Genomic DNA, 144,179 nt, shown 5'->3' on the forward strand with positions numbered 1-144,179 from the left:
TGGTGTGGAGTTATCTTGACTATTTTCCTTTTCTTAATTTCATATCCAGGCTGCCTACAAATCAGGTTGAATTTGCTTTCCAAATAAATCCAGATTCTAAGCAAATATCATAATCCTGATCTTCCTGGTCTGAGCCATCTATCTGATAAAAAAATATATATTGTGAATCTAAAACCAAAGAAACAAATGAACAGACATTGGCCCCTTGAACTCAAAAGCACAGTTGAACCAAATAAATTCAGGTAAAATCAGATCAGGGGAGTAAGAAGTTTTAAAGGGTTATGTTGTGGTAGAACCAAGCCTCTCAGCTCTTCCAAATTCCTCTAAATCACCCAAGGTTTTAATTATTATCCTTAAATTCAGGATAGTATCTGTTGAAGGTCATCTTCCCAGTAGACCTTGCAATTTTCTAGCCTCTGGCTTGGTTAGGGATAGAGATGTTTGTATATCATTTTCCACATCACCACAGTAACAACAACCAATAAAGTCAACACCTTGACCCTGGATTTCCAGACTCCAGAACGGTGAGAAAATAAGCCCCCTAGTCTGTGGTATTCTTTGACATGACAGACTCCACTTTTCTTGAATAATCATTATGCTTCAGGGCATTGTATTATCATTTTAGTCATTATCTCTAATTGTCACAAGACGTAAATGATCGACCTTTTGTTATTAATGGTTAATAATATTATTATTATTATCATTATTGTTACCTTTTATGGATGAGTGCACCGTGAATCAAGGAGGCTAGCTCATCCCATGACACCTGGTGCCTACCAGAGGGAACCTGGGCCCCACTCACATCAATCAGACACAGCAGGCAGACTGACCAATAGATTAAGGTATTCTCAGGCACTGCAGAGAAAGTTTGGATAATTTTGAGATGCATGCTCATTTAAAGATAAATGAGTTCAGAAAGTTCTTGGTGCTTTTGGCTAAATGATTCATGGGCATTTCGTGAAAACAAAATGAGCAGAACCTTGAATTTTAATTGATCTCTGCTATCCACGAAAGTAACTGATGGCTTTCTGAGCAGTCACTGGTCACTCATCAGATTTACCAAAGTTTGAAACTGGGACAAAAGATCTTTTTGGTGGATCCTAGTGATGATCCTCTAGAGAGACATACACAGGTGTTTAAAGCTGCTCTGCTGTAACAGAACACCACAGAGTAGGTACCCTAAAGAACAGAAATTCATTTTCTCACAGGTCAGGACCGCTGGAGGTCAAGGACAGGCAGTGTTGATTTTTGGTAAGCTCTCTTTTCCTAATCCGTAAACAGCCAGCTGCCTTCCTTCTGTGTGTAGAAGAGGAGGAAAGGGGCACCAGTGCTATTTGATTAGGGACCCACATTTATGATTAAATTTAACTTTAATTATTTCTTTAAAAGTCCTGTCTCCAATTACAGTCACATTTGGGGTTAGGATACCTACGTATGTATGGGGGGGAGAGGCTGGTAGCAGGGATGGACATAACCCAGTTCGTAATACCTACTATAATCTTTTATTTAACTTTGTTCAGTTTTTAATTTCTGAATAGCAGATAATGTATATTCAAAACTGCACTCTGAGTATTGCTAAATTTAAGAGCTACAAACCTAAACCATGCATGAATTTATTATTCATTAAGGCAAATTACCTCAATACCTATTGCTTGCTGATTTTTGCATATTGCTGGCTAATGTGCCAAGTTACCATTTTCCTAGCTACAAGTACAAATATATAACATAATATATAAACGTGAAGTATTTAATTTTAACTGATATGGCATATGTTTTAAGTGAATTAATATCTTGTGTTATTCTTCTATATTAACAACAATAACAAAAAACCTGTACTACTTTTAAATGTCAAGTTTTAGTACAAATCATTCACTAAATATTGCATACTCAGTTTAAATCTAACTGGGTAACTAAGCATTCAAGTAAAGGGAAAAAAATCTATATTGGTCTAATTTGAATTATATGTTCTTTTCAACAAGCATAATTGCTATTGACTGCCTACAGCGACATTGTCTAAGTCATGAATAATCATAAAACATTACAATTGGCACAAGAAGAATGGAAAAAAACCCATAAAAAAAAAAAAGAGAGAGCAAGAAGAAGCAAAGCACAAAAATACCAACAACCTCCCCCTCTCTTCTCTTCTGCCTTAAAGAATTACCTGGGAAAATGTGCTACATAATAATCCTGAGGAGCCTCATTTATTATAGATAGTATTTCACTTCAGGTTTGACATTTTATTCTGGAATGAAGCTCACTCGTTACTAAGTATGTGTCATTAAAAAAAAAAAGATAGAGACCCTTAGTAGCTTGCCCTCCTCTCTCATTTACTGAGTGCTTAACTCAGAACTAAGAATTCAGATTTTGCTTTAGCTGAATATTTTTCCTGAAGCTCCAGAAGTCGTGAGTCACAAATGTCACAAGCTGAATATTGTGAAGAGGAGTTAAGGTTTAAAGTCAGCCTCTTGCCTGAGGGACATCTAGAACCACTTTCAGAGTTTGTTCATTAAATTACCCTGAACTCCTCTTCAGCACCTGGAGAATTTCAGATCTTGAAGTATCTCCCACAAGAGGTGATGTTAGAATAACATAAAATATACGCCGTTCCAATACCTTGGTGATTTGTTGAAAAACCCATACATTAAAAGAAAAGTCAGTTTCCCTTAAGTTACAACGTTAGTTTCATAAATAAACACTAAATATGCATGCATATTAGCAAGTATGCTCACATTACTCTGTTTCTATAAAAGCATACACAACTTAGAAAGGGTTTTTCTCCAGTACTGTTGCTATTCTGGGATGATTCTTTGTCCTGTTTCTTGGGCACTGTGGGATGTTTAGTGGCATCTCTGGCCTCTGTCCACTAGATGACAGTAGCACTCCCTGGGTCATGACAGTAAAAACTGACACTGTGCCATGTCCCACAGGGGCAAAATCCACCTTTCCTCCCTAACCCCTGCCACCCAAGCTCCTCATTGTGGGAGAGTTTTTTAAAAAAGACAGTGCAAAGGTAAGACCCCAGTCTGTAAAACCATGAGACATTTCCCCCACCACAGGCCCCAGCAGCTACTTAAGACAGCCTGGAGGTGTTTCCCTGTATGGCATCGCAGCATTTCTGCAATCCCTCCCCCCATGGTCGTCTTCCATGACTATGAAGCATCCAGGAGAGAGCTTGAAACTTCCCATGATCAGTGGCCACCAGGACTCTGATTGATCAAACTAACAGCAATTAAGCAATCCATGTAAAAAACAGAAAATTTTGGGGCAGGGCTGGGGGAATTCTATTAAAAGCTAGCTGGTTATTCCTGGGTTGGCTAGAATTATAAAGAGACCCTTAATTTCAAGGTAGAATGTATTTCTCACCCTCCCCCCAATTCAGGGTGTTTTCTCATCCCCGCAACAGTTTATTCACTTTGCATTTGGATTATTTGCTAAGGTATCTGACTCACTCACCAGACTATGAGCTCCTGATGAACACTAAGTATTTGAAAATTTCTTTATGTTCTCTATGTCCAGCATACAGGGAAGAGGGATCATTAAATAAATAGGTAAATAGCATTTTTGATGATTTATTTAACATTTATTAAGTAGTTCTGTGTGCCAGAAATTGTTCTAGAACCTGGGAATACACAAATTGGTGTGAAGGTTTCTTCTTTAAGAATTCATGATAAAGAAGAGATAAGTAGTTGGGATAGAATAGAATAGAATAAAAATAAGTAGTTGGAATAGATTAGGTTTAAAAAAAAAAGCCATACTAAGAGTAAGAGTAAGGCACTGGGAAGAACAACTACTACTAAGCTTTGTGTTTTTCAGTGTGAAAAAGACAATGGCATAGGGCTGAAGAAATGTAAGCCGGGATACAAGTGAGGCACTGCACACCCATGTTCACTGCAGCACTACTCACAACAGCTTTGGAAACAGCCAAGTGCCCTATAACTGATGAATGGAGTTAAAAAATGTGGTATAAATGCACAGTGGAGCATATAAGGAAGAATGAAATTATGTTGTTTGCAGGTAAATGGATGGAACTAGAGAACATCATGTTAAGCAAAACAAAAGAGGCTCAAAAAGACAAAACTTGCATGTTTTCCCTCATATGTGGAAGCAAGTGAGAAAGAAAGAGAGAGAGAAAAGAGGAAGGACAAAGGAAGGGGAGAGAGGGGAGAGAGAAAGAAAGAAAGGAAGGAAGGAAGAAAGAGAGAAAAGATTGTATTGTATAAGTGGGTCTGTATGCTGAGGGGACTTTGGAGAGGTGGGAGAGGAAAAGTGAATGATAGAGATTAAATGCAATGTATCTGTGTATGAAGATAGTATAATGTAATGGACTGTAAGCTGTTGAACGATAGAAAGCAAGGTGATAGAAAAAGAGTAATACAGGGAATTAATCTGCCTTAAAAAATTACCAAAGTGGTTTAAAACAATGCTAACTTAGAACCTTCCAGTTGTATAGATCAGAAGTCTGACACAGGTCTCACTGTTCTATAGTGAAGGTGTTAACAGTGTATTTTTTTCCTGGAGGCCTCCCCAGCCTGTAGAGTTTATTCACAATCCTCCAAGCCCAGCACAGCATCCCCAACCTTGGGTTCACCATTACATCTCTTTTTCTGACCATTAACAGGAAGGGTGCGTTATTTTTAGGATTAATATGATTAGGTCATACCTCTCAGAATAATATAGGATAATTATTCCATGTTAAGAACATGCCCCAATCACATCTGCAAAGTCCTTCTGTCATGTGAGGGTCACAGGTTCTAGGGACTAGGAAACAGACTCTTTAGGGGAGCGTTATTCTGACTACCCCATGGTTGAAATGAGATTGCCTTAGATGACTTCACAGCTGGGCTATACTCTTCTTCAGACAGGTGAATGAAGAAAGATCTGATTCCATAGAATTTCATTACTTGTGGCTCATCTTCTTCAATAAGAATTTTTTTAAAAAAGGAAATGAGTTCAATGGAAGAATGAGGGATTTGGCTACTTATCTATAAGTTTTTTCAACGTTTGGTGGGATATCAATGGAAATCTGTATCCACAGGACCTTGTTGATCTGAGATGTGTAAGACTAAAAATTTTTCATGGGAAAAATTATTGAATACAATGTTATCAGGAGTATTTCTAGTATATTACACATACAAACTCTTTTTATAAGTTGAGAAAGATACCAGAGAGAAATGCTTTTCTTTTGTTTTGTTTTGGCAGTACTCAGCTTTGTTGAATATAAAATGTTGATGTCAACATTTCTTTGGATTGTAGGATGCTGAAAATGTATACCATCCACAAAATACTCTTTAGATTTGAGTTAGTTTTTTATTGTGACAGAAGAAAGGAAGAGAGAAGTTGAGTGATATATTATTCTTTGTATTTATGAAATACCCAGAAAACATAAAAGTTTTCTTCCTAGAAAAAAAATCCAAATAAATATAGTCTTCCACAGTTAGCAATTTTGTAACCAAGAAGTGCTGAAACACTTGTTATGTTCTACTTTCTAGTTTGACAACTTTGTGGGAATTACTATACTTTGAAAAATACTATTTGGACATTTTTTACTGCTATGTTTTCTTTTCAGAGATACCTGTTTGATCGAAGCAGAGTAAAAAAAACTATTGAATCAATAAGATAATTCAAAAGTCTTAGAATTTTAGAGTTTAAAGGTGTCACTGGGGTGACTTAGCTCAACTCTCTATGCAGCCTGGAAGTGTTCAGTAACATTCTGTGCACAGGCAGTCCAAATACGATGGACCTTCATCTCTTCCTCTTCATGCTAATTTCAAGGTTCTTACATTTTTACCACCCTTACCTGGGCGCATTCTATCCCTTAACTGTTCTGAGCAGCACCCAGGTGAAACCCAAGGTTCCTGCTGAGATATGAAGATCAGAACGTCGATCATCTCCCTTATCCTCACCACTCTAGAGGTCCAATTTCCATTTGGGTTGGTGGTCACATAACAATATCAACCCAGGGTAAGACCTCAATCCTTCCATTCCCCAACCACGTGGCCACGTGATGCCAGGTAGTCATGTCTGCTTTACACCGTGTTTGGTTAGTTTTAATTTATCTGTTTGGATTTTACCTGTAAAGATGCGAAAATTGTGAATACACCACTCAATTTGTTTTCCATTCCTCCCAACAACATAGTAACCATCAGTTTGGAAAACCGGTGCCATCATCCCAAGAATCTTCCTCCTGCTGCTATGTCCTTGGCCAGGTTGGCTGCTGACTTGTTTGTGGTGAGAGTCTGTCCATAAATTCCTCTAACTGCCCATCCCAAATTAACCTGTCTCCAGAATAATATGAGACATCTGGCACATGCTTTGTTGAAATCCAGAAACACACAAGTTTTACCAGTATAGTTTATGAATGTGTTTTATACTTATGTTGTTACCTGCCATCAGAAGGGTTTCAAATGCCGGGATGTAGGTAAAGGTCCAAGTTCACTAAAATGGTGGAGCCTGGTTTCCTAGCAGGTAAGCCAGGCTTCCTATTGCAGTGTCTGAGTTAGGAGCCCTGCAGGGCTTCAGCTTAGAAGAAAATCTCTGCTCTATGTACAGTGACACTTCAAATTCCTTTAATTTGTATCTATCAGTTAATTAGAAGTAAGCTTTCAATTAATCTATGTAGAAGGTTAACATGTTAACATGACTTCACACTAAAGAAGAAACAACTAATTCCAGATTTGTTGCCCAGCAGATTTGATTCAGGATGGGAAGATAAGGATAAGAGAGCATTGTTCTCAGTTTGGTTCTGTAAATAGTTTGTGACAATTCATTTATCTGTGCAACTGAATTGAGTGATTTGGGACTAAAATTAGAACCAACACGGCATGTGCTTCACAGTTCCTGAGGCGGCTTCTTCTCACTCCTTCCAAAATACTTTGAAGATACAAAAAGGATGAAAATTTTCTAAGAAAATGGAAAACCAATACTGACATTACATTAACTGCCAGAATTTTGGAGAAAATTCTACCAACCATGAACCCATGGAGAAGAACAAAGAAATCTAATCAGGCACACTCCCAGATTTGCTGCTTGGAGGAACAGACATGTCCCCCAGTGAAGACAGGCTGGAGCTTCATTTCCCTCTCACTACCTAGTTCTAGGCCTGGGTGTACTGAATCTGAAGTACATACTTAAGAATAAGCTGTCCCTCTGAACCATACAGGTGCCACTTTTAAGTTGACCCAAATAATGTCTGTGACCATCCTCCACTCATAATTCCCTTTTAAGCCATATAGCAGACTTCAGGGAAAAAATAGAGGAATATAAGAAGGTGAGTTGTTTAGATTTAATAAATCAGAGCAGATGAAAAACACCTTAAAAACCTTTGGAATTTTCTGATTTTCTTAGTTGAAAGACTGCCATGTCAGTTTTTCTTTTTGACATGATATAATCCATACCACCTTAACTGTGACCTGAATCAATTTCTGTAGACCTCCATCTAACCATGATTTTGCCAAATGTTGCACATTGTAGTTATAATCATATGAAATACAGGTTTTCAAAAAAAGACACACCCTCCTAAATGATGCATGCCCTTGACTCATCCTTACTGTACAATTATGAAATAGAGATAGATGGTAAAATCTGTACTAAACACTGACCTTATCAATATGTCCTTTAGATTTAGGTCTGAGACTTTGAAGATTCTACTTATCTCCAATCGAACAATGAGTAGGAGGAACCAGGACAGGCTAGAAGCTCTGTCCATTGACAAACACAAGAACTGTGGACATGTCCTTCTTATCTTAGAAAAAGGAAAGAGAAAGCTACAATGTGGTACATCATCCTGAAAATACAGCACTAGATATGACTTCACAAGAATTCTGAAAATGTAGTAAATTTCTTTTTATCTTCAATATGATGAAAAAATTATGATCTCCATGAATCAGCAACCGTATGAATAGAAGAGACAGCATTGAGCGGGAAAAGAGCTGGAGGAATGTGAGGTGGAGTATCAATCATTAAACTAGAATTCATGTCAGGAGCAGTAAAGAACAGAACTGATGTTGTGGAAAATTGGAACATTAATATGTATCATAATTTTGAACTTTCCCAGAATGCAGAATAAAGGGACAAATCAAAAAAGTAGTGAGGAAAGAAAGAAAGGTGATAGATATGGTATTTAGAGAAGGAAAAAACTGACATGAATGTAGCTAGGGTGATCAGGGAAGAAACAAGACAAAACTTAACCAAAGCAAACATAAAGCAATGGAAAGCCTTCTTGGATCAAGACCTGGCTTTAGATTCAACAAACCCAGGTAAAAATGAATAGAAATAGATTTGTGCAGATGTCTAAGGACCATACTTAAATGTAAAGATACACAATATATCTTAACAACATCTCACATGACGGAAAACCAAGGTCATTATAAAGGAACACATTAGGTAGGCCCACTCAGCAATTCCCTATGGTAGAGAACAATAGGGAATTTACTATAGAGATTTGGAAGCAGAGGAAAAAGTACCCAAGATTTTTAGACCAAACCAAGTAGTCTTTCACACATGGCTGCAACCAAAAGACCTTCTTAGACACCATTATGGAATAAGAATAACCATGCATGCTTCACATAATCATTGCCAGAATTGTATGAAGTCACCAATGAGAGAACACCTGACTGCTGACAAATTCTGCCTGAAGGTGGCTCCTGTTAACTGAGTGGCAGTTGTAGATGTGTTCTAGGATGGAACAGAAAGCAGGCATGTGGCAGATCTGGTATGCAATGGCTATCCTTAATCCTTATTAATCCTGAGGAGGGACACCTAGTAACAGCCAGAGGGCTCTCACACACAGCTTGAGGGATCTGTCTTCTGGTGCTGAGACTCTGATCAAGTGACTTAGACTTTCCGAGCCTCCATTTTCTCTTCTGTAAAGTGAGTTATCAAGAATAAAATGCTATGCCATCAAGAATCCCAAAGATCTATAAGCAGGCTATCATATTAATAGGAGTTATACTTTAATTTTTTTAAAAAAGAATTCTGTGCTAATTTTTCCTTTAGAGACACAAAATTTACTTTAGGCAGATGTGCTGGGTAGATGAACAGCAGATTTCAAATAAATAGCATTTGGATTTTGTGTAACTGGTCACAAAGACCAGGAAATGGACAGATTAAAAAATGCAAAATGCAAAAACTTATTAAGCAAATAGGTTCTAAGTATATGTACAATGCATTATCTTTATATTTAAGGCCAGATAACAGTTTAAAAAGGTCCATCCCACAATCCCATAGTATTCCAGGTGGATGGGAGCAGATACGGCTGTTGTGGGGTTAAAGAGGAGCGGTAAAGTTTGCTAATGGAATCTCTACGTGGACTGGGTAGAAACTTAAAGCACATTAATAATAAAAGCCTTGCTTTAAAAACTGACCTTGTAGTTGAAAGATATGCACTTGTATCATTACCAATTAATGTGTTAGGTAACATAGCTTGTACTTGGAAAGCAACAAGGAGGAGTATCTAAATGATATTCACACATCTTAATTAGCGTCGTTAATAGTTCTTTTGCCATCTTTCTTGAAAGCAGTAGCACTACACTGCAAGCATCTTGTTATAAGTCAAACCAGCAAGTTAGGTTTAAAGCCAAGTCCTTAAAAGTGGCTTTAAGTTATGTTGCTTACATGACTAGAATATTTCTCTAAGGTTACTTCTCAGCTGCAGAACTTTTGAAAGCAATAGACAACAGAGCCCAGACTTGAAGGTAATGACTCACAAGCAGCTTACAAGAGCTCTGGGAAATCAGAAAGGAAAAGCAAAAGGAGAATATGCAAACCAAGTTTTTTCTTATAGCACCACCCCTCATGATTGACCAGTAATTTTGATAATGCTGGAGAAAAAATAATACAAATGTTTCATCTTTAAGTTCAATGTCTGCCACCAACCAGTCAAAGGGATTTTGAAGCAGGTTCTTAGAGTTACTGCAAAACTTTATAATAGACAAAATTGATGAACTAGTTTATGGTATGACAAGTATAATTTAAGATCTGTCCTATAGTGGTTGCATCTTAACTCTCTTAGCTTCTCTGGAAATTATAATCTACACTTAGAATAAATGTTATTCTTTAGTTTTCTTCTGACTCTAAAAGTATATTATTTTAAGTGGAGAAGGGAAGGAACTGGCAAATTACAAAATAGAATGAAATGAAGATAAAAAAAAAATCTGATGTGCTTCCACCCAGCCTTTTTGCATGTAAGCTATATAATTATGAATATTTATTTATAAATGCAATATATAAATTACAAGTATGTTTTATTTTGTAACTTCTGTTGTTAAGATTATTTATAAGCATAATTAATATAAAAAGTCAATTTCATAGACATATAAAGTCTTTATCCATTCATACAGCACTATACCATGATACCACAGACTTACATGACCTATAAACAATAGAAATCTATTTTTGCAGTTCTAGAGTCTGGGAAGCCAAGGTCAAAAGGCCAGCAGGTTTGGTGTCAGGTGATGGGCTACTTCCTGGTTCATGGACTGCATTTTCACTCCGTGTCCTCCCATGTGGAGAGGGCATGGGAGTTCTCTGGGATCTCCTTTATGAGAGTGTCTCCTGTTCAGGAGTCCTCTCTTCCTTCCTAACCTAACCTCCTGAAGGCCCCACCCTTCTAATCCTGTCATATTTGTAATTAGATTTCAGCACGAAGTTTGGAAAGGACACAAGCATTCAGACCTTGGCATACCATTATGTATTGTTAGACATTGAAGTCAGCTTCAGTTTTTATTATTGAAAATAGCCCTATGTTAATTATGTTCATAAATTTTGTTTAAAATTCAAATTGTTTTATTAGAATTGATTCTTAGAAGCATTGTTACTAAGTCAAAGGGTACATCTACCCTTAATATTCTTGATTCAGATTGCCAGATTGTTCTCAAAAGTTAAACCAATTTATACTCCTATCAATGTTATATAAAGGAGTCAAACTTTGCAGACTCTTTCATTTTTATTTTTAATGTAAATCATTAATAGAGAAGATGAATGTTTGACATCCACTAGATCTTTGTGTTCGCTTTTCTAGTAATCATGTTTCTATCTTTTCATACATTAGCATATCAATAGTAGTTATTTATTGGGGTCAGTTAAGCCTGCTACATTAATAAGTGCTTAGATTTAGATTTTAAAAATGGCAGTGGAAGGCTCTAGTTGTCATCCATCCTATAGAATGAAAACACTATCATTAAATATAATTCCATAACTAACTAGTCACACACAGAGCATGGTAAGAGTCATTAAACTCTGAACAATGTGGCCCAGTGTGTTGCTGTTTGACTATTTCAAGCTCATTTGTGAGCTACATTAATACAGCTATTCAAGGTTAATTGACTACACCCCTAAATTAAACATTTTTAGAATAATATTAAGGATTAAAATACAGTGATTACAGCTAAGAATCCCATACAATACTATGGTATTTTTAAAGACAATATTTGCAACATTATCATTCAATTCCTTATTCCCCAATCCCACCAAATATGATTGGTCTGCTGTCATTCTGCTTTTTTTTTCAAATAGTACAACTGTATTCATTTTTAGGCATCATCTCAATTTAAGCATCTTAGATACTTAACTTTTTTACAGAAGTAATTTTTTGAGTGTCCAAAATATAAAACAAAAATTATAGAGTTTTTAAAAAAAATTTCTTTCTACAATAAGAGTGGCTTCTTTGCTAAAACAAAATACAATATTATAAAGATATATTAATGTTTCCATTTCTGTGACTAGGCCAATTAATCTGGTTCACAATTGAGATAATTTTACTGAATTACATTCACATATCTTTCTTATTTTCTCCGGGTAAATGTGAAGTTAAATTCTAGGATAGTTATAGCAATACCATATTCTGGTCCTTCTTGAAAAAATTTCTAGAAAATATGGCAAGAATTTGTTCTTAGAAACACCTCTCTCCAACAGCATAGAAAGCCAAGGTAAGAGAAATTTCTGAGAACTGCCTAAAATTGTGTCTATAGTTGTAAAAGTATAGAGTCTAATTTTTTTCTAAAGAATTTTTAAGATAGCTGAAAATATGCTTGCACGTTCTCATTTTGATTTAGCTCTAACAGATCTGTTACTTTCATACTTAAATTCTGTCTTCCTTTAAAAGTCACCCTGGTTATTGGTCTTCCCTTCAGTCACATACCCACCTCCTACTTGAGTTCTGTTCTTAAGGTTATGTAGCTTAGCGGTAGGAGCTGTTTCTTTCTTTTTTCTTCCATGTGAAGTTATTTTAAAAATTGGCCTACTATTATGTTACCTAGGCAGTTTTCTTTAAAAAAACAAAGAACTTTACACTCCTTTTTTTATTATGTGGCAGAAATGAGTCAATTCACCATACTATTCTATTTAATCACTGACCAAAAGAAATTTACACATTCCCATTTTATTCCAGTTCAAAAAGCTGATCTTCAAAAACAATTATAATTTGGCTATGTCTCTCAGATCTGCTAAACAGAGCAGGAAATTTTTAGGAGAACTGCCATACATAGGACCTTGAAGAGGAAGCAGTCTGCCTATATCCCCCATAGGTGATATTTTCAGACAACTCAAATACATATAAACATTATAAATATGAATGGGATAGTTAGATGTGTTCTAGATGTGTTCTTAACTTGTCAACTTATCCGGTTAATCATATTTACATATTGAAAAGTCACATTAGGATGTGTGTGTGTGTGTGTGTGTGTGTGTGTGTGTGTGTGTTGCCCTTTTATACTTTCACTTTGTATGAAAACAGTAAAGAATCCCAGGCCCTGTATCAGGATCTCCATTTTTAATAGATCCCTAGAGGATAAGTATGCACAGTCAAGTTTGAGATGCATTGCTGCAGGGCACATCCTCTTCTCTTTTAACTAGAATGTTTAAAACAGAGCATTCTCTTAATTTAAATACAATGCTGACATTATAGGTTTTATCTCGGGTTACAAATGCCTTCATTAGAACTTTTTAAAGTACTTACCACTCATGCTATAGGAATATTTTCATGCTCCACACAACATAACCACTGAATATATTACTTTAAAAAATGAGTGTAATTGATTTATTCAAACAACATCTGGCTCTACAAACTGGGAAAGAGTATGCCTCCAAGAAAAATGGCTAGCTCTGTATTAAATTGATCTCGTTTTCATGCGTTACTATATAATCAGGTGAACACCCAAAATGAGGGTGAGCTGAGCATGGGTCAAGATAATGTTTTCTCCAAAGTATACCCAGTGGTTAAAAACATCTAGTCACTGACAGAATACTCAGTGGGATAAAATTTTGTAAAAATTTGAAAACAAGGAAAGATGAACCTTGGGGTGCATAAAAGCTTTGCCTTTTATTTGTGAATAGATGGTTCTGTTGAATATATTTAGATATAAACACAGGCAGGACACTTCATCTCTTGCTCTATTTTGGGATATGGTAAGTCCTGACAGGCATAAAAAATATTTATGTCTCAGTAGCAGAGCTGGAGACATACTCACTATGTAGGCTTATGCACATCTATATGAAATAGATGTCTAGTCACCTATCACATACCTATCTGTCCATCTGTGCACATGCACACGCTCACACACACACACACACACAAACACATATGACAGGATGAAGTCCAGATGCCTCCCAAAGTAGTTTAGCATTATTTTTAGCAAGCAGCAAAGGTTTCAGGTGAATTCTGTTCTTCCTGAATTTATATGGCTTCCCACCTCATAATTCATGAGAACTGATCAAGCTTCTCTGTGTGACTCCAGCTTGCCTCTTTGTTTCTGTTGTTTTTCTCAATTTTGCTGGCTAAATAATGTAGCAAGCCTAATAAATTCAAATAAAACTTCTGATTGGTTTGGCAGCAGTTTAACAATCTAGAATAATTTACTGATCTCTGAGACTTCATGTGAGTCCATAATGTTTAGACTAGAAATAATAAAATGCACTCAATTGATTAAGCTGTTGGTAGATGTCTAAGAATTACCATATTGTATAATTGCAAATATTTTATAATTACCAAGTGGGGCTGATAAAAGAGTTCAGTTCTATTGACTGCTGGACTGATAACCTTGATGAAGGGAGAATTCCAATGATAGGTGAATTCTCTGTTGATTGAATACAGAGTGAGCCTGGGACCCAGAGCCTGGCTTCCTCTGAGGCTTCCTGTGGCTGCTGTCAGGATTCCCCAGAGCTCTGCTCTGCGTAGGGCAGAGTGTGGGAATCTCACTGCTGCATGGGTCTGTCCTGAAGAAATGCTCTCAACCACCCTTGAGTGCAGCCTTTCCCTTGAGCGCCTACTGAGAGATGAGATCTGCAGAACTGAAAGTGTAAGGACGAAGGGTGGCAGACCAACTGGGAATCTCACCAGAGTTTTTCAATGAGGCCGCTATTGACTTTATTTGTTTTAAAACAATTGCTCAGATTTTCTAGTTTGTTTTTGGAGGACTTCAATTTGTTACTTTTGCTAATACTTCTAGTTTCTAAGTGTCTCTAGTACAGTGCTGGATGGAAATGGGAAGAAATGCCTGTTTTGTTCCTGATCTTACAGGGAAAATTATTCCGTCTTTCATCCTTAAATATAATATTAGGTTTTTATAGATGCTTTTTGTCAGACTAGGTCTTTTTCCTATGATTCCTAGCTTTGCCTGATTTTAGGGTCAGGGAAGTGTTGGCCTTGTACAATGAGCTGAGAAGGGCTTTTACTGTTTTTGTGTTTTAGATGAGTTTATGAAGAACTGGTGTTAATTCTTCTTTAAATGTTCGATTGGATTCACCAGTGAAAATATCTGTAAATTGGGCTACAAGCGTCTCCTGTTATATGTTATGAATTATACTGGAGGCAAGAACAAGACTGAACAACTTCATCCAAAACCACTTTCTCTCCACCACAAAAGACATTCCAAGAGAACTTCTCCTTAGATAGCTGCCTAGCCATGTTTTATTGGCCTGGAGTCTGGTTTCATGTTCGAATGGCCAATATTTTCTAATACTAGACAGTCATACAAACCTGTGTCACCTCCTTCCTTTTATTACTTCTCAGCCTTTTGTTTTTTTCTCAAGTACTGTTGTAAGGAGAATATGGTTTGATGGTAGAAGAATCAAATTCTGGGGTGCACAATGAATTTTACCATTTGTTTGAAGAGTTTTGGTGAATGGGGGTAAGAAAACCACTTGAACTCAGATACTTACTAAGGCTACAACTAGCTTTGTATGCAAAAGGCTGGGCAGGGTCTTCTGTGGATATTAGTCTAGATTAAAATGTAATTCTTTTCATGGAGATTTTTAGCAGGAGAAGACAGATAATATGGGTCAATAAATGCTAAGGACATTGGCAGAAGGGGAGCCTTGTGAGCTTTAAGTACCTGAATATTTAGACAGACATTGCATACTAAATCTTCACTTTCTGATGTATCAAAGTCTTGCCAAACTTATTGTAGTAAAATATGCAAGCTGGAATTGGGGATTATGTGACCTGCATTTATTTCTGAATACATGTTTGATAGGCAGAAGAGACAGAACACATGTGTTCATCCATTCTGAACTCATTAACAAAGCAGAAACATTAGTAAAATATGTCTTTTGCTGGTTTCTGGAATGGAAGGGGGAACAATTAAGCTGTAAGACACTCCAGGGTGGGTATTATGACCTAATAATGGCATGCCCTGGTAGTTTTGACTGAGTGCCATTAACTGCCAAGGCATGTCATTGCTTGTCTGTAATGCACATCCCAGAGTGTCTTATGGGAAGGATATAAATGTTAATTACTAAAGAAACTCATTCAGCACAAGAAGACACCATTGCTCTAAGAAGGGGAATATGTCAAAATCTCTGTGATGAGTTTAGTTTCTCGAGGCAGAGTGGGTCAAAAAGCTTAAGTATTTATTCAGGAAAGAGTGGTATACAATAACCTGAAAAAAACAAGGCACCAGTCAGCAATGTGGATTTGCTATGTGGACTTGCAGTTCAGCTCTGCCAATTTCCACATTCTTTCCTTGTGCTTTTGTTGCTCCAATACTCATATTCAAAATTTCCTCTGTTTTCAAGCTTTTCTTTTTTAAAAACTGTCTATTTGGGAAATAAAATGAGATAAATATCCTTTAAGTCTTTATAATCAACCCTGAGCTGCTTAACAACTATATAAGGGGCCATATTAAGTAGCAAGTAACTTTAAGAGAATTTGAAAACACAAATCAAGTAGATGAAGGCTTAATGTTTATGGAAGAATCTGTGAATGTAAAGATTTGGGGTTGAGTCCTTTATTCAAGTTGACCTTTGCAACTGGCACTTACTATCTGTGGTCTGGTTTGGTCTAGCATGTCTCCTGATATTAAACTTCTCTTCTTGGCCTTATGTGGTCAAGACTGCACAGCTATTTCATGAGTGCGGAGTCTGATACAGAATTGCTGCTTCCCTTCAATCCAATATACTACTTGAGACTGCCAAGTCTCAGTAAGATACAGAGGTCTTATTTCTGTCAAAATGAATAGCATTAAAGAAGTTAGGTAAGTTCCTTGGAGGTTGGGAAGAATGGAATTAACTGACTCTTTGAGCCTCCCTGGAGAGCAGGATAGGAGTGAAATTATGCAATGAAGCAGTCACACAAAGTCGTCAAGTAGACCCAGCTGAGTATCCATGCGGAGAGGCCAAAACAATAAGATACAACAATGGGCTTTCAAAATGGAAGAAGTAGCACAGAGGGTTCTGGTAGAGAGGCTAAAAATGTCAGGTTGAAATATTCAAGACCCAGTGACCAAGGACCTAGTTGCTGGTCAGAGTCCTGTGACAGGAACTATAAAGTTGTAGGCAGGCAATCAGTACCAGGTTAAACCTGGCAGGAAGGGAGGCTGATGGGTGATGTGATGGTTAATTGTATGTATCAACTTGACCTAGCTAAAGGATGCCACAAAGCTGACAAAACACTGTTCTTGGTGTGTCTGTGAAGGGGTCACAGAAGAAATTAGCATCTGAACCATTAGGCTGAGTGAATCAGATCCCCCTCACCAATGTGGGCAAGAATCATCGGATACATTGAAGGCTGATGATAAAACAGAAAGGCATTGGGAGAGGGATTTTTGCTTCTCTTCTTGAGCTGGGACATCTATCTTTTCCTGTCCTCAGATATCAGACCTTCTAGTTCATGGGCCTCTGGACTCCAGGACTTACAATACTTCCATATCCCTTAATTCTCAGGCCTTCCTCCTGGGACTGAGGGTTATGCCATCTGTTTCCTGGTTTTTAAGCCTCAGAATTAGTTGGACCCAAACCACTGGCTCTCCTGGTTCTCCAGCTATATTGTGGGACTTTTTGGCTTCATGATTGCATTAGCCAATTCCCTTAATTAGTATCTTCTTATACATCACTGTATATCCTACTGGTTCTGTTTCTCTGGAGAACTCCAACTAATACAGACAAGTTATGATACTAAAATTATTTCAAAGATGGAAACACAAAACATAAATTCAATTACTAAGTCTATGACAGACACTGACAAAGATGGAATATTTTTGATCTAATCTTTATTTTGATTTTCCTGGGACACCCAGCAGAGTTCAGTGATCAGTGAGGTGACAGACAGGTAGAGTGAGGCTTAAGGATGGTTTGAAAGTTATCTGCTGGAACATTCATTCTTAAATTTAATCATTTGTTTTTCTAGGGCATATAAAATATTTGTATCAAAATGTCCCTCTAGTCAAATAATAATATTCAAGTATCAGGGAGTCAGCATGAGACCATTACCCAAGCTCTGCTATTTCAGCTGACATAAAGGTTTATAGCTAAAATAGCCATAATGCTGACTTAATCCTGAATCTCAAAGTGTTGGCTATATTAATTTAAATCCCTCCTGCCTATAATATATATACATATATATTATGTATGCTACTACAGAAGAAAAGTTGAAGCTCCAGGTGGGACACAACCCAAATTTTACTGAGCCTTCATTAGTTATGATTGCTGGTGAAAACCCCATACTCAGGCAGCACCTGAGAAGGGAACATTGAAGATAGACCTGAATTCAAGATAAAGCTTACTCCCAAATGAAAACTTAGCAGATGAAAAACAATGATAAGTGACAACTTAAATTTATATATTAGCATCTTTTCAAATACAACTTTTGGGTTTTAAGGCAGCTTAAGAAAATACTAAGACTACAGCAACAGTTCCAAGTATAAGATTTTTTGTCTTCTATAACAAAAGTATAATAAAATAGAAAGAAAATGTTTACTCTAATGATGACAAGAGGTTAAAACCTATAGTTTATAAGGAGTTCATATGAAGGGTAAAAAATATTAAAATGTTGAGTGCTAAATAAGTGCTTATTTACAGCACAAACATATATTGAATACAATTTATACATCATGGACAGTGCTGAGGTCTACAGAAGAGTACAAAACAAGACTGACATGGCCCATGACTTTTGAAATTTAGGTTGGAGTTCAAGTGGTTCAAGTGATTGAGCACTTTCCTAGCAAGCATAAGGCCCTTTGTCCAGTCCCCAGTACCACAAAATAAAAAAGATAAAATTCATAAAATTAGCCAGCTAATTATGCAAACAGGCAATTTATATAAAAGAAAGTGTAATAAAATATAAAAATTATATTTTTATAAGATTTACTAAAATTAGTTTATCCAGAGATATAGCATTGCTTTGTTTTGATCCAGACAGTTTGTGGTAAAAATGGTATATACTTGTAAACATTATTGGTAGCAGTATAACTTGGCATAGCCTTCTTGGAAAATAATTTGCCAATATAGTTCAAAAATTCATAAAAATTTTATATCTTTGGTCTACTAATTTTACTCCTAGAAAGTTATCCAAAGGTAATAAAAACAAAAGAGAACATTACACAAGAATCTATTAATCTCAGCACTATTTATAATAGCTAAAAATTAGAAACAACCAGAGTGGTCATCAGTAGAAAATTGTTTAACTGAATTATGACACATCTGCTGGACAGAAAATTATGCAGTTATTAACAAATGAAAATGATGATGACTATATAGCCAAACTGAAGGGGCTTACAATGAGAATATAAAGACATTTAAAATTGACTACCTTATGAAAACATATATGCATATGTAAAAGTAAAAGGGAAATAAGTATTTTAAAATTAAAATAGCTGTGTTAGGAAAATAGTATTAAGTAGTTTGATCTCTTCTATTTTTCTTTGAATAGAGGAAAATGGAGAGAGATTGACTAGCATAGGTGAGAGTGGAACGAATCAGATAGAAGAGGCTTGACCTTAATTACATGATATAGGAACCATTCTAGTTTGATTCAATCATTGGGTATGACAACGAAAAATAGGATAAAATAATTTGCCATGTTAAATGGGTTCAAATTGTTGAGAGCCTTCCAACTCTAAGGAATTTTGACAACCTTATAGAGGCAATTCATCAGAAGTATGATTTCGTAGAAGTGAATAAACAGGATGAAAACTATGGGCCAGAAAGGTGAATTTGAACTGCATGGAAGGACAAATTGAGGAAGTACATGAGGGCAACTCAGTGACATCTCCTTCCTCCTGAGGAAGTGGCTATGGAAAGTGAACCACAAAGACACACCTGAGATGAAAACGTAAGCATTTGACAAGTTAGGTCAAGGACCTTCGAATGTGGGTGCAGGGAAAATGGTAGTGGCATTAGAAGATACAGAATTAGAGAAAATACAGGGCTATGGCTCTCGCTCTGCAGAGTCTGCTGTGATTGACAGATTCACAGGGTGGTGCTATTGGCTGGTGGTAGGTTCTTTGGGAGGTGAGTCCTAGTGGAAGGTCCTTAGGTCACTGGAGGTGTGCTCTTCCTGGAGGATTGCTTTAAAAGCTAGAGTTTGAACTCACTCTTTCTTTTACTCGTGGCCTATATGCAATCCCTTGTTTGCTCTGACATGTGTTCTCACCCACCACTGGCAAACACACCATAAGATTATGTAGCCAAGGGTTTGGCTGCTGAGCCTGAGCTATGCTTTTTTGGACTTTCAGCCTCCCCCCAAAACCATGAGCTAAGTAAGCCTTTTCTTTATATAAAGTTGGTTGCCTTGGGTATTTTATTGTAGTGATGCAAAGCTGACTAATACATATAGATTCACCAGTTACTAGAACAGTGTTAGAAAATAGATTGCAAATATGCTTGAGCTCCTCCTGTGACACATCAGACCGACTAAGCAGAGATACCCTGGTTGAAAAGGGAAAGCAGAGCCATAACTGCTGGGCCTTCTACTTGCTTCCTTATAGATTCCCTGAATCACACAAGAACCTTTCAAATTATGGGGTGTCTCTCTTTCAGAAATGCACAATGGAGATGCCTATACTTCAGATGACTGGGACTCTATTGGGCTTCATGAGGTCTATACAAATGTGATTCCTAGAGATTATCCCTCCCCAAATTGGGCCTGCCAGACCTACTGAATTGGAATCTTTGAGGAGCAGGCTCAGAGTGTGATCAGACACCTGTGAGAGACATTTAGCCTAGCCCTCTTTCTTATTTTACAGAGAAGGAAATCAAGGCCAAGATATCACTAGCCACACTCATATTTCCTGACTCCAGGTCCACCAAACACTTAAAATCTCTGTTGCTGGAACCTGAAATGGACAAAGTGCACTTGAGAAGTGTTTCCTATTTTTTCCTTTATTAATAACAAACACCATTGCACCGTTACTCATAAAATGTTAACTACTCCCTCCAACAACATCCTGCCTTTCAGTTTAAATGATTAGCTTGAAACATTAGGCATTTCAACAATAAAAAGCTACTCCCTTTTCAATATACCTTCAATTTTTTATTTCTTATAAATATTCAATTGAATATTTCCATTTGTGGTGTATGTTTGCTAATTTACTGTGAGTTTATTCTATTCCCTGGAAATGTCACTTGGGTGGCCCTGCTGGGCTAAAATGGAAACTCAGTACTGATTTTTGAACCCTTAGTTCTGTGTAGGATTCAACAGCTGTTGACTTTCTCTAGGGCATTTGAGAGTAACTGCAGTTTCAAAAATATTCAGAGAAGTCTTCTTTGAAAAAAAGAAGCTTTCCCTAAGGTAGATTTCACATTTTTAAAAGGTAAATAATTTAATTCTGATAAGATAACTATCAATTCATATTTTATTGGTATCTCAGTATGGTGTCATCTTTGATTAAATAAAGCTATAGCATATTGCTAGCTAAAAACCTTACTTAGTTGATTACAGCAGGACTTCACTGACAGAGTGTTAGTGAGAAGTTTTTAAAGATCTACTTGCCCTTATTCTCTTTATCTCTGCTAACCCTCAAAAAGGAACTAGAAAATATTCTAGTATCCTTATTGATGAAGTAGACAATCTCATCTTTATAGGCAAATGACTCAGCTATTTTGAATACAGGAAAGAGACCTCACACTCTACAATAAGGCAGTAGAAGAACCCAATGGAATTTAAGAAGTAGGATCTCAGGAGGTCTGCTATGAATATGAAAAGAACAGAATTTTTCTCCTTGAGTAGATCATATTACCATGAGAACTTCTTAGAGTTCTCTTAAACACCACTCAAAGACAATGTTCAGATTATAAATTATCAGATTTGCTAAATCACACCATAAATCAAATGGATCCGAATGATGTCTACAGAATATTTCACCCAACATCTGCACAATATACATTCTTCTCAGCAGCCCATGGAACCTTCTCCAAAATTGATTATATCTTAGGGTACAAAGCAAGCCTCAGCAAATATAAGAAAATAGGAATAATCCTCTGCATTCTGTCTGGTCACAATGCATTAAAACTAGAACTCAACAACAACAACAAAACAAAAAAACAACTGAAAATACCCAAACAATTGGAAGCTGAATAATACATTGGTCAATGGTCAGTGGGTCATAGATGAATAAAAGAGGAAATTAAAAGGTTTCTGGAAGCTATTGAAAATGAAAAAATGACTTACCAGAATCTACAGGACACAGCAAAGGCAGTCCTAAGAGGAAAGTTTATAGTCATGAGTGCATATATTAAAAAAACAGAAATATCTCAAATAAATGACCTAATACTACATCTCAAACTCCTAGAAAAACAAGAACAAGCAAAATCCAAATCAAGCAGAAGGAGAGAAATAACAAATAGAAGGCCTGAAATTAATGAAATAGAGACCCAAAAACCATACAAAGAATCAACAAAACAAAAAGCTAGTTCTTTGAAAAACTAAACAAGATTGACAAACCCCTGGCAAATCTGACTAAACTGAGGAGGGAAAAGACCCAAATCCGTAAAATTAGAAACACAAAAGGGGAGAAAACAACAAACACCAAGGAAATCCAGGGAATCATCAGAGACTACTTTGAGAACCTATATTCCAATGAATTTGAAAATCTTGAAGAAATGGACAAATTTCTAGATATTTATGACCATCCAAAACTGAACCAACAAGATACCAAGCATCTAAACAGATCTATAACATGAAATGAAATTGAAGCAGCAATAAAGAGTCCCCCAAAAAAGATAAATCTAGAACATGATGGATTCTCTGCTGAATTCTATCACATTTTTAAATAAGAACTAAAATCAACTCTCCTTAAACTTTTCCATGAAATAGAAAGGGAAGGAACACTGCCTAACTCACTCGATGAGGCCAGTATTATACTCATCCCATTCCTAGGGATATACCCAAAGGAATGAGACTCAGGTTACTCCAGAGGCACCTGCACACCCATGTTTATTGCAGCACTATTCACAATAGCCAAGTTATGGAAATAGCCAAGATGCCACACTATCAACGAATGGATTAAGAAAATTTGGTATCTATACACAATGGAATTTTACTCGGCCACAAAGAAGAATGAAATTTTGTCATTCACAAGTAAATGGATGGAACTGAAGAACATCATCTTAAGCAAAGTTAGCCAGGCTCAGAAGGCCAAAAATTGTATGTTCTTCCTCATATGCAGATTATAGACTTAAAACAAAATGCAGTAATATTATTGGACATGGGTCACACACTAAGGGGAAAACATGCACGGGAGGAGTAGAGAAAGGGAAGGAAACCTAAAACTTGAAAGTGTTTGATGTGCGTACTGTAAAAGAGTGAATAAAGTAATCTTAAACTGATAGAGGCCACTATGGGAAGGTGACCGGGAAGTAGTGAAGAGGTCTGGTAGAGATGAATCAATTTGGGTTGTAATACACAAGTGCATGGAAGCAATGCTGCGAATTTCTCTGTATAGCTATCCTTATCTGAAACTAGCAAAAATGCTGTGTCTTTCTTATTATCTCTTATGCTTTCTCTTCAACAAAATTGGAAAAGAGGTGGGGTAAGAGGGTGGGGGATTGGGGGGAGAGATGGCCCAAACAATGTATGCATATAAATGAATAAACAATAAAAACATCAGATTTCTTTATAAGCTATTTAAGATTTTGGGGTACAAACCAACATTGCCCTGAAGTCTTGAGAATATAGGCCCAGGATGGACTCCTACCTAATGTCATTCATTCACTGTAGACTCAACACTTCTAAAATCTTTGTAAAACTCTTTTAGTAAAGAGTGATTTATTAGCAAAACATATTTCCACCTTGAGGTGTGAGGTTGGCAGTTGAGGGAGAGTTTACTTCCTGCACAGGGGTGGCATTCTTCAAGTGGTAAGGCGAGTGGATAGTAAGGAAGGGCCAAACACCAAGACTTCTGAAATTTCAGGGGCTCTCAGTCTTGACATTGTCAAGGATCCAAGCTTTTAGTACCTTGGTGGCTACCCCATAGTTGGAAACTAGTTGGAGGTAAGTTGAGTCAGAGAACAGATGGGACAGTTTGCCAGTCTGTCTGACTGTCAAACCACAGTCAGACTGTGGTGGCAGCACCGTCTGCTTCCTCTTGTCTCACACCAGGGCTTCACAGTTGTGGAGATCTACACAAGACCCTAGTCTGCTTCTAGATGCCCAAGTGATCTAAGGCAGTGAGGGCTGGGCCTCATAGTCATGTACATGGGGAGTTGCTAGGAAGTTTTTATTTAGTCTTCTAGAGGGGAGGACAATGTCACAGATGTGTACTTTGAAACTCCCTAGGAGGGTCTAATATGGCCCTCAATCCTCTCCCCAACTCCAACACAATCATTTATTCATAAGAAAGATGTTTTACAGGTGGAATTTGTTCTTTAAAGCTCTTTTATTTTGATGAGAAAGAACATAGCCTGTTTTTGTTTGTTTATTTAGTATGGAAATTAATACAGGAAATTTCTTTTTATTACCCATTTAAAAAGTGTATATTTTCTTAGGATTAAGTTCATTGACACTAATTTATACTGTATCATAAAAGGACTTAAGACTATGGTTCTCAACTCTCATTACATCTTAGAATTACTTGGGGATCAGAAACTCTTGGAACAGATCCCAAGCACAGGGTGTTTTTCACAAACATCCTGGATAATTTTATAGGCCAGCCAGGGATGAGAGCCTCAGCCAAATATGTTTGGGTTTCTGATAATCAGTATTTGCATCCAGCATTGAGATATTTATTTTTATTTCTTGTATGTAGTGTGGTGTGTGTGTGTGTGTGTGTCGGTGTGTGTTGTACTGGGGTTTGTAGAACCTTGTGTTTGCTAGGCCAGTGCTCTATCATTTGAGCCATGTCCCCAGCCCTGAGAGACTTCTTTTTATTATGGTATAGCATTTAGTATTCAAACTTTCTCTCCAAGTTATTAAATTTGGGAAACTAGAATGTGGAGGGCGGATGGCAACGAAGTTATGTCCTTATTCTGCTTAGATGATTCATTGCTGTTATTTATTCCCTATGTAATCTATGGTAACAATCAGATATGTCTGCCTTCACAGTGTATCCTATGCCCTGTTCCCTCCTATAGTTGCTGTAGTAACAGTTAATTGCCACCTCGTTTTAAGGAACACCATTGTGGCACAAGAGATAAGGTTCTGCTGTAGGTGTCCAGGTGACTGGCATCTGGGTGAATGAGAATTTCCGTGTCTCCTTCCATCTTTCTTGAACTACATGCTCTGGTGCTTTCTCTCCATCTCTTCTCATTAAGGAAATAAGATTGCTTTCTGTGAGATAAACACAGCCTGGATGAAATCTGAGATATTCAGCTTAGAGAGCAGGATGATGACCTAGCTATAACTTAATTCAAACACTGTCTAAGAAAAAGGTATCTTTTCCCCACTTCCTGGCATATTCCTGCTGCAGAAACAGATGCACATGGGAGTTTGAAGTCAATTATAAATTTAATCATTGTTAATAATTATTGTTCATTTGTCATTCTGTAAACTACAATTTCATATTTCTCTGAAAGCAGCTCCTGCTGGGTGATTATTTTGCCAGTTTCAGCTGTAGGTGCCATGTGTCCAGCACTTAGCAATGGTAAGAAAGCAACATGGATCAAGTTCGAGTACACAATGAAGCTGTCAGTTGGAGAGCTTGCAGCAGAGGGACCAGATGCACTCTGAAGGTCAGGGAAGGTCACTGTGTAGAAGGGTCTGCACTGGGTTGGATTTCTCAGAAGACGTCAGCCTGGAGGATGGTGGCTGGCAGTCAGAGTCACTACTGCCTCACAGCCTGACCAGACTATTCTACTGCCATCAGTGAGGACACTGCACGTAGGGGGATGCATGCCTACTCCATCTGCCTGCCCATCCTAATTTACCTCTCCCACATGACCTGCCAAGGTGTGTATCATTGACCATACTTAATAGAGGTGACACTGAGGCTCAGAGAGGAAGAGAACTCAGGTTGCAGCCCCAGTAAGTTGCTGAGACAAGATTTAAACCCAGGTCTGTGCGAGTAGAGAGCTGCCACCCTTCATCACTGCCTGGTTCCTCCAGCACATTTGTCTTGCACACTCCAAGGTTCTATCGCAGATTACTTTGGGGGATAAACATGTGATAAATTACAATATTTGAGATCTGCTGGAACATTCCTTACACAGATTTAAGCAAAGCACTCAGGAAGAATTTTCCATCTTATTTTGGAACACACACCCAGACACTGAGTCAAAAACAGACGCTTTCCTTCCCAGTGACACTCCATCATGTGTTTGTCTTTCAGGTGTAGCGCAGCCAGATCTAAGAGATAAAGTTCTAATGAATTCTCTTAAGAGGTGCTGGAAAGTTGTCCTTGTGAGCTCGCATATGTCGCAGAATCCAGCATGCTTAATTGGGATTAAAATGCTGGATATAGTATCCAAAGATGGCATTTACGATAGCTGGGTTATATATCTGTCATATCGTTGAGGTGTATTTAGAAAGCTATCAGGGTAGATCAACTTTCCTTTTGGCTTTTCTCCTTCTTACTGCTGCCTTTCTTAGGGATGGTCTTTAAAAGCACTTTATAGCTTTATTCTGCCCTGAGTCTTACTTACCAATTAGTGTCCCTCGGATGATACTCAGTAAGTTGTCCCCTTGTCTGTCTTTCTCTAGATCTCCTTCTGGATGCTAAGCCCTTCTCATCACAGCTTTTGTTTTTGTTCTAGCTTGTTCTTCCCTTGTCCTTCCTATTCCTTGACATTTCTTTTTGGATTGTGTTATTTTTTATGCCTTTCCCCCATTCTTTCTTATATATAAAACTATATCCTCTCTATATACCCATCCTTTGTAACTTTTCCTTTTCTGGTGAATTTCCTGTTCAGAAAAGTGTAGAATGATTTGGAGGCTCCTGGACTTTAAGCTCTACTAGGGCAGGGACCATGTCACAGTTTGCATTGAGTGACAAGTGCCTGGACAGAATCTAACCATAACACATATCTCAGAAATAACGACTGGAAGAGTGAGTGTTCATAGAGTCATGTGGAAGACTTAAATCTAAAATAATGGTGCTTTCATAGTAACTCACCATAACAAAATGCTTTAAGAAATGACAAAAGAAGGATTTTAAAACTACCTTTGAACAATTGGAATATTATTAGAAGAAATGTTTAGTCTTTAGCCAAACTACTTTGAAAAGGGTGCCATTTGCCTTATATTTGCAAGAACTGGCTAAGTAGTTTTTGCGTAGCAAACTGAAGGAAGCTGTTCAAAAACGTTTTTCTAACTTATGTAATTTGGGCAAGAAAAAGGCTGTTTTTTTAAAAGTTATTTTTTAAGTCAGAAATGTTTCAAATGTACAACAAAGTACTGGAAATAATACATCATATGTCTAATACACTAGATTTAACAGTACCATGTTTGCTTCAAATTGGTATTTTTTAAAAAAAAGAAATAAGAGTTACATGAAAGTAAAGTCTGTTTTCTCCCTTCTCAGAAGGTGCTAGTACTTTGAAACTTTTATATTTTGTACTTTGGTTTTTGGATAGACTATCATTCTGTCTGTAAGACCTGTCGAAACTATTCCAGGAATGGGGGTGGGGGATAAAAGAGGATGATGGGGGTGGGGGATAAAAGAGGATGATGGGGGGGGAGGATTCAACTATAATATATTGTAAGAACTTTTGTTAAGTGTCGCAATATCCCTCCAATACAACAATATGGTAATAAAACATTAAAAAATTAGGATGTGATAAAAATTTTACAAAAATAATGTTGAAGTCTACATTTTCTTTACAACTATTATTTTACTCAATATTTTAAGATAAGTGGATATAGTATATTTTAATTGTGTATACTATGTCATTTCCTGGATATTTACCCATTTAATTTCAGCCTTTTCACAACTGCAAACAATGCTGTAATGAAAACCTTGTATTATTTATTTATTTGCATTTGCATGGAGGTTTTCTAAGGCAGACTTTCTTGGTCCTAAAATACAGGTATATTTAACTTTATAGAATTAATCTCGTTTTTGTCTATATTCTTTCTTCCTTTATTTTTAAGTTGCTTTCCCTTTCATTTATTCTAGGTATTATGCTAAAATGTTAGCTGGTCAACTTGAATTAACAAAGTTCATCATGACTAATATGTTCACCATCTTTCCGAGTGATATGACAGCATTACAAAGCTTTTATTCTAAATACCTTTTTCCATTTAAAATGTTACCATATGGTATTTCAGTTTTATTAGGTCTCCCAATGGAATCATTGCTACTGATACTATTACATTACTCACCATACTTATATTTGCCCAAATGCATAACAATTTTCTTAGCTCAATTTTTTGGAATACTTCTTATTTGTGCCTCATTTCTTTACTTCGGTGAAAGTGTAGGCAGTAAAATTTCTGACACTTTTGTCTAAAATATTTTTAACTGCAGACTTGAACAATAATTTCATTAAACATAAAATCCAGTCTTTCCTACAGAGTTGAGTGTTAAATTTTATTTTCTTTTGATTTATGCTGTTTCTGTTGACAAACCTATTGACATTCTCCATTTTAATTCATCGTTAGTGAATTGTCTCTTCTTGTTTTTAATATTTTTTATTTAATTCTTTGACATTTGTTATTTTTTTATCTTTTTTATCTTTTTAGAACTCATTGTAATTCATTCAGTTGAATGATTCCTATCTTTCATTGGTGCTGTAAATCATTATTAGAATAATGATTCTCTTGCATTTTTATTTTTTGTCTCCTTATAAAGTCTTGTTAGGTAGATTTTTGGACTTTTTAATTCCAGCTTTCACCCTCCTCAATATTTTCTCTATATTTTTCCTTGTGTTCTGTATTCTTGGTAATAACTCAGATATATCTTCAAGTTCATCAATTCTTTCTTCAGCTATATCTAATCTTTTGTTCAATTTATCTGCTGAATTCCTAATTCTTTTTACAGCTGGATGTTTAAGTTGATATGACTTCTCTGCAGGCAGCATGGCAATACTGAGTAAAAATTTCAAAATTTTCATATCTTTAAATTAAGCAAATAATATTTTAGAAATTATTTTAAAGAATTCATTGGACAATTTACTCATATTATGACAGCAATATTTATTTTAGTGCTTCTTATTGTAAAAAAATGCACATTTCTATCAGTAAAGGAAGTGTTAATAAGTTATCCATTATCTGTAAGATAAATACCATATAGACAGTATTATTACTGACTAAAATATTGTGGAAAATATTTAACATATCTGAAGTAGAATGAAGCAGTTACAAAGAACTATGCATAACATGCACAAATTTTGTGAAAGAAAAACAATGTATTAGCAAAGGTGAAATGCAATTAGGATACAAATAACACAAGCTGTGATCATCTCTGGTTGAAGGGATTAGGAATGATTTTCATATTTCTTTCATATTTCATGTTTCTTTCTATTTATTCTACTTTGTCTATAATACCTAAAATTCTTTTGTTATAACAAAGTAAATCCCTTTTTAAACCTTTAAATAAGGCACAGAATAATTTTCAGCCAAAAGAAAATCAAGTCCATTGAAAATTGAAGAAGTTAATGTAATTAAGACATTATGCAGTATAATTTCAGCATAATTTAAATTGATGAAAATGAGATTTATTGTGAAGGAACACCTATTATCTCATTGGCAATGGAAGATGGAGGACAAACCAAGATATTCCAGTGTTTTGTGACTAGAAGAACAATGATCCTAGCAAATAATAACTGCAGAGTTATAAACCCAGACGATGCCTTACCTCTTAAGTGCCACTATCAAAAAATTTTCTTCAAGGAGCCAACTGGCTTCTCTGCCTAATATTATTCTTTGGTAGTTAAAAAGAAAAAAAAATAAATCAGACTATTTACTCATTAGTTGAGCAAAAGTGTATTGGGCAATAACTCTATGATGTGATGGATACTTTCCAGGACCTAGAGATAGTGCTATGGACAAGATGACTTACAGAATTGTAATCTGCCCATGGAACGTTTGAGTTTTCTTTGTCCAGTCTCCTTCCTCCAGTTCCTTCAAAGTACTTTCAAGACTGACTTCTTAGAGAAGACTTCCTCTGTCACCAAGGACCCCACGTCAGGTTCCATTTTTAACACTAAGCGTAATTAATCGACTGCAGTGGCTGGGAACATGGCGTGATGATGTTATTCTGGCTCAAAGGGAAGCAATCTCACATCTGTTTAGTGATGCCTGACAAGGCCAATGGAGGGAGAAGTGCCAGGAAACATCCTAACCATGCTGCCTGTCGGCCCACCACCTCCAGCCAACCACAGCTTGGTTACTCTTATTAATGCAAAACACTTTCAAAAACACAGTTTAAAATATCTCCTATTTACGGAATACTCATGTTCAGGTAACATAGACACAATGCAAGTTGACTGGGAAGTACTGTGTTTGTACTTTATTTCCTGGAGGAGTTTAAGGACCCAACCCTCTTAAGAGCTATTGTGTTTAGTATTCTGCTGTTTTCTCCATGGGGATGAAAGAGGATAATGGCTAAAAATCTATGCAGCACATGTACTTCCAATCTGATGGTCATTTTGTTTGGCCATTGATAGTGACAGCTTTGATATAGGGGTCTTTGTTGTGATCCCAAATTATTCTTCCATTTGTCTCCAGCCTCCTGGGCTTAACCTGATTCCAGGAGGACCACTATCACAATTAAAGGCTTCCCACCTCCTTCTGGTGAGTAGACTGCTATTGATTGAAGGTGCCTTCAGGCTGAGATCTTAGATGAAATAACTGTTGTGGGACTCTGTGTGTGTGTGTGTTGATAAGACACCTGGTCTATGGTATTCTGCTCAGACAATGACAGTGAGCAGAGGATGGGGATCCAAACCAGCACATGGCCTTTGGGCTGTGTGAAATTGGGGTTTCCCATTTCTGTAAGTAAAGGCCCTAATGCTAAGTAAATGGAGTCATAGTCTACTAGCCTAAGAAGAAGTTAGTTTTACCCAGATTTGCTCCTTCCAGTCAGGGTATGGCAGTGGGATGCATATAGTCAGAGCCTTTTCACAAGTTTGTAACCTACAGGGACAACCACATAGATTACTTAATTCACCTTAGGTTTCTTAATTTCACACCTACAGGAGTGCAGCTAGTTCACATTTATTAAAGCCATACTTCTTGTCTACAAGAAAGAGAAAAAAAGGGGGGAGGGACTTAAAATGGCATAACAAGGACAAATAACTTAGTGAAAACTTGCTTTTAATTGTAAGTGGGAAGATAGGTCTAAACAGGATTTCCCTTGGGGGCAAGTCTCTCTCTGCTCTGTGTGGCACCTATAATCTTATTAAGAATTACCTATAGTGGCAGTCTCAATCTTAGGATCAAATTAAGTTCTAAAAGTTTCTTTAAAACTTTTTATTGAAATAATGTTGCAAATTATGTTAATTTCCAACATCGATGCATAAATCCAGATTATTTTATAATGTACTTTAAGAACTCTAAGCTCAACCAATTTAACACTTAGTGAAGGAGTGGTCTAACTGACAAATGTGTATAGTAGTTTTCCTTTTTTATTGCTTTTCATCCATCAATCCATACATTCAAAGTTAATTAGATGGAGCTGACTAGCTCCTCTTCAAAAGGTGTGTAGAGTAAACATAAATTGAGAGTAGGATGTAGATAAGGTAAGTATGTCACAGAGAAATTAAGTAAATTACCCAAGGACACAAACCAGTAAGGTAGAGAAGGGATTCAAATCCAAAGAATTGAACTTCAGAGCCCATGTCCTTAATCATGATCAATCTATTCTCCCCCTACTTGATATAATTCAATCATTTTATTCTATCTTTTCATCTGTTGTTAATTTCCTTTAATACCACCCAAAACATTTCAGAGTCTTTTTATAAAGTCATCTCCACAAAACTTATCCACCAACTCAGAGCCAGGAACCTAAAACTAATGGATAAATTTTCTCCCTTCAGATGATACAATTTTTTAAGCTATAGTTAAGAACATATGAGTCTCTAATTGAATAGAAACGTTTAAACAAAGCTGCAGGAGCACAAGATGCAGTAGATGATTCAAAACTAAGTCTTCTTTCCTGGAGCTTGGAAATTCTGTCCTTGTTCAAGGAAGTGAAGTAGGGCAGGACCCTTCTTGCAAAGGGCATAGTGTCACCAAATGTAGTACACATAGCTAGTGAGAACCCAATGTCTGGCTTCCTGAATGTGGGAATAAACCACCCAGAAGAGCTACAAAGACCAACAGAAACCCGTTCATAGCACAGCAAGCAGAACATGGGCAGAGAATATCGTGCCAAGATTATTAATGAGGATGTCATATGAGCCAGGATCTGTATCTTGCTGAACTCAAGGTAGGCTATATACATTATTTCTCCTCCATCTAGCAACCCTGCAAGTCTGTCACAGAAGATTAGATCAGTCTAGACCTGCTTGTAACAATGTCAATGACCTGTTCTTCTGTAGATGTCTTCAAATTGATTGTGGATGATTTATTATTCAATATTTTCAGTCTAGAAATTATTAGCCAATTATGATTTGGGTTCTCCTCCCTTGCTTTAAGGGGAAAAGGCAGTGTGGTATTTCTTAGCATAAGATACTTAATTAGGAATTGCTAAAAATGGCAGCTATTAGGCTTATTATGGCTCTACCAATGCTTGGTTCCTGGATGGCAAGTGATTGGGGTCTACAGATAGGACAGATTGCACTTAGTTAACTAATCTATTTGCTTTTGTCTCAGTTAACTTGACTTTCTGCTTCTGTACTATGAGTTATCATTTCTGTTCCACAGGTCTCATTCGGAGCTAGCGTAACTGACCATTAAGGTCACCACTAATGCAAAGTATAGCCACTGAGCCCCAGCCGCCCTTTCTTGAGGAAATTCCAAGATGCCAGTTGTTCAACATGAAAGCACCAAAGAATGAAGTTTTGCATTACATTATATTCTAAGGAGCAAATAAGGGGGAGGAGAACAAGTACTATATGAACTAAGAGATGTGGCATTAAAGGCAACTTGACCTCTTTCTCAGAAAATGAAGGTGTACACTAGAGAAATTTTGAAACAAGAAGAGCTGTGACACTCACTGAGGAATAAGACAGTAGGAGGTCTTCTCTGTTCCAGTTCTTTGGGCAATGATCTGGCTGTAACCAGGAACTGTTCCTCTGGGTCAGCATTGATGTCTCCACTGAACAGTGTTTTACAAAACTGAACACCAGGCTGATCAGCAGCAAAATTACCTGGGAAACCATTTTTATCTGTAGTTTTCGTAACACCACTTCTCTCTGAAGTACTTCAATTTTCTCTTTCCCTGAATACTTCTCTGTCCCTTGTTCCTTTTCAAGTGATTTTCTCCTCCCTTTAGTGACTCAGTTTGTCTTATTTAATACTCTAGCTCTTAAGATATGAATGGGTAGCATGCTGCTTTACCCAGATCTGCCTGCAAGTTGTTATGTTTATGCCAAACCTTACATGAAAGGAGAAATCCTAGTTAACATTCAAACTCTCATTATGCTACAGTCTATTTTAATTACTCATGTGCATTGACTCATTTAATTGTCCAAACTACCCTAGGTTGTGGTGCAACCCTGGGTTATGGCCTTACCTTATGCATGAGAAAACTGAGGCCCAGAGTTCAGTAACTATTTGTCCATTCTACTAGCAAAGCCAGTCCTCAACTGGCCTCCACAAATTCTCATACACTACTTAAAACAGGGTCATTTTCTTATCTCAAGGAAGTTTCTAGAAAAAGTTTTGTTTGATGTTTTGCTCCTTTTAGTCCTTTAAAAATTCTTACCTGATTAATTTCTTCCAGGTCTTTTATTTCATGGAGAATGTTGCTACTAGAATTTCTCAAAATATGATTGAGCAACGTTCAAAGACCATTTCTACTCTTTCTCCATTTCTACTCTTTCTCCTTTTTATCTTGTGCCTCACACACACACACACACACACATCCTCTGGTTATCACCCCTGGTGGGGGCCACCATTGCTTCAAAGCCCTGGGGTGCAGAAATATAGATTTGCTCAGGGCCTCCAAATAAGTTTTGTTTTTTGATGTGAGGAAGTACACCATCACCTTTCTTTGCCACTGATGTGCAGATCAAACAGAGATAGCTAGCATAATTATCCATAAATGGTTCCTATAGCATAAAGGGAGAAATCAGATTCTTAGGTTTAAAATGCCTTGCCAATTTACAACTTCTTTAGAAGTCGAGACACAGCGTACGCCATTATATAAGAATAACCAAGTAAAAACGTCCATCTGGTTTTATCCTGTTCACATGCACCTTTATGACTTTGATAAAGGACAGAATAGTCCCAATTTGCATATGTACTTTCTGGTTTCTGCAGGTATTGGATTAAGTTGGCTGCAAGGTTTCTTTGAGGAATATCTTAATCTCTGAGGCTATTAGGAATATAGTTTATGTAGAAAATTAAGATAAATGCTTCCTTGTTTCCATTTCAATGATACTTTTTTATAGAAAAGAGTTGGTTCTGCATCATTTTTCTTATTGGTGTATAATGAACTTATAATTAACTTGTGCTATTTTTTTTTTGGCAGTAGAGGTTTGAACTCAGGGCCCTGTGATTGCTTGGCAAAGCTCTCTGCCACTTGAGACATTCCTCCAGCCTTTTTTGATGTAGGGTTTTTTTTCTCACCTTTTGCCCTAGCTGGCCTGTACTGCTATCCTCCTGTGTATGCACCGTGTAGCTAGGATTACAGGCATGCAGCACCATGCTGAGTTTAAACGTTTAACTTGTGTTTGTGATTTTTAATGTTTTTTGCTTTCTCTCTCCTTCATTATGAGCTGATGTTTTCGTGTAGTTACTATGGAACAAATGATTGTATTTGTCATTTTTACTGATGTCCAAGCTACTCTTATCAGGACCCCAGGAAACCTCCACACTTCAAAATTCACAGTGCCTTAGAGTATTCACAAGGGTCTGTTCTCACATTGTAGTTGGGAATGATTAGTTCTAAACTAAAGACTGCTCTGGCCCTACCTAATAATCTTGAAAGCAAAATCCTCAAAGGATCAAACTGTTTCCAAGTCACTTAACTGTATCCCAGAATAAAACTCAAGAATTTTGATAAGAATTCTGAGATAGCAAGCATTCACTAAAGGAGGTAGAAGTTACAATCTCTAGCATCTAATAAAAAGTAACCAGACTTGCAAAGGAGCATGAGAGTAAAAATCTGTCAGAGAAAAATGCAATTAAAATGGAGACAGAAATGACAAAGATGCTAAAATTAGCAGCAGAGGACTTTTAAGAAGATATTCTAATTGTGTTTTACCATAGGTTTAAAAAGTTAATGGAAGATATGAAAGATATAAAATAGATTCAGACTGAGCTTCCACAGATAATAATGACAGATCAGATATTTAAGATATACCAGATGGGATTAATGCCATGTTAGAATTTACAGAAGAAAAGATTAGTGATCACGAAGATATGGCAATAGAAACTATACAAAATGAAACAGAGAAAAGTGAAAATGTTTTAAATAAATATGAGATACACAGTGAAATGTGAAACCACCTCAATCAGACTAACATACATGTAACTGAAGTCCTGGAGGAGAAAAGAAAGTCAAAAACAATAGTTGAAAAAATAATAGACATTTTCTAAATTTGATTTAAAAAATTATGAACCTGGAAACTCTGAAAGCACAAAAAACTCCAAACACAATTATCACAAACACACAAAAAAGTACATGTTATAATCAAACTGCACCAAACCAATAATAAAGGAAAGTCTTAAAAAGCAGTCAAAGAAAAAAAGACACACATGCAGAAAAACAGACAAAAGGATGAGAGTAGATTTGTCTTTCAAAATGATGCAAAGAAGAGGACACGAACTCTTTAAAACCCTGGGATGGAGGGGAGGCTGTCAAACCAGCATTTTATAGCCAGCTAAAATATTCTTTAAAAACCTAAGAGAAAGACTTTTTCAGTCAAATGAACACTTAACTAATCTCCAACCAAATATACTACAAGACATGTTAAGAGAAGTCCTTCGGGCAGAGGGAGGATATTACTTGATAGAAAAATGAATGCACCAAAAGAACCAAATGCCGGAAATGGTAAGTACATGGTTACTTAGTAATTTTTTTATTTGTTATGTATATAGTAGCCCTTTAAAAGATAACTCGGTTCAAACAAAAATGGTAACGTCACATGGGATTTCTAATATACAAAAAAGTAAACAATAGTATAAGGGCAGGGAGAAAATATTTGCATATCATATATCTAGTAAAAGTTGCATTAAGAATTTATAGAGTGCTTAAAAGTCAATATCAAGAAACCAAACCACCTAATTAAAAAATGAACAAAGGATTGAAATAGACACTTCATAAAAGAAGAAATATGTACCAAATAAACAGTGATAACATTACAAACATCATTAGTTACCCAGAAAATACAAATTAGAACCACAATGAGGTGACATAAATTAAATGCCTATTTGAATAACTAAAATTAAGATGACTTGCCTTTCAAGTGTTGGCAGGATGTAGAAGAACTGGAATTCTCATACTTTGCAAAAGCATTTCCCAGGTTCTTAAAATGTTCAACATACACCTGCCATATGATCCAGAGAAATAAAAGGTTCTGTCAATATAGCATCTATACACAAATAATCTTAACTTTGTTTTCAATAGACAGTACCTGGGGGAGGGGGGATGCAGTAATGGATAATATCAGTCTGAAAATGGATAAACAGAGAGTGTTGGATCAATATGGCAGGCCATTACTGTACCATAAAAAGAAGTGAACTATTAATACATTCAACAATAAGTATGACTCTCAATGTAATTGTGCTGAGTGGATGTAACCCAACCCCAAAAGATTATATAAATTACAATTTCATTTACATGTAATTGTAGGAAATGCAACCAATCTATAGTGACAGAAAACAAACTAGTGGTTGTCTAGAGACTGCAGTGGGTGGATGAAGGAGGAAAGGTTGGCAGCAAGGGGAGGAGGTAAAGGGAGGAATTACCAAGGGGCAAGAGAAAACTTGCTGCTGATGGATATGTTATTATCTTGATTATAGTGGTTTCATGGATGTATCCCTTAAGTCAAAACTTGTCAAGTCATGCCTTTAAATATATGCTGTTTATTGTATGTTAATTATACTTCAACAAAGCTATTTTAAACCTTCAAGAATTATAATGCTATTTCCAGAGAAGTCACCCTTCTATCCCAGGCCCCTCTCCTCTATCCCTAACTCTTCCTATAAGTAGTTATTTACATGTTTTCATGTGCCATTCCAATGCCACTGTGCACAAACTTAAGTAAATCTGCTAGGATGGATGTTTCACCTTCTTACCCCCCAAAAAATATCTATCATGAACATACTTTTATTCCCTTAACAATATAACCATGGAGATCATGCCATGCGGGAATAGAGACATTTTCATTTTAATCTCTTACTTTTACATTTGCATAGGATTCTTTTGAATGGCTGTACCTGAACTTACTGAACCAGTCCTCTGCTGAGGGATGTTAGGGTTATTTTCTTTCTTTTGCTATTACAAATAACACTAAAATGAATAGCCTTATTCATAAATCACTTTATATATCCACCAATGTATCTTTGATATTGATTCTGAGAAATAGGATCGATAATGGGTCAAGAGGTAAGGGCATAGGTATATTGCCTAATTATCACTATTCCCAAACTTAACAGTCTTGGTTTTAACCACTTTGGGGTGACCTCAAAAAAATGGGATGTGAGCATTTGTTATTTTGATGAAGTCCAATTTTGCACAATGCAAACATTTAGGTTTCTATACAGAAGTGGTCACTTTGTAGTTAGATGAGTGTAGTTCACTGTCATGCAGGCATCAACCAACACAGTTTTACAGTTTGTTATTTGTCCTATGATCCAAGAGTAACATTCAAGTCTCTTGAATATGGGGCACTCTAGAAGGTAGTTCACTGATGAAATCAAGCTTTGATTAATCTCAGGAGTTTTCTGGAATTTTTAACAGTCAATTTTACCTAGCAAACAAGCAAGTAGTTAGCCAGAGTCTCCAAAACACTTACTAGCATGGTTTGAAGAGCCGAGGGATGTGGACCAACTTTAAAGGACCATAGATGAACGTGACTTTTTTGGGATCCTTGTGGGAACTTAAAGGTAAAAGGAGCTTGCTTCTGAGCTGGGGATTTTGCCTCTGTTATTCCATTCTTGGTAGCTATTTGTGCCGAGTGGATTCCCGTCTTCTGTCCCCGTATTAAAGGAATGAGCATTCTTTGCCTGAGTCTGTGGATAACTTCTTGCTAGCATTGCCTAGTGGTTGAGAGTATGATCTGAGCTAGGATGTGTGGATTTGTAACAGGCGCCACCATTTTCTCATTGCCTGATCTTAGGTAACTTAACTTCTATTCTTCAATTTCCTGTTCTATAAACCAGGAATAATCCTAGTGCCTATCACACAGCATTGCCATGAAAATTAAATGAAATACATACAAAACGCTTAGAATCATGCCAGGCACACAGAAAGCACTCAATAAATGCAAGCTTATCATTTCCATAGTGGCAATCACTTTGGGACATCTATCCACTGACTATGTATTATACGAATTAAAAGAACATTCTTCTGTGATGTCAGTCCTGCAGTGAATATCATCATATGCTTAAAGCGTTGCACGATTTGAGTGTTTCCCTGACCTTAATTTTGTGAAACCATGCCTCCCAAAAAGCAAATGGTGCCCAAAAAGCAGAGTAAAAGTTATGGTAATCCTCCCAAGCCAAAAAGGGAACATAATGTGCTTAAGTGACAAAGTGAAAATTTGAGATTTGTTGAAAGGCACCATGTCGTTAGCAGAAGTTGGGCTGAATTAGGAGAAAAATGAATGAAGCATCCATGGGATTTGAGATAAATAGCATGAAATGAGATCTAGTGCTGGGTGAGAAGCACTAATGTGTATGACAGTAATTTTTGTGACTGTAATGCAACCTGCTCCATGAGGTTTCAAGTCATGGATGCATTCTTACGTATGGTAGAGCTAAATTTGGGTCATTTTAGAGAATTGAGCTCTATGCATCCTGGGCATTCTTCAGTTTTCCTCAATGGCAGTCTCCTTGGAAGCAATACTTGTGGATACCAAAGGTGTACTCTATATTGTAGGCTGTGAAGGATATGGGACATCACTTCCTCCTCCTGAGAAATCTGGGCTAAAGAGATCCCTAGTTCTCACCCAGAGTGAATCCTCTTCTCTGACCTCCCCAAGATGAACTCACTTTGGGTCAGCCTCACTAGTGCTTAAATATTTGTTTCTTAAGTTTGTGCCTGAAGCCTAGTGTTTAAGTATTTAGTTAAAATAAAAAAGGTTGTTCCCCTCCACCCTGCCCTGAAAACACTGGTTAATGTGTTCTTCTTCTTGTCCTTTCTATCTCTGCTCTGTGTTCCCTTAGAGGATCACATAGTCATTGGGTAAGCAATGCCCTTCTCTACCTGATGGCACTGTGAAGACCCTTCACAAGGCTTGAGATACAAAGAATAGCTTCCTGCTTAGACTCTTTTCTGAAAAAGAAATTTTGCACTTGTGTAACACCATGACAGTTCCTGTTTAACCCCATTAATTCTCCCCAGGTAGCCATATCTTGGCAGGTTGCTGGTAAATACTTAATGTCCCTGTAGGTAACACATTATTCTCAGAGAGGCATGCATTGTGGAGACTTGAGAAGATCATGACTGGTTTGATCAGGACGGAAATTGTGTGTGTGTGTGTGTGTGTGTGTGTGTGTGTAGTACCAATAGGGTCAATAGACATTGATGTGAGAGAGGGAGAGAGAGAGAGAGAGAGAGAGAGCAGCACCATTAAAGGACCATTTTTATTTCCTATTAAATTCTTACTGAGGGTGGTTGTATTGTTTTTACTTAAGCATTCCACTCAGGTGGAGTCAGGGAAGAACTTGTAAGATGGAAATTTAAAAACATGTGTTATGCATTTTAATAAGTTCACCTTTAAATACCTGTGAAGTGGCTGGATAAAAGAGTTAAATGCATGTAGACTGCAAATACTAGCAGGATGATCTTTCTACTTTATGTTAAGAATCTTCATTTTTTAAAAAAATGCCTTAGGTCCTTTACTTGTTTTGAAGAAACTGGGTCCCCAGTTTTTAGGGGTATCAATGGCAAAGTAATCTGTCCCTAAGAAGATGTCAGGTACATAGTTATACTCAATAAATGCAACCTATTTTTTCTATAATGACCAGCATCTTTTTTCACCTATCCATTGAGCATGGATAATATGATTTCAAAGAACATGTTTAATTGTTTTTGCAATTTTGGGGGTTTTCAATTTACAGTTTTTAAATTGTGTGCAACTTTTCGCACACAAATACAACCTAATGACAATTTAGAATATAAAGCTCATGGGATTGAACTCCAATTCTACAACTCATTGTGTAAGCTTGAATTACATGACATTTTTCTTTCTATCTTAAAATAATAAGTTTAGAAAAAGTTATCTCTATGGCTATTTTCTCCTGAAATACTGATTATAATTTATAAATTGAGATCAACTCCTATTGGATTTATTTAATTTCTAATGAGGAAATTTCTTTCTTTTCCCCTTTTGTTTTACCCATAGATATTACCCTCATTCTTACAAGCAGGCAAATGCTTCGGTGTCCTGTTATTAGCAGTCTACCCACTACCTCTGCAATCCCTCTCCAATGAGTGTTGGTTCCCTGTGCTGAATTTTGTACTGGCCAGTGACTCTTTATATAAGCAAGGGAGAGCTGCAGTTCAAGATGAATAGGGGCTGTAGCCAGTCTACTTTCTACTCATAAATCAAAATCATTACCACAGACACAGTTTTGCTCCACCCCCAAAGAAAGTGCCTCCTACCTTAATTTAAGCTAGCAGAAAACTTGTCTTCCCCAAACTCAATCCCAATCCAAATCAGGAACCATTAGGTTCAGTTAGGTACTTCCAGTCCCCTAGAAGTATGAGGCTTGAATTAAGAAATTCAGCCCTTACCATGAAAAGCAAAGTTACATGAAATTGTCATAACAAAACCGGGTACCCCAGAATAAGAATTATACTCAGATCAGTGGCTTTTCTTCCAGTTTCCTAGCCTTTCTTTCCTACTCAGTTTGCATCATGTGGACAACCAAACACTATAACCTTTACCTTAATTCATATCCCTTGGTCTTTCAGCCACAGAATTAGCAGAGTCCCCTAAGGAGAGGGAAGGTGAGGAGTGTATAGAGGGAGACACAGAAAATCTGAGCATCCTAGTCACTAGAGAGGTGTTTTATGTGGTGGGATAGGAATGGCCCTACCATAGCTTTGATGATTTACACTCAACACTTTTTGTACATCTAAGAAATTTTTAATCACTGAAATGACTTTGCAGGTAATCCCATGGATGGGATCCTGTAGGCCTAGGAATGAAGTCTTCTGGTCCTCCAAAAGGTAGATTAGATTCCTGCATTATAAATGTGGAAGTGAGGATTTTGTGATTATACTTCAATGAATTGTGAATTTAATTGGTGTCTTTCTGTTAACTTGGATCTAAGTAACCCTGGAAGTCTGACAAACGTAAGCCTTTGAACCTCAAAAGCTGAGGAGTGGACCCTAGACTATGGTGAATTGAGTAAGGTAATTCCACCTGTGAGTTAATTATACAGTCAGCTACCTTGGTGATACCGCTATCTGAAGAGAACCCAAAATACACTGAGTCAGTTCAGCCAGGAAGGGCTTGAGTTTGTTGCTGTTTTTGCCTAGTACTTCTGAGAACTGTCCCAAGCCACTTTACTTTCCAGTATTGTCATAGAAACTTCTGTATTGTTTAAAGGGCTGGGGTGTTATTTTTATTAAAGTAATGAAATAATGCTCTTTATCAACTCTCTGACAATGCCCTCTATGGTAACAAAACATGCATTTCCCATCTCCGTCTAATTAATATCACGTTTAATAGGAATCTCACTTCATGCTAGATTCCAGCACTCTATTCAAAAGCAGCAAGCTTAAGAATTTTTACTAATTTAATTGAGAGCAGTCTTAAATTAATTGTATAATTAATCTTGTCAAATTAAGTAACATTTCATACACTACCTTTTTGAAGAAACTTGAATATTTTAAATTGCTATGCTATTAGGCATTAATAAAGAAGTTCTGTATTGTTCTGCTTTATAACAAAAAAGAAGGTAATTGCAATATAAATTGCAATATAAAAGCTAATTTCTATAGTACATTAATAATTAGATACATGTTATTTCCCGTTACATCTTTTTATAATTCAATGGATGATCATTTTTTAAAAAGAAAAATTATTCCTGAATGCCAGGATCTAGCTATTGTATTGATGATTGATTTCAAAACTGGACCCTGGAATATTTTTAGGAGTGGTCTAGTTGAACCTAAAACACATGGCTATGAATGGTGGCAGTGTCACTGTGGAGAACTTGAACCTTGTGAGTGGTTACTCTAATTTTGTGACTATGCAGCCCGTCTGTTTCTGAGATGTAAGTGAAGAACTCTGGCTTGTGATAAGTCCTTGGGGTTTAAAAACTCAGTGTCTTCACATCTGAAATCAGAGGTCTTCCTCCAGAGAAAGTCAGGTTGACCCTAAGGACAGTACAGATACAGGGATTCTAAATTGACCATGAGCCCTGGAGTGTACAGCAAGGAAGGGAGTGCATTACGTCTTATTAAATATTTCATAAGGAACTAGAACTCTCAAGGTCAAAACCATAGTTTCTTAACTTCTGTGAGAACATACATTTTCATAAATATTTGTTCTGAATTTTAAGTTTCTGGTTGAGTGCTAATGTTAACTTCAGAGAGCTATGCTCAACCTTTATATCTATTCCACAGGCTGGAATCTATGCTAAAGTAATCCAGAAACTAGTTTATGATCATTCGCAGGCAGATTGAGATTACACTTTATTTATTCATGATGCTTAAATATTAGAATTTATGACAAACACCCAAAAGGTTGTTGCTGAATATCTTGTCCTCCAGTACACAGCTCCTAGTTAACATCCCAAAACACTTTGCCAAAAAATAAAGAAATTAATTAACCAAAACACTTTTGGCAAAGTGAAAAATACTTAAATAAATAATATATCTCTCTCTCTATAATCCATATACATATGCACACACATATATATGATGTATATATGCAGTGCTGGGATTTGAACTCAGAGGCTATGCTTCTTAGGCAGGTGTTCTAACACTTGAACCACTCCCCATCCCTTTATGCTTTAGCTATTTTGGAGATAAGGGCTCATGTTTTGACTGGGACAACCTTGTACTGTGATCCTGCTGCCTACACCTCAAAAATAGCTGGGATCACAGGTGCATACTACCACACCAGGCTTTTTGTCATGGCTGGCCTCAAACCACAATCCTCCAGATCTCTGCTTCCCAAGTAGGTGGGATTACAGGTAAAACCACCCTGCCCAGCTAGTCTAACTTTTTTTTTTTTTAGATTTACTTGATACAATTGTTATCTGAAAATAGCAATTGGCATAAGTGTTTACATTTTTTCTTTTAGAGAAAAATGAAACAATATCTGTCAAATTTCTTTTTGAAGAACAGTAACTTTAGAAAAATGAAAAAATGTTACATTTTTTGCCATGCAATTTGAAATAAATCTGTTATGTGAAAAATCCATCTAAATGAGCTCAATTCATGGGATTCTGCCTGATGTCACTTGTTGCTTATCTGACTCTGACTATGGTTGTTATTAGTTCTGTTCACAAAGGTGCTTGGTGTTTCTCCAGAGAAAACAGTAGAATATCCTTTTTCTACCTTCTCTGGTGGTTAGGTATTGTCATTTCACTTCTTTTTGCTTATGAAATATGAGAGGAGGTGACTCAGATCACTTCTGAAAATAGTTTTTAAAATCCAACAATGTGACTGGTTGTGTTCCCTTTACCTTGCTTCAGCAAATATGAAAACATAGAAAGTACCCCTCCGCCTGGGTTCCTGCAGACAAATCAGGGCAGAGTTCCCAGAAAACACTGATGTGCAAGCAGCACGAGTGAGAAAGAGGCAGGTGCTCTCTTGAGTTGCTGAGACTTGGAATTGCTCCTTACACACCATGCACAGCCTGTCTCCACTGTGTGTCCATGAAGCACAATTGCATTACAGTATTGGGGTTCACATTTTCCGGGATCATGGGATGGCAAAAATGATTTTTAACTGCTGGAAAGACATTTTTACTTGACTCATAAGTTTGGATCAAAAAAAGAATTTCTATAGATTCTTTTGATATTTTAGGAGGTTAGGCTTGCCTAATTAAAGAAAAAGTTTAGGATGAGAATAAGGTAGGGTGGAACTTAAAAAAAGCATTAAATTCTTACTTATAGTGGAGGTGTTCTATAAAGTGGTTTTACAGCATAATAGAGTTTTTGTGCTGTTCAGTGGTAGTCTTAACATGATTTCGCTGTTCTCTAAGGCAAGTGTTTACTATAGAAGTTGTGGTAATGGATAAGAGTACAGAAGATAGAGCTGGGATGTAGCTCGGTGGTACAGCGCTTGCCTAGCATGCGTGAGGCCCTGGGTTCGATCCCAGCACCAAAAAAGAAAAGACTATTAAAAAAAAAGAGTACAGAAGATAAAGTTTACACCTCATTTTTTCTGACTAGGAGAGTCAGCATTGACATTTGTTGCACACACCTTTGTCTTTTGTTCACTTAAAAGAAATTACATGTGTGCATGCTTAACTTTGGGGTGGGAGGCAGTTTCTTAAATTGTGTAACACAGCTTCCTTCTTTATCTTCCTCCTATAGCAAACCCTCTTTGAGATTCTCCCATCAACATTTCCTGTTCTCTGATCTTACACACACACACACACACCACACAAATACAGACATACAGACACACACACACCCCACACAAACACACACAGACACACAAACACACACATACACACACACCCAAACCACTGTATTACCTATCGTTATTATGTTACATGTTGTGTATAAATCTATGTAAAGTTTTTTTAACCAAACTGATTTCTTCATAACATATTCCCCAGGTAGTATAAAGCTCTTAGGCAAAATCATGCCAGTACACAAAGATCTGTGCCATTTGTTTTAATGGCTGTATGGCATGTATTTTATATACAAAAGGTCTGCCTCCAAGTTATATATTTTACATAAAAATATGTTTCTTTTGTTTGTTTTTTTAACTAAACTATCCATCTGGATAGATAAGGATATTCATATTATCCATGTGTTTGAAATCTTTTCTTTTCTTCATTGAATAATGGAGTCTAGACTTCTCTCAGTGTGTGAGCTATTTTTAAAATGCACACGTCCTACATAAAAGCTTTAGGCTGTCCTTAGATCCCTTTCCTTCTGTGCCATGCCCACAAATGGTTCAGGTGAGTGTGACATTGTGCACAGGTGCTTCCTAATTGTGAAGTGCACAGGTGCCACCCTGTTGGTTTTTATCAGATCTGCCTCTGCACAGCTGAAAATATCATGTTTCCACTGTGGTCGGCGGTGCCCTGCAGAGGAGCCCTCCTGGGCGGGCAGCCGTCTCCTCCCCATCAGCCGACTTGTCAGGTGCACACACAGCCTTGCTTCAGACTTGACTCCATTCTGTCAGATGTAGAACTCACTTGTCACTGCCCTCCTGCCAGCAGGGAAGACACTGGAGATGTGAGATGCTACAGGTAAATGCCAGAAATAAGGATGGAGATTCAACAACTTTTGCTCACAGTCTTCAATATCTGTAATTCTGTAATTTTCAACAAGAATTTCTTTTAAATATTTCTGAACATCATTAAAGATATGTGTTATTTTGTTATAGCTTTTTATTTTTAATTTAATTTTCTTTACTTTTAATTTTATTTTAAAAATTAAGTTACAGTAAGAAAAGTTGCATGTCCAGTTCTACATATATATATATATATATATATATTTTTTTTTTTTTTTTTGGTAGGGCTGGGGTTTGAACTCAGGGCTTTGTACCTGTGGCACTCTACCACTTAAACCACTCCTCCAGTCCATTTTGCTCTGGTTATTTTGGCATGTGGTCTCAAGAAATATTTGCCCAGGCTGGCCTCAAATTGTGATCTTCCCAATGTCAGCCTCCCAAGTAGCTGGGATTATAGGTGTGAGCTACTGGTCCCTGGCCTCAACAGGTCTATGCAGTTTTGACATTGGTATAGGTTCAAGTGACCACCAACACCATCAGGGTACAGAAGCAGTCTGTTTCCTTCAAATTCCCCTTGGCATCCCTTTCCTAGTTCTCTCCAGCCCCCAACCCATGGCAAGTTGGGTCTCCATTCTGAGAGCTTTGTCTTGCAAGTGTGTCATATAATGGAATCATTCAGCAGGGAATATTTCTTTCACTACTCAGCAAATGCCTTTGATATTAAATCAAGGTGTGTCTGGTATCAATAGTTATTCCACCCCGTTGCTACAGAATCCCATTGTGATGGGTGCCGCAGCTTATCCATTCATCCACTGAACAGTTTTCTTTTTTCAGTTCTGAGCATCTATGAATAGGATTGCTATAATCATTCATGTACAGATATCCACGTGTGCATCATTTTACCTTCTTTAGGGTAAATACCCAGGAATGGAATTGCTGAGTCTAGGGTAAGTGCATGTTTAAGTTTACAAAAGACTGCCCAAGTGTTGACCCTGTGTAGGTGATCCCCTCACATTCCCCCAACAATGTTTGTGAGTTCCAGTCCCTCCTTCATTACCCGCCATCACCTGGTGTGCCAATATTTTCTCATCTCAGCCATACTGATAGGTGTGTATCTGTGTCCATACTGAACTAACTTTGCATTTCCCTCATATCTAATGATACTGGCCATCTTTTCACAGAGTTGCTTGCCTTCATTACTTTCTTTTTGGTGTAGTCAAGTCTTTTGCCCCATTTATAGTTGGGTTTTTTGTTTTCTGCCTATTAAATTTTGAATATTCTTTTTATGTTTTGATATAAGGCCTTCATTGGGCATATGAATTTCAAACATCTTCTTTGGTAGACTGTTTATATTTTCTCAATTGTTCGTCCAACACAGAAAAAGCACTTGATTTTGGTGACATCCAAAACGTTAATTATATTATGGCTTGTGTTTTTTTTTGTTTGTTTGTTTATTTGTTTCAGTTGTAAAGATTTTCTACTTTTTTCTTCTACATATTTTATATTATTAGGCTTTTTATGTAGATCTATTGATGTAGCAGACATTAATTTTTGTGTGAGATGTGGGTGTAAGTGGAGGCTCATTGTTTTGTACACCAATTGCATACTGATTTTGATGCATAATTTTTCATCTTAATTTATAGAAAAAACTATCCAGCTTCACTGAATAACCTTTGCACCTTTGTCAAAAATCAACTGGCCATATTGGTTTAATTGGTATAGGTCTATGTCTAGATGGTCCATACTGAGATATTATGATCTATTCCTTTGCCAATATACCCCTGTCTTACTTACTTAACTGTGTAGTAAGTATTCAAAATTTATTCTTCTTTTCCAAAATTACTTTGGCCATTATAGTTTTTTCCCATTACACATAAATTTCATGATCATTTTTTTCTCCTTTTAAAAAATCACTCCTAGTAGGATTTTGACAGATATTGCATCAACTGTGAATCAGTTTGGGGAAGAATGAAAATCTTTAATATGTTGAGTCTTGTAGTCCATGAAGAAAGTTGTCTTTCTTGACTTACTTAGATCTTTTCTGAGACCTTACAACAATGCTATGTTTTCAGCACATAGGTCCTCCACATGTGTTCTCAAATACGTATGTATAAATATTTCATTTGTTTTGGAACTATGACAAATGCATTTAAGAATTTGGTTTTCAATTGTTTGTTGTAAAACTGAATGGTATTTCTGTACAAGAAATTCCATTGATTTCTATGTGTTGACCTTGAAGTCTGGGTACTTATTAAATTATCTTAGTTCTAAGAGTTTCTATTCAATGTAGAAAATCATGTTATCTGGAAATAGGGAGTTTTAGTCTGGATGTTTTTTCTTTCTTGTTACCTCATTGTACTGGCTAGGACATGAAATGCAATGTTGACTAGTGGTTGTGAGAGTCAATAGCTTTGCCTCTTTCTTGACCTCAGGAGGATAAAATCAGTCTTTCATCGGTAAGTTTGATGCTACTTGTGGGTTTTAGTAAATACCCTTTATCAGGTTAAGCGAGTTCCCTTGTAGCCCTGGTTTTCTAAATGTGGTTTGTTTTGAATCATGAACGTATGTTGAATTTTGTCAAATGATGTCTCCACATTAATTGGTAGATTCATGAGTCATGAGATTTTCCTTCTTCAGGCTACTAATGCAAGGGCAAACACCGATTTTCATTTATGGAACCATTTCTATAATTAATGCCAACTTAGTAATGGTGTATATTGCTAAATTCACTTTGCCAAAATTTTGTTAATGATTTTTATATCTTTGTCCATGAAGGATTTTTGTTGGTAATATATTCTTGATTTGTTATCAGAGTAATGCTGACTTCATATAATGAATTATGAAATATTTCTTCCTGTTTTCTTGAAAATAGTGCAGAGTTAGTTTTGTTTATTTTTTAAGTGTTTGGTAGTGCTAACCAGTAAAACCATATGGATCTGGAAATTTCTATTTGCAAGTTTTTTAAGGTATGAATTAAAGACTGTTCAGCTACCTCTTTCAACATAGGTGAATTTTGGTAGCTAGTAGTTTTCAAAGAATTGGTCTGTTTCATCCACATTTGTGATTTCATGTGCATAGAGTTGTTCATGGTATTCTCTTCTGTTTTTAATGACTGTAGATTATAGAACCCTCCTTTCTGTTAGTTCTGATATAGAAGTCTTTTCTCATTCTTTGTCAGTATCACTAGTATGCTTTTATTTCATTGATTTTTTAAAAAAAGAATCAATTTTTCCCATTGGTCTTTCCTATTGGTTTTGTGTTTCCATTTCATTATTTCTGTTCTGATTTTTGTTCTTCCTTTCCTCTGTCTTCTTTAGGTTTGCTTGCTTTTATTTTTCTACTCTCTGAAGGTAGAAATTTAGATTGTTTATTAAACTTAATTTTTTTTCTAGTACAACTATTTAATGCTAACCAGGTGGCTGTGGCTCACACTTGTAATCCTAGCTAGTTGGGAGGGTGAGATTGGGAAGATTATGGCTCCAGAAATTAAAGAAATCTTCAGTGAGATATCATCTCAACTACTGGCTAGGTGGAGTGGTATCACCTGTCACCCCAGGCTGCGTGGGAGGCTAAGATCAGGAGGATTGCAGTTACAGACCAGCCTGGACAAAAATGTTTGTGAGACCCCACCCCAATGGAAAAATGCTAGGCATGATGGTTCACATCTGTTATCCCAGCTATGGAGGGAACCATATTGGAGAATTGAGGTCCAGGCAGGCATGGGCAAAAAACAAGATCCTATATACAAAATAACCAGAGCAAAGAGATCTGGTGATGCAGTTCAAGTGGTAGAGCACCTGCTTAGCAAAGGTGAAGCACTGAGTTAAAATGCGAGTATCACCAAAAACAAAAGAGAGAGAGAGAAAGGAAAATGCTATGAACTTCCCTCTGAGCACTGCTTTAGCCTCATCATACAAATTTTGGTAATTTTTATTTTTATTTTCTTTTAATTTAAATTTTTTTTCTAATTTGCACTAAATCTTCTTGCTTGACTTACAGATTGTTTTCAGGGGGGTTCAAGTTGCAAGTACTTAGAGATTTTCCTGTAACCTATTTATTATCGGTTCTACTTTACCTTCACTATAGTCAGATAACTTACTTTTATGATTTAATTTTGCATGCATTAAATTGTCTGCCTAAATCCCTCCCACTCACTCTCCCAGATGATGATCTATTTTGAAAACTGTTCAAAATGCAGTTGAGAAAAATCTATATTCTGCTGGTGTTGGGTAGAATATTCTATAACGTTCAATTTGATCTCATTGGTTGATAATAATGTTCACTTATTCTATATGCTTGCTGATTTTCTGTCTTCTACTTCTACAGATTACTGTGAGAGTAATGTTGATGTCTCTATAATTGTAGATTTTTCTACTTTTCCTTTTAATTCTGTCTGCTTTTTCTTCGTGTGTTCTGACATTCCTTGTTAAATGTATAACATGTTATGTTATCCTGTTAAGTTGATATATTTGTCATGAAATGCTCTTCTCTCATTCTGGTATTTTCCTTTGCTCTGAAATTGACTTTGTCTGATATAAATGCTACCATCCAACCTTTGTTTTGATTAGCATTTGCACGGTATATCTCTTTTTTTTTTTTTTTTCATTTTTCTTTTATTATTCATATGTGCATACAAGGCTTGGTTCATTTCTCCCCCCTGCCCCCACCCCCTCCCTTACCACCCACTCCACCCCCTCCCGCTCCCCCCCCCAATACCCAGCAGAAACTATTTTGCCCTTATCTCTAATTTTGTTGTAGAGAGAGTATAAGCAATAATAGGAAGGAACAAGGGTTTTTGCTAGTTGAGATAAGGATAGCTATACAGGGCATTGACTCACATTGATTTCCTGTGTGTGGGTGTTACCTTCTAGGTTAATTCTTTTTGATCTAACCTTTTCTCTAGTTCCTGGTCCCCTTTTCCTATTGGCCTCAGTTGCTTTAAGGTATCTGCTTTAGTTTCTCTGCATTAAGGGCAACAAATGCTAGCTAGTTTTTTAGGTGTCTTACCTATCCTCACCCCTCCCTTGTGTGCTCTCGCTTTTATCATGTGCTCATAGTCCAATCCCCTTGTTGTGTTTGCCCTTGATCTAATGTCCGCATATGAGGGAGAACATACGATTTTTGGTCTTTTGGGCCAGGCTAACCTCACTCAGAATGATGTTCTCCAGTTCCTGTTAGAATAGCCATCATCAGCAACACCACCAACAACAGGTGTTGGCGAGGATGCGGGGAAAAAGGAACCCTCTTACACTGTTGGTGGGAATGTAGACTGGTACAACCACTTTGGAAAAAAATTTGGAGGCTACTTAAAAAGCTGGACATCGATCTACCATTTGATCCAGCAATACCACTCTTGGGGATATACCCAAAAGACTGTTACTCCAGAGGCACCTGCACATCCATGTTTATTGCGGCACTATTCACAATAGCCAAGTTATGGAAACAGCCAAGATGCCCCAGCACAGACGAATGGATTAAGAAAATGTGGTATCTATACACAATGGAATTCTATGCAGCCATGAAGAAGAACGAAATGTTATCATTCGCTGGTAAATGGATGGTATATCTCTTTATATCCTTTTACCTTTTAGCTATTTATGTCCTTACACTTCAAATGAATTCTTTGTAGGCAACATGTAGTTGGGTCATTGTTTATATTCATTTTGCTAATCTATATTTTAATTAGTGTTCTTAGATCATTCCCATTCAATAAAATCTCTTTAGATTTAATTATAACATTATTTTGTTTGTTCATTCTGTTTTTCTCCTACTACTCCTTTCCTGCCTTCTTTCTACTTAGTTAGAATAGTTTTCAGTGTACCATGTTAATTTCTATTGCACTTTACCATATCATTTTGTAGAATTTTTTGGCAATACTGGGGTTCAAATTCAGAGCTTTACTCTTAGTAGGCAGGTGCTTTACCACTAGAGCTACTCCACCAGCCCTGTAGAAATGTTTTGATGGTTGTTCTCAGGCTTATAATATACATACTTACATTTATTCAGTCTACTTAGAGTCAATATTTTCCCAGCTTAGCTGTGGTATTCTTAGGATCTTTCATGATCTCATGATTCACTGAGGTCAAAATACCTACTTCCAAACTATGTCTGTGATTGTGGTCAGGACTCAGTTCATTATAGTCTGTCACAGAGAGAGGTGAAATTTATCAGGACTCAGTACCTAAATGACTATACTTTTCCTGGCAAATAGCTTCTGTATACAATGCACTCTGTGAATGGAATTTATGATCATAGTTTCCTATTAGTTTTGGAAACCAAAAGATCAGAGCCCGGTGGCAGCCTTTCTGCAGCAAGTGTTCAAGACCTTCTGCCCTGCTTTTCATTATGAACTTGGATGGAATTCAACATATTTTCCTTCCTTCTATTTTCTTCTTTTTGTTTTTTAGTCACCTAATTGCTAGTAGGTTTTTGTTAAACCATTTGAAATTTTACTTGAATAAAAATGGTTAGAAGAAAAGGAAGGGGGAATAGAGGTAGGAAATAGATTTGTAAGTCTTGTAAGAAAATCTTTTAATAGTAATAATGTACGTGACTAGCTAGTTATCTAAGCCAGCAAGTGTGGCACTCTCTGTTAGCAGAGCATCAGTCCCTGCAGTTGAGACTGTGTGGCTCGTACTCAGATGTGTTTCAAACAAGGTTCAGACCTGTGTCCATTTGTCCATCATTTACAGCTGAGACTCCTTTTCTAGGTGCTTAAACAAATACTCAATTAACTCTACTTCTTTTTCCTAATGATTTCCTATGGTAAAAGAAACTATCCACAAGTGATATTTAATTTTCTATAATTAAGTTTAACTGATCCCATTTCTGGTTCCCTTCATGCAGTTCTATACATAATGACATCTACAGGAACTGAATATACCTTTTGAATCACCCTCACAAAACAAAATTTCCAACAATAAAACATCTCACAGAACTTTGAGTATCATTTAATAATCTTTTCAGTTACAAATGGATGATAGAATAAATTGCTATGAATCCAAACAACTTTCCTCCAATACTGTGGTAGGTAAAGTAGAGTTATAGACTTCCAAGTCAGATTCAGGACCTCCTCATGCTCTTTGGTTCTGTGTACAAAGAACAGTACAGCTCTGTGTGTGTCGAACAGCTTATCAGAGTGCTGCTTGTATCAGTCTCCTCTTTTCTGTTGTGGGATCAGAAATGAACAGGTTTTCAGGAATCACTTTAAAATGAAATATTGGGCTCTCGAAGTCAGTGCACATATTCTGTGTAAGACAGACCTTAACAGACTGCTCGTGGAGTCTGCTGTTCTTGTTCTGTGACACATGTGCTGGGATTTCTCCTATCTCATTTTTTTTTTTCAAAGAAGACAGTTAGCAGTAGTCAGAAACTTGTCTTAAAAATATACCAACTACAACTGCTATGTGAATTTGCTGTATTTCCATTATAAACATATAGTTTCATTAGCTCCTAAGGGCTGCAGTTCACTGAAGAGTGCACACTTTCATCTTCTGCTTGACATGTCACCAGCAATTAAGGGAAGAACCAATCTGCCAGCCATTAAACATGCCAGAGTAAACACACCTCAAACCTGATGGAAGAGCAAAATAATCTCAAGACAGAAACACACTCAGAGGAAACGTCAGCATGACAAAGCTGTCCTTAACTTGTGCACACACCCAAAAGTGACACAGACACGACGTAGGATGCTTTTTCCAAACTGGATAGCAGGTTTCTGGACTGTTGGGTTATTTTAGTTGTTGTTACAGAGTGCATGTGTTCCTAGTGGGAAGTTGATAACTCACATATATTTGTATTTGATTTTAACAGACTTCAAGAAGTGAAGATTAGATTTTCCCATACAGAATTTTCTTTCTCTACCAAAGCATCTCTAGACTCTCATGGGACAAAAGGAGGAGTTCTTGCACCACTTTTCTTTACATAAGAAAACACAAGGAAAACATAAGATGATTTCATATAAACTCAGAACTTGAAGGCCATAAAAACACACCTTGATTCCTGTATCCTTGACTGAGGAGTTTTTAGGGTCCAGATAACAGCTGAAAAGCAAGACTGGAATGAAATTGGAAGCTGTATTCATAGACTTGCAGGACTATTCTTAGCACCCCTATACACATGACATGAAGGCACTCAGCAGTGACAACAGACTTCCAGTCTCTGGGTTCAGATTTCTGTGAAAGCTTCTGGTGATGGGATGGCACGACTGCAAGAAATTTAATGACTGCATAATTATATCTTGTGAGCTGCTTCTGGGAAAGGCAACATTTGACAGCAAATGTGATTTGATCACATGACTCCAGCTACTCTATTATTTAGGTGAGGATGAAAAAGTATAGGCAGACATACAGGCACAACTTGTACATACATGTTAACAATGGAAAGAGAAAATTGCAAGTTGATAATTTCATGGATTTCTTTAAAACTTTTATTTCACAGATTTGATTAGTAATAATAAATTACATATCCAAAAGAATTTATAGTTCCTCATACAGTACTTAATTTGATACTCATAATTCCGTGAGAAGTATTATTACTGCAATTTTACAGATGAGGTAAAACAGAGTAATTTAAGAGACTTACAATGATAAAATTGTAGAGCTGGGAAGGGATTTAAAAATCATTACTCAGTTTTTGAAACATTTTTTTTCCTTTCTCTATCTCTGTCTCTTTTTCTTGGCCAAGTAAATCTTTTTTTCCTCAGCCAGAATGAAAGATTTGTAGGTGAAAGAGCTATTTATTCACTTTTAAGTTCAAAGTAATAAAATTTTCTATGTATAAAATGAATGTAAGAACAATAAGATTCCTTTGACAAATCCAAAATTTGAAATTGGTTATGAATGTCAGTAGGCATATTATATTTTTACTAAATTCTCCATTATTTATAAATAAATTGCATTTATACCCTATTTACTGTTTATTTGTATAATTTTTGGTTGTACAGCATGAGAGATAGTCATTTGCACTAATTAGAACTTGTAGGAGGTAACATATTATTTTTCTTTTAAACATGCTGTCTTATGATTTTAGAGTATCATTAAATTAAAATAATTCCCAAATTCAAAACAGTCATAATTGAAAAACTTTCAAAGTTAAATCACTAACAATTTCCAGCTCTTTCTACAAATATAAAATTCAACTCAAGCTTTCCATGCAAGTTATCACCTTATATAATTTGATATCATTACAACACAGAAAGTTACCCATTGCTAACTATTATGCAAGTTACTATGGTGCTACTATGTAAATTATTGTGATTCCAGCCTCTCAGCAATTTTGTATCTATGCTGGGCCTCAGGGAGGATACTGCCCCTACCCCAGCTGAGCACATCTGCATATATGCTCTTCCATGGGATGCCAGCTGAGCACATCTGCATATATGCTCTTCCATGGGATGCCAGCTGAGCACATCTGCATATATGCTCTTCCATGGGATGCCAGCTGAGCACATCTCCATATATGCTCTTCCATGGGATGCCAGCTGAGCACATCTCCATATATGCTCTTCCATGGGATGCCAGCTGAGCACATCTGCATATATGCTCTTCCATGGGATGCCAGCTGAGCACATCTGCATATATGCTCTTCCATGGGATGCCAGCTGAGCACATCTGCATATATGCTCTTCCATGGGATGCCAGCTGAGCACATCTCCATATATGCTCTTCCATGGGATGCCAGCTGAGCACATCTCCATATATGCTCTTCCATGGGATGCCAGCTGAGCAACATCTCCATATATGCTCTTCCATGGGATGCCAGCTGAGCACATCTGCATATATGCTCTTCCATGGGATGCCAGCTGAGCACATCTCCATATATGCTCTTCCATGGGATGCCAGCTGAGCACATCTCCATATATGCTCTTCCATGGGATGCCAGCTGAGCACATCTCCATATATGCTCTTCCATGGGATGCCAGCTGAGCACATCTCCATATATGCTCTTCCATGGGATGCCAGCTGAGCACATCTCCATATATGCTCTTCCATGGGATGCCAGCTGAGCACATCTCCATATATGCTCTTCCATGGGATGCCAGCTGAGCACATCTCCATATATGCTCTTCCATGGGATGCCAGCTGAGCACATCTCCATATATGCTCTTCCATGGGATGCCAGCTGAGCACATCTCCATATATGCTCTTCCATGGGATGCCAGCTGAGCACATCTCCATATATGCTCTTCCATGGTATGCCACTGAAACATACATATTGTTTCCTTCCTTCCTTGCATCCTGGCTTCTTTCAATAAAATTAAATAAAATTTTCTCAGATAAAATTTTGAGAAAACAGCATTAGTAAATCAACCCACATTTCTGAAGAGAAAAATAACAAGAGCAATCCCTCACACATGCAAAGAGAATCGAGTGAACTGAAACTCAGGGTCAAACATACAAGGACTGAATTAATGTCTACGTAAGAAATGACCAGATTCCCAAACCCTCTCTCCTCCACACAGCCAGGGAACAAGTGCCTAAACCTTGTGTAGACCATAAACTTATGCTCTGGAATAGACTGGCTTTGGGAACTTCCAGTCCTTTGGGGGGTTTTACGCTGGGTAACAAGAACCCTTCTTTGGAGACACTGAATTACCCCAGAATAGACTCACAGAAACTGATATTTACATTTCTACATTAAAAAAAAAAAGATATTATTGTGTTTTTAACCACTCTAGAGCACAGCTCACTGATAACAAGCTCTATCAATGAAATAGATTCTTCCAGTTAGCATGATACTGCTCTATTTTTTAAACTAAATGTAACCAAGATCATCATAGATTATAGGAAATGCTCCCACATGGAAGACAGAGAACAAAATAAACACTACAAAAACTCAATTAATAGACATAATCTGGGAAGCAGAAGAAAACTTCAATATTACTTGCTAATATTAAAGTACAAAGGGAGAAAATTCATGAGAAGAATGGTTGTTAAAAGGAATGCTCAGAGAGAAATATATTAAGTTATTTGTCACATATCTTGGGAAAAGATTCCAGTGGATATTTAAAAGACTAAACAAAAGCCAAAGCTATTATTGACTACAAAGTAAGAAGTCAAAGTTAGAGAAAAGGGGAGGCAAGAAGGGTAAGGACAGAGAGACTGACCAGGAGGACCAAGGGAAAGAGAATGGAGAGAAATAGTTATACAGGAATGGAGGAGTGGTACACTTTGTGACTCAGCAGTGAACAATGTTTCAAGGACAAAATAAACCAAATCATTAACAATGTCTCAGTCAAAAATCACAATGTAACTTTTTAGAAGATAATATATAGTTGCAGAGAGGGTCTCCCCCTATTCCCTTAAAGCAAAAAGTCACTAACTAATGTCTAAAACGAAGAGATTACAAAATAGCAAATGTTAGAAACATGCATGTAGGGTATGAGATTGGGAAAGGGAGGGCAGGAAACACTAATTTTACTGTACTCTCTGGACTCCAGATTTTAGTACTATTTATTTTCTTTCTTTTAAAATTATATGCATGTGTTACTTTGGTACACACATAAACAAATGAATAAGCAAGCTTCCAGATGGAAGGGCTGACAAAAATATTCTATTTTTCTGGGACATCTATATAATTTGTAGAGATTGTGAAATAAAATATTTGAACAGAAAATGGGCAGTTCAGAAAATAGAACCACTGAAATTCATGAATTTAGTCTGGCACAATTTGAATTTTTGTAGTTCTTCCTAATCCTTCCCTTATCTTCATTGCCAGATCTGTGGTCATTTGGTTGGCTACATGGTGAGATGGTGGATTCCAACATGTTCCATGGCCCATCATCCATGTCATTAAACACTCATAGCGTACTATGAAGACTCTATGTTAAAGCACTTTAGGCAAATGCCCTGGTCCTAGACTGCTAATCTGTAGGGAAAAGCTTGCACTTGACAATGATAAACCTAAAATGTGACAGGTGGACTCTGGTTAAAGAATAACTATTATGTAGAAAAGCAGTCTGTTAATAGATGTTATGCTATTATCACTAATTATTTAATCCCATTAGCTTAAAGGAAATATGGGGCTCTGAGATGAGGAAATAAAGGATTTCTGACCATTGACATAGGGGAAGATCTTGTGTAATATTGTAGGAGACTGGGCTAATCACAGAAAGAATGAAGACATTACATATTTGGAAGGAATAGGGTTAATAAAAAACAAAGAAGAAGGGACTCAAAACATGAAACAGAGGCAAGTGAAGGAAATCTTCAACTAGCTCCTAATTCTTACTAAGAGTTACTCTCAACATCTGATTCAAAAAAATTTTTTTCTATGAATCTATTATATATAATGTGGATATCTATTATATATGGATATATATATGGATAAGCAAGTAAGTATAGTATTCTGATCCAAAGCCAAAACTCTGTGGAGCCTAGGCTGTGTGTCACATGTCAGACCTCTCCTCCCAGAGGGGTGAAGTGCTGCTCTGTGAAGCTGTCCTGTGAAGCACTGTCCCTCATTAAGGGTCTCTGAGCTGGCAGTAAATTGTGTTCTTCCCAATAGCAAATTGAACATTTTCCAGGAGAAGGGGGCAATTGACACTAATAATGAGTAACGATGTTCCAAGAAAATGCATTTAAACATTTTGTTGAGAGGACAATTTGTTGGTAAATAGTACAAAGTAATAGTAGGAAATAAAGTGAAGCCAAAAGTGATAAATTATTAAAATTGGTTTTTGGTTATCCAAGAAGCTGTGCAAAGACAGCGAGTGCAGTTGCTTGAATAGTCCACATGTTTGCCTGTGGACAGTCTTGGGATGGAGTCCTAATGCAAAGCCCTGGTACCAGGGCTCTGGCCTCCACCCTTGCCCTCCCCTGAGCACTTCCCCATGCCCTGGCCTGATGTGCTTATCCTTTGAGAGTATAGAAAGGGAAATGAGACTAAATTGTGGAAGATAATCTGTAGTCTTAAGATGTGGGGAAGACTCAGAAAATACAATTCTATGCTATGCTTTGAGCTTCAGAAGTATTTTTTAAATCCAAGATTAATGTTATTATAGCTGATACAACTAGTTAGTTTTACCTCTTAAAACCTCCCCCTTTTGTCAAATTAATGGACCATTTATTTCCTATTGCTCCCAATTCTGCACTGGCAAAGCCCTAAGACCCAAGCCTCACACTTAACCAGAAGGAATCTGCTCACTCCCAGAGAAAGCCCTTGTTCTGTTAAATGTCCCCATTCTCCACACCAGAGAACACTTCTTTGTCACATTTCTTCTTAGCTGTACCTTTGAAATGCGGTGCAGTTTTGAATACAATTGGTTCTGCCTGCCCTGTGTCTCTATTTGACTTTAGCTTTGGGAGAACAGAGATAGCAGGGGTATCTGAGTATCTGAGTATCCAAATTGTTCATTGATAAGCTCCAGCAAAGATGCATTGATACAATTCAGAAGCCTGATCATCTATGTGAAAAAGGTTTAGTATCATTGGACAGTATTGAGACCCAACAAATTTTAAAAGGAAGCATCAGTTCTTCAAAGGCAACAACAGGATGCTTTCTCAAGAGGCCATCCTTACTTCCCTGTGGGGTGGCATTTAAAAAGTGAACATTGGTCCCATTTCCCACCCCAGTTGTTATGTCATTGCATCCAAGCTTGTCTGGGGCCAGGGAGTTTTATCAGCTAACAGAGTCCCTGGAGGCTAATACTAAAGGCACCATATGGGCATACTGTCTTCAGTGGGTTCACTTTTATCTTTAATGCTACCCAGTGTGCACATATTTTTAACAGGCAAGGTAGGAGATATGAAGAATCCATGTATCATTGATGGTATGGTATCATTGATACCATATTTAATTCCATCAGAAATTACTGCATATTTGAGGTGTTAAATTGTAAAGAAAAAATAAAAAACCTTTCCAAATTGGTGAAATACAATATCTAAAAATAATTCAGGTACATGATCTACTCACCAGAGGTCATTAGTGGTCTTTTTCAAAAATAAAAGTAACCACCCATATCTGACTGCAAATTCCATGGGATTACACACTCACTGTGAGTTACTTTAGTGATGGCTTCAGCAGACACCATTTTCAGATTTCTGTGCTGTGACAAATCTCATTTCAGTTTTAAAATGCCTAGTGATTACACAGTACTATTTGCATGGTACCCCTTTTAGCTTTTAGGTCACTTATATTTTGTCAATCAGTCCTAGAGTGTTATTTATTTATCTATCAGTTAATAACCATGCAGCAGAGAATAATTTCCTGGGCCTAGCCTGGTAATTTGTACTGTAATTTCACTCCTGCTGCTGTAAACTTGAATTCAGCCACAGCTATGATTGTTAAAATTAAGATTTCTAGGTCACTTCTCAGGCTCTCTGGTTTCTGTCTTTCATCATTTCATCCCATCCCATCTTCTTCAGTTCAAGCATGGCACGTCAAACCCATGAGCAAAGCAACATACTAGTGGTTTTATTCAGGATGTGCTGCATATTTGACAAACTGGGTAACACTCGCATATTTATGTGAACTTGAATTTTACACTGCAGTCTTGGATATCCTTACATTAAATCCACACAATGTGGCAAGGGAGGGATGAGGATAGGTAAGACACCCAAAAATCTAGATAGCATTTGTTGCCCTCAATGCAGAGAAACTAATGCAGATACTTTAAAGTGACTGAGGCCAATAGGAGAAGGGGACCAGGAACTAGAGAAAAGGTTAGTTCAAGAAGAATTAACTTAGAAGGTAACACACATGTACAGCAAAGTAATGTGAGTCAACTCCCTGTATAGCTATCCTTATCTCAACTAGCAAAAACCCTTGTTCCTTCCTATTATTGCTTATACTCTCTCTTCAACAAAATTAGAGATAAGGACAAAATAGTTTCACCTGGTAGCGAGGGGTTAGGTGGAGTAAGAGAAGGGGTGAGGGGGGTAAGGGAGGGGGTGAGGGAAAGGGGGGAGAAATGACCCAAACATTGTATGTACATATGAATAAAAAAATAAAAATAAAAATCTTTTTCTTTAAAAAAAAAATCCACGCAATGTGAAAGAGCATGTTTTTAGAACCACAGTCAGTTTACCTCCTAGAAATTCTTGCATTTGGAAAACACAAATGGATAAAAGAAAAGGAATCAACATAGTTAACTGGAAAAACTGGATGCATCTCACAAACAAGTACACATTGTGGTGGGATTTCTTATTTAAAAAGGGTATTTCCCATTTTTTTAAATTTTTGTACAGAAAATAATCTTGGAGTTGGGTCAAATTGTGTAGACTATGGATGGTGGTTGGGCAAGTGACTAGAGTCATTTGAATCACATGGTAAATAATATTTGGTCCTAAGAGCTGCACTACGTGTTTGTAAAATTATTCACCATGGGCTGGGTGTGGTGGCACAACACTTGGGTGGCAGAGACCAGGAGCACAGCCCAGGCAAAAAGCTAGTGAGGCCTGCATCTCAACAAATAAGCTGGGCATTATTTGTTAATAATAATAATAATAATTTGTTACACTAAAGATAGAGATAGGAGGATTGCAGTCTGATGCCAGCCCTATCTGAAAAATAATTAAAGTAAAAAAGGCTGGGTTGTGGCTCAAGTAGTAGAGCACCTGCCTAGCATGCATGAGGCCCTGAGTTCAAACCCTAGTGCCATCCCCCGCTCCCTATAAAAATGAATTCATTAACCACCAAGATGGGAGTCACAATACCCAAGATATCAACGTGTGGGCCCTTATTTTTCTAGATTTTCTTTGGGTATGTTACTTAACATGGAACTCGGAATTCCATTTCTCTCAAATTATTCAATATTTTCAAAATTAGGATCTACTGGTTTGTTTCTTCTTATTCTGGGTTTTTCTCTGGGGACCCTTGTGGGCTTTTGGTTGAATAAAACAGGTTATGAGTCAGTGTTACTACCTAAGGAGACAGGAATCTCATCTGAAAAAAAATTGAAAAGAAGGGACATGTCCTTCTTAAAAATCATAATTGTAGTGGAAGGGGTGAATTTGTTCTAAGTACACTGTACACATGTATGGAATTATTATAATGAGATTCCCCTTCTATTATTAAAGTATGCTAATTCAAAATAAGATAAATTTTAAAATAATCACACTTGCATGGGAGGTGGAAATAGAAGGATCACAGTTTGAGGCCATCCTGGGCAGAAGTTATACCCTATCTCAAAAACAAGTCAATCATGGCAGTCCATGTCTGTAATCCCAGCTACTTGGATCACGGTCTAACCCAGCCTAGGTAAAAGCATGAGACTCTATCTGAACAAAAAACTAAAAAAGCAAGTGGACTGGGGGATAGCTCAAATGGTAGAGCACTTGCCTAGCAAGCCTGAAGCCTTGAGTTCAGTCTCCTGAGTTCCATTTCCAGTACTGCCAAAAAAATTCACGATTAAAATTTTTATGTGCAATTTTATGATAGGCATGGAGAGAACAGAGTGAATCAAGGCTCTTGGCTCTTTTTGATGCCAAACACAGAGCCATAGCAATCAAACCCTTAAGTAGTGTCACCTTTCTATGACTGTGGCTGTTAAGTATGTTAACAGCCTGCCTCCTGGCTAAGTGGCAGCCCACACAGAAAGGGGACCTCCAAAAGAGTGAGAAGTGCAGAATCTGAAACCTACCTTCAACACTTCCTGGTTGGGACTAACATTTTCTAAAATCTCTGGCTTTTCACCTGAAATAAGGAAGCAATAACACCCATCTCTTAAATATATCATGAATACATTTTTAAGGCATAAAACTTTCATGTCCCTGAGCTGCACATAGTCAGCATACAATAAATGTTAGTTTTCTTCTCCCAAGGTAAGAAGGACTGCTTAATAAATTATAAAGCTTTATACGCATGCAAGACATTTTTATTAAGGAGTTTTAGAAAAGGCAAAGACATTTAGTCATTGTCTTACGATGCCTGCCATAATATAAGTACACAATAAAAGTCATCTTTCTCACCATGTTCCAAATTTTTTGTCACGTATTAGCACAGAGTTGGCATGCCAAAGGATCTTTCTACCTCTAAGCCATTTTCTCTCTGTTTTGTCTTTCTTTTCTAACAACAAAAGTATCCTTTTGGTAAAAAAGAAATACCAACTCCAAAGATCCCTTCTTTCTTGGACAAAAATGAAGTTGCCATGCATCTGGAATTGAAAGGAAAGAACTGAACAGATGTTCCCATCCTTTCTGTGGAGTCTTTAGCTCTGTGTGCACACTTTTCAAGATGGACACCCATCTCTATGCTGTCAGTACTGGTCACATTTTCATTTTCTATCCTTACAGGAGTTAGATGGTACCAGGTCTGTACTGACTGCCTTGTTTGAGGTAGTGTAGGGTTTCTGTTCTCTCTAATATTCTTCTTGGTACCATGATCACTCTTAAAATCACAAACCCAGTACTCATAATCTACATTAGCCCTTAAATCAACTATTTGAACAAAAACAAGGAATTTATTTAGGTAGATTTTTAAGGCAATGTCTCTTTATTTTATGTACATTTTATCTTATCATTGTAAGATAATTAAACCAAGTATTTTTATTTATCTCATTGGCTTGCCCAATGGTGTTTTGTAAGTGGTGATAGCATTTTGGCTCCAGACAACTTCAGTCTTTCCTTTAAATCAGATCTGAAATCTTTCCACGTAACTCCCTTATAATTTCAGCCACATGCTTTTGGATACCTTGATAGGGTTTCATTTCATTGTGTATGGAAAATTGCAGATTTTAAAATTGATTTATGCTTGGAAAGTTAAGTCATGTTTTCTTAAAATATGACTAAATACTTTATAACTATTGTAAAAGAAGGTGTGTGTGTGTGTGTGTGTGTGAGGCGTATAAACTTGGTTTAACACCAAATACTTTCAAGTAGGAAAAAGAACTCTCATGTGTAAGTTATTTCACCCTGTGTGACTTCAGCAGCACTCATAGTGTGTAATATCTCTCCTTATGACTCTGAGATTTCCATGAAATCTAAGCATGACAAGGGTAAGCCAGGACCACATGAGACTAAGCAGTATAACAAATCAGAATGGATTATCCCTTATTTGGACATATTATCATTTATGAGAACTTCTGTGAGGTATATTAGCTACTGATTTGGAGAATCTAAGTCATCATATTGAAAGAAATGTGGGAAAAGAGTGGAAATTATTATATTAAATTTTTTCTATGAAAGAGTCTTCATAAACCTTGAAGATTTTGCAATATGTAAAACATGAACTGGGAAACCAATGAAAACACATAAAGTCTTTGGGTCTAATAATTATAGATCTCAACTAATTAATAGATTTTAGTATATGGTACCACATTCTTTCCCCAAAATAAACCAGGAGATTTAATAAATGTTTGCTTGTGTCTGCAATATGTAGGTTTTTTTATTTTTTACTAATAAGTGTGAAAAATAATACATGATATTAAAACAGGTGCTGACAAAAACCTCCTGCTTAACCTAGGAAATTCAATCTGACCAACATACTGCAGGTTTCAGGAACTCCTTTTTCATGTCACCCCTGCTTCCTTCTCAGAGGTGACTGCTGACCCTAATGATGCTTTGTTATTATTTTTCTGTTCATCTTTAAGATTTCACTACATGTATGTTTAAATCCTTGGTAATATGTTGTTCAGTTTCCTTATTTTTTAATTTAATAAAAACACTGTATGTGTTCTTATCATCTGTTTCTACTCAACAATGTATTTCTAAAACTTGAGGTCAATTACTACATCTGTGATCACTAATTTTTACTCATGTACAAGTACTTCAATAAATGATGATCACAGTCTATTCATTTATTCCACTAATGGGCATTTAGTTGTCAATAGACATTTTCTTGCCTCTGTTATAAGTTTCTCTTGATGGCAGCATGCAGGAATTTCCCAAGAGTATTTATCTAAGAGTGGACCCACAAGGTCATAAGGTGTTTTAGCTTGGATTCTGCAAAACCCAACTCTTGAGATAAGGATTTGGGTACATGAGTTTATTTAGGAGATTATCCCAGGAAGCTTAAAGAGAGAAAGGAGAAATGAATCAGTGAAAAAGGAATACAAATAAATGGCAGATCAATGAGTAGCTACTGCGGTGGGCAGCTAAAAGCAATTCCACTGGGAACCTTTAAGGAACTGTTTAACCTATCTCAGCATTGTTCCTCCAAAGGGCAAGAAAGCTGTGCTGTTGATCTACTACTCCCTACTTCTCAATGATCAGGGTTACTCTGGGAGAAATTAGCACTCTGACACCTCCGTCCTGACCCACACACAGGCTAAGTGAGTCCTGGTAAATGCTTAAGAAGTATGACGCCTGCTTGTCTGACCGTACTTCACGTCCAGGCTTGGTCAAGGTATGAGAACTGACAATTTCTCTCTACTGCATGAGGCGATCACACATGTTTAACATTGCAAGGCAATGATAACTTGCCTTCCTATTCATGGAGGACAGGAAGACTTTAACACCCCCATTGAATTATCAGAGTTTTAAACATTTGCCAATCTAGCAGACTTTACATGGTATTTTAAAATAAACTTTATATATATCTTTAATTGCTAACAGGATAGGGCACCATTATTTCTCTCCTCCAAAATGCCCCTTTATGTCTTTCATTTATTTTAAACAAATGTTTTATAGTTTTAAAATAATTTTTAGAAGTTATATATTTTTGATAATACATATGTATGCAAAGATGTTCTTAATTTGAACAAAGTTGAATTCATCTTTTATGGATACTAATCTTATATTTTATTTAAGAAATCTCTTTCTACCTCAAGAATATAAACATATGTTTCTATACTAAATTTTAAACTTTCGATATTTAGCTTTTCAAATACAGATACTTAATCTTCCTGGAATTTAACAATATGCATGTTATAAAGAATGATCCAGTTTTGTTTGTTTTCTTATGAATAATCAAGCCTTCTACCACCACTTGTGGGATGTTCCATTTTCCCCCACTCAATTGCAGTGCTGCATCTGTATGTGTTAAGGCTCCTGACGTAAACGGTTCTATTTTCCTTGCATAAAAATACTTCATTGTTTTAATTATCACAGCCTCAGAGATAGTACTGATATCTGTTAAGCCAAATTCCCTCACTTTTTTCTTCTTAAAGGAGGTTTTTTCTATTATTAGTCCATTTGTTCTTCCCTATAAACTCCAGAATCTGCTTTTGAGGTATATAAACCTTTTCTGGGATTTTAACTGCAAAAATCTCAAAAACATATTCCATTCACAGCTTCTTGTCTCCTCAAAAGTAAGTGAAACTCAGTGTAACTGCAGTTACATTGATCTAGATATCAACTGAGGGCAGTCAACATGCTAACAACACCATCTCCTACTATGGTTGAGCAAAGATTATCTTGATGTTTATTTATATCTTATAGATTGTCTTTAAGTAAAGTTGAATAATACCTGCTCTGTTTCATCTTTCTTCCAGGTTGCCTGTATTAGACTAGGAAGCTTGATTTCTCCCCTAATTTGCTGGAAGTCATTTATCATGACTGGATGTGAAATTTTATGTAATGTGCTTTCTACATCTTATGTGATTGTTAGAGGGGCTTCCCCTTTACTCACTAATAGAATTTCCAGTGTGAAGCCACTATTATTCTCTTACCATAAACATGACTTGTTCATGATGTTCTACTTTTCTGGGCAATAAACTTATGGCAGGGAATTGGGTAGACAACATTCTTACAGTCATGAAGTTACATTCCAGTGTTGGTTGGAGAAAGAATATGTTAAACAAATAAACAGCAACAGGGATTATGCAATATTAGGTACTAGTATTCAGGAGAAGACATACATATTAACTATTTCTCTTGCCACCAAACCAAAAAGATACCTGCTAATCAACTGAGATTACAAAAAAACATACCTTACATGTGTGTCTAAATACGATGTGTGCAAGAAATCATTGCATGTGACATGGCTGATCACGGGGCCAATACGACTTGGGCAAGTTTAAAGAAGCAGAGAACAACACTACAAAAGGATATTCCTTAAGGAAACAAGAGTAAGAAGGGTTGTAATTTGCATACTGTAAGATGGTGGTCAAATTGAATCAGAATTCCTTAGGTTACTTTTCTGGTTTCATGCTTCTTAAAGGTCTGCTTTGGACACTTTTTCTTTATAGTTTACAGTATAAGGATAAGTAATACTAAATGAAAGTTGTTGCATTAATTTCATGAAATCACTATAAAATAAAAAAACCTAGAGGGTAGTTAGGTAGTCTTTTTTAAAGTATTCAGAGACAGGACATCAGTATCCTTCAATATTTATAAACAACTTTATCTACCTCACATTAGCTATGAAATGAGTATCCTCCAGGCTCCTCTGGCTGTGACAGATAAGCCAAGCGTATCTTCCCACACTGTAGCCCAGGATTCTGGAACTGCACACAGAGTTAAAAAAAGGGCACAAGTTCACAGGAAAATGGAGCCAAAGACACGTGACCAGATGAGCATGTTTTACTAGTGTGGCTGAAATCTGAGAGCATTTCCAGACAGTCAGAGAATGAATACACTCTTAGGAAAGTGAGAGAACATGAGGAATGGGAAATAGCTACAAGAACACTGTGGAGCCAAAATGGATTCCATTCACAGCTCCTTGTCTCTCAAAAGGAAGGGAAGCACAGAATGTCTTGTGATGAGGGTCCCCACTTCAGGGAACATTGAGATGACTCCAAAGATCTAGAGAGGCTGTCTATGAAATGACACGCAGCTGAAGGTCAGATTTGTCTGAATTGCATTGAAATTTTTCAAATAGAGAGTCTGCTCTGGGAGAAGAGACAAAGGCCTAACACCAAGGGCCCTATTGAATTAGTCAGTGTTCTCTAAGCAAAGAAAACTGATACAATATATAGAGATTATAAGGGGATATTTTTATGAAGTTGCCTGGCATGATAATGGAGGCCAAGAGGTCCCACAATATGCTGTCTGCAAGCTGAAGAACTAGGAAAGCCAGTGGTGTCATTCAATCTGAGCCCAATGTCCTGAGCATCAGAGGGGCTGATGCTGTCACTCCCAGTAAAGGTTGAAGACCTGAGAACTGGGCCAGAGAAACAGGAACTCTGATGTCTGAGGGCAAGAAAGAGAAGTGAATGTCAGAGCTGAGTGTTTTGGTTTGAAATGTCTCCCATACGCTCATAGGTTGAAGGCATGGTCCCCAATGCAACAGTGGTCAGAGATAGGGCCTTTGGGAAATGATTGGACCATGAGGGCTCTGTCCTCATTAATGGATTAATCCATTGATGGATTCATAGCTTGTCCCTGGCCGCCTTCCTCTCTCTCTCTCTCTTCCCTTCTTGGCTTCCATGAGGTGAGCAGCTGCACTCCACTACATGCTGTATCATGATGATCTACTTGACAATGGAGCCAAGTGACACAGACTGAAATATCTGAAACTGAACCAACATAAGTCTTCCTACACTTTAAAGTGATTTTCTCAGGTATTTTGTCATAATGATGGAAACCTAACACACACAAGGAAACCAAGAGGGAGAGTAGAGAAAGAGAGAGAGAGAGAGAGAGAGAGAATATTTCCCCAACCTCTACACACTAATTTGTTCTGGAAACACCTTTACAGACACGCTCATAAATAATGTTTTTTTCCCAACTGTCTGAGAATCTCATAGAATAATCATTAATGATCATAACTATCACCATTCTATATACCCATGCTTACAGCGCTTCTCAGACAGACACTGTGAATTGGGTAATTGTGGGTGCTCTTGGTGGCTAGACACCAGAAGAAACACAAGACACAGCGATAACTTGGAGTCCAGTAGTGACTGGAGTAAGAAGGAGAGTCAGCGCTGGACCAGAAGAAAGAAACAGGCAGGGACTCAGATAGAGTGGAGAAGTAGACATTATAAGGTCTTGTAGAGCAGCTTCCCAAGCCCCAGCTTGCTGTCTGTGGAAACCTTGGGCACTGGGTCATATCACTGCATATACTACTTTGCAGTTACACTTACCTGAGTCTAAATCCCATCGTTGTTTGCAGTAATTGTGTCAGGTGCATTGTTAAGCCTTTCTTGGCTTCAGTTCTCTGAGCTGTATGATCCTATCTCTTTGAGATGCTTTGGGAGTATGAGACAAAGCAATTCACATCACGTGCTCAGCGGAATGCGTAGCCAAGAGACGATAATTTAAAAAATTAATAAAGAGCAGCTTATGTTCATCATGGATGCTGAAGGAGGGCAGAGAAGTGCTCTTCAAAGGTGCACAAAGAGAATAGGTGTCCATAAAAAGGGTGAGCGATGACATAGTGCTTTGGGAAGGGGTTTCTGAGTTTGAATTCCAGGGGTAAGTTCTGGGGAGCAGTGAGGCACACACATTCGTCTTTACCTTCATGTGGCCCCGGTTTTCTCTGCAACCGATGGACGCTCAAGAGAAACAAAGCACACTTAGCTTTGGAGAAATGATCAAAGGTTGCCTAACCTGACCACGGACTGGCGCTGCCACCACATGTTTTTGACTTCGGAAGCTTAGGCTCCCTAGTGAATAGGAGCTTAGACACCTACCCAGCGTTGCCTGTTGATACCCATCTTTAATAAGTAGATACTCTTCTTAGATTAACTGAACCTACCTTCCTGTTCATCCTTCAGCCACTCGGCTTCTGCACATGCGCTGTTATTTTCCTGGCTCTTCTGCCCTGGTGTCAGGGACTGTGAGGAACTGGCTTACTTTGGCGGGAAAAAAGAAACCTTGGGGGACACTGTTTTTACTAAAACTGTTTCAGTTGATTTATGGAGGACATTTAATGAGAGCAGAAATTGAAATTTCACTTGACTGAATTCAGAGCAGTGAATTTTTTAATAAGCAGCCAGAAAGGGTACAAAATACTTTAACAAATAAAGAAAGGATATAAACCCTGCCCTTAAGGAGTTTAAAATCTGTTTAATTTAACCATGCTAATGACAGGACAGGAAAGCCTGGGTGAGCAAAAAGAAAAAAAAAAATGCTCAGATACCACACCAAAAAAGATGACTACCTACAAGTCTGAATTTATTAAAGCTAAAAAGTAAAATATTTAATTAAAATCATTTATTATTTCATTATTAAAGCAATTTATAGCCATTGTAGAAAAAAATGAGAAAATTAACAGAAAAGAGAGAAGTATGAAAATGTATAACCACTATCCAGATTTGGCAAGGTTTACTGCTTTGGGAAACTTCTACAGATCTGGATGAATCTTTGAGGAATTTTTCTGGCCATACTGTGCCATAAACTATCTTTTCCCTATAATTTATTATGATAAATAATAAAAATAGATATTCACATGATGTTTAGTAGCTAACTGACCATATCATCTTTTATCTACCCAATCACCTTGAGTTGAACATTTTGGTTGTTTCAGAATTTTGTAAGTATAAATAACATTCTTGAAGCTAAGTTTATGCAAAACCTTAATTCTTTCCTTACAATACATTTCTATGTGTGGAATTTTTGGGTCAAAGCATGTGCCAGTTTTTTAAGCCTTTTGATAAATACTGCTACACTGAATTTCAAGAAGATTGTCCCATAGCAGGGTAAAAGTGATAATTTATCCTTCATTTATAGATGATGTGAATATTGTTTTTTTTAAAACATCTGACAGTTTAACAGGTGACACATAATATGCCATTGTTTTAACTGAATTTCTTTGATTATTAAATGTAAAAGTCTTTGTAAGTGATTGTCAGGTCCTTTCCTTCTTCATGAAATGCCTATTTTTATAAAGGTTACTAAAATTTTTCATTCAACAAATATGTTTTTTGAACATCTCCCCTCTGCCACACACTGTTCTAGGCACTAGGATACTTTAACAATTAAAATAAGACAAGATTCTTTGGCCTGGTCTAGCCTATGTTCTGGCTCACATCTCTCCTCAAGTTTTCATATGAAAAGGATAATGACACTTTTATTGTATCATGCAACTTTCTTTCATGCTTAGCTTGTCATTTGGAGGTGGGTTGTATGCTTCAGAGGGTGACAGAGTATTTGAAGTTGACTGGACCTGGGAGGCCATGTAGTAAAATCTTCCATTATATACATGAGGAAGGAGAAGAGGCCCAGAGAGAGAAAAAGACTCCCTGAGGCTCATAGCAGGTTAGTGAAACCAAAGAATCCCAGATGTGAGGCCATATATGATCAGTTAACTAAAAAGCATCCTTTCTTATTCACTGTCTTGATTTCATTACACAAATGGCAGCTAATGCTTGCTGCGTCTTTCTACATGCAAAACATTGTGCTGAGCACTGTGTATGCACAAGTCCCTTTGGCTCCCCTAAGAGATGGACCCAGGCACTGCCCCTTACAATGACAAGCAATCAGACTCAAAGACCTTTTGTGTCTCCACATCAAAGAAATCCAGTAATCCAGTTAAAACAGCAACGTATGATTTGCAAACTGTTCAAATGGCAAATATTAAATAAAATAACAAAACTCACATCAACACTGATCATAAGAAAAGCTTTTATTCAGGCCAAGATCTGTCATTTCCAAGGTCACCACTGTCTCTAGCATACTGTCGTAGCATCTGTGGGTGTAAGAAGTATATAGGGAAAGGGGAGACATGGGGACAAGAAAAAGCAGGGCAGGACAGTGTGACATGCTACAGACACAGGCCATTATTGTGCATGGCCACTGAGCCCCACACGGACACAGAGGAGTGGCTGGTGGAAAGAGGAGGCAATCTCGGTGACCTTGGCTTCTTCATTCACTGCGCCAGTGTCTCAAATCTCTGCATCCTTCACAAAACCTCTCCCTGACTCTTCTGCCATATTAAAGTACAAATGACATAGGAACCAAGTGAAGAGTTACTCAACCAACCAACATGTGGCATTTCATTCTTAAACTGGAGAGGGTCTCAGATACAGGGATTGAGCACAAATTTCAATTCCAGGTATCCACTTACCTTCACATAGGGTCTTGTTCTTTCTCTGCTTCTTTTCTCCTCCCTTCTTCCCGCTCTTCTTCCTTTTCCCTCTCTTCTTCCCTTTTTCTTGTTCTCTTTCTCTCAGCAGGCCTATTTAGGATTCTATTTCAGGAGTGAGTGAACTCCTTTGCCAGCCTTCCCCACTCAGGTCTCTTTCCTTACCAGGCCCACAGAACAGCAACTTCTCAGCTCTCTTAGTCATTCAGCCCTCTTACCTTTGCAGCTATCACCTCCAGTGGAACCCAGAGTAGGCAGGTTGTTGGGGAGCTGTGGGCAGGGTGATCCATCACAAGGATGAGGCAAATAAAGTCTGCAGTGGAACAGTCCCTTCACGAGACATAAAAATCACAAGTGCCTCAGCTCAAAGGAGTGATAGTGTGGTTAACATGGATTTTGTAACCAAACAATCAAAGGAAGGAACTGCAGGTTGGTAGAGACATGTGATTGGTGAAGAGCAAGCATTCAGATTTGTTAGTTTTACTGCCATATTACAAAAGCATATCCTATATTTAGACTTAATTGTTGGTAAATTTATTCATGGTGCAGTAAGAACATTTGGAACCTATGAAAAGCTAGCGCTGATAAACATCTTAGGGCATTTTCATTGCAATCAAGAAGCATTTGTTAAGTGCTTAACTACCTACCTGTGGTGTTTTTTCCTCGAGTCTTGTGTGTATGAGGTGAGTCAAACTCTTGTCACTTGACAAGGAAAAATTCAGACGAGATTGGGCGTGTTCAGGGTGGTATAGCCGTAGACGAAGGGAAAATTCAGAAATGAGCTAAGGGAAAGGACATTCAAGTGACAAAATAAGTGTGTACAGAAGCAAGGGCAAATGAGCACAAGCACAAATGTAACTCAAGTGCAATGAGGCAGGAAGGGGCTAACTGATGTGAAAGTGCTGAGATGCGTGTTTTGTGTGGGAAGGCAGCAATTTTATGTTTGAGGCAGTTTTTTGTTTATAAGTTCAACCATGTTTCTTGGGAGAACAAGGATTATCTGTATTTTCAAGTTTTCATCATCAAAAGGAGATTATAAATCAAAAGGAAATTATAAAATGTGGTCTGTTCATTCTCAAGGAATAGTGTTCTAGGAAGTAATTATCATAGAATTTATTCTCCCTATGTCAAAACCTGTAAGCAACCATCCACACTTTCTCACAGTTCTGAACTCCCTCGTCCATGCACCTAGGATCCAGGGAAATAAAGGAGACAGAGTCTGGACTTTCTGAGACCATACTGTTAGTACAACTCATTGGGCAAGAGAACCTAAAAAATGACCAGAGAGAAGCTTCTCAGATAAGTTGATATGGAAGCAATGGTGGAATTCTTAAGATAGGAGGCCAACTGAGGCTGACCACTGTTGGTCAGGCAGCTAATGAAAACATGGCATCAATACAAATACACATACAAAGATGAACATAAGTGGTAAAACCAGAAGTCTCAATAAGCATAGAGAAGGAGTCCATGGCATCTCAACACTGTGCAGCCATCAGAATAAGCATGTGGGAGAAGCTATCAACTGGGAGAAGACTGTCCATAGCACAAATATTTAAGAGTTTCTGACCAAAATATGTGAAGAATTCCTTCTAAATGTGCTAAGAAAAGGAGTATCAATTGAAAAATTGGCAAATGATATGACAAGGCATCTCACAAGAGAAAAAATCATTTTTACCATAGAAAGAAATAATGAAGAAGTCTTATAAATATCAGGCACTGCCAGGGCTCTGGAGCAGTTGGAATGCCTATTCAGAGATGGTATGAGTGTACATTGATACACCTACTTTGGAAACTAATTTGGCATCATCTTTTAAGATAATATAAATGTAAACCTTTTGACCCAGTAATTTCATTCCATGAATGTAACTGCATGTGTAACTCAAATGAATATTTGTAAGAATGTTCTAGCATTGTGCTTAATAGCAAAGATGGACATGTGTGTCAGCAAGAGAAGGAGAAAATTAAGTTGTACAATATTCTTGCAGTAGAATATTAAAAAGGAGTGAAAAAAACAAAGAATGATAGCTATATACAACAACTTTCAACAAATCCTGGAAACAAAATGGTGAGTGAAATAAAACACGTTGCTTAAGGTTCAACACTGTATGATACTATTTTTTAAGAGCTCAAAACTCAGCAATGCATACACATGTTGTAAAAACAATTTTTTAAAAAGCATATTACTGCCCTGAATCATTTGTTTTAGTGGTGGGGCCACTATAGGCTTCAGAGATATAGTACTGAGTTAAAAACTGAAAATGGTATACTTGTATTTGCAAGTATTTTCCCTACTCTGACCACCCATTTGATCACAATGTAATTGACAAAATATAACCTACAACATAACATAATACAGCAACATAAGGCAGATCTGATATTAGCTCTGTTTAGTTGAAGTCATTAAGAATTATGCCAATTATTTTGGAGTCATTATCATACCAGAGATGACTCATCTGGTAACATTATCCAAGAAAAAGATGAAGACCAAAATCTGGACAGAGACCTTTTTGCTGGGCATTGAGCTCAATTGCTTACTAACCCTTTTGTGAAGTGGTTATCAAATTGAACCATATCTCAATATATATAATATAGTGATAGACTTGAGTGAATTAACTGGGTGGAAAACCCCAAAATACTTTTTCCTAAAAACATTATTTTAGTTCTCAATCGTTTGTTTACAGGTTTCAAGGTAAAGAACTCCATTTCAGATCACAGAAACACTAACTCAGGTAGACCAACACTCACCTGCTCACATCCTTGGTACCAAGGCCTAGAGACCTTGGCAAAGCCTACTGATCATGGTGTTTCACAGCTGGTATCCAAATGGGGAAGACTTCTGACCTGTGTATTGTCAGGTAAAAGAAGGTTCAATATAATACAACTCACACTGATTTTTTTGGATATCCTATAAAAACCTAATGTTAATATATAGGAAATTCCCAATATCCCTCCCCCAAATTTTTTCTAATAAATGATTTGAAATCACCTAATTATTCTCATACATAGTAAAGTATTTGAAACACAGCTAAGAATCTTGATTTAGATTCCTGTTAGCCAGGTTTGTGAACATACTGAGCTCTCTACAAATATTATCTGACTCAAATTAAGTGGGGCAAGTGAATAGATCTATGGTTTTCTCCATAGAAACTTAGGAAGTCCCAGATAGGTCTAATTATAGGTTTTGACTTTTTTTAAGGTACCAAATTAAAGTTTATCCCTTACACAGTTTTGGAACTTGTTTAAAAAGTCTCAGAAATGGATGGTCATTTAAACTACCATGGATTTGATAGGTACAAATCCATGTCCCTTTGTTCTTTCTCTGGTGAGGAAGTGTGATATCATACATAATCAAACTTTCATGCAGAGAGGAACTAGATACTCTAATGGATACCAGCTAGTTTAATGAAAATATGTTGAGAACAAAGGTCTCAAGAAAAGCAACTTAAAGAGACTAGTTGCTACCTTATGGTGACAAAAGAAAACAATTGTTGAGATTATTCAGAGAGTGAGGCAGTCTTGGGATCCAGAAAAGGGCTGGCTTTCCTATGTTGCAATGTGGGTGCTGATAATAGAAAACCATGTTTGGGGCCAGACTGTGAAATGAAACTATCTTGGAAGATTGGGTATGAAAGCAATGGGCACATTGGTTATGAGTAGTTTGGCATGGGTGTGAATTCTAATTTGAGCTGATTAACCTTGAAAAGGTTACTACAGTTCTTTGTGGTTCCATTTATTTATCTGTTAAGATCTCACAGGGTTTTAAAACATTTGCATAAGATCAAATGTAGAGGATTCCAAGATGGCGGCTAGAGGGAGGAAGCAGAAAGCTAGCCTCCTACAGTGAAATCTTGGAGAGACGCTGGAGACATACTTTGCAGGCATAATCACTGAGAAAAGGCATAACTTTGACCCCTCCACACCTCCAGCCAGTGCAGAGAATCTCCACTTCACGTTAAACGGAGAAACAAGGAGGGCCCCCGGGCCGCCAGTCGCAGGTGCCCAGACGGCTTGGGAAGATGTGGACCAGGTGAGCTTCACGGTACATGGTACTCCCACAGACAAACCTGGGCCAGAGCAGCATAGCCCCCTGGACAGACTGACCTCCACCTGGGGAAAAAAGAGAAACTGAGTAATAAGCAATAAGAGCAATAAAGACACACTGGAAAGAGGGTGGGGCGCCCTGAGCGCTGAAGATTGGGGGAAGGGAATCCTTCCCGGGACTGTAAATAAGCTGTAAATAAACGAGCCGGGCAGGCTGGAGAGGCTCTGGTGGGAGTGGGGGCGTGTGCCCAGCAACCAGGAGCGGGGAAGCTTGTGAGAGTGGCGGAGGGAGGAAAACTCCACAGGAAAGGAGGGAAGACCCACTTCCCACGTGAACTGTAAACAAACATGGCGGCTGGCAGGAGCAGCAGCACCACCCAGTAAGCAGGAGCAGGAAAGCTTGTAAAAGTGGCAGTGGGAGGAAAACTTCACAGGAGAGGGGGGAAGACCCACCTCCCACATGAACTGTAAGTAAACACACAGGCCTGACAACGTGGGTGCAGTGTCACCATTCCCAGTGCTTGGAAAGGGGAAAGCCTGTAGCAGAGGATCCCGCACAGGAGAACTCTAAACAAACAAAACCTGTGGGGCCAGGTGAGTGCTAAGCTCACCCCAAAGATCTGTATAAACGATTCCTCCAGCAACAGCAGGCTGACAGCAGTGGGCAGGCAAGCCACAGCTGCAGATACCATTCTCAGAACTGTCTCCAGACTCTTTTTTTTTCTTTTTCTCCCTACCTTTGATGAGAGAACAACTGAATTACACCTGCAAGTGGAAAAATTTACTGAAACTGCATTGCATTTGAATTTGGAACACTTGGTGGGTTTTTGTGTGTGTGTGTGTGTGCGTGTAGTTTTGTTCTACTTTATGCGCCCCCTTTGATGAGACAACTACAGAACAACATCTGAGGCACCATCTCCAGGATTGGAGACTGAGACGGACACCCAAATTATTAAGATGGAAACTTCATTGCATTTGAACTTGGAGGGTTTTTTTTTCTTTTTTTTTTTAATTTTCTATTTTCCATTTTATTTTAATTCATTTTTAATATATAGATATTTCTTTCATTTACTTATTTTTTACTTTTATTCCTATCTTAATTTTTTTTATTTTTGATTTCCAATCCTATCTGTCCCTCTAATGTCTGTTCAGCTTACTGTCAATTAGTACACTAACACTCCCTGTTTATACCTTTGAAACTTTCTTGTCTGAAACCTTGTTCTGCTTTCTCCCTCTTGTTTGTGTATTAGTTTTCCCCTTTTCTTTAACTTCTTGCATTCCATCTCAGCTCACCCTTCCATTCTAAATATTACCATTGTTATTATTATAAGCTAGAAAATACTTAATTGCACACAGTACAGGGACAGTAACAACACCAAAGACAATGACGGGAAGACAGAAAAAACAGGGAAACCAGTTTCCCCACAGCAAAAAATTAGTACAGGAACCAGAGGGGAATGAAGAAAACAGAAACTCAGATCCAGACTCCAACAAAATGAAGATAAACTATGCCAAAGGACCCAATGAAGCCCACAAGAATAATTTAAAAGAAGACATACTACAGGTACTCAATGAGAATTTTATAGAGATGATACTGGATAGGGTCAACCAAAATGTACAGGAGACACTCAAGAAATTCCAAGACAACAAAAATACAGAATTTGACAAAGCAAAAGAAGAAATAAAGGAAACCATAGAAGCACTGTATAAACACCAAAGTGAAAGAGAGAACACGATGAATAAATGGATAAATGAACTCAGGACAAAAATAGACAACATTAAAGAGGAAACCAGCCAGGATATGGAAAACCTCAGAAAAAAGAATGAAACAGAACTGCAAAACAAAACAGAAGGCCAATCCAGCAGAAGAGAACAAACAGAAGACAGAATCTCAGAACTTGAAGATGAAATGGTAATTAAAGGAAAAACTGAAGAACTATTAATTAAACCACTCAAGACCTCTGAAAAGAAAAAGCAAGAACTCACTGACTCCATCAAAAGACCAAACTTGAGAATCATGGGCATCGAAGAAGGAGAAGAGGTGCAAGCGAAGGGAATGCGTAATCTATTCAACAAAATAATAATGGAAAATTTCCCAAATCTAGAGAAAGATATTCCCACACAGATGCAAGAAGCCTCCAGGACACCAAACAGACCAGATCAAAATAGAACTACTCCACGATATATCATCATTAAAACAATAAGTTCAGAAACTAAGGAAAGAATATTGAAGGCTGTAAGAGAGAAAAAACAAGTAACATACAAAGGTAAACCCATAAAATCACAGCAGACTTCTCAACAGAAACATTAAAAACAAGAATAGCATGGGGTGAGATCTTCCAGGCACTGAATGAAAATAACTTCAACCCCGGGATACTCTACCCAGCAAAACTATCATTCAAAATAGATGGAGCAATAAAAGTCTTCCATGATAAGCAGAAACTAAAACAATATGTGATCACAAAGCCACCACTACAAAAGATTCTTCAAGGGATTCTGCACACAGAAAGTGAAACCCAACTTAACCATGAAAGACAGGCAGCACCAAATCACAGGAAAAGAAAAAGCAAGACAGTAGAGAGTAACCTCAACTTAGGTACACACAATCAAACCTTCAAACAACTAAGACATCTAAATGACAAGAATCACCACATACCTATCAGTACTAACACTTAATGTTAACGGACTTAATTCACCCATCAAAAGGCACTGCTTGACAAAATGGATTAAAAAGGAAGATCCAACAATTTGTTGCTCACAGGAGACCCATCTCACCAACAGAAATAAGCATAGGCTTAGGATGAAAGGCTGGAAGAAGATTTACCAAGCCAATGGCCCCCGAAAACAGGCAGGAGTAGCAATACTTATCTCTGACAAAGTAGACTTCAAACCTACATTGATCAAACGAAATAAAGAAGGACATTCCATACTTACAAAAGGGGAAATAGACCAAAAGGAAATAATAATCATCAATCTGTATGCACCCAATATCAACCCACCCAATTTCATCAAACATACCCTGAAAGACCTAAAAGCATATATAAACGCCAACACAGTGGTTGTGGGAGACTTTAACACCCCAGTATCATCAATAGATAGGTCATCCAAACAAAAAAATCAATAAAGAAATCCAAGATCTAAAATATGCAATAGATCAAATGGACCTAGTAGATGTCTACAGAACATTTCATCCAACCTCTACACAATATACATTCTTCTCAGCAGCCCACGGAACCTTCTCCAAAATAGATCATATCCTAGGGCACAAAGCAAGCCTCAGCAAATATAAGAAAATAGAAATTATACCGTGCATACTATCTGATCACAATGCAGTAAAAGTAGAACTCAACAAAAAAAGTAAAGACAAAAAACATGCAAACAGCTGGAAACTAAATAACTCATTATTTAATGAAGAATGGATCATCGATGCAATAAAAGAGGAACTTAAAAAGTTCCTGGAAGTCAATGATAATGAAAACACAACCTACCAGAACCTATGGGACACAGCTAAGGCAGTCTTGAGAGGAAAGTTTATAGCCATGAGTGCATATATTAAAAAGACTGAAAGATCCCAAATCAATGACCTAATGATACATCTCAAACTCCTAGAAAAACAAGAACAAGCAAATCCCAAAACAAATGGGAGAGAAATAATAAAAATAAGAGCTGAAATCAGTGAAATAGAAACCAAAAAAACCATACAAAGAATTAATGAAACAAAAAGTTGGTTCTTTGAAAAAATAAACAAGATCGATAGACCCCTGGCAAACCTGACTAAAATGAGAGAAAAAACCCAAATTAGTAGAATTAGGAATGCAAAAGGGGAGATAATAACAAACACCATGGAAGTCCAGGAAATCATCAGAGACTACTTTGAGAACCTATATTCAAATAAATTTGAAAATCTAAAAGAAATGGACAGATTTCTAGATACATATGATCATTCAAAACTGAACCAAGAGGAAATTAATCACCTGAATAGACCTATAACACAAAATGAAATTGAAGCAGCAATCAAGAGTCTCCCCAAAACGAAAAGTCCAGCACCTGATGGATTCTCTGCTGAATTCTATCAGACCTTTAAAGAAGAACTGATACCAACCCTCCTTAAACTGTTCCATGAAATAGAAAGGGAAGGAAAACTGCCAAACACATTTTATGAAGCCAGTATTACACTTATCCCAAAACCAGGCAAAGACACCTCCAAAAAGGAGAACTATAGGCCAATCTCCTTAATGAACATTGACGCAAAAATCATCAACAAAATAATGGCAAACCGAATTCAGCAACACATCAAAAAGATTATTCACCACAACCAAGTAGCCTTCATCCCAGGGATGCAGGGGTGGTTCAACATATGAAAATCAATAAACATAATACACCACATTAACAGAAGCAAAGACAAAAACCACTTGGTCATCTCAATAGATGCAGAAAAAGCCTTTGATAAGATCCAACATCATTTCATGATAAAAGCTCTAAGAAAACTAGGAATAGAAGGAAAGTTCCTCAACATTATAAAAGCTATATATGACAAACCTACAGCCAGCATAATACTTAATGGAGAAAAACTAAAACCATTCCCTCTAAAATCAGGAACCAGAGAAGGATGCCCACTATCTCCACTCCTATTCAACATGGTACTGGAATTCCTAACCAGAGCAATTAGGCAAGAAGAAGGAATAACAGGAATACAAATAGGTAAAGAAACTGTCAAAATATCCCTATTTGCAGATGACATGATCCTATATCTTAAAGACCCAAAAAATTCTACTCAGAAGCTTCTAGACATCATCAATAGCTATAGCAAGGTAGCAGGATATAAAATCAACATAGAAAAATCATTAGCATTTCTATACACTAACAATGAGCAAATGGAAAAAGAATGTATAAAAACAATTCCATTTACAATAGCCTCAAAAAAAATCAAATACCTAGGTGTAAACCTAACAAAAGATGTGAAAGACCTCTGCAAGGAAAACTATACACTTCTGCAGAAAGAGATTAAGGAAGACTATAGAAAGTGGAGAGATCTCCCATGCTCATGGATTGATAGAATCAACATAGTAAAAATGTCGATACTCCCCAAAGTAATCTACATGTTTAATGCAATTCCCATCAAAATTCCAATGACATTCATTAAAGAGATTGAAAAATCTACTGTGAAATTTATATGGAAACACAAGAGGCCACGAATAGCCAAGGCAATACTCAGTCAAAAGAACAATGCAGGAGGTATCACAATCCCTGACTTCAAACTATATTACAAAGCAATAACAATAAAAACAGTATGGTACTGGCACAAAAACAGACATGAAGATCAGTGGAACAGAATAGAGGACCCAGATATGAAGCCACACAACTATAACCAACTTGTCTTTGACAAAGGAGCTAAAAATATACGATGGAGAAATAGCAGCCTCTTCAACAAAAACTGCTGGGAAAACTGGTTAACAGTCTGCAAAAAACTGAAACTAGATCCATGTATATCACCCTATACCAAGATTAACTCAAAATGGATCAAGGATCTTAATATCAGACCCCAAACTCTAAAGTTGATACAGGAAACAGTAGGAAATACTCTGGAGTTAGTAGGTATAGGTAAGAACTTTCTCAACAAAACCCCAGCAGCACAGCAACTAAGAGATAGCATAGATAAATGGGACCTTATAAAGCTAAAAAGCTTCTGTTCATCAAAAGAAATGGTCTCTAAATTGAAGAGAACACCCACAGAGTGGAAGAAAATATTTGCCAACTATACATCAGACAAAGGACTGATAACCAGAATATATAGGGAACTTAAAAAACTAAATTCTCCCAAAACTAATGAACCAATAAAGAAATGGGCAAGTGAACTAAACAACTTTCTCAAAAGAAGAAATTCAAATGGCCAAAAAACACATGAAAAGATGCTCACCATTTCTAGCAATAAAGGAAATGCAAATTAAAACCACACCAAGATTCCACCTCACCCCTGTTAGAATAGCCATCATCAGCAACACCACAAACAACAGGTGTTGGTGATGATGCAGGGAAAAAGGAACCCTCTTACACTGTTGGTGGGAATGTAAACTAGTACAACCACTCTGGAAAAAAATTTGGAGGCTACTTAAAAAGCTAGACATCGATCTACCATTTGATCCAGCAATACCACTCTTGGGATATACCCAAAAGACTGTTACTCCAGAGGCACCTGCACACCCATGTTTATTGCGGCACTATTCACAATAGCCAAGTTATGGAAACAGCCAAGATGCCCCACCACTGACGAATGGATTAAGAAAATGTGGTACCTATACACAATGGAATTGTATGCAGCCATGAAGAAGAACGAAATGTTATCATTCGCTGGTAAATGGATGGAATTGGAGAACATCATTCTGAGTGAGGTTAGCCTGGCCCAAAAGACCAAAAATCGTATGTTCTCCCTCATATGTGGACATTAGATCAAGGGCAAACACAACAAAGGGATTGGACTATGAGCACATGACAAAAGGGAGAGCACACAAGGGAGGGGTGAGAATATGTAAGACACCTAAAAAATTAGCTAGCGTTTGTTGCCCTTAACGCAGATAAACTAAAGCAGATACCTTAAAAGCAACTGAGGCCAATAGGAAAAGGGGACCAGGAACTAGAGAAAATGTTAGATCAAGAAGAATTAACTTAGAAGGTAACACACACGCACAGGAAATCAATGCGAGTCAATGCCCTGTATAGCTATCCTTATCTCAACCAGCAAAACCCCTTGTTCCTTCCTATTATTGCTTATACTCTCTCTTCAACAAAATTAGAAATAAGGGCAAAATAGTTTCTGCTGGGTATTGAGGGGGTGGGGGGAGAGGGAGGGGGTGGAGTGGGTGGTAAGGGAGGGGGTGGGGGCAGGGGAAAGAAATGACCCAAGCCTTGTATGCACATATGAATAATAAAAAAAAAAAAAAACTAAAATGCAAAATAAAAAATAAAAAAAAAAAGATCAAATGTAACCAGTGCATAGTCCTGCACACCTGTAATCCCTCTACTCTGAAGAGACTCTTTGAATTTAAGACCAGTCTGGGCTACATAGCAAGACCCTGTCTCCAATTAAAAAAAAATCATGCATAAAACTTACAACTCAGCCAATTAAATATTGAAATAAGCCATATTGTTACAATGAAGGAACAAAGGGGTTCAGCTGAAGATGCAGTTTCTTTGTCTACTTATACTCCCCAAAAGTTAAGTACCAACTTCCTTTATGAAAGGGATGGGCAGCTTTGAAACCTCATATTTCACAGGAATGATGTCTGTTTTATTAGTCTTCACCACTTTTCTTTATTTTCAGTGTTTTTTTTTTATTTCGGTAGCAAATTTGGCTAGATTTTACTTCCCTTTCTTTAAAAAAAAAAGATAATCAAAATCCTACCAGAAATTACCATGTGCCCATTGCCCAGGGTCCACAGTTGTGGGTAATTGCTTGTCATTTTCATATCCACTTTTCTGAAACACAACACATGATGGAGAAGAAGGGCTTTGTCAGCACTCCTTTTCTAACAGGCAACTTTGAAAAGGAGCCAACGTGTTACTGTTTTAGACTTTCATTTTTTCATCATTTTCCCTCAAAGTCTAGCAATCCTCGTTTACTGTATGATATTAACCATGGTAGATATCAACAATTTTTATTCCAACAATTAGTTCTATTATCCTGTAGACAAAACGGCATATTTTGGACACTCTTTGGGCAATCTTTGAATGATAGGTGAATAGACAAAGTTGTCAACGAAATAAAAAAAAACTATCCTCAAAACTCTGGAAGAAAGACATTCAGAAGAGTTCTTTCTCCTCACCAGAGGTAGAGCAAAGCTTCTGATTTCTAATGCAAATCCTTTGAACTCCTGCCTCTTGTTTTATATAATTCATAGACTTGCTCTTTAGCACTGGATTTGTGGCCATGTACAAAGGTCACAGCTTGAAGAGTACAAAATGTGTAAATCTGAGGTCAGAAATTCTTTCTCTTTTTACTTATTTATCAAACAGGTTGACATTGGATGGAAAGCTTGGGAGTTGTTTTGCCTTTCTTCCTCTGTGCAAATCATCATCTCTGTGTCCTACCTTGTTAACCTTTTCTGTTTATTTCTGTTTCCCTATGACTCCTTATTATAGTTGCCAGTTAATTACAAATATATTAAGAGATTTCTTTTTAATCTAGCAGTCTTCATTGCTTTGTGGCCTCTATAGGAACAGTTGTGCCTCCGCTGAGAGAGTGTCCAATTACACTCCCGGCAGGAAAAACCAAGACACCAGCAGTTGACTTTGCTTTTGTCTAAAGTATCAAATGTGAAAGCAAATTACCTATCTAAAAATAAAAACTAAAATTAAGGCCAATAAAATGGAGCTTTGACTTTTCTCATCACAGGCTCATTTATACTTAATGACGGCATAGGCAATTGCTATAATCTCTCTTGAAATGGATTTTTAAATGGCTGGTCTGTTCTTCCTTTCAAGATGGGTATATGGGCACCAAGACAACAGAGAAAGAACAGCCTTTTTGTGTAGTTATACATGAATTTCCCCCCCCCCACCCCGATATTGGCTTGCAAATGTAAGGCCAGAGAAAGGTGAGCTAGCCAGTATATGTCAGCATTTAAATTCAATCATATGTTATTTTGGTCACAGAACTCTCTCTATGCCAGACCAAACACAGGAAACTTCAGAAAAATAATATCCAAAATTTCTTTCCAAAACTAAACCCATTTTACTTAATTTTTTCAAAAGATGTTTTAGTTAAACAATTTGTAGAATCCTTTTCTGTTTTTGGATGTTCTATGGTTTCATCTTTGTGTTTACAGAAATTCCCCCAAATTTCAGGCATACAACATATTGCTCTGTCCTACCTGATGAATACTCCCTATCTTTCCCCTCCTCTAATCCTTCTTCTTCCTTTTTTACCCTTATGGCCTGCTCCAGCCCAGAGCCACCACCAATTTGATAGGAAGTTGCTCTTGAGGGATAATAGCGCCACCTGAAGGCTGTCATGGGGAACAGTCTTATCCATTGTCTTTAGGCCCATCTACTTGCTTTCTTGGAAGGTTCTTTCTCTTCCATAAGGTAGCATCTTTTCTAAGGCTTTCCTTATTCTCAGTTGCGTCCTTCCCACCATCAACTCAGAACCAAGTATAAATCTGAACAATCACAAGAAATACCCTAGCTGTATTTATGGGACATTTCTTTTTCTTTGAGACTGCACTCATTAAGAACTAGACCTCTTGCATTGTACATATATTAATTTAACTTCTTTAAATAGAGCTCATTAAGTGAGGAACTTTTAGAATTCATGTAATTCTCCCCCACAATCCTCCTCAAATTGTTATTCAATTTGAATTTATTATAAAAAAACCCAAAGTTAGGAAAGAAAATTTGTGAAGGAAAACTAAATCACACACACAGAAAGAGAGAGAGAGAGAGAGAGAGAGAGAGAGAGAAATGGCTACCATAGTGACAATTTGAAAGACACTGCCTTTGGTCTTCTAGTCGTACAAATAAAGCAGTTACTGGACTCCTTGTTCACAAGAGTAAGTCAGCTCCGCTAGTTTGGCCTTTTTTTCATTCCTCAGACTCAACATCACAATGATTCAAATCTTGGTTGACAAATGTTTATAAATGAATCGCAAATGCTGCATAGATTTGGAATTAGCACAGCAATCAAGTGAGAGCTCTAGGCCCACTGCAGAAATTATCCACAAGAGAAACTCTCCTTGCAAATCCCAGAGCCCGGCACACTCCTGGGCATCAGGCAAAAGTCAGTTGTTTACTATTTGCATGGAACCCTGAGGCTTGAGCAAGGACTGTGTGCATGCTGCCTAAAAATCTCCTGTGCAAGTAAAATCAAAAGGCCTCAGCAAATGCTTCCACATGGGATCAAATTTTCTTTTTAAAATATTTTGTTTGTAAACTACTCTCTATCCTAACTGTTATAATTCTATAAAATTTCCATTTGAGGAAAAATATAATCCTTCAAGGAATACTAGCTTCCTAGGTGAAAAGTCAGAGTGAATCCAAATCAGTTTTGAAGAGAGATGATCTGAGTAGGACAAAAATCAAAAGTCCTCTTTCAGATGAAGGTCAAGATTCCAGCTCTGCCCCACGCCTTGCTTGGAAAAGCCGCCAGTCGTTTGATGCGTCTTCAGCTTTGTCCTTGTGACTTGATCCTTCTTATGATGTAGCTAATCGGTTCATCTTCTTCTGATATTCAGATTTCTCCTTTCTGTCTTTTTTTTTTCATCTAAAGCTTATTTCCTGGGAAGACCACCATTGGACTGGTTTAGTTTCTTGCTGGTGGCCTCCAGCCTTACCTCTTCCTGCTAACTCTGTCTGACATCTGGAATCTTCTAAAGAGGATTCTAGAACATCAGATCTCTTTTAACTTGGCTAAGTTTTAAAGAACTGTACATTTTCTTTCAATTAGTCTAAGTTGGAAAGCAAGATTTCCCCCCTTATTTTCTTTATATAATTGGTTTTAACGGAGTAAACATTTTTGCTCCAAAAAGAAAGAGATCAATACAATTTCCTATAATTTCTCCCAGACTATCATTTCTCAAGAGAGTATACACATGGCAGAACTGGAACTCCTGCCTTCAGGACTACAGCCACATCAAACACTCCAGCATGTTCTCGGAGACGTACCCGCGAAGCCCTGACTTCACTTGTCAGCTGCAATCCCAAGTCTCCCCCATCCCCCATTATCCTCAACTTTTAAGTTTTTCTATAACTTTAAACTTATAAAAAAATTTGTAAGAGTGATACATGGAACTCCCATAAAACATGGGAATAGATTTAGTAATCCATAGTATGTATTTAAATTTTCAATTGCCCAATACTATCTTTTATGGACATACATGAATATTTGTGTGTATACTTACACAATACATAAAGACATATTAAATGTCCACATCTCCCAGCCCAGGGTCTAGTTTAGAAGCTTGTACTGCATTGATAGTTCTTCTGTCCTGCCTTGTTCTTAAGTTTGAAGACTACTGTCCAGACATTCTGTAGAATGGGTCTCAATTTGGGTTGATCTGATATTCCGTCACTATTTAGTGGTGATGATATATTTTTCTCAGGCATACTGCTGAAGTGTGTCCTCACTGAATAATATCAAAAGGCATGGGAGGCCAGTTTGTCCCACCTTTGGTGCCAATAACTTTGATTATTTGACTCAGGTAGTAACTGACAGATTTCCCCTGCACAGATACTGTTTTCTCTTGGTAAATAATAAAGAACTTGTAGGGAGACACCACAACTACATAAATATCATATACTCCCAACCATCTTTCACCTGATGATTCTCTAAGTCTTTCAATCTTTTGTTCTTTGTGAGTCAGAATTGCATTGTAAGGAAGAGACTTCCTCTTGGCCCTATTAGGCTGCTTGTTTATTTGTTTACTTATTATGTATATGAGAATGAACTCATGAATCTTTTTTATCAATGAATTATAATCCATTACTCTCATTATTTATTTAGATTTTTAATTTGTCCCAGATTTGGACAGAGAGAGCTCCTTTTGTCTGGTTTCTGGGTCTTTTTTATATTTCCTCTATCATTCTCTGAGTCCTTCTTAACTTAGGCACACAAAAGAAGTCCCAGAAACATGTGGTTACTCTGTCCTATGCCTGGAGTCATTCTTTCATTCCAGAGCTCTGGTCCTTTTAGAGATGAGTAATATTTGGAGACCAGATCAGCATTTGGAGTGCTCATTGCTATGGATGACTCTGCTTCTAGGACCCTAGGTCCTCTCATTGTTAAGAATTGGGAGCTACACACACATACACACACACCTCTGTTCACCTCTATGAAACTAGAGTTATACTGATGTGTCCAATTCTAATTCAACAGCATTGGACACATTCTATGTTTTCCTATTTATAACTCCACTACAGTGAAAAATCAGCCTCTTATTTTTTAACATATACCTTATTTGTTCAAGTATAGAAAGTACAAATAGTACTTTCACAATTACTAAATCATGATAGTGCAAAAAAGTAAATCTCATGACGAGTTCAATTGTTATTTTTACAATCCTTTGTTTAGTTAATGCTTACATACAATAAAACACACAAATGTGAGGTATATAATTCAATTTTTTCCAATCTACATAATCTATGTAAATGATACAAAAAACATCCATCTCCTCATAAAATTAACTCATACTCTTTTCCCTTCAATGCATCTCACCCAGAAACAACCACTTTTCTGATATGTTTACACCAAGGATTAGTTAATCTGAATTACTATAAGTGGAATTATATACAACATATTCTTAGGTCTGAGTTTTTTTGCTTAGTCTGACATTTTTGAGAATCATTATTGTTATTGAGGATACAAGTAGTTTGCCTCTTCTAATAAAGTGATTGGCATCTGTTTTGTGGAATATTCCACATGTTCCACACATATGCTGCAATTCCTTATCCATCCTCTTGTTGGTAGTCTTTGGGTTTTTGATTATTACGATCAAAAAGGATCTATGAACATTCTTTTAAAGATATTCAATTGGCATTTTTCCCATTGCATTTGAAAAATACTGAGTAGTAGAAGGCTGAGTCTTCAATATATATATATGTTTTTCTCTTTGTAGAAACTGTCAAAGAGAATCTAGTGGCTGTACCATTCTAATCTCCCACCATTTGTGCAGAAGGGTTCTAATGCTATATTGTTGTCAACAAGTGGTATTTCTAGATTTTAAAAGTTTTAGTCATTCTGAGTGAGTTTATAGTGGTATGTTCTTATGCTTTTGACTTTGAGGAATAATTTTGATCACATTTATGTGATCCTCTTGCTCATCGGTGTGTCGTTCTCCTTGAAGTGACTATTCAATATTTTGCCCATTTTAATGATGTTTTGTGTCTTTAATTGAAGCTAAAATTAAAATTACACTAAAATTGAAGTAAAAATGGTAGCTGTGGAAGTTTTAAATATTTTCTATTTACACATCCATTTTAAAAGTGTAGGCTTTGCACCTTTAGCTGCATTTAGATGTTTAGCTATAGATTGACTTCATTTTCCTTAACCTTCTGTTGAGCAAAGGTTTCAATCGTGATCAACTCTATTGTCTTTTTCTCTTAGAGTTATTACTTTTTATATTCTATAAAGTTGTTGTCTACCCCATTTTGAAAATTAATTCTTAAATGTTTACCTTTAGAAGCTTTTTGCATTCCTAAGTATCATGTAGAATTAAAGTTGTGCATGGAATAAGGTGACAAGTGAGGTTCATTAACTTCCACACTGATGGCTTGTTTTCCCAGTACCATTTGTTGAAAAGATGGTCATTTTCTATTAAATTACCTTTGGTCTTAGGTAGTGTTGAATACAATCCTGTTATTCTTTTCCAGTATAAATTTGTACATAAATTTATAAACATATATTACCCATATAAGTTTTTCAGCATTGCATTTTCACATAAATTTTAGAATCACTTTTTTCAGTTTTTATAAAACAACTGGTAGGATTATGACTGGACTGTGTTGGATATAATATTTTAATCCATAAATAATTGACATCTTATTAACATAAGAATTCCAACATTTAGATATTTCATCTTTAAACTTTTCAGCATTATTTTTGGATTTTAGTGTAAAGGAGTTATGTGCTTCACATTAAATAATTTCTTTAATTTATCTGTTTTTATATTATAAGAAATGTCATTTTATTCCAGTTTTAAGTTTCAGGAGCTGCTCTACAGAAACACAATAAGAGCTGCACTGGGTTTTGTATGCTGTAACCTTCCTAAATTTACTTAGTAGTTTTTGCTTTTCTGTGTATTTCTCTCTCACTCAATCAGACTGTGACCATAAGGAGTTTTGCTTCTTTCTTTCTGAGTTACATGTATTTTGTTTCTTCTTTTTTTTTCCTGCTTCATTAACAGGAACACCCTATCAATGTTGGATATAATTGGTGAGATTGAACATCTTTGCCTTTTTTTCCTGGTCTTAAGGGATTGAATATTATCAAATGCTTCTTTGTCATTTGAGTTGGTATTAAGACTTTGAATCCCTTATTGTGGTAAATTGTATTAGTTACTTTTTGAGTGCTAAACTAACCTGATTTTCTTGGGATAAATAACAAATGATTACAATATGTTATCCTTTTTTATATAACTATTTTGATCCACTCATGTTTTGTTGAGTATGTTTGTATCCATGTTTATGATGGTGATGGATGATGGTGATAGTCTTGTATGGCAATATGTTTATCTGGCTTGGTACCAGGTATCCTTCATCCTGTATTTTCTGAATGAGTTCATATAAATTCTGATTATTTCTTCCTTAAATATTTGGCCCGGAATATACCATGTGGGAATATTCTTAATTATATATTCAACATTTTTACCCAACATTGGTCTGTTAAAATTTCTCTTTCTTCTTGTATCAGTTTTGGTAAAATATAAATGTTAAAGCATTTACCAATTTCAGCCAAATTTTCTTTTTGCTAGTTCTCTCTATTATTTATTCATTTTCTACTTCTCTGATTTTGTTATTCTCTTAATTATATCCCTCCTGTAATTATTTTGATTTTAATTTGTTTTGCTTTTACTAGTTTATGAAGTTGATAACTTAGATCATTGACTTTAAATTTTTGTTCTTTTGGAATAGAAACCTTTAAATCTATCACTACCCACTTAATCATTGCTTTACTTGCATCCCATAAATTTTATTATGTTGTGTTTCCTTTACAAACACTTCAAAATATTTCATAAACTCTGTTGTGATTTAGTCTTAGTCCCATGGGTTATTTATAAATGTGTTTCCTAATTTTCAAATATTTGATGTTTTCCTGGTATGCTTTTGTTCTTGATTTCTAATAAAATTCTTATCTCAGAAAACAAACTTAGTAACATTGCAGTTCTTTGACACTTATGGAGACATTTTCTGGATTATCTTTTTATTTAACCCAGTGAATGCTCCATTTGAACTTGGAAAGAATGTGTAGTCTGCAGTTGTTGGGTACAGTGTTTAAACATTTATGTTAATTGTCAATAGTTCTATTCGAGTGTTTTATATTATCTTTAAATGTGTCTATTTGTTCTATCATTAACTGAGAGAGTATTAAAATGTTCAGCTACAATAGTAGATTTTTTTCATTTCTGCTTTAACTTCAATCTTTGCTTCATGTGTTTTGAAGCTCTGAGATGAAGTGCATACTTTAAGATTTTCATGCTTTCATAATGTATTGACCTTTTTAACCATTAAAAATATTCCTTGCTATCGCTGACATTTATGGGATATTTCTCTATTCTTTTATTCCTGAGCACTATAAAATATTTCTCTACTCTATCATCTCTGCTATCTATGAAATATTTCTTTCTATGACATTTTTGTTGTGTAATTTATCTGATATTAATCTAGGCACTCCAACATTTTTATGATCGGTGTCTTTTTCTATTCATTTATTCTAACCCATCTTAATATTCACTCATTCTTCTTAGAAATAGCATAAGTTGGGTTTTCTTATTTTAACACAATCTTTACACTTGTAACTTTTTCTGTTCTTGTTTGCTACATTTACATTTAGTGTAACTATTGACATGTTTATGTTTAAGATTTTCCTCTTGCTATTTGTTTCCACTTATCTGAACTGTCCTTAGCTTTTTGTTTCTTCTTTTCTACCTTTTTTTTGGCATACTCATATATCATTATTGTTCCATTTAATCTCTTTTGTTGCCTTTTTATTCCTTTTTATTTATTTATTTTTATTGTTCATTTATTCACATATGCGTACATTGTTTGGGTCATTTCTCCCCTCTGCCTCCTTTCCTCCCCTCCCCTCCCTCCCCACCTTGCTTCCAGGCAGAACCTGTTCTGCCTTTATCTCTAATTTTGTTGAAGAGAAGACATAAGCATAATAAGGAAGACAAAATTTTTTTGCTAGTTGAGTTAAGGATAGCAATACAGAGAGATTCCTACTATTGCTTTCATGTACAAATGTGTTACAACCCAAGTTGATTCATCTCTAACTGATCTTTACACTGCTTACTGATCCCCTTCTTATGTTGACCTCTGTCACTTTAAGGTTTCTATATTAGTTCCTCTGAAGTGGGGTTTTCTACGTATTCCTGTACCTCCTGTGTGTGCTCTCCCCTTGTCATGTGATCCAAGTCCAACAACATTGCTGTATTTGCCCTAGATCTAAAGACCGCATATGAGGGAGAACATACGATTTTTGGTCTTCTGAGCCTGGCTGACCTAGCTCAGGGTGATGTTCTCCAGTTCCATCCATTTACTTGCAAATGATAAGATTTCATTCTTCTTCATGGCTGCATAAAATTCCATTGTGTATAGATACCACATTTTCTTAATCCATTCATCAGTAGTGGGGCATCTTGGCTGTTTCCATAACTTGGCTATTGTGAATAGTGCTGCAATAAACATGGGTGTGCAGATGTCTTTGGAGTAACCTGTATTGCATTCCTTTGGGTATATCCGCAGGAGTAGGATTACTGGATCATATGGCAGATCTATGTTCAGATTTTAAGAAACCTCCAAATTTTTTTCCAGAGCGGTTACACCAGCTTGCATTCCCACCAGCAGTGTACAAGGGTTCCTTTTTTCCCCACATCCTCTCCAACACCTGCTGTTGGTGGTGTTTTTGATGATGGCTATTCTAACAGGGGTGAGGTGGAATCTTAGTGTGCTTTTGATTTGCATTTCATTTATGGCCAGAGATGGTGAGCATTTTTTCATGTGTTTTTTGGCCATTTGAATTTCTTCTTTTGAGAAAGTTCTGTTTATTTCAGTTGTCCATTTCTTAATTGGTTCATTGATTTTAGGAGAGTTCAGTTTCTTAAGTTCCTTGTATATTCTGGTCATCATCCTTTGTCTGATGGATAGCTAGCAAATATTTCCTCCCACTCTGTGTGGTCTCTTCAGTTTGGAGACCATTTCTTTTGTTGTGCAGAAGCTTTTTAATTTTATGAAGTCCCATTTGTCCATCCTTTCTCTTAGTTGCTGAGCTGCTGGGGTTCTATTGAGGAAGTCCTTGCCTATACCTGTTAGTTCCAGAGTGTTTCCTGCTCCTTCCTGTACTAACTTCAGAGTTTCAGGTCTGATATTAAGGTCCTTGATCCATTTTGAGTTGATACTAGTGCAGGGTGTCAAACATAGATCTAGTTTCAGTTTCTTGCAAATGGATAACCACTTTTCCCAGCAACATTTGTTGAAGAGGCTGTCTTTTCTCCATCATACATCTTTGTAAAAATTTTATACTTGCTAGCAGGCACTCTACTGATGAGTCATGTTCCCAGCCCTACAATATACATTTTTAACTACCATAGCCTATCATATTTCTTTATGAACTTTATAATATAGATCTTCCATTCTTGTGTAAGCACCTTATAATGGTATAATTTTCTTGAGGCTCTCTCCTTTCTGATATGTTCTTGTAATCATATATATCAGCATTTTATTTCTGCATCTGTTATATGCTCTGCAGTATATTTTATTGTCTGTATTTTACCAATCACTAGTTTCTTAAAAATATGATCAAAATGAAAATAATCAGGTTATTTTAGCTTTTATTCTGGTATGCTCTACTCTTAAGATGGAGCACTTTTGGGGGATTTCCGTCTTCACTCTGGCTAGTAGGAAGCTCAAATGTCCCATCATTGTCCAGTGTGTGTGAGTCTGTATGTGTGTGATTGTGTGCATATGTACATAAAAGTGTACATATAATATGTTTATATACAATGTGTATATATAAAGTAAGTATTTATCTATCACTATATGTATAATATATAGTATATTTATTTTTTTCTGTTCATGGCCCCAAAGTAGCTGTTTTCTTCTAGACCTCACCATCCTACAACATGCATAATTTAGCATTTGGGTAAAGATTCAAGGGATTCTGTGAAGTTTTCTGAGGTTCCTTCTTTACCCAGCTTCCTTCTCTGGGAACCTACTCCCAACAGCCACCTGATCTGCCTTAATGCCATTCTCTGCTTCCTCTACTCAGACAAGGCACTGGTCCCTGATGGTTCAATTCCTTGTGCTGGGTTTGGAAAGAGTCTCTAGGAAATAAGCTGAAATAACCCTTGTGGATTTTCATTCTTTCAAAGTTCATAACCCTGCCCTATCGGCAAAAACACATGTTGTCCTTTTTTATACAATTTTTAAATAGTAAGTGAGTTTTATGCTTATTATTTTAATAGCTGGAACTTGAAGTTATTATTTTCTTTTAAAATTGTGTGTTTGTCCACAGGAAAAGAAAAAGCAAGACAGTAGAAAGTAACCTCAACTTAGGTGCACACAATCAAACCTTCAAACAACTAAGACAACTAAATGGCAGGAATCACCACATACCTATCAGTACTAATGCTTAATGTTAACGGACTTAATTCATCCATCAAAAGACACCATTTGACAAAATGGATTAAAAAAGAAGATCCAACAATTTGTTGCTTACAGGAGACTCATCTCACTGACAGAAATAAGCATATGCTTAGGATGAAAGGCTGGAAGAAGATTTACCAAGCCAATGGCCCCCGAAAACAGGCAGGAGTAGCAATACTTATCTCTGACAAAGTAGACTTCAAACCTACGTTGATCAAATGAGATAAAGAAGGACATTCCATACTTACAAAAGGGGAAATAGACCAAAAGGAAATAATAATCATCAATCTGTATGCACCCAATATCAACCCACCCAATTTCATCAAACATACCCTGAAAGACCTAAAAGCATATATAAACGCCAACACAGAGGTTGTGGGAGACTTTAACACCCCAGTATCATCAATAGATAGGTCATCCAAACAAAAAAATCAATAAAGAAATCCAAGATCTAAAATATGCAATAGATCAAATGGACCTAGTAGATGTCTACAGAACATTTCATCCAACTTCTACACAATATACATTCTTCTCAGCAGCCCATGGAACCTTCTCCAAAATAGATCATATCCTAGGGCACAAAGCAAGCCTCAGCAAATATAAGAAAATAGAAATTATACTGTGCATACTATCTGACCACAATGCAGTAAAAGTAGAACTCAACAACAAAAGTAAAGACAAAAAACAGGCAAACAGCTGGAAACTAAATAACTCATTACTTAATGAAGAATGGATCATTGATCCAATAAAAGAGGAACTTAAAAAGTTCCTGGAAGTCAATGAAAATGAAAACACAACCTATCGGAACCTATGGGACACAGCTAAGGCAGTCCTGAGAGGAAAGTTTATAGCCATGAGTGCATATATTAAAAAGATTGAAAGATCCCAAATCAATGACCTAATGATACATCTCAAACTCCTAGAAAAACAAGAACAAGCAAATCCCAAAACAAATAGAAGGAGAGAAATAATAAAAATAAGAGCTGAAATCAACGAAATAGAAACCAAAAAAACCATACAAAGAATTAATGAAACAAAAAGTTGGTTCTTTGAAAAAATAAACAAGATCGATAGACCCCTGGCAAACCTGACTAAAATGAGAGAAAAAACCCAAATTAGTAGAATTAGGAATGCAAAAGGGGAGATAATAACAAACACCATGGAAGTCCAGGAAATCATCAGAGACTACTTTGAGAACCTATATTCAAATAAATTTGAAAATCTAAAAGAAATGGACAGATTTCTAGATACATATGATCATCCAAAACTGAACCAAGAGGAAATTAATCACCTGAATAGACCTATAACACAAAATGAAATTGAAGCAGCAATCAAGAGTCTCCCCAAAAAGAAAAGTCCAGCACCTGATGGATTCTCTGCTGAATTCTGTCAGACCTTTAAAGAAGAACTGATACCAACCCTCCTTAAACTGTTCCATGAAATAGAAAGGGAAGGAAAACTGCCAAACACATTTTATGAAGCCAGTATTACACTTATCCCAAAACCAGGCAAAGACACCTCCAAAAAGGAGAACTATAGGCCAATCTCCTTAATGAACATCGACGCAAAAATCATCAACAAAATAATGGCAAACCGAATTCAACAACACATCAAAAAGATTATTCACCATGACCAAGTAGACTTCATCCCAGGAATGCAGGGGTGGTTCAACATATGAAAATCAATAAACGTAATACACCACATTAACAGAAGCAAAGACAAAAACCACTTGATCATCTCAATAGATGCAGAAAAAGCCTTTGATAAGATCCAACATCATTTCATGATAAAAGCTCTAAGAAAACTAGGAATAGAAGGAAAGTTCCTCAACATTATAAAAGCTATATATGACAAACCTACAGCCAGCATAATACTTAACAGAGAAAAACTAAAACCATTCCCTCTAAAATCGGGAACCAGACAAGGATGCCCACTATCTCCACTCCTATTCAACATAGTACTGGAATTCCTAGCCAGAGCAATTAGGCAAGAAGAAGGAATAAAAGGAATACAAATAGGTAAAGAAACTGTCAAAATATCCCTATTTGCAGATGACATGATCCTATATCTTAAAGATCCAAAAAACTCTACTCAGAAGCTTCTAGACATCATCAATAGCTATAGCAAGGTAGCAGGATATAAAATCAACATAGAAAAATCATTAGCATTTCTATACACTAACAATGAGCAAATGGAAAAAGAATGTATGAAAACAATTCCATTTACAATAGCCTCAAAAAAAATCAAATACCTAGGTGTAAACCTAACAAAAGATGTGAAAGACCTCTACAAGGAAAACTATACACTTCTGAAGAAAGAGATTGAGGAAGACTATAGAAAGTGGAGAGATCTCCCATGCTCATGGATTGGTAGAATCAACATAGTAAAAATGTCAATACTCCCCAAAGTAATCTACATGTTTAATGCAATTCCCATCAAAATTCCAATGACATTCATTAAAGAGATTGAAAAATCTACTGTTAAATTTATATGGAAACACAAGAGGCCACGAATAGCCAAGGCAATACTCAGTCAAAAGAACAATGCAGGAGGTATCACAATCCCTGACTTCAAACTATATTACAAAGCAATAACAATAAAAACAGCATGGTACTGGCACAAAAACAGACATGAAGACCAGTGGAACAGAATAGAGGACCTGGATATGAAGCCACACAACTATAACCAACTTGTCTTTGACAAAGGAGCTAAAAATATACGATGGAGAAATAGCAGCCTCTTCAACAAAAACTGCTGGGAAAACTGGTTAGCAGTCTGCAAAAAACTGAAACTAGATCCATGTATATCACCCTATACCAAGATTAACTCAAAATGGATCAAGGATCTTAATATCAGACCCCAAACTCTAAAGTTGATACAGGAAACAGTAGGAAATACTCTGGAGTTAGTAGGTATAGGTAAGAACTTTCTCAACGAAACCCCAGCAGCACAGCAACTAAGAGATAGCATAGATAAATGGGACCTTATAAAGCTAAAAAGCTTCTGTTCATCAAAAGAAATGGTCTCTAAACTGAAGAGAACACCCACAGAGTGGGAGAAAATATTTGCCAACTATACATCATACAAAGGACTGATAACCAGAATATATAGGGAACTTAAAAAACTAAATTCTCCCAAAACTAATGAACCAATAAAGAAATGGGCAAGTGAACTAAACAGAACTTTCTCAAAAGAAGAAATTCAAATGGCCAAAAAACACATGAAAAAGTGCTCACCATCTCTAGCAATAAAGGAAATGCAAATTAAAACCACACCAAGATTCCACCTCACCCCTGTTAGAATAGCCATCATCAGCAACACCACGAACAACAGGTGTTGGCGAGGATGCAGGGAAAAAGGAACCCTCTTACCCTGTTGGTGGGAATGTAAACTAGTACAACCACTCTGGAAAAAAATTTGGAGGCTACTTAAAAATCTAAACATTGATCTACCATTTGATCCAGCAATACCGCTCTTGGGGATATACCCAAAAGACTGTGACACAGGTTACTCCAGAGGCACCTGCACACCCATGTTTATTGTGGCACTATTCACAATAGCCAAGTTATGGAAACAGCCAAGATGCCCCACCACTGACGAATGGATTAAGAAAATGTGGTATCTATACACAATGGAATTGTATGCAGCCATGAAGAAGAACGAAATGTTATCATTCGCTGGTAAATGGATGGAATTGGAGAACATCATTCTGAGTGAGGTTAGCCTGTCCCAAAAGACCAAAAATCGTATGTTCTCCTTCATATCTGGACATTAGATCATGGGGAAACACAACAATGGGATTAGACTATGAGCACATGATAAAAGCGAGAGCACACAAGGGAGATATGAAGATAGGTAAGACACCTAAAAAACTAGATAGCGTTTGCTGCCCTCAACACAGAGAAACTAAAGCAGATACCTTAAAAGCAACTGAGGCCAATAGGTAAAGGGGAACAGGTACTAGAGAAAAGGTTAGATCAAAAGAATTAACCTAGAAGGTAACACCCATGCACAGGAAATCAATGTGAGTCAATATCCTGTATAGCTATCCTTATCTCAACCAGCAAAAACCCTTGTCCCTTCCTGTTATTGCTTATACTCTCTCTACAACAAAATTAGAAATAAGGGCAAAATAGTTTCTGCTGGATATTGAGGGGTGGGGGCGAGAGGGAGGGGGCGGAGTGGGTGGTAAGGGAGGGGGTGTGGGCAGGGGGGAGAAATGAACCAAGCCTTGTATGCACATATGAATAATAAAAGAAAAAATAAATAAATAAAATTGTGTGTTTGTGTTTCATATTTCATATTGAAAAATAAATTTACATGTTATAAAACTTTTTAAATCAAACAGAAAAACATAAGACAATTTTATCCTTAATTTCAACATCTAAGATAACTACTGCTAATATTATTTCTGACTTTTCAGTATATGCACACACACATATGTGTGTATAAAATTGGATTTTTATATAATGTCTACTATTTTTATAACCTCTTTCTCTGTTCTAATTTATTATGAACACTTTTCCACATCATAAAATAATTTCCCACAACCAAGAAGACTAGATAAATTTCAGATGACTAAATCTTTCTTGAATTGTGAATACTTCCTGCAGAATTATATTTGGCTTAATATCTGATAAAACCCTAAATTTCCCTTCACACTTTTAAGTACATGATGGCCAATTAATTAATCTATAATTTATATATGCCTGTATTATTTTTTCCTTCTGTTTAGGTTTAGTATTCCTACAAGCCTTGTATTCTTATTGCATTTGGAAAATTAAGCTGAAACTATTGTAGTTGGGTTGTTTCTGATGCCAGATTGGTAAAACTACATAGGTTTGTGGTGCACAGTTCACATCAAACAGCTTGGTTTGGATTCATCACCTAAGTTACCATGGTATCTAAAAATCACGAAATAATTGCAATGTATTTGAAGCTTTAAGAGAGGAAACTCTCCTTAGTTCAGAAGTAATAAAAGGTCAATCTGTTTCATGGCTGCTTTAAAAAAGACTGAAAAGTATCATATCTCTTCCTTTCTCTTCCTTTTCTTCTCTCTTGTGTAGTATACACACAGACTTAGTGGTTAAAATCTCAGCAAATAGGTTTTTACCTAAGTTTACACTTTTTCTGTTGATAGGAAAGTGTAAATGAAAAAGTTCTGATGCTTCACTATGCAGAAGCCACCTCTGAATTAATTTCACATGCAAGACCACAGCTGCTGTTCACCCACCTTTGAATTGGCTCAATATAACCTGTCTATTTGGGTGGGTGTCATTGACTTGCCTCATTTGTCTGTGCTAACAGGATCTTTTTGGAGAAAGAAAGAGAAAGAGTAGAGATGGAGGAAAGGAAGCAAAAGGAAAATAATAATTTGAAATTGCTACACAGCTATAGCAAGCCATTTCCCACAGTGCTACTGTTTGGACTAGACTATTTGGGTACCAGGAGTCTGAGAGCATTCTCTGCTTCCTAAGTTACATATTACCTTTAAGAAGAAATTCACTTTTGTATTGGACATACCCAATGCTCACTCTCCTTCCCCACAGTGAAGTAATCTGACTTTTATTTAGGAGCTTTCTACTCATTCAAGTTTTGTTCCTCATTAATAGTTTTGTTGTTGATGTTTAAAACACATCTTATGAATGTAACTCATGTGGCTCAAACTCACCATCCTCCTGCCTCTGCCTCCAAGTGCTAGGATTCCTGGCATAGCTTGTAATGGCCTAGGCACATTCTGTATTTAAAGACTGCATTTTTTATCATTTAATTTTGCTTTCCATAAAGAATATATTAACCCAAATTAATAAAAATGATGTTTCATCTTTTTGTGGACTCACTCCTTTTGACTCAGTCAAAACACCAATATTTTTTCAATGAAGGTAAAATTTGTCAGACATTTCTGTCTCCTCAATCAAAAATCAGGTTATGATATATAAGGACTACGAGATCCATGCATCATTTGAATCCCTTTCAAGCTATGACTTAATCCTACTGTGACATATTTTACAGGCTCTCATTCTTGAAGTAGAATTATGTCATGGTGAATCATTTTACTTACGCTTTTTTTCTCAAAAGTTTTTGTATTTTATACATATATATGTATGTTATGATAACAAATTAAATAATTATCACATTTGTGTCAACCAGGTGTTAGCTAGACTAACCTTCCTTTTAAGATATACATGAGATAACATTAGTAAATGTTATCTTTCATAACTTATGAAAAGTCTGTGTATTTCCTAAACTCTCCAAATTTCTGGAAGACTTAGGAATTTGTGATCACCTCTGTTTGGGTGAATTCTTTGTCTTTTTAAAAATTTTTTAATTTTATTCATATGTACATACAATGTTTGGCTCATTTCTCCCCCCTTCCCCCACCCCTTAACTGCTCCACCCCCTTCTTCTCCCCACCAACCTCTCACTTCCAGGCAGAAACTATTTTGCCCTTATGTCTAATTTTGTTGAAGACAGTATAAGCAATAATAGGAAGGAACAAGGGTTTTTGCTAGTCGAGATAAGGGTAGCTATACAGGGAGTTGACTCACATTAATTTCCTGTGCGTGTGTGTTACCTTCTAGGTTAATTCTTTTTGATCTAACCTTTTCTCTAGTTCCTGGTCCCCTTCTCCTTTTGGCCTCAGTTGCTTTTAAGGTATCTGCTTTAGTTTCTCTGTGTTGAGGGCAGCAAATGCTATCTAGTTTTTTAGGTGTCTTACCTATCCTCATATCTCCCTTGTGTGCTCTTGCTTTTATCATGTGCTCAAAGTCCAATCCCCTTGTTGTGTTTGCCCTTGATCTAATGTCCACGTATGAGGACAGGCTAACCTCACTCAGAATGATGTTCTCCAATTCCATCCATTTACCAGTGAATGATAATATTTCATTCTTCTTCATGGCTGCATAAAATTCCATTGTGTATAAATATATAAATACCACATTTTCTTGATCCATTCATCAGTGGTGGGGCATCTTGGCTGTTCCCATAACTTGGTTATTGTGAATAGTGCCACAATAAACATGGGTGTGCAGGTGCTTCTGAAGTAACCTGTGTCACAGTCTTTTGGGTATATCCCCAAGGGTGGTATTGCTGGATCAAATGGTAGATCAATGTTTAGATTTTTAAGAAGCCTCCAAATTTTTTTCCAGAGTGCAGTGTAAGAGGGTTCCTTTATCCCTGCATCCTTGCCAACACCTGTTGTTCGTGGTGTTGCTAATGATGGCTATTCTAACAGGGGTGAGGTGGAATCTTAGTGTGGTTTTAATTTGCATTTCCTTTATTGCTAGAGATGGTGAGCATTTTTTCATGTGTTTTTGGCCATTTGAATTTCTTCTTTTGAGAAAGTTCTGTTTAGTTCACTTGCCCATTTCTTTATTGGTTCATTAGTTTTGGGAGAATTTAGTTTTTTAAGTTCCCTATATATTCTGGTTATCAGTCCTTTGATGTATAGTTGGCAAATATTTTCTCCCACTCTGTGGGTATTCTCTTCAGTTTAGAGACCATTTCTTTTGTTGAGCAGAAGCTTTTTAGTTTTAGGAAGTCCCATTTATCTATGCTATCTCTTAGTTGCTGTGCTGCTGGGGTTCCATTGAGAAAGTCTTTGCCTATACTTATTAGTTCCAAAGTATTTCCTACTCTTTCTTGTAGCAATTTTAGAGTTTGGGGTCTGATATTAAGATCCTTGATCCATTTTGAGTTAATCTTGGTATAGGGTGATATACATGGATCTAGTTTCAGTTTTTTGCAGACTGCTAACCAGTTTTCCCAGCAGTTTTTGTTGAAGAGGCTGCTATTTCTCCATCATATATTTTTAGCTCCTTTGTCAAAGATAAGTTGGTTATAGTTGTGTGGCTTCATATCCAGGTCCTCTATTCTGTTCCACTGGTCTTCATGTCTGTTTTTGTGCCAGTACCATGCTGTTTTTATTGTTATTGCTCTGTAATATAGTTTGAAGTCAGGGATTGTGATACCTCCTGCATTGTTCTTTTGACTGAGTATTGCCTTGGCTATTCATGGCGTCTTATGTTTCCATAAATTTAACGGTAGATTTTTCAATCTCTTTAATGAATGTTATTGGGATTTGATGGGAATTGCATTAAACATGTAGATTACTTTTGGGAGTATAGACATTTTTACTGTTGATTCTACCAATCCACGAGCATGGGCGATCTCTCCACTTTCTATAGGCTTCCTCAATGTCTTTCTCAGAAGTTTATAGTTTTCCTTGAAGAAGTTGTTCACATCCTTTGTTAAGTTTACACCTAGGTATTTGATTTTTTTGGAGGCTATTGTAAATGGAATTGTTTTCATATATTCTTTCTCTGTTCATTATTAGTTATAGAAGTGCTAATGATTTTTCTATGTTGATTTTATATCCTGCTACCTTGTTATAGCTGTTGATGGTGTCTAGGAGCTTCTGAGTGGAGTTTTTTGGATCTTTAAGGTATAGGATCATATCATCTGCAAATAGGGATATTTTGACAGTTTCTTTACCTATTTGTATTTCTTTTATTCCTTCTTCTTGCCTAATTTCTCGGGCTAGGAATTCCAGTACCATGTTGAATAGGAGTGGAGATAGTGGGCATCCTTGTCTGGTTCCTGATTTTAGAGGGAATGGTTTCAGTTTTTCTCCATTAAGTATAATGCTGACTGTAGGTTTGTCATATATAGCTTTTATAATGTTGAGGTACTTTCCTTCTATTCCTAGTTTTCTTAGAGCTTTTATCATGAAATGGTGTTGAGATGATCAAATGGTTTTTGTCTTTGCTTCTGTTAATGTGGTGTATTACATTTATTGATTTTCGTATGTTGAACCACCCTTGCATTCCTGGGATGAAGCCTACTTGGTCATGGTGAATGGTCTTTTTGATGTGTTGTTGAATTTGGTTTGCCATTATTTTATTGAGGATTTTTGCATCAATGTTCATTAAGGAGATTGGCTTGTAGTTCTCCTTTTTGGAGGTGTCTTTGCCTGGTTCTGGGATAAGTGTAATACTGGCTTCATAAAATGTGTTTGGCAGTTTTCCTTCCCTTTCTGTTTCATGGAACAGTTTAAGGAGGGCACGTTTGTCAAAAATCAGGTGGGCATAGCTGTGTAGATTCACATCTGGGTCTTCTATTCTGTTCCACTGGTCTTCATATCTCCTTTTTTTGGTGCCAGTGCCAAAAAGGTCTGATAGAATTCAGCAGAGAATCCATCAGCTCCTGGACTTTTTTTTAGGGAGACTCTTGATTGCTGCTTCAATTTCATTTTGTGTTATAGATCTATTGGTGAATTATTTCTAATTGACCATTTTTGCATCCTACACATATGGAGCTGCACACACAGAAGTCATTTCCTTATTTAGCACAATTGTTCCTTGTCCATTTCTAAATTTCGGGGGCCCCCAGAGCTCACTTTCTACCATCTTTTTACTATCAACACTTGTTCCCTTGGAGATCATATCTAATATATATTGTTAAACATTGTCCATGTGTTAATATATGAGTTTTGTACAGCACTATAACAATCCACCACAAACACAGTGATTTCTCACATCTCTAGAGTCCTCAAAGCAAAGTCATATCATTAGAACTAACAAAAACTAGCCACAAGCAATCATTATGAGGATACAGTTTCTTCTAGTCTCCTTTCAAAATATTTCTGCAGAAAAGATTCAGCATTAGACACAACTGAAGTATAGAAATAGATGCCTTTATTCACTCAATTTCATCCTTTTTTATGTTCTTTCTTTCATGCCCTCCCTGATACTCCAACCCCCTACTCAGAAATTGTTTTAATCAAATCTCTCTTTCTTCAAAAAATAAGAAATTTATGGAAAACAGCAGGCCTAAACTATACTATTTGTGTAGCCCAGCACAAAACAAATATGTGGGTCTCTGTTAAAAGGACTAAAAATTTCAAGATAGTGACAGCAGAACATGAAAGCAATTGCTGGACCTTCCTGAGCAGGGAGCCTCTATAAGTGCGCAGGTCACTCATGTGTGAAGTCAGATCTGGACACCAAGCTGTTACAAATTACCTTTTTCAGTGCTATTTTTTTTAATTTTTTATTTTGAAATAATTAGAGATTCATGAGAACTTCAGGTCACCCTATTTGTTTCCTAAAAGAATCTGTTTTAGAGTCACAAGCTAGGGGAAAAATTAGTCCTGTGTTGAATTTATCTGATACCTGGTGAACTGACCATAGCTCTACACAGCACAGGTTCTGGAGGTCTTCTTCAACACCATACATCGAGATTCCTGTTCTTTGTGCTTCCAGGACATCCTGATTGCATCTTACTAAGCTCATCAGAAAGCACCACAGTTCCTTGCTTGTTTCTCTCTGTTTACTGGTGGATTACCTGTGCAAGGAGAGGGAGCATGTCTGCCTCAAGATTCTGGCAAGTGCCAGGAGATACTAAAAAAAAAAAAAAAAAAAAAAACCCTTGAAAATATAAGCAAATAAGTACCCTGGCTAGCTGGTCATTTTGAGAGGTCAAGGGATGTTCAAATTCATACCACTTCTTAACATTCTTGTTTTATTGCAGCCCAAATTTGTATGCATTCTTAATATGCAGTTAGTTAATGAATGTTGGATTGAGTTTATGTGAGCAGTCTTTAAGTCACAATTGGAAAGTAGGACATAGCAGGTGTTCAGAAATTTGGATGGTGCAGGCTTTCTTGTAAATATCAGGTTGGGCCCTAGTTACAAATCTTGGATGGCCTCTTAGAAGCTTGTAGTCATGGTTCACAGCACAGATTGAAGCAGACAGTAAGAAAAAAAAGATCTGTGATTCTGTTAGTGGCTTGAAAATTATTAAAACCCAATAAAAAGCAGGTTTTGAGGTTTGTAAACTAAAATAATGCTTAAGCCAGAAAGAAAATTGCTGTATATACAGTAGGTTAACTTCCTTTCTGTGCAAGACAGAAATAAATAAAGGGTCAGATGAGCTATTTTTATTTGTTCTCAAGGTGAATTTATAATCCTCATCTACTTGTCATCCAAAATAGACCCGTCATCTCACTTTGAACAAGGCCCAGGGGATCAATATCACCCAGAGCAGGTCCTCACTGGCTGATGGAGCACCACTGAAAGCAAAGAGAAAAATCACAATTCTTGTTGCTATAGGGAGTCGCTAGGGTCTTTTGTCTCCAGGTCAGTGCTGTTTTGGATAATCATGTAGCTATCCTTATATGACTCCAAGCAGGGCAAATCTGAGTTTTAAAGAATTGATTGTTGCTTTGACTTTTTATAGCTATTCATTTCAAAAACCCAGAGCAAGACCCTGTAGTTACAAACTTAAGTGAATCAGACAATTGGATAAATACACACACAAAGAACAGGACCCACTGGGAACTAAAATGGCTACATTTTGTAACACTATAATTTATAACTTGCATAGCTACAAAAGGGACAGTAGATCCTAAATTATCCTTTTTTTTTTTTTAAATCACAGTGCATAAGTCATCTCTTAACAGAGAAGTCGGTGAGACGTTGATGATATTTCTTCTTCTGTAAGGAGAGGTTTTTGAAAAGATTGCCTGTGACCCAAAGGCCCTCATGCTGATTTGGGTATTGTCAGCTGTTGGTTAAGGGCTGTTGCCACTCCCAGCCACTCATGGTTCTTCATTCTTGCTGCACAATCAGTGGGATGTTTTTGTGGGAACCAAACCACCCTATGGCTGATTGCTGGGCACAGCACCACCCGTCAGCTCTTCCTGCCTCTTAGTTAATGACAGCCATGCGACACTTCCCACACTGCCTCAAAGTGTCCTTGAAGGATTCTGTTTCCTGCTCTATTTTCCATTGCTCGTGTGGGTGGACCCAGGATTAACCAATTACATGTTTCACCATTTACTGAATTTTAGCACAGCTACTAGTTCACAGTGGGGTTGTGTTTCAGTGGTCAATTTGGAAATCTGTTAGAACATGGATAAAATTTTCTTTTAGAAACATAGTATAAAATGTTAGTGAAATCCTCAGATCTATTATACTCAGTTTCTATTATACTATTTTAGAAACATAGTATAAAATGTTAGTGAAATCCTCAAAAGGCCAGGTGGTAGAACTAAAGTTTTACAGATGGGCAATGAAAAAATAGATAGATAATGAAAATCAATACAAATGTATTTCAAGATACATGTGATAAATTTGGGTCCCCATGTGTTTAAACCCACTAATGACCCAAATGAGAAAGGCTAGGCAGGGCCAGGTTTAAGCTTGCAACACACAAGCCCATATACCCAGGGAGGCTTTTTGCAAAAGTCTAATGATTTTGAAACAATGCAGTATACGATGGTGTCTGAGGAAAACAAGCAGCTCCAGGATCAACAGGAATTACTGTGGACTGACAGAAGGTGAGCCCAGGGCAGCAATGCAGTGACATCAGACCAATTTTGTGCCTGCTGACAGAAAGTGCTGGAACCTGTAACTGTGACAGCAGAAAGGCCACAAAGTGAAGAAAGGATTGACTTTCTGAAAAGCCCACACCCACTTCATGACCATTTAGAAAGAAAGTGTATAATATTCTAACAAGAAATGCTCTCCCACTCAAGTCTGTTAATAGCATAGCATTTCCCAAATTTCTTATCATTAAAATTATTTGAATCACTTGTTGCAATGTCAATTCCTAGGTCCTCTTCTGGGATCTATTGAATCATAATGTCATAATTACAAGACTGACCAATCAGCTGGAAGATGTTGTCAGAAAAGGTGATACTGCCAACACCACACAAATGGGATCTGTTGTCATCCAATTCCTGCAAATCACTTTGGGGGAAAACCACAGAGCATCTCAACAGAGACCCCAAGGAGTGAGCTTGGACACAGAAGGGGTGGGATGGAGCTCTATTCTTCCTTTCCAGTGGCTAGTGGGAAGTGTCACATGGCAAGTGTCACAGAGAAGGGATTACTTATCCAATTCTTTGCTTAATGAACATGCTAAAATCTTCTCTATGAACACATTCAGTGGGACACTTTCATAAGTGTTAGTGGACTTCTTTTGGACATGCCGTTGAACGGACACCTGATGGTCCACTTTCCATGTTGATCATTCCCTATAGAAGCCCTAGCTTTTAATACTCCATCAGGATTATCTATTTTTGACACTGTAGTTTACAAAACCTTTTATTCTGAATGGCAATGTTGTCACTGAGTTAAATTTTAATATTGTTGTGTCATGGTCAACAAACATGTACTGAAAACCTACTGTAGTCAAGTCCCGGAATGAATGCCAATGTCATAAAATGAATAAGAACCCAGATATTAAAATGTATGTAATTCACTTAGACAGGAGAATATAGACTTAGGTAAGAGGATATATATATATATATATATATATATATATTCCATATATATGGACGCATGTGAAATAGCAAATGAATGGCCTGTGTGATCAAAGATAGAAGAGGTCACCAGCCTGTGGCAGTCAGGACTAGCTATATAATCTGCAGGGTCTCTTGTTCAAAAATCATTAAGAATTTCAAGAAGGTGATAGCATGTCCAACTAAGCATAGGACACTTCTAAGCTAGAGCCCTGTGTGACTGCAAAGGTCATATACCTATGAAGCTGCCCTTGGCTACGGGTGATAAAAATCTCTGGTAATTTGAAGTCTTTGAACTTGTCTTTTGACAAGGTACCAGGCCAACAAAAAGACTAAGAGAAAAAAAGTCAGTGAGGTTTGCGAAATAGAATAGACCAGGCAACACATTGTAGGATAGTGTTCTCAAGACTGGCAGCTTATTGAAATTACTATAATCAGTCAGGAGACCCAAGTTGGCACTAGCAGTGATGAGAAATGTTGACAGCATGTACATTTGACATACTGTGATGGCACTTTGCATCATTGGTCTTTTTGAACCTACAACCTCAGACTAATCATGACAAAAAAAATCAGACAAACCCAAATTGAGTAACATTCTGAAAAATATCTGACCAGTACTTCTCAAAACTGTCAAGGTCATTCAAAGCAAAGAAAGTCCAAGGAATTGGCTTTTTGTAGTCAACATGTAGTTGGGTCATTTTTGTTTTCATTTTTATCCATTCTAATAAACTTTCTCTTTCTTGGTACTTTTAAATAATTCGTATTTAAAGTGACTTCTGATTTGGCTGGATTAATATCTATGATGCTTATCACTTATCTCATTTCTTCTTCACTTCTTTTTTCTTCTTTTCTTCTGTCTTCTCTGTTTTAATTGAGCATTTTATATGAGCCACTTTTGTCCCTTCAGCATATCAATTATACTTTAAAATTTTTATTTAAGTGTTTCCCTAGAGTTTGCAATATATATTTTGATGTAATCCAAGACTATTTCCAGTAACACTATATAGCATTCTTCCCTTAACCCTAGTTTTGCTTTCTGTAATTGCAGGTACACATGGTCAACTGTAATCCTAAAAACATTAAATGGAACATTTCAGAAATAAACTATTCTTAAATTTTAAATTGTGCATCTTTCTGAGTAGCATGATGAAACCTTACACTGTCTCTTTCCATCCTGCCCAGGACTTGATTCATTCATTTGTCCATCCATCCATGCTGTATACACCACCCACATCTTCATCACTTAGTAGTCAGCTCAGCTATCAGGTGGACCTGCTGCAGTATTTCAGTGCTTGTTTTCAAGTAGTCCTTATTTTACACAACAATGGCTCTTAAGTACAAGAGTAGGCATACACATAATTTGTACATACCAAAGAGCAGCATAAAGAGCTTCCTTTAAGTGAAAAGTGAAATTTCCTAAGAGGAAAGGAAAAAAATCATATGCCAAAGTTGGCACAATCTATGGCGAGAACAAATCACCTGTTCATTAAATTGTGAAAAAGAAAAGAAGAAATTTGTGCTGATTTTGCTGTTGTAACTCAAACTGCAGAAGTTCTGGTCACAGTATGTGATAAGAATGTACAGTGGGAAACTCATTAAATTTGTCTATGTGTATACATAAGGGAAAGCATAGTACAAGAGGTGCAGTATGGTTTGTGGTTTTAGGCATCCACTGGGGTCCCTAAAATACATCTTCCATGATAAGAGGGTACTACTGTATCACTTCATGTGCAATGCAGGTCCCTTAAGGTAGATATTTAGAATTCCTCCCCTCCGTCTTTTATGATTCACTTCATTCAAATGCATGCTATAAATCACCCAAAACACTGTTAGCATTATTACGCTAAACAAATAATTATCTTTTAGGATAAATTACTAAGGATAAAAGAAATTAAAGATTTTATTTTACTGTCATATATTCCTTGTTTTCTTAGATTGATTTCTGACTTACATAATTTTCCTTCTCTCTAAAAAAAACCTTAATGCTTCTTGCCAAGGAGGTCTACTGGCAATGAATTCTCCCAGTTTTTGTTTACCTAGGGAAGTCTTCATATCCCCCTCATTTTTGAATGATGTTTTCACTGAGTACATTATTGTGTATTGGTGTTTTGTTTCATTCAACACATTATATTTCACTCCACTCTCTTATTTCTTGCATAGTTTGTAACTAGAAATCTGCTGTATTTCTTACCCTTGTCCTCCTATAGGCAAGGTGTTCTTCCTTTTGGCTTTTTCCAAGATTTTTTCTTTGCCTTTGTCTTTTTTTTTTTTTTTTTTGCAGATTGAATTTGGTATGGCTAGATGTAGGGTTTTTTGTTTTGTTTTTGTTTTGTTTGTTTAGGTCAGAGTGTTATATTTATCTTTCATGGTATTCTCTGAACTTCCTGGATCTATATTTGGTGTCTGCCTTCTAATTCTTGACAATTAACACTTTAGATAGTTTTTCTTTTGACTTTTCTCCTTCTTTTCTTTCTGGTATTCCAATTATGTATTTGAAATACCTTTTGAAATTGCTTTTTAGTATTGGGGGTGCCTGTTTTAATTTGTTTGCTCCTTTTATCACTTTGAATTTTATTTTGGAAATTTATAATTAACCTATTTTTAAGCTCACTGATTCTTTCATTAGCCTGTGTCCAGATTACTCAGGGACCCATTTGATGAACTTTTCATTTCTGTTACAGTTTTTTAAAAATTTCTAATATTTCATTTTGGATCTTTTTTGGAGTTTCCATCTCTGCTTACATTACTAATCTGTTCTTGCATCTTACCTACTTTTTCCATTAGTGCATCTACCATATTAATCAGTTATTTTGAAGTTCTGTATCTGATAATTCAAACATCTGTGTCATATTTCAGCTTGCTTGTGATATTTGCTTTGCCTATTCAAATTGTTTCATTTTGTCTTTTAACATCCTTGTGATTCCTTTTGAAAATCAGACTTGTTTGGAGTAACTAGAAACTGAAGTAACTAGGCCTCAAGTATGAGGTTGTTTGTTAACTGGGTAAGATTTGGGCTGTATTAAGTATTTGCTGTAATTATAGGATTCAAGTAAGTGTACTTGCTTTTGTCTTCCCTGTTGGATTTGGGCAACATTAAATTCTTCTAGGAGAGAGGCTGCACCTTGCATCTCTTTCAGCAGAAATTTACTTAGTATACTGCTATCCCATTGATATGGTGAGAAGAAAAAGTGGTACATAGTCTCCTGAGTAAATCTCAATCTTTTAGTAGGCTGATTTCCCTAGGCTGTGCCCTTCACAAGTGTTTCCTTCCCTCCCCTTTAGATAAAGATGAGATTAGAAGGGGCTGGGGTGGAAAAAATGCCATTCCTCTGGGCAGGATAAGGCTCTTACAAAAATCTACTCAAGATGTCTTTGTTCTGGAGAATGCTTCAAGTATATTTTATAGTGATTTACTCTTCTCTTCCCCCCTGGCCAGAACCAAAAGGGAATATTTCTCTGCACCTCACCATGTGAACTTGGAGAGGTTTCTAGAGGTAAAACCCACAAAGTATGCATATCCCCCAAACTGCAGTCTCCAGAAATTTCTTACTCTCTCTTTAGTCCACACATCCAGCCTCTACATTATGGCTCCAGCTGCTTCTGCTCCAGGTAAGCAGATCATACCTATGACTCACTGGATTTACCTACTTGTCTAGTTTGCAGGATGGTTGTTTGCCCTGTCTCCCTAGTTCTCTGATGGGTCCAAGAAATTAATTGACTTTTAGTTTGTTCAGTTTTATTCTTTTTTGTAAGGATAGGAGTAATGATATCTATACCTTTTTCCTGATAGAGCTGAAATGAGAAGTACACATTGGTTGCATTTTAAAAACCTCTGTGGTGTTAATATACAAGCAAAGTGGAGAGAGAAGGCTTTAAACATACCTGAGTTTAAATCTGTATTCTATTCTTAGAACCCAAGATGGGTGAGCAACTATGAACAAATTATTATTCTTTTTCAAACTAAGTTTCCATATTTATAAAATGAGATACTTCCTATTTTATAAAGTTCTTGTGAAAATTAGAAATAATTTAGTAGGCATATTACTGACAAATACTAGCTTCTCCTTCCTTTTGTTGAATTCTTATTCCATATTGGGCAGTCAAAGCAGTAAATCTTCATTGGCTCATTTTAATCTACAGAAAAACCATTGAGATAGAGTCTATCCTTATAGGTGAAGAAATTGGGCATAGAGAAATTCAGTAACTTGTCCTGAGTCACACAGCTAATAAGTGGTGGAATTGGCCTTTGAATCCAGGTAACATGGCCCGTGGAGTCTCTGCTCATATTTTGTGTTCTTCTCCCCAGAAGGAATTTCAATGGTATGTTTAGAGAGTAATAGCTAGATTAATTTGGTTGAAAGTGGTTCATGTTGGGGTAAAGCTGGGGAAAGCTGGCATATATGCACAATAAATTAGGTTGAAGTCATTCAGCATAGATGTATTCTTAGAAATAATGTCTTTCTCTATGAAAGGTATATATTTCAAAACCTGTATCAATACAACTTTTAGACAAATGAAATGAATTGATTTTCCATTTGGAAACTCTTGTTATACATAGGTCTTTCCCACTAAGCTCAATTTAAAACCCAGTATTCTATGACATTTTTATTGTGCAAGCTTAATTTTTTATTGTAATAAATTGCAAATGTTAAATTTGTTTCAAATATTCTAAATTTGATAATTTTCCTATATATACCTCAACCTATGTACTCAAACCTGGTTTGAGCACATTCATTAAGAAAAAATATTTTAATTCAATCAGCAGTTTTCCCCATATGATAGCAGTGAAACATTTTAAATTACTTCCTTAAATGTTTAAACCATAAGGCTCTATTGCAAAAGAAAATGTTATAATTTATGTAAGGCTAATGAGTAATTCTTGTTTTTAAACCAGAATATTTAAGAAATCATGCAATCAATTAGCTATACCTATAATTTCAATATTAGCACATGATAACACATTATTGGATACTCATATAGCAAAATTAGTCATCTTTTCATTATTTTTATAACAGCTTTATTGAGGTAACTCATCATTATAAGAACATTCTCTCACATAATTCAAAACTCGAGGCTAAGATTTTACAAAGTATCTGAAATGCAAAAATTAATTTATTAAATATTCTGAACTGAAAGCTATCTGACGATGCAACAAATTGTCAAAACTAAAATCCTCCCTCAATCACCATTTATATTTTGTTTCTCATTTTGCTGGAAGTCATATTAAAGCAGAAGCCTAATTAGATGAAAAATTTCTATATGTTTGGATTATGAGAAATATATAAAGCTAACAGATTTCAAAAGCACTCTAAATAATTATTTAAAATCAAAATGCTCAGTGTGGTTAATGGACCAAAATTCTACTAATAGAACCCTTTGTTACTTGCTATTTAGATAATTCTGAAAGGTGTTCCTATATCCAAAACATTATTGGAATCTTTTCAATGAGATGTAGGGTCCAATCTGTTCAGATACTTTAATTATAGAAAAAGTCATGGCTGTAAAATGTATGGGTCCATCACAACCTGATACAACACAGTGATTTGCAATATGGTGATAACCACTGTGATCTGATTCATTAATTCTCAGGAACAGTTGTTAATCAGCTCATTAAGCAAGTATTGTACAGAAGATTTCAACCAGGGAACCTCTTGAAGACCACTAAATTCTTTTGTAGGGGGAGGAAAAAGCAAACAGGTTTAATGCCAGAGGAGTAGTCTGTAAATATGGCAGTTTATCAATTATGACCATTTTACATAATTATACTTTTATAAAACTATATAAATTATAAACATGTTGTGACTTTTTTACAAAAATATTGCCCATGGTAAGAAAACTCTCATTTGACCTTCTTGGATTTTATAACTACTTTATTATTAAGGTATAGACAGGAATTCTGACCCTGCATCTCACACTTCACCAAAATGCTGATTCTTTTTCTTTCTTCTATAACATATAGTTCAGCAATGTATCCAGGTATTTGAAACATTGAGGATTAAAATATAATTTTCGTATTTATGTAATTGTTTTAAACTTAGTTGATTTTAAGCAACTTGTTTTATCTTGAAATATGTGAACTAAATGCCTTGAGTGATAAGCAAATTAAAATACTTCAATGATAACAAAAGCTTGAGTTTTCCCAGCTTACAAAAGTATTTCATATGCAGCACTTAATTTAGTCCTACAAAACCCGAAAGGCTGTTCTACTAGTGAACATTTACCCACAAGAAACCTGGAGCTCAAGGTAAGTGATTTGCCTAGTTAAAAAGGATACATGCTCAGTTCTTATCACCACAAACCCCACATTCTCTCTATCAAAGCAAATGGATTCTCTCAGTAGCTGATCATAACCTGGCAACCTTCTCATGGCAATATCTCTTCTTATTGTGGGAGAAAAAATTATCAATGCTACTTGCTAAAGATGGTAAGGAGGAACTTATTTAAAGTGGGCTGCTACAAGGGATTGTCTGGTAAGATAGCATGATTGGTTTCAACTCCAAATACAATAAGTAAAAGTGAGGTTTCATAGCCAAGGAAGGGGTAAGAGGTCAGTGGATGGAAAATTACTAAGAGGCAAGGCAATTGCTAAACTGACCTAATGAAACTTTTCCTAAAGGCAGGCCTGGGTGATAAGACACCAACAGAAGGGGCACTTTTGCTAACCTCGCTCAGTAAGGTTCTTGCTAAAACTAGAAAAAAAATGGGCCAAAGACAGAACTCAAGTTGGAGCCTTGTCGGAAACTGTACTCAAAAGAGCTTGAGTCAAGGAGAAAGAAACCTCATGTTCCCTCTACTGAAACATGTTAGTTCTCTCACTAACTTATCAGAAGCTAGCAGTCTCCCCATGGGTATATGTCTTTCCCCCTGTATCCCAGGAGAAGACTTTAAGCAGAGGAGTGAGAAAGATCTGGTTACTGCTTAGGAAGGAAGTGGTATAAAATCAGAATTCAAGGAAAGTTTCTGTTCAGTGTTACCTACTTTTGGAAGCACAACCATGACCACAGTCTTCCAATACACTGTAAGTCATCTGTCCGGGGATAAAGCCAACTAAGTAATCACGAAGGTTCATGAATTAGAGGCAAACATGTGCCTGAAATTATGCTAGTAGAATTCTGATACCAGCATCTACCACCATTCTTGGTATGTCTCATGAAGCATGACAAACACTTGAAGCGTTTCCCTCTAAAATGAGGAGACAGTTCCTGCTAATTACTTGCCCATGCATACACGCAATGTTTGCTCCATAATCCACCTGGCTGCATCCATCTCTTCAAGTCTAAGGACAGACATTGAAAATAAGATGGCGATTTGTATGAGAAACAGGATATTGATGAAGTTCAAATAAGCCTGCCCAGCCTGCATAAACCAGCCCGATAGGTGTTTTACTAATTGAATTTCAGTTTTTCATGTATTGATTGAATTGATCACTATTAATTAAGATTTGTCAGTGATTAACTCTATTATGTATTAGTTCTACTTTGGGGGGTCTGCTAATTTCAGTGGATAGTGTCTCAAACTGCAGGTGAGCAAATTAAAATTAATGTGTTAATTGGTATGATAGAACATATGGTATTATTTCAATATCTGCTTTAAACAAACACAGATAGTGTCACACTTACTGATGTATTTAAATTCTATTTTTCCAAAGCCTTTCACACTGCTTAGACAAAGTCCAACTTTTTATGTTAATACAATGGAAATAGGGACATCATTATTGGAAAACAGTGGGGACTGTGTTTCTCCAGTCTCCGTTTGTGAAATCACAGTATGTCTAATTCTATCATCAAATAGAACTTCTATACATAAACCAAGGATCGATTCATGAATTGTCATACTTCTAAAGGGAAAAAAGTTAGTGTTAAAATTTCCTGAATGGCTTCTGAGTGCCTCTTTTGTGTTTCTACATTTCATTTGTTATGCTGTCATGCTTTTATTGCAGGTTACACTTTTGTCCTCCATCTTACAAATACATTGTTTACTTTAGCTTGTAATCAAACCAAAAGCTAACAGCATTCCATAGAGTATATGTGGCAGAATTCTGCCTTAGAGGAATTAGCCCATCAAGACACCAACTTTTCTTTCCATATTATTTCAGGGGGACCATTAGTCACACCTGCCATTTCTGGTATGTGGATCTCATATAGCCATCAAACACATGAGTATATTTATGGCTGTAAAGACAGTCAAATTTACACATTTTTTATGCGTATTGGTGGATGGGCAAAAAAATGAAAGCCTCATGTGTGTTCCATTCTGGGAAACTAAACCAATCAGGTTCTGGGTTCTAAAGCCTCAGAGATCATTTTCCTTTACTGAAATTCAGCACCTTTTGCTCATAGCGAAGGGAAAAGATCAAAAGACTCGGAGTGAGAAGGATTTTATTTGTTTAATTTTAAATGAATATCTCCTGCTGACAAATCTTATAGCCTAAATGGAAAAGAGTTTGAATTCAGAACCTTGTCCTGACAAACTCCAGGACAGGAGTCTTACTCACGCTTGGAAGTATAGAGCCATTTGTCTGCCATATCTAAAAAAGTTTCAACAATTAGGCCTATTCAGCTAGCACTATAGACTTAGTTCATTTAAATATGTTTATTACAGCTGTTCGAATGATACAAGTAAAACCCTCAGGTTTAATTCATCTGATCTTACAAATACAACTTAACCCTTTATAAAAAATAAATTATAAAAGGCCAGTCCAGGCTTCAATGAACAAATGGCACACTGGTGCCAGAAGTCTGGAGTATGAACTCTGGAGAGACAGTCTGACGGGCTAAGCCTTTAGCAGGGAGATTTAGAAAAATCTTATACTGAAGTTCTAGGTGAGATTAGAAATACAATAATTATTGAGATAGAAATTTGGCAGTTTCCAGCAGAGGGATGAATTTTTCACTCAGAATGATCTACAGAATGGGATGAATAGAAGAAATGAGCAATAAAATGCTACTAAATCAAGGGTTTCTTAGGGCAAGGGCAAAGGTCATTGTAGAACATTGAGGGGACTCACCAACAGAAATGTCTTTGGTCTTTGGTGTTCATGTAGACTTCTTCCTTCAGGCTTCAGTGAAATCTGATTTATGTAGGATCATGTAACAATTATTCTCTTATTTTAAGGGAATGAAATAAACATTGCTTAAGCTTATCTAGGGAATTTGGTCATTTACTGGGATGGTTATGTAGTGTAAGGCCTCAGGCAACTAAAACCAAACAGAAACAAAGCCATCAGTTAATCACAATTCATTGTGCTTCCACTTCTAGGTCAGTCATGAGAAAACAAGCTGAGATCAAAGACTGAGTTTTAAAAAGGCAAATTTTAGGATTCCCATTACATTTTTCTAAATCATCAAAAAGGACTTTATTTTATGCCTAATTATGTTTAGCTTCAGCCAACAGTTTCTCAACACATTTTGGGTCATTTTCAATAAAGGAAGAAACCTTGTAACTTCGGTGAAAATCCTCTGGCATGCAAATCATAGAAAACCAACCCAAATTGTTCCATATAACTGATTTCCACAGTTGAGCTTAGCTTGTCAGAATCTCCCCTCTGTCTTTTGGTTCAGCTCTGATGTATATGACTTGACCTTCGACTTTGTGTTTTGACAAAATTGCTGTCAGCAGCCCTCAAAAGAGCTTCTCTCAGGTTCAATCAATGCAGGGAAAAAAGTAGAAGATGTCCTTCTCAGTAGTGACATCAATGCCCCACATTACATATGATTGGCGTTGATTGAGTCTCTGTGCTCAAGAGACAGTAACTCCCTGATGGGACAGACTTGGGACAGAAAAACACTAAATGTCTCGAAAGTCATAATCTCTGGACTTGACTCTGAGCTCCTTGATCACAGAGACTCAATTATTAGGGTTGTGTTTATCCCTACTATGTTAGATAAGACATAGAAGGCACTCAATAAATGTCACCTTAACTGGAGCGATATTTCATTAATTATTAAAAATGCTAAATCTGTAGTGAAAAAGTCTGAACTAGAATGGCAGAAGGACGCTCAAATAGAAATAAGATTAAGAGAGGGGTTACAAGGGATCAGAACATGTTTCTTAAATTGTTTTCCATGGAACATGAAGTCCTTGTCATTGTCTGGAGGAAATGAATTTGGGAAATGATGATTACTATATCCCTCTTTTGTTGATGTACAAGAATTATTGCCTTATAAAAATGCAAGAATCCTCAGGGTAATTAAGGCTGTTTTACTTTGTTATTAATTTTTCTCAAATTTGCCCTTGGAAGGATTTGTCATAGAATTCATTGTGGGCTTAGTGGGCTAGGACTTTCCAAAGCGGTAGAGAAATAACTGTTGGGGTGGTTACTTAGGTGAGAAACAGCAAGTGAGGCCATTAAGGGAAAATTTTCAAACAATATAAATGTTCATAAGGAGGGAGTTGTTTGAATTAATTATTGAAAAATGGAGTACATACAATAAAACTTAAGCTTAAAAATATTTATACTTACTGGCATGGAAGAAGTCTGTGAAGGCATGCGTGTGAAGTAGTTTGTAAATCAAACGTCTATTGTCTCATTGCAGTTTTAAATAAAATGAATAAGTGGATAAAGAAAAATGTCTCTAAAGTGGTACCAAAATGATAACATATGGCAGAGTGTTTATGGTTGTCTTATATTTTGTTCTTTGAATCTCTGCATTTTCAGGGTGTGTGTTGTATGTGTTTCTGTTTTCTGGCCACAAGCATGTATTGTTTTTATAAAATAATTTATTTTAGTCATTTTATCTGTCCCTCAATTTACATAGCAGTAAGTACTCTTGTACAACTTTTCATGCTTTTCTCTTCCTAATTTGAACATAAAATGATGTACTTTCAACATCACATACAATTTCAAATTCATATGCTTTTATTCTTTTCTCAAAAATAAAACTACTTGTAGGTGCTACAGAAGTGAAAAAGAAAGGCTTGCAGGCAGACCACTTCAAAAAGTCCTCAACTAATTCCTATCTCAGCTGCTTCGGCACCAGATTTCAATGAATCAGGACAACTTGACATTAACATCAGTCCAGTGGAGATGTCAAAAGTGTAGTGTGCAATTAGGTGCCAAAAAATAACAAAGTGGTGGGATCTCATCAAATCACAACAGAGATTATACTAGCACTTGACACTAGCCACCTAATGAAGCTGATTGAACAATTCAGTGGCTTTTATTTCAGGAATGAAGGGGTGGGGGTGGTGAAGTAACTCCACGTATAGAACCATTGACAGAATCCCTTCAAAGGGTGCTCTCCTCAAACTGCTGAATTAGAATAATACTGTCATGTTCTGGGGTCAGCGGAAACTGATGCTGTGCCCGAACAGGCCAAGGATACAGCAGGCAGAAAAATCGCATGTTTACAGCCACATCTTTGAAATAAGTTCAGTTCTTCATCATCCACTCTAATGGAAGGCTCCAGAGACAATGGAAACTTGTTTTCCTTGGTATCAGTTTTTTCTTCTCTGTCTGATGTTGCGTCGAGATAAAGAAAGAATTTCTTCCCAGGTGTGAGAGTTATGGGCTAGGACACAGAGTGTCTCACATTCTTCCCAAAGGAAAAGAAAATGACAAAGCCTTGTAGGAGACAGAGGAGCAAAAGCATGTTAGGATCCATTCCTCTTCAGAAGTTGAAGAGCTGGTGGGTGGGTAAATGATGAAAGAGCTTTTTTTGTTTCCTTTGATATTTAGCTATGAAAATTTTCACACGTACAGAAAAGTTGAAAGGTGAAAATAGTGAACACTCATATACTCATCACTTAAGTGCATTAATTACTCCCATATCATCATATGTGATTTTGTCACATATACAGCCAGTTTCTCTATGTTTTTCTAAACCACTTGAAAGTGGATTTTTATGAATCATGATATTTCATGTCTAAATTATTCCTTATGAATCTCTTTTCCTATATAAACAATGACTATTATCATACTTGATAAAATTAAAAAGAAAGCTTCTTATCATTTAATCTTCTTCCCTGTAAAAATTTCGTTTCATCAACTATTTTGCTTTAAGATATCTTTTAAAGTTGGTTTTTAAAATGAAGATCCAATCAAAGTTCTTAGCCTACATTTGGTTTTATTATTTTTACTTTAATATGTAAATGGATGCTGCAGTTATGAAACCTAATGAAAGAAATTTTCTGATGAGTTCTTAATCAGTTATCTTATAAGCGCTTCTGCATTTTGGACTCATCTTCTTGTTACTGTTGTTTTACTCATTTCTTTCCATTTTATTTCCTGCTTGTTGGGTAAAGAATGATTAGATTCATATTAGCTATTTTTTTCAGAATTTTTTAGAGATGAAGTTGTATACTTTATATCACATCAGGAAACATGTGATGTATTGTACTGTTTCTCCTTACTGTTGGAGTTATTATTTGATTACATAAAGTAAGATTGTTTCATTGTTAGGTACATTTTTGCCTTTTTCAAACACTGTGTGGGTCTATATATTGTTATATTGCTCCAGTTAATATATCATCCATTGCTACCTGGCACACGGTCTGCAATTTGTTAGGCATTATAAAGAGATTCTTTCAAATTTTATCATTATTTCTACACCCATTGCATGACATTCTTTTAAATTAAAGAATATAACATAACCCAGATTCTATACAATGTCCAGATCACAGTTTAAAATTAGCTGACATACAAAGAAATAGATATGAGACCCCACTGAAGAGAAAAAGAAATCATAGGCACCAACATGAGATGCTAGAGTTAGCAGGCAAGAGTTTTTAAACCCTAGTACCTAGAAAAAAAAAAAGAAAAGAAAAGATTATGCTAGGCCAAAGAAACTGTATGCAAAAGACATTGCTTAATCCTGTTTATAAGAAAAGTCCAGAAGTGGCAAATCTACGAACAACTAACAGGATGATTAGTTGTTACCTGGGGAAGGAAGTGGGAGTAGGACATGACTATAATTGAGCACCAAGGTTTCTCTAGATGATAAAAAATATTGTAAAATTAGTTTTGGTGATAGTTGTATAACTCTATAAACTTATTAAAAGTAATTAATTTGTATATTTCAAGTGACTGAATTTCACTGTATATAATTTATTACACAACAATAAAATTGCTTTAAAAAGAATTAAGTGAAAGATTTAGAATTGAAAATACAATTTAAGAACTAATGTGTTGACAATGGCAAAAGAATCAGTGAACCTGGAGACACAGCTAGAGAGATGATCCACTGGACAATGGAGAAGAACAAAGGTAGGAAAACGTGTATAGAGTCTCAGTGACTGTGAGGTAATATCAAAGGAATATCTGGAGTTCCAGAGGCAGAGGAAAGAAAAAAGTATAGAAGTTATTTGAAAAACTGTTTCCCAAATATGGTGGAAGACATAAGTTTACAGATTCAAGAAGCTTGGGGAAGGGTTAGGTGTGGGAGTACATTCCTGTAATCCCAGCACTTGGGAAGCTGAGGCGAAGATCGTGAAATTGAGGCCAGACTGGGCTACACAGGGAGACCCTCTCTCAACAAAACAAACAGAAGAGGAAAACAAACAAAAAAAGAAGCATAGTGAATCTCATGTAGACAAGAAACACAAGGAAAGCCACATCACTTCCTGAGTACATCATTGTCAAACTGTTGAGAACCAATGATGAAAAGAAAAAATTTAAAAATATTCAGAGATAAAGGACAAATTGCACGTACAGGAATAATGATACAAATGACCAGAGTTTTTGCATCAGAATAAAGATCACAACACAGTAGCATTGTATCTTAAAGGTGTTGGGATCTTTTTCTGGGCATAACCCCAAAGTTTTATGCCTAGAAAAATATCCTTCATAAAAAGAAATTTCAGATAAATGAGGCTGAAAGAATTCATCACTAGCAGAACTTCCAGAACTCTAATTCATCACTGCACTGTGAATAAATAGAAAAAGAAGTGGTTTGGGCTGAAGCAAAGTAAGGGAAAGTTACATTTTGGGGGAAAATGAAGAGCACTAGAAATGACAAATATATGAGGAAATTCTACAGACACCTTTTTCTCTTAACATCTTTAAAATATAAATGAGTTACTTAAGAAAAACTATGACACTGAACTGTGTATTATATACATATATATGTGCCAGATATATATGACAACCAAGGAAAAGGATGTTGATAAATGGATTTACACAGTTCTAAGTTTATTACACAATTACAATATGAATATATATTTATATTATAATAGTGCATATTGATTCTAAAAAACTGTGAGAAGTTAACAGTGTTGCAATCTCTACAGCAAACACTAAAAATGATGTAAAGAAGCAGATGAACTAGAGTTCTTTTAAAAAACATTTAACCCATAAGATACCAAGAAGGGAAGAAAAGAAGCACAAAAATCTTATGAGAAGCCAAGAACAAATAGTAAGAGGGTTGACTAAAATTCTCACATTATCAGCCATTGTATTGGATATTAACTGACCAAATATTCCAACTAAGTGACAAGATTAACTAATAGGAAAGTAATACACAACTATGTATTTCCAGAACATTTTATGAAGACACACATGGGTTGATAATAAAGACTGAGTAACAAGAATGTCGTGAACATACTTATAGGAGATAAAGTAGGATTCCTGAGAGGTGAATTTCAAAATGATGAAAGGCTCAGTTCATCAGGATAAAATAACCCTAAGGTTATGGGGCTAATAACAAAGTTTCAAAAGGCGTGATGTCAAATAAAAGGAAGAAATGGAAGCATCAACAACCACAGGTCTCCACCTCTCTAGGCATTGGACCTGAGGAAAAAAATCAAGAATGACATAAAAAATCTGTGATCATAACCACAGTGACTTAAGTGACTTTTATAGCGTAATATATTCATACTGTACTTTATTTACAAGCAAGCATGTATTTTTATTAAAATAGACCATATACTGGACCATTAGCAATTTTTAATAAATTTCAAAATCTCTAAGTATAATAAAATCTTATTAGAAAGCAAGAACAATAAAGTATCTTCAAAAACATCACATATTTGGAAATTAAATTTTAAATAGGCAGTTGGATTCCATCAAAAATTTCCCTGACAGTCTTTAAAGCAATATATCAATTCTCTCAGTCTAGTCTCCTTATCTGTCAGCTAGTCTAACTCATATATCATTCTCTACCTAAAAGAGTTTTCTGACATATCCTGAGTTCTTCACTCTTATTCTGGAAATGTGAGTTCCTTCACATGTTCTTTTACAGATTTCTATTTCTCTCTTATGACACATATCACTTTGTCTAATTCATGGTGCATTTTTCTATGACATTAGAGGGTGTCTTCATGGCTTTTGTTTTTTGTAGACCCAGTTACTAGTGCAAAGCAGATCCTAGATAAATAAATATTTTAAAAGAAAGAAAAGAAAAAAGGAAAAGAGGAAAAGGAGAGAGGGAGGGGGAGGGAAAAGGAAGGAAAGGAGGAAGGAAGAGAGGAAAGGAAGGAAGGAAAAAAGAAGGAAAAGAAGAAGGGAAGAAGGAAGGGAGGGAAGGAGAGACGGAGGGAGGAGGGAGGGAGAAAGAAGGAAGGAAGGAAGGGAGAGGGACTGAAGCTATGCTTTAACAAATAAAGTCAGACCTTTTAAAACTGTAATCATATTGCTCTAAACCCCAAAGACAAATGCTTTATTTATTTTTCTTCCTAATCTAGAAAATTATTTGGGACATTTTTCAAGGGCTAAAAAATTATCTCTAATGTGAAAAGTGTAAGGGCCCAAAAACTGTGTTTTTAGCAGGTCCAGCTTTTTAAAAATAGTCTTTCTTGTATCTCTCACTCATATAGCCACAGTTTCACAGCTAACATTTGAGTAAAGCATTTAGAGGGCACCTAAGGGTCAGCTACCCACACTGATTTCAGTTATTAAAGGATTAGCTGGCACATATAATGAAAATTTATTTCTCTAAATCCGGATATAGCTTCTTGGAGAAAAAAACTGCAATCTCTCAAGAGTATATGGAGTCCACAGAGTTCTAGAACGAGGTACCACTCCTCAACTTACTTCATTCTAAATACCATCCCACTGACTTTGATGTGGAGGGCATTGGTTTTGCTAAGACTTTATCCTGGCCTTTATCTGGACTGGGAAGATTACATCATTTCTCTAATACGAGCTCTCTGAATTTTAAAGTCTTTTATCTGCCCATATGCAATTATTGCTACAAGTATTTAAAAAGCAGGATTGTTTTAGAAGGAGTTGTGCTCAAATCTGCAATCAAGGTGACAGCATTATTGATTATTTAATAACTAGCTTTTATTTACTTCCATCCTTGAGATGGCACTTAGAGGCTTGCTTGAAAATAATCACTTATGCCTTGAAGTTGATTTCAAGTAAGCATCAGACCTCTTCCTTATGTCCCCAATCCATCTTACAAACACTGTGGAGAGCTTTGTGTCAGACACTGGGCTTCTAACTCTAAACTCAGACTCTGACTCAGGATATGAAAAGAATGAACACAGAGGCAAGTCTCCCCCAGGATGGCTGCGTGTAAGGAGGACCGGATTGGGGGAATTCTGAGCACACAGTCTCTATTTACCATGGTTCAGTTTATGATTCTTTTTTACCTTGTCATGGTGTGAAAGCAATACCATTCAGCAGAAACCACAGCTCAAATTTTCCCATGCTAGTAGTATTGCTCTACAACACTCTTGGTGACACAGGGCATTGTTCAGGAGTCACAAATCCCTTCAGCTCCCCTGCATGATGGGAGGCCAGTGAAACTCTCCAGGGCTGTGTTGCTAGACCATGGTGCTCAGAGGTTCTGTGTATTAATGCATTCTGGACTTTACAGTGTTTTCACCTTAGAGTGTGTTTGTCAGGGGAGGTGGGTGAAGTAATAACTGCATTACAGTAGCTAACAGGAGGGTTCTTAAGAACATTGCATCTAAATTGTGACCGCAATGGTGACAGGACCGATCCAGCAACAATAGTTATCTTGCAAATGTGGTACCTATTTCACAAATAATAACTATGTCACTTATCATCCTCAATTCCACCAAGTGACCTGTGTCAGCAGCCACAGACTTTTCCCTAAAGGTGTATCTGGAACTCTTTCCTGGTGCCTCCTCTGCCACCTTGCTTCCTTTCTCTCCAGAAACATCAATCAAATCATCTTCATTAGACCCTCCCCCATGACTGTCAATTTTGTCTTAATATTAACCACCTTTTAAAACAGCATCCACCTTACCCCAGATCTTCTTCTAGGTATTAAGATTTAATCCCATTTTTTTTTACATGCATAGCAAAATTCTCTGAGGGATTAACCAACTGACTGTATTCCCATTCTCTTCTCAACTCTTTTTAATTGGACCAAATAACATAGCTCTCTTTTCAAGGTCAACAAAACCTCCATTTGCCAGAATCATGGTTTTCTTGACTTCTCAGTGATACATGGGGTGGATGACCACTCCCTTCTTTTCTGGTTCTTCCTTACATCACATTACCCTTCCTGACCTCAGCCCCCATCTTCCTCCTCTTCACCAGCCACTTTATTTTTCTTTGCTCCATCCTTCTTCTAAACCATATTCATAAATGGAACATGGTGTCCTTTGTCTTTTCAATCGGCATCCTGTCCTAGGTGAACTGGTTAAGTCACGTGACTTTAAACGCCATCTGTATATTGATGACTCTCTAGATGATGCACAGACACCCCCCTTGTGTGCTAGCATTTGTGTCTAATCTCCTGCCTAAGGATCCATTCACACACACACACACACACACACCACCCCATAGTGGACAGACAGATTCTTCTCTAGTCATGTTAACACTAGGATGAGCATGTATCTGCTGGACCTTTCTGAGAATTTATCTAGAATGCATACTCAGCATCAGATTGCTGGATCATGAGACATAGACATCTAAATATATTGTAAGACCAGTTGCTGTCCAGAATAGCTAAGATTAGAATCACTCAGGGAGATTTTAAAAGTCTAAGGCCTAGACTGTAACCCATATGTTAAATCAGAATTTTGGGGGATGGGAGTAGAAGTAAGGCAGCACTAGTAGTTACTGTTACTTTTCCCAAATGATTTCGATATACAAATGAGGTTGAGAACCATGTCTGTATTCCCATATTCTTACCATTAGTTGGATTTTTTCCCAGCCTTCAAATGTCAGTAATCTGTGTTAAAGGTAGTATCATTATTTTAGTCTGCATTTCAATAGACATCTTTATTATTCTCACTATAGTGAATTCGTTTTCTCAATACCATCTTCTAAACAATTTGACCTTTTTCCATGGATTTATGGCCCCATAGATTGTGAAGGTATTTAAAGTTAAAATCCAGTAAACTGTTTACTTCACAGTATCTTCTCAAACACATAATTCTTAAAATGGTCTCAAGATGTGCCTGTCATAACTGGTAAATTATTGGACACAAAGGGTATCTAAGATGTATATATCACATAATATATGTGTGTGCAGTAGCTTTGTGCTGATTTTTCATTTTGGAGATGGAGCATTCTGGTTTTGAAGAGTTCAATTTTTGGTGGCAGATAGACCTGGGGTTGAATTCTGGCTTTGCCCGTAGACCAAATCTGTAATCTTGCTCAAATTGCTGGATGTCTGTCTGAGCTTTAGGTTCCTTGCTGGTAGAATGAAAATAATAACTTGGGCTCCATATGCTTTTGTGAAGATCGAATGAGAAGATTCAGGTAAACATGAGACAAACCACCCAAGACATTATCACTGCTCAGGGGACAGTGGCTTGCCATCTCTTTTCCTTGTGTTATTTGTCATGTTAGGTGCTGCCTGAATCTGGGGCTAGAATACTCGTTACTTGTTGCGAGAGAAGAACCTCATCTTCCAAGGGAAGAAAAATGCATGCATATTTGGAAGTAGCCTTGCTCTCATGTTGATTGACAGTAGTTTGACATTGCACTCAGGCAATAATAAAAGCATATTCTTAATTTTTTTCAGCAGAATGACAACCGTGCAACTTGAATGTCTTAAATCTATAAACTTTAGTTACTTTGAAAAACAAGAGTGTGTTAATCTTTGAGCCCAAAGAAAATTGATCCGTTAGGTGAATCTGCTCCACAAACACCATAAGCTGACTGGAGATTGTCAATTATTGTGGGAGACCATCCAAGGCCGTGTTTTCCCAAACCCGGATGACCAATCCATGATCTGAAAGGTCAGCTATTGCTGTATGGCCCAGGCCTTCTCATGTGGAAAGAAACCACATATCTAAGTTTTAATTTTGTGTGTGTTTACACATACCAAAACATGTTACATGATTGTGTGAGCTAAACAAAACACATCTATAGGGTTAGATTAGGCCCAAAAATCATGAAATGCCAACTCAGCCTTGCTCCTGAGATCCCCCTAGTACTGCCAGCTTCCTGGGAAGAAAGGCAACTGGACTATTTAACTTAGGTCTCCTTGACATCCTAATGTCATGTCCTGAGATAGATCACGGTGACTCAGGGCCCTGTCCACTCTTTTGTTGGTCATTGTGTTTCGTACATCCTATTATACTATTATCTATGACTTGCCTTCCCGCTCATCTGAGTCCTTTAAGGACAGGACTCTCATCTAGACTTTAGCAACTTGCACAGGGCCAGACACATTTTAGGCACTAAAAAATTCCTGTGAGATAGATGAATGACTAAATTCAAACATGTCCTCAAAGTCTTCTCATGAGTCATTTAAAAAATATCCACTTGTCAATGCCTTTTGCCAAGTAAATGTCAAAAACCCAACAATTTAGTCTGCTGACTGTATTTCAAATTTACATTAAAAATTCATATAAAATTCTCAAATCTTTTAAAGAGAAATTCATCTCTTCAGGGAGAAAGTCAACATTTTTCCTCTTGACCCCAAATCAACCTTTGATTCCTTGGTACCAGTAAGCTCAAAGGTAGATTTACCACTCATTTGTAACAATGAAACTTGGTCTTTTCTTATCATTTTTTTCCCAACATTTCATTTTGTTTTAATTGTTCTGTTTGCTTGTTAGTTGTGTCACTTAAGTAAAATATTTTATGGGAGCAAGCAGCATAGAAATCATTAGAAAACAATTACAAAGTAAAATATACAGCAATTTGCTTTAAGACAAATACACCCCAGAGACTTCATCCATTTGGCAATTAGCATCCAGCAGGTTTTAGCACCCATTTGCCACCTGTGTAGCAGTCTTAACTTTGTACTCCGTAACACTGCCTGGCATTTGTGGTTACATCAAAGGGCTTGGTTTCTGCTGTAACAGGGAGGTAAGTGCATAGGATGGATAAAAGTGTAGCATACTGACCCTGCCTACACGGATGATGCCAACACATTGAGAAAAGTGAGAGTTTCTACACAAGACAATTAATAATGAATTTTGGTTGATATGTTAGTTAAGGCCTTCTGTAACAAAAGTACCACAAACTGAGTCTTTCAAAATAGCAGAAATGTATTTATCAGTTCTGGAGGCCAGAAGTCCAAAATCAAGGTGTCATCATAGCTACTCTCTTTCTGAAGACCACAGGGAAGAATCTATTCCATGCTCCTTGAGTTTCTGGTATTTATGGCAATCCCTGACATTCTTTGGTTTATGGACACATCTCAAATCTTTGCCTTCATGGTCACAAGGCATTCTCCATGTGTCTCTGTTTCTGTGTCTGTCTCTGTGTCCCTTCTCTTCTTCCAAGGACATCAGTCACACTGGGTTAAGGGCCTGCCCTATCCAGTATTACACCATCTCAACTAATGTATTAATTGCATCCTCAAAGAATCTGTTTCCAAGGAAGTTCACACTCACAGGCACTAGGTGTTTAGAACTTCAGCATATCTTTTGGGGGGAAACAATTCAATCCAGACAGTTGGTATATGACTAAGGACTAGAGGTAAAGATCAAAGCAAGTGGAAAAGTTCTTAAAGAGAAAACCTGGGGCCTTCGCCAGGAGCCCTTCTTACTGGTTCTGTGGTAGGAGTGGTCCTCACTGATGGAGGCACCGAGAGCTTACTGCCTGTGTGTCTTGCTTTCTTTCACTCAGGGCCTTTGCTAGCTATGCTGCTCGCTCACCCTACCTCATCCTTTGTTCCAAGCTGACTCTCCCCAATATCATTCTGTTCAGGGAGCAATCTCATCTCAGCCCTTGGCATTCTTAGTGTGTTCTGCATGTTGGGTTTTTATCAGTTTTGTGTGATGAGAAATTTCTAAGGCACTTTTTTACAGGAAGGCCTTCCTTTCCTTGATCTTATCTCTTACTGCTATCGCAAGCTTGTGTGATAGATTTTTGCCAGCCTTAAATTCATAGGGCTCTCTGAAATGAAGAGAAAATACACCCACCTGATTTCCCCCAACTAACAGTATGTGTGCAAATATACACAGATAAGCAAAATTACACTCCCAGCTACCAGCCTGTCGGCAGTTTATGTGGATTTAAAACAAGACTTTCATTTATCTCCTTTTCCTAATGGAATTTTAAAAAATAGTCTTTGCCGATTTCCTTTTAGGTATAAAATGTTCACTTTCTTTTGTAAAGCTTTAACATAATCATCTCCATTGTTTTGTTTAATCAGGTAAAAGTGAATCTCGAAATATAGTTTGTCCCTTCCCCTGCCATGATATGGATTTGGGAACTCTATCACTCTTCTCCCTTAAGGGAAAAGAAGGAAATCAGAGCATTTATTTATTTATTATGACTTGGATCATTTTAACTCATTTTAATTGTAAGAACGTTATTTGAATGTGTTCTGTTTTTTGTTAGACACAATCATGGTTGTCATCAATGAACATTTTATTGAGTGTTAGTTGTACAGTATTTTGCTAGACAATAACTGAACAAATTATGGCAAATGGTATTTTTATACAAAATACCAGTTGGTGTGGGGTCATAAGTTGATAAACTGAAGTATACTTTGAGAGCAATAAAGCAGAAGATATTTACCTCATTGGTTGGAAAACAGAAATTAGAATAAAGCAGGAGTGAATCATTTCAGTTCCTGCACTGAAATCTTCCATTTCTTCCCCAGTTATTAATAATGAAGTGCAGGTCCTCATCCCCTCACACATGAATGCTTTTAATGACCTTCTTTGTTCCTGTCAAACCTACCCCTCAAGTATATTAAAGCACCACTCCCCTCTCTGTGTGTCATGATTTATAGATCATCCAGGGCTTCTATGTCTTATCCTTGCATTGCTCAGTGCAGAGATGTTAGGTGGTCAGCCCTGAAGAGAGCTGACCATGAGACGAGCTCTACTCAGACTTTTGAGAATTCACGGAGACCAGGATTGTTCCACTTCACTTCTGCTGTCCCCTGCCATTCTATTTCTACACTGTGCAAAAGTCTCCCAAAGTTCTCTATAACTTCACATTGCATTGCATCCTTGCCATTCTAAATCTTCATAACATTTCATCTTGAAAATTCTACATTGTTCCTCAGTGTCAGTCACCCCCATTGCTTCACTATCATCCCCAAATTCTGGGTAGAAAAATGCTCTTTTCCTTAACTTCCCCAATTCCAATCTTCCATCCTTCCAAGCCCTTAGAACCCTACTCCTCTACAACACTGTCCATGACAATTATAAGTCATGAGGATAATTCCTTTCTTGGTATCAATCACTCCCATAACTTAATGCCAGATTATTTAGCATTATGTCTGTTTCATTATTTTTTATATGTTAGCTATTATTCTCCTAACCAGATCATAATATCTTTGAAGTAACTTGTATTACATTTCTTTTTTATTTTGCACATGGATGTACATATTTTGATGACTGATATTTGATTGATAATTGCTTTTTCTAAATTTCATAATATTTGGCTTCAAAATGTAGGCAGATACCATGTAAGAGTAAAACATCTAACTATAAATCTTATAATGATTCTAAATTAATATCTGTCTTCCATTATGCTCTCCAAGATTCTGAGGTAACCTTTTAATAATACTAGCTATTCATATATTTTTGACTCCATATTTTGGATTCCACTTAAGAAGAAAAACTCTAGATTTCCATACCATACAGGATTTTGTTTTTAATAACTTTATATGGAAGAGACTTATCATCCTTGAATTTCCTGCTTTATATGACTGGACATCTTCCAGAATCATTAATCTTTACAAAACTGTATTTCCCATTGCTCCAGGAAGCTCTAGGTTCTGCATATTTTCTATGAGTTTGTCATGCATTGTTTATCAGACTCTCCCATGTGGGACTGCATTCCTCTATTGAGGCAAGAAGTTGAGACCTCTGTTTTCTTGATGCATTTGAGGAGTAGGGAGAAAAATGCTCTTAAGTGGAGTGACCTTAACTACATAGAAGTTCTCTGGGCACCAAGAGGGAAGAAAAGCAATTCCTACCCAAAGCTTCATTAAACGGATGTTTTGTAAGAAAGGCTAATAAAAGTATGGAGATCCCATTAGTTTCGGGGGAACTCTGTGTGGCAACGCTTCAGACAGAGCTGTTGGTCCTGCTTTATCAGTAAAGCATCTTAGATGCCCAGTTAAATGGGACTTCTCTCCCTGTCTCTAACTGGTGCTTCAGAGGTTTGAGACCATTAGCCAGTGGCTGAATGGCTTTATGGGATTTATGCACCACTGCAGCCACAAAATCTAGTTTTATCCTCTGAATGTGTGGAAGGCCACAGTAAATGAAAGTTTTTCTCCCTCCCCTGCTCCTACAGACCTGATATTTCATTCTCTCCATATTAACATTTGGAAAACCATGGTGCAACGAAGCACATGCAAAAAAACAAAGGCATGTCTAGACGCTATAATGTAGCCTCAGAAAGTTTCCCATCAGATTAGTTTGTTCTTTTTTCCCTGAATTTTTTTTCAGTGCAAAGACTCTAACTTGAGGGCTGGTTTATACAAAGCAAATGCGTATTAAAATTAGTTTGATAAGTGCCTAACCTCCGTCAGTATCTAGGATTCAGGAGATTTCCTTTGACCTTGCCAACTATACTATCACTGTCTCTCATATGTTGCATAGATACATAAAGGGAGGAATTTCCAACTTTGGAAGAGAATTTGTTCATCTGTAATATCTCAGAAAATAAATTTACCAAGAAAATTTCTAAAGCATGCACCATAATTTTATTTGCATATTTGAGAAAAGCAGACTACAGGTGCCATATTCACCTACATGTGAGTATACCTATCTTCCTTATACTAATAGCTAGACAAACAAGTTTGCAGATAAGTGCTATTTCTTGCTTCTTGTTTATCACAATACCTTGATGTCTTTGAGCATATGATGGTCCAGCTTCAGATTTTTATTTCTGGACACCTGTACTCCATAAGAATCAATTTATAATTAGTCAACAAATTATGGTGCAGAAAACTCTGGTCTTAGTGTACATTGTAATCAGCACCTTATTCATACACAGCACCATCAACATGGTCTTTTGTTTCAAAACCCAAAGGCTTGCATGGCTGAAGATCAGAAACTTTAACTATCAAAATACACATGAGTTCAGATGCAAAATACTATGTGTACTGAATAGCTAAAGTGGAACTTTATGTTGCCAAGATCCTATACAAAGGCAATAAGACTTGCCTTTTTAAAAGGCACCTTTACTGTGGTTAAAATAGAAAAAGGAGAAAGGAAGTAAACCCATTCCCAGTTCCCTGCAGAGCAGGAAATCAAAAGAAATAAAATTAACACCACTGAACCACAGAACCCACGGGTGCTGGTCATGGTAGGTATCATCAAATATTTGAAAGACTGTCATGTGAAACAGGACTTAATTAGATTTACTCTGTTAACTCTGCAGGGCAGTGCAAAGAACAATAAAAAGAAGTTCTAGAGGAAGCTGATTTTTTTGCCTCAATACAGGGAACTGAGACTTAGAACTCTTTGTAAACGGGTTAGATTGGATTTAGGAATCTCCCAGTTACTAGAAGTGTTTAATAGTCAGGACAATCTCCATACAGAATAACATGGATGGAATTGTAGTTCCAGTGGGAAGATGTGTTTCTGTGACCTCATAAATCCAGTCCAACTCCAAAATGAAGTGACTTCTTGAACTTGGTTGATGAGAAGATATAATTGCCTCCAAATCAGTTTATTTTTCAAATTCTCTGATGGTTAAGAAAGAATTTCACTCTTATTTCCAGCTGTCTTCTGAATTCCCTCCAACAGAAAAAAAAATAAATTTTGTAAGAGCTCTTCAGTGTTTTCTGTGATATGATTACCTCGGGCAATGTTTCAAGTGTAATTAAAATTCTGTTTGCGTTCCTTGAACTACAGATAAGCCTTGCAGTGTGCGATCATTCTCAAGCATCAGATTTGACTAGTTATCTATTCCAAGCTGGTAACAGTCTGCGTTATTCCCAATCTGTGATATTGAAACTGAGACTAATTCCCTGTAATCATTGTTAAGTTTTAAGCTATGAGGTTGCTCACATTCTAGAACAAGTTGTAGTCTCTCAGGAGAAACAAAGCAGGGAGATCCTGGCAAGACTGCAGTTATTTACTGTATATGGATGGCTCTTCTAGCAAAGCAATCTGGACTTTATTTTAAAATAAACATTACAAGTGTATGTTCCAAAGCCAGGTGGGGAGACTCACTTTCATATCCATTGAGTAAAACAGAATAGTTTAAAAAAAAAAAAAAAAGAAGCCTATTGCTACCTTCCAAGAATCAGTAAGAATAGTAACTCACATTATCAGAAAGGGCAGTGCAAAATTACTCGTGCAAAGAACAAGTAAAGAGTTCATGCTTTTCCTTTTTGGCTTTCTTGCTACCAATTTAAGATCAAGATCTTAGAAGGAATTACATTCCATCTTAGGTAGAACTGACAGAAACACATTTTCAATTACCAGCAGGTGACAATAGAACAACAATGTTAGTGGTTTTTAAAACAAGGTTATTTCTTGCTTTACAAAGGTGACTATTCGTAAATGACTGAACAAGATCACCAACAAATAATACTATTCTTTTCAAAAAATATAAATGCTATAGCTTTGGATACCGGTACATTTAATTTATACCTTTTCTTTTCTTGGGGTTGAAAGAGAGAAAAGTCACTCTAACAGAATTATTTGACTTAAAATGTTAAATACTAAGTATTTATAAGAGGTCCCAGGGAATTTATTAAAATAAATGAAATCATTATTTAGTTCTATTAAAGAAAAGCAGAGTTCATGATTCCATTTTTATTGTTTGTGCAAAGGTCAGGCTTCTCAGGACACATTTAAATATTTGCAATTGAATGAATGAATAAACATAAGTAGATTGATGAATCAAATTAATCAGGAACATGTGGGACTGCCTCATCCTAAACCCCATACTTTTACTTCTGCAAAACTTCCTTCTGTTACTCTAAAATCCCCAAATATTATCCAGAGATAGAATTGTAACTCAAATCAAAAACTCTCTTTTTCTCAAGTTATTTTACAACTTACACTTACACTCATGTTAGTCGATCTTTTTTTTTTTGAATGTTTGTTTGTTTTGCTTTTGTAGACATGGGTTTCCAGGGAAGTCATTTATAAATTAAGAGCAGCCTCACCAGTAAAGGATCTCAGTGGTTTTCACCTTATCCTCCTAAAAGATAGGTATAAAAAAAAATCACCCTGTGTGCCTCTTTTTCTTGGAATATTTTTCCTAACAACTGGCAATTGTTTGGAGCATTTTCGAGACATGAGTTAATGTTCACACAGTTAACTTAGATTACCTCTCATCCAAGTTGAAGGTTTTAACAATGCCAAATTATCTCACCACCTTTTTCCATCCTTGATTCCATTAACCTTAGTATTTCAGAACAATCTAATTTTGAAGAAATTGCTTTCCTGTGTTTTGGCTGCTAGTTTTTGACAAACGTGTTTTAAGTTTCACTCAAAGGCTAATTTTTCTTATTTTAACCACTGAACGCTTTAAAAATTATGCTAGCAAGATGTCTTTTATTTCTCAAGTTTTAGTTACTGAGAAATTATAATTTTCTAAAGCTAAAAAAGCTTAAAATCTTGATACTGAACTAAATATCACTGACTAGGTTAAATTGTAAGCATTTATTATTAGGAAAATTTGCTTCAAGTTTTTCCTTAACTGATAAAACTTGGAAAATACACTGTAGGGAATGCCAGTCTTTAGAGGTTTTTTTTTTTTTTTTTGCTATAGGAATGCAAAGTTAGCTGAGTCTCTATTCCAGAAGTTTCCAGCGAAGCCCACTTGAATGAAACTCATATACGTTCTCTGTGTGTCTTTGTCTATGTCCCTTGAGCACACAACACACAAGTAACAAAGAAAATTGTTTTTTTTTTAATGAATAGCCATTTAAGGTACTCACAGATAAAAATGTCTATTAAGAAATGTTTATTAAACAAAATGAACTTGTGTTAGACAGTGATGGGTAAAAGCAAAGAAGTATAATCATTTTCTTAGTATAACCATCTAGTTAGGAAAATAGACTTGTCCTCTCCCAGCCAAAATAGGCAATCTGTCATGGGTGAAGTGAGACCAGTAAGAGTAATGAACACTGGACCAAGAGCTCCATATAAACCATCTCACTTAATCTTCCCACAGTCATAGACTTTGCTATTCCTATTTTATAGACAAGAATCATAGAGCCTGAAATTTCAGTTTGCCCAGGGGCATATAGTCAGTGCTCAGCTACAATTTAAACCCAAGTCTGACTCAAAAGCCCATGTTTTTATAATTTTACTTTAATATTCTATTTCTGATTATCCTAAATGTAGTGTTTCAATGTGGGAGTTGTCACTTTTAGAGACAGCTTAGGCAAATAGAAATTCTTGTCTCAAACAAAGCATGAGGTTGGGGGTTTATGGATATATTTGGGGACCAACATTCCAGTTTGGCTAAAGTGAGTAGGGTTAGAAATTATGGATGGAACAAAAGAAAAGGCGCAGGAAAAATTTTAATATATGGCATGCGTTCATTATTAGGAATTTGAGAAATTAGAAGTAAGGCATGAGAAATAATTAGTAAAATTTAGCCTTATTAAGTGGAATTTAGACAAATTTCAAATTACCATCAGTGGCTAGCTTTATTTTTTTATGTTCTTTGTTTTCCTTTTCACGCATACAGCCACTGTGGTATAGAGAGCTCTCCAAAGCAATTTGTATTTGTCTTCAAAGAAAATATCAAAATTTAAATACAGTGAAATGTCTATCAATTCATTCTTGAATATGTGTTATTTTAAAATGTTAGAAATATATTTTAACACCTAGAAACATTGTGCCAAAATGAACAATGGCTTGATTATTCATAGCTCTCATTATTTATAATTCTCTAGAGAGAATTTGTCAGTGTTTACTTAATACTGTACTTTGTTATTTGCCAAAAAAAAAAAAACTTCTTCATAAATACTAGGGATCATTATTTCATTCATGGTAAGATTGAAGTCGATACTTAATAGTAACATGGATCTCTTGAAAATCCAAGTCCATTTGGAACTACTCGATTGTTTTGTTTAGCCCTTCCAAATATAACAGATTTTTTTCAGTTTTAACATAGTTATCCCCAGCACAAAATTTGAAAATATACAAATGGTTGTTTATATTTTTTCATTTGATTATTAGTGATTATCTCAAAATGCTCAATTAAACCTTTATCCATCCTAAGAATTCAGAAGCTCATGGAAAAGAAGAAGGTGCACATTCAGTGACACTTTTGTCTTCCTCTTTTTCGCCATTTTGAATTACTTAGAAATGATTTTACAAGGCTAAAACTTGTTTGCCATAACACTGAGTCAGAGACAGTCTTTAGCTCTCCTTTGATTAGAAAGGAAGAATACAAACAAGCCCAATCATGCACAAAAGCTTCTAATGGAACCCAAATATAAATGTAATTTACTAGTGCCAGAATTGCAAAATTTGAATAATTTGCATGGCAAGTGCAGGGTTAATAAAGGAGAAGAGGAAGACTGAGAAGCAGCTTGCAGAGAAGCAGAAATGCCAGCATGAGGCATTTCCCTGAGCTTTTCCGAAACAGGAGCTGATCAAGCAATTAATATAGTTAAAGACACAAAAGCACACTTGGATCTTAATCTACCTTAGAAAAGTGATCCAAAGCAAATACATAAAATTGATTGACTAAGACAACTTTCCAGTGAGGTGGAAAAGTCTCATAAAAATCCAGAAATGGAATACAAGGAGCAAGGTCATTGGTCCCATCCTGTCTGTCAGCCCTGAATTATTTCATATGATCAAGCACAGTTCAGTTAGCTAGGGAGGCAGCTCATTGTTACTAATGAATCTACACTGACATTCTGCTTGGAACAATAACTATTTTAATTTTTAAATTTTTTCTTTATTTATTTGTACATATGTGCATACATTGTTTGTGCCATTTCTCCCCCCTTCCTCTCTTCCTCTTCCCCCACTCCCTCGAGGAACAATAACTATTTTTAAATTTTTCTATCCATCCCACTCCCTACCCCACTCCCCAAACACACCCAGGTAAACATTTTGTATGATTAAAAAAAAGTATCAAAGATTGGGACCTGAATTCTGGCCTTGTATGAACTTCAGTTTCACCAAAATACAAAATGATACCATATTGTGTGATTGCAGTGAAATAACTCTAGTTTATCTCAGTCCCTCATCCTAGCCAATGCTAGTTGTTACACTTTGGGGACAGTGTCTACATCTGCTTACCATCATATGGGTTGAATCCAGCACATAACCTTAACAAGTGCTCAATCAATATTTGTTAAGAAAAATTTTAAAAAATGCATTCTGTGCATCACAAATTGGGTAAGCTTGTCATGTAAGGCCACGGGAGAAATGTCTTCTAAGAGGATCAACTCTTCTGAAAAGTTTGAGAGGAAACTTAAGTGATTAAACAGGGCTAATTAAAGCAGATCTATATTAAAACAAATTTGGATAATTTATGGATAGAATGCAAAATTTGCATCAATCTGTAAGATTAAAATTTGAGACTTCAAAGGAATTTAACCAGGAAGCTGCCTGCAGTGTTGCCCTCTTCCTCCACCTCTAAGATTTTCAGGGAAAGCATGTGAAGTTCCAAGTAGAACATTGGATAAATAAGACCCAAGACGTGAGAAAATAGATTCATAATTCACCCAGTACTTGAATATAGGCCCTGATTTTGTGGGAGGTTCAGATCAGGATGGAGGACAACCATGTACTAGTACAACAGGCACCAACATGGCTGTCTGCTGGACTCTCAAACAGCAGGCTATCCATTCTCACCATTCCTCTATAGGGTGAAGGAAGCACCTATTGGCCAGCTTGGGGATTATTCCTTTTCCTTCACCCAGGACTCGCCCTATGGAGAGTCCTAAAGACAATCATCCGTAGTTGATTTGGGGGGGATGGTTTGGTGGTGCTAGAGTTTGAATTCAGTGCTTCACCCTGGACCAATTGAGTCATGCCCCCAGCCCTTTTTAGTTTAGTTATTTTTTAAATAGCATCTTATGGTTTTGCCCCAGGGGATCAGCCTCAGACAATCTGATCCTTTTACCTGTCTCCTGAGTAGCTGGGATTACAGGGACCCTCCACCACTCCTGGCTACTGTGTTGATCCTTGACAGCTAGATGTTTATAATGCACAGTCTCACCCTCTATAAAGCTACTGGAACAGAATGAAGTCATATGTGGGCAGCTCTGTCAGGTGAGACAGCAGGGAGGACTGAATGCAGAGGCCTGGGCAGCTTAGGTTCCAGCACCACTGCAGCAGGATCAGCAGAAGTAGAAACAACATGGGGCTTAGAACAGATCCCAGGTCCCTGTGTGCTGAGTTTCTTGCATTCAGGCTAATCTTGGATGTGACGGGACACCAGCTGGCATGAGCAGGTTTCTCTCTAGAACCTGAAAACCCAGCTGGTTTCATGGGACATGTGCCCATGCACAGAGGTTCCCAGTGACTTTTGTTTAATGTCTGATTTTGAAGACTGGAAATTCACAATTGTATTTGTGTTTAATAAGTGATGCAGTCATGTGCAGAGGACATATGCTTGTCTTCAGGTCTTTGCTGCCCATTCACATATGGTAATCACAATGCCCAAAGGCACAGAATTTTAGTGGACCCTTGCTGAGTTGAGTTCTGAGAGGTTCAGTATGAGTACAAAGTTCGTGTGTTTGGCCTATGACTGAGGATGCAGGGGGCTGACAGTCCTAAAGGCCACCTTTCCTTTTGTGCGAGAGCTTGTTTCCTACACAGAAAGGTCACTGTGGTATGTAAGAAACATGAAGACCAAGAGCTCTTCTCATGTCCTCTCTTACTCACATTACTTCCCTACATTGGCCAATCACTTAGGGTGACATGCAAGGACAGGGGACAGAAGGCAACTCATAGCTCCTCTTCCCTTCCATCTCCTTACTGTCAGTACACCAAAGGTAGACAGTATTGCTAGAATGTGGACTAACCGACAAGTGAAATCAAAGCAGCTGATTGTGTTTTGTGCAAGACTTCTATTATTCTGGTAAGAACCAAGTACATAAGATGTTTGCGTGTGCATGACTCTTACTTTGGTGATTCTGTATTCTTATGTTTGCATGATAATGATTCAAATTTTTTATTTATTTTTATTTCCCTGGAACAACATTAGGTAACAAACAAAAAAACACCGTGATAAGTTGAGAAACAGAGTATGGAAGAAAGAAAAAAAAAGGCTGTATTTTTTAGTATCTTTGGTGGCACTTTTTCCTGCTTTTTGAATAAAAGCCCTTATTTTCATCTTTGCAGATTCTGTAGCCAGCTTGTCTGGAAGAGGTAGTAAAAAACCATCAACTTATCCTCTATGGTCTGATTAACAATGTGCTTATATAAAGGTGCTCAACAGAATGAAATCATCAATATTCTTTCTTCCCAACCAATAAGCACCAGCATCTAAGACCAGGTGCTCATGGCAGATGTGGGAAAAGAGGGGCTAAAGTTCAAAGCCAGCTCACTGAGTTTTATTTAATATTCTTGAGCCTTTCCCAGAAGATAGATTATTTCATTTCTGTTGAATTCCTATTATTGCTCCAACTGCTTTTAGATATTGATGTCTTAAATAGAAGATGTTGGATAATTCAAGCATGATGTGCAAAAAAATCATGCTTTCTTCTAATACCACTCACGGTATTCATCGATAGCTAATTGTCAAAATGCCTCATCCAGAAGTCCAAGGCCAAGTAAGGAAGAAAAGCCATGAGAATTTCCTGCATCATTTAGCCGGTTCTCTGGTTCAGTCTTCTGTACACATCACCTGTCTTCATCATCAATCTTCTAATCAGTTTCTGGCCTTAGTGGAGCAAACCATGTCTTTTCATGCAGATCAACTGCCCTCTTTCTCTAAGCCTAGATTCCTATGTGCAGGACTGATTTTAACACTCTTAAGTTCTTGTTCTGACACTTTCCCAGCTATCTTACTCCATCCTCAACGTTCTGTCAGCATCTTTCAGTATGGTTGGACAAAACTGAGTGAATGCTTCCAAACCAAAGATCAGATTCTGTTTAATTGTTCTTGTGATGGGGAATTGATTGGTGAAGTCACCATCCACTCTGATAAAGTACTTTATGCTTCCATTTTCAAGTTTTTGTTTCCAGGCAGCACTGGAGCTAATGAGCTTATTTTATAACTATCAGAATTCTGTTCTCCCAGAGGCTGCAAGATCAAAGGAGACAGACGAGATCTCCAAGTTGTCTGCTTCACTCCTTCTACAGCTGACGTTTAAGAAAAATAGCGACCATGCCATGCCTGGATGATCTAAAGCAGGGGCCAGCAAGCTTCCTGAAATGCCTGCAACTAGTTAAGGTTTTGGGGCCACATACTTTCTAAGACGTAAATTAATTAATGTAACGAATATGGCTGTGTTCCAATAGTATTTTTTTAAAAAGGAAAGCAGGCTGGATCTGGATCTGTCTTATAGCCCATACTCTGAAGTCATAGAAAAATCCTGTATCTTAGAAAACTTCTCCATCTTCCTCGCTCTCTCTTCCTCCTTCTCTTCTTACCTTACAAACATGTGCTACCGCTGTTTCTACCTTCAGCTCTATACATTTAATATTCCAAACACTCTCCCCTGTTGATCACACCTAAAGCTATGACTTCAGTGACTACCCATCTGTTTTGGCTTCTCTTCCAAGGGCCAATTTACCAACTGGAAGTCTCAACATTTTTAAACTCATTTATTTGGGGGTATTTAAAATGTAACTTATCTTTCTCCAGACTGACAGAATTGTCTACTGATGATTTGAATCCTCCCATTTCTTGTCAAAGTCCCCACAGCAATCATCACTGCCTCACTGACTAAAATATGTCTTCCTTTGTCCCACTCTCTCTCGATGGAGTCCTCACTATCTTCTATTCAGTCTGCCTCTTAGATCAGCACCCAACCCTGCCACTACTGTAATCTGACTGTGGGATGAAGAGGTGTGAGCATGGGAGCTAGAAGCTTTCCTTAACAAGCCAATTTCTCAACCCTCTTTTTTTTTTCTTTTATTCATATGTGCACACAATGTTTGGGTCATTTCTCCCCCCTTTCCCCCATCCCCTCCCTTACCCTCCCCCGCCTCCTCCCTCTCCCCCCTACTCCCTCAATACCCAGCAGAAACTATTTTGCCCTTATCTCTAATTTTGTTGAAGAGAGAGTATAAGCAATAATAGGAAGGACCAAGGGTTTTTGCTGGTTGAGATAAGGATAGCTATACAGGGAGTTGACTTGCATTGCTTTCGTGTACATGTGTGTTACCTTCTAAATTAATTCTTCTCAAACTAACCTTTTTTTCTAGTTCCTTGTTCCCTTCTTGTATTGGCCTCTGTCACTTTAAAGTATCTGCATTAGTTTTTCTGTGTTGAGGAAATAAATGCTGTCTAGTTTTTTGGGTGTCTCACCTATCCTCACCCCTCCCTTGTGTGCTCTCACTTTTATTATGTGATCAAAGTCCAATCCCCTTGTTGTGTTTGCCCTTGATCTAATGTCCACATATGAGGGAGAACACACAATTTTTGGTCTTTTGGGCCAGGCTAACCTCACTCAGAATGATGTTCTCCAGTTCCATCCATTTACTTGCGAATGATAACATTTAATTCTTCTTCATGGCATAAAATTCCATTGTATATAAATACTACATTTTCTTAATCCATTCATCAGTAGTGGGGCATCTTGGCTGTTTCCATAACTTGGCTATTGTGAATAGTGCTGCAATAAACATGGGTGTGCAGGTGCCTCTGGAAATATTCTTTTGGGTATATTCCCAAGAGTCAACCCTCTTCTAATTGAATCTTTTGCTTGGACTAGCACAAGCACCTTCTAGTTCCTGTTTCTCACACAGCCATTGTACGTGATGTTCCAGCTCCTAGGAACCTCTCATTCCTAGGTCATCCGGTAGATGAATGCATCACCCCATCCAGCCTAGTGACCTCTTCTGAAGACCTTTCCTTGGTGAATCCAAACACCATTGTGCAAATCTTCCTGTCTGCCACTTAGGACCACTATGATATCTTCAATTATACTTATTCTGATTACTTTATAATAAATGTTTCACCTAGTAAACCTTGAAATCCTGGATGACAGAAACTTTGGCTAATGAGTTCCACAAGGATAAGATAGAATCTACCACATCACTAGTCCTTAATATAAACATTTTGAATGATTAATTAAAGAAGAATGGAAAAAACAAAGGAAGGAAGGAAGAAAGAAAGGGAAGGAGAGAGGGAGGAAAGAAAGAAGGGAGGGAGGGAGGGAGAGAGGGAGAAAGGAAGGGAAGAGTTATAATTGATTAGAAAAACTTAGGTTGGGGATGTTTTTTAATTTCTGTGTTAGAGTTACACTGGTTTCTTTTATTAATAAAGAGCTGAGAAGATTCCAAGATGGCGGCTAGAGGTAGGAAGCAGAAAGCGACCCTCCTATAGTGAAATCTTGGAGAGACGCTGGAGACACACTTTGCAGGCATAATCACTGAGAAAAGGCATAACTTTGACCCCTCCACATCTCCAGCCGGTGCAGAGAATCTCCACTTCACGTTAAATGGAGAAACGAGGAGGGCCCCCGGGGCCGCCAGTGGCCGGCACCCATATGGCGTGGGAAGACGCGGACCAGGTGAGCTTCACGGTACCGCAGTAGCCCCACAGACAAGCCTGGGCCAGAGCAGCATAGCCCCCTGGACAGACTGACCTCCACCCGGGGAAAAAAGAGAAACTGAGTAATAAGCAATAAGAACAGTTAAGACACGCTGGAAAGAGGGTGGGGCGCCCTGAGCGCTGAAGATTGGGGGAAGGGGATCCTTCCCGGGACTGTAAATAAACAAGCCAGGCGGGCCGGAGAGGCTCTGGCCGGAGCGGGGCGCACGCCCAGCAACCAGGAGCGGGGAAGCTTGTGAGAGGAGGGAAGACCCACTTACCACGTGAACTGTAAATAAACACGCAGGCCTGACAACGCGGGGGCAGTGTCACCTTTCCCAGTGCTTGGAAAGGGGAAAGCCTGTAGCAGAGGCTCCCGCACAGGAGAACTCTGAGCAAACAAAGCCTGTGGGACCAGGTGAGTGCTAGCTCACCCCAGAGATCTGCATAAATAACGCCGCCAGCTACAGGCTGAGAGCAGCAGGCAGGCAAGCCACAGTTGCAGATACCATTCTCAGAACTGTCTCCAGATGCTTTTTTTTTTTTTTTCTCCCTACCTTTGATGAGAGAACAACCGAATTACACCTGCAAGCCGAAAAACTTACTGAAACTGTATTGCATTTGAACTGGGGACACTTGGTGGGGCTTTTGTGTGTGTGTGTGTGTGTGTGTGTGTGTGTGTGTAGTTTTGTTCTACTTTATGCATACCCTTTGATGAGACAACTGTAGAACAACATCTGAGACACCAACTCCAGGACTGGAGATTGAGACGGACACCCAAATTATTAAGACTGAAACTGCATTGCATATAAACTTGGAAGTTTTTTGGGTTTTTTTTTTAAATTTTCTATTTTCCATTTTATTTTAATTCATTTGTACATATAGATATTACTTTCATTTACTTATTTTTTATTTTTTTATCTTTGATTTTCAATCCTCTCTCTGTCTCTCTAATGTCTGTTCAGCTTACTGTCAATTAGTACACTAACACTCCCTGTTTATACCTTTGAAACTCTCTTGTCTGATACCTTGTTCTGCTTTCTCCCTCTTGTCTGTATATTTGTTTTCCCCTTTTCTTTAACTTCTTGCTTTCCATCTCAGCTCACTCTTCCATTCTCAATATTACCATTGTTATTATTACAAGCTAGAAAATACTTAATTACACACAGTACAGGGACAGTAACAACACCAAGGACAATGATGGGAAGACAGAAAAAACAGGGAAACCAGTTTCCCCACAGCAAAAAATTAGTACAGGAACCAGAGGGGAATGAAGAGAACAGAAACTCAGATCCAGACTCCAACAAAATGAAGATAAACTATGCCAAAGGACCCAATGAAGCCCACAAGAATAATTTAAAAGAAGACATACTACAAGTACTCAATGAGAATTTTATAGAGATGATACTGGATAGGGTCAACCAAAATGTACAGGAGACACTCAAGAATTCCAAGACAATAAAAATAGAGAATTTGAAAAAGCAAAAGAAGAAATAAAGGAAACCATAGAAGCACTGTATAAACACCAAAGTGAAAGAGAGAACACGAAGAATAAATGGATAAATGAACTCAGGACAAAAATAGACAACAATAAAGAAGAAAACTGCCAGGATATGGAAAACCTCAGAAAAAAGAACGAAACAGAACTGCAAAACAAAATGGAAGGCCAATCCAGCAGAATAGAACAAACAGAAGACAGAATCTCAGAACTTGAAGATGAAATGGTAATTAAAGGAAAAACTGAAGAACTATTAATTAAACAACTCAAGACCTGTGAAAAGAAAATGCAAGAACTCACTGACTCCATCAAAAGACCAAACTTGAGAATCATGGGCATCGAAGAAGGAGAAGAGGTGCAAGCGAAAGGAATGCATAATATATTCAACAAAATAATAACGGAAAATTTCCCAAATCTAGAGAAAGATATTCCCATACAAATGCAAGAGGCCTCCAGGACACCAAACAGACCAGATCAAAATAGAACTACTCCACAACATATCATCATTAAAACAACAAGTTCAGAAACTAAGGAAAGAATATTGAAGGCTGTAAGAGAGAAAAAACAAGTAACATACAAAGGTAAACCCATCAAAATCACAGCAGACTTCTCAACAGAAACATTAAAAGCAAGAAGAGCGTGGGGTGAGATCTTCCGGGCACTGAATGAAAATAACTTCAACCCCAGGATACTCTACCCAGCAAAGCTATCATTCAAAATAGATGGAGCAATAAAAGTCTTCCATGATAAGCAGAAACTAAAACAATATGTGACCACAAAGCCACCATTACAAAAGATTCTGCAAGGGATCCTGCACACAGAAAGTGACACCCAACTTAACCATGAAAAGGCAGGCAGCACCAAACCACAGGATAAGAAAAAGCAAGACAGTAGAGAGTAACATCAAGTTAGGTA

Source organism: Castor canadensis, chromosome 1 (assembly GCF_047511655.1).
Source record: "Castor canadensis chromosome 1, mCasCan1.hap1v2, whole genome shotgun sequence".
Classification (NCBI taxonomy): domain Eukaryota; kingdom Metazoa; phylum Chordata; class Mammalia; order Rodentia; family Castoridae; genus Castor; species Castor canadensis.